The sequence below is a fragment of the Callospermophilus lateralis genome, unplaced genomic scaffold (genome assembly GCF_048772815.1).
Source record: "Callospermophilus lateralis isolate mCalLat2 unplaced genomic scaffold, mCalLat2.hap1 Scaffold_43, whole genome shotgun sequence".
NCBI lineage: Eukaryota > Metazoa > Chordata > Mammalia > Rodentia > Sciuridae > Callospermophilus > Callospermophilus lateralis.
Genome location: NW_027514380.1, coordinates 3,455,808 through 3,599,986, shown reverse-complemented (window position 1 = coordinate 3,599,986; position 144,179 = coordinate 3,455,808). Strand labels below are relative to the sequence as shown.

At 35.8% G+C, this 144,179-nt stretch overlaps 2 protein-coding genes and 1 pseudogene across 2 annotated transcripts; 1 reads left to right on the top strand and 2 right to left on the bottom strand.

Annotated features, from left to right (window-relative positions):
• Positions 1-676: 676 nt before the first annotated feature.
• Positions 677-11,586, bottom strand: LOC143388990 (phosphatidylinositol 4,5-bisphosphate 3-kinase catalytic subunit delta isoform-like; annotated as a pseudogene).
• A 20,245-nt stretch (positions 11,587-31,831) lies between these two features.
• Positions 31,832-34,980, top strand: LOC143640648 (axin interactor, dorsalization-associated protein-like). Its single transcript, XM_077108303.1, has 4 exons — positions 31,832-31,955; positions 33,622-33,744; positions 34,561-34,678; positions 34,823-34,980. The coding sequence occupies exons 1-4, from the start codon at positions 31,868-31,870 to the stop codon at positions 34,917-34,919; spliced, it is 426 nt and encodes a 141-aa protein (XP_076964418.1). The 5' UTR covers positions 31,832-31,867; the 3' UTR covers positions 34,920-34,980.
• A 17,388-nt stretch (positions 34,981-52,368) lies between these two features.
• LOC143389055 (A-kinase anchor protein 9-like) lies at positions 52,369-129,797 on the bottom strand. The gene is given in 17 exon segments (XM_077108299.1): positions 52,369-52,512; positions 52,989-53,129; positions 54,371-54,574; positions 56,247-56,603; positions 56,990-57,082; positions 58,207-58,306; positions 68,545-68,722; positions 70,426-70,639; positions 78,023-79,164; positions 79,167-80,382; positions 84,800-84,997; positions 85,684-85,839; positions 86,783-86,956; positions 87,324-87,377; positions 90,908-90,952; positions 91,474-91,719; positions 129,714-129,797. Coding segments are annotated over 17 exon segments (4,746 nt in total).
• Positions 129,798-144,179: the final 14,382 nt, after the last annotated feature.

The following is a 144,179-nucleotide window of genomic DNA, read 5'->3' as shown; positions in this document are numbered from 1 at the left end:
AAACTCACAGTACTTGGACACAGTGCAGCACACCTTCTCTGCATGAGGATGCATTTGCATTTATGGTGTTTCATTCTTTTTGTTATTTTTTACTTGTAGATGGAAAAATACCTTTATTTTTAATTTATTTTTATATGGTGCTGAAGATTAAAACCAGCACCTCACACATGCGAGGCAAGCACTCTACTACTCTACTACTGAGCTTACAACCCCAGCCCTGGCCGTTTGGTTCTTTATTTTATACACACACACACACACACACACACACACACACACACACTTATATATATATATATATATGTGTGTGTGTATATATATATATATATATATATATATATATATATATATAGAGAGAGAGAGAGAGAGAGAGAGAGAGTGTAATATATTACAATTCTTATTACACAAATAGAGCACAATTTTTCATATCTCTTTTTGTATACAAAGTATATTTACACCAATTTGTGTCTTTGTACATCTACTTTGGATAATAATGTCCATCACATTCCCCCATCATCTTGAAACATTTCCTGTCTGTCTAAATAACTAGTGTAAACAAAAGGCAATTGTGTTGTTCTTTCTCATGAGGTGCAGTTCAGGTGTAGGCCCCATCTAGGACAACCAAGGGTAGCTGTCCTCAGAACAGGTTTGCCAGCCTGTGGCGACTCAGAGGTGGCCACTATTGTTGGTTGTCTTTGGTCAGGTTGTGTGCCAGCCAGTTCACTTTGGTCTTCCAGCTCTCCCTCAGGGCTTCATTGAACTTCACCTGGAAGTGCTTCAGCCCCTCCTCCTCCGTCTTCCCCAGCGCCAGAGTGTCCTGGGACAGAATCATCACAACTGCATCAACATTCAGGGGGCCTGACCCTGCTGCATCTGCAATCCCTTCTGCCTCCCTGTACTCCTGCCCCCTCAGGTTGTTGAAATTCCTTCCTAAAAGAACTGCAAGCAGATGATCAGGCGGCCTCATCTTAACTGCGAGAAGGGCAGAAGAAGTTTTAGGGAATACACCCCCTCCTACTCTCACCAACTGAAAAGACAGGAATGGAAAGTGTCTTGCAAACCTACAAGAGACTTTATCTCATTCATGAAAGACACAGAGGACACATGGGATGACCAAACAAGATCACAGTTCACCTTCAACTGGGCGGGACTAGGCCCAGGGAATCCAACATTCTGGCCATTTCCCACGATACTGCACTGCTGGGCCTGGGACGGCATGAGGGCCCCCATCTGTGAGGTAAATCTCCTAGGTCCCTGAGCTGTTCGGGCAAGATGTACTCTGACCAGGATGAGCTCTGCCAAGCTCATTTTTTTACACTATACATATGGCAGGCAGGCTCCTCCGCAGCTGTAGAGGTTCAGGCAGGCCTTGGGAAGTTTGTGGTGGACCCTGGCCTCTAGTCTGGTGTGGCTCTGTGCTGGCATACCTTCAGATACTGGATGTCTTTGGAGGAGCTGATCTCAAGCAGGCCTGCTGCCTGCCTCAGAGCAAAAGTTGGAGGAAGAGGAGCCCATGGTGCCGCAGAATGCTGTAGGCCTGTTCACAGTAGCCTCGAAACCTGCAGAGGTGGAGGAAATAGGTAAAGCCCTGGGTCCTCCCTGCCACCCCCAGCCCCAGACAAGCAGGGGTTCTGCATCCAGCCAGCACCTGCCCCTGAGTGTCTGCCCCTGGTCGTATTATGGGTGTACCCAGATCCTCTAACCAATGCCCCTGCCTGGGCCTGCCTCCCACACCTCTCATGGACCTCCTGTTTGCACTGCCCAACAGGGTACTCTGGGATTGGGGTGCATCTGCAGAGAAGGCAGCACCCCCAGGGTGGAGACAGGAGTTAGCCTGAGGGCTATGTCCCTATCCCTGCCCCTGGCTGGACACTGTCCCCTCACTGGGGCCCTGGGCACCCTCACCTTTCAAATTTCTCATTATTACTAGTATTGCCCTGCTGAATCACGTGGACAAAGTCATGGGTGAGGATGAATGGGACTCGCTCATGGTTGATTCCAAACTTGGTCTTGAAATTCCCCAGAAAGTGGCCAAAAACAATATGAAATAGCTGAGGGGAATTAAGGGCAGCTACTTAACAGGCTTCACAAAGAGAGGTTCTGTTTAGAGGAAGTCAGCAGGACTTGGGGCACTCTTCTGGGAGCTGTGGGCAGGGCAGAGAAGCCCCTGGGCCAGGCATGTAGGACAAGCTGACTGGGCAGCTGAACACAGTGCCCCTTACCTGCCCATTCTCATGGATCATGATGTTGTCACTGTGCCGGTCACCGATGCCCAACACATATGTGGTCACACAGTAGCCGACACAAGAGAGGGTGAACTCCTCAATGGCTCAATCCAGGGCTTCTCTGGGTGGGGAAGATTGAAAACCAGGGCTCCCTATATTTTCCCTCCTCTTGAATCTGGCCTTGTGTTAATCAACATGGAGGGCATTATTCTGGAGCATAGATGCTTGAAATTGCCCCCTTCTCCCACACGATACCATTCAGAGAAGACAAGGTCTATGTGTTAGATGAAGAGAGGCTGCATAAAGAGGCACAACTGACAGCCAAGTCCCTAGGAGTGTGACTGGGTCCTTGGTAGATGCTCTGGGCTCAGGCAATATCACAGATGCTAGTAATAGCACCAGCTATTTCAAACTACAGCAGAAACACTCAGAAGAACCCACTCAAGCTACATATCTGTGACTAAACACGGTGGTGGTTTTAACACCCAATGAATTGAGTAGCATAACACAGCCATGAAAAATGGACACCCAGGAACAGTGACCTTCTCTTTCCTGCCCCAAATCAGATGTGGGCCAGTGCTCAGCTGAGCCAAGCAGCCATGGAAACTGTCACAGGCCTTCCCTCACCTTTCACTCCATGGAGCCTCTCCCAGGAATAAGAAAGCCTACCCAGGGTTCTTGGACTTGAGCCAGTTGAGCAGGGCATCCTTGTTGAAGGCAGCCATGGCAGCCAGGTTGCTCTGGTTCAGCTGGATGTTGGCAATGGTGTCCAAGTGCTGCACTGCCTCAATGAGGGCCATGCAGTCACCAGTGGGAAGGCAGCCATAGGGGGTCATCCTAGCACATGAGAAGAGGCACAGGCAGACACTATGGTTAAGGACATTCTCTGGGGCTACTGGAACCCCCTGGAAATTGAGGCACCCAACAAAACCAGAGGGAACACTGCTCAAATTCCTGAGGATGCCAGACGGGGTGTGGGGCTCTGGGGAAGGTGCCTCAGAGACACAGAACTGGCACCCAAGTTGCAAAGCACACCTTGGCTGGGCTCATGTTTTCTCTGAAGAGAATGAGTCAGCGGGCTTGGAAGAAGGTGGCCCTGCTCCCCAAGGGGTAGGAAGCCAGGAAATAGGAGCTGAGCACCAGGAATGGCCTTACCCAAACCCCTCCAGCTGCCCTATACCTCTTGTAAGAACAGACGCTCTCACAGCCAACAGGGAGGTGTCAGTTTAGACCAGGAACTTCTCCAGGCGCAGGCTCTGAAGCCTGTTACAGACCCAAACAAACAGGTGATGGATAGAGGCCCCACCTTAGGTCCAGGCCCTCCTGCTTGCACAGGGCATCCATGAGCTGGATCATCTGCAGAGTCAGCATGTCCTGGCGGAGTTCTGGAAGGGCAGGAGTTTCTAGTGGGTTATACACCCATGCAAGGCTCAGAGTATCTGAGCTCTGTCTTCTCAGGGAACCCCCTGGGGCCCTACCACAGAGCAGTATGGGCCTAGGTGAGAAGGCCAAGGCCTCAGCATGTCCCCTGCCCAGCCTGGCTCACCATCCCCATTCTTAAAGGTGATGCCAACGCTGTCACCACTGCCTGCCTCCTCACTGCTGTACATGATCCACAGGGGTTTCATCTTGGAGTCCATGAAGGTGCACCTTTACACACTGCAGGCAGAGGGCAGTGTTGGCCTGGGCGATTGGAGGCTTAGGGTGGGGGAGGGGGCTTAGGGCCTGGTTCCAGATGGGGCTAGGCCTAGGGCTCACCAGACTTCTTCCAGCATTGTGCTGGGGTTCAATGGGGACTGCAAGTGTGAAAGGGCTTCTAGGTAAGTATCCTGGCGCATGTACAAGTGCATCAGCTACTTAGTTTGGGGCTTGGTGGTCTTCTGGGAGCTCACATTCACAAAGTCGCTCAGGGTCTTCAGCTTGCTCAGTGCTTCTGCCTGGTGGCAGAATGGAGTAGCAGCAGTGCACATGAGCCTGAGCCAGAACCAGGAGTATGACTGTGAAGGGGCCTGGAAGGGGAGCCCGCCTCAGGCACAGGCACTCTGTGCCTCACCTGCTTCATCAGCACCTTCATGTTGTGGGTGCTTCCCCTGAAGTAGGCCTCCATGATGAGGCCAAAACGCAAGGCCACGGACGGCACATGCATCTCAGAGCTGGAGGGAGAAGATGGGGCTGAGAATGGCCAGGAGTGGCACATAGCCCCTCCCCAGCCCAGTAAACATGAGGTCAGCAGGCCAGGAGACCCTCATCCCCCATAGCCTTTCTAGGTTCCCAAGGAATCAGCAGGGGTGCATCCAGCTACCGAAGATGCCAGAATAGGAAGTGGTCAATCTTTCGGTTGGCCAGAGCCTGGTCCAACAAGAATTGGGTCAATTCGCAGTCCAGGTAGGACTTGTACTTGAGGACCTGCACCAGCTGCAGCAAGCACTGGAAAAGCTCATCGTCCCTGTGGGGGAGGAAGGCTGGCTGAGTCTGGGGTTCTGAAACTCAGGACAGAAGTCTCCAGCTGGCAGGTGACTGGAAAGAGGGTAAGGCCAGCCTAGGCTCATCTCCACACAGCACCCAGTTCCAGGTTGCCAGGGCAAGCTGTCTTACTGAGGAGCTGGCAGCCTGTGGGCCTCAGTGCCAAGCTGGGACTCACATCAGTTTCTGCAGCAACCTGATGGCAAAGGAGCCCACGTGGCAGTCGGGGAAGCTGAAGTCCAGCAGCTCCAGGGCATTCAGGACAGGAAGCTCAGGCCAGGAGCACAGCAGGTAGAGCATCTGGAGGACGCTTTGCAGTCAGGTGGTGGGCGGCCCACTGCTGTCTCTCTACTCCAGCTGTGCCCCTGGTGCCCCTCTCCACCCACCTGGGCCACATCCTCATGCTTGTTCCACTTGGTCACGAGCAGCAGGTGGGCCAGAGCCTCTGGGAAGTGCTCCTGCACTTCATGCCGCATCTTCCACACCAGGTCCTTCTCATGCTCATACAGCTCTCCTGACCCCCACTGCTCCAGGATTCTCTGCAGCTTCAGCTTCTAAGGGGCACAGGGAGTGAGGCCTCCAGCCCAGCACCTGGCTCCATGCCCAACCAGCACCCCAGCTCACCTCCTCCTTGGTGGTAGGCCCACGCTCCCTGTGATGTCCCAGCTCTAGAATCTGCAACAAGTGTACCTGCTGTGAGCTCCCCAGCACTGGCAGGGCTTTAGGCAGGACATGTGCACCTCAGCACTACTGCCAACCACTCTTGCTGGTGGGAGCCCTCCTGCACACTGCAGGGCATTCAGTAGCATCTCCAGGCTCAGCCTGCCACAGGCCAGTAGCTCCCCTCCCATTGGCTGTGACAGCAAAATGTCATCAGACATCACCAACATCCCCTGGTGGGCCACATAGCTACTGGAAGGCCTCAAATCAGTATGATGACCCAGCCCCCAGCAATGGGCAAAGCCTGGGGTGGCCAGGGGCCCCCTCTAAAGACCTCCAGGAGAGCTCCTGGTTAGCGCTCAGCTTCCAAGAAGGACCTCACTGACCTTCTCCAGGGCAGGGTAGTACACAGGGCGAGGGGCCAACTTGGGCAGGTAGATGACCAGGGTGACAGCACTCTCTGTGTTGGGATTGCTATGCACAGTACCCATGGGGATCAGCAGGTCTCCTTTCTCATCTGAAGGCAGGGAGAGATGTAGTTGTAGGGGAACCAGTTCTGGATGCCTTACCCTCCAAGAGCCTCTCCCTGCTGGGCTGGGTCCACCTGGAACAGAGGGCCACATGTAGAGGCAGAGCCCCACACTCTTGAGCTGGTCCTTATAGTCATACAGCATGAGGTTGGCCCAGGCGATTGGGCAGTCCTGGAGAAGGATACTACAGATCAGAGTGAGCCTCTTCTTGTTCATATGCAGAATGGAACCAGTCTCCAGGCCAACCAGGAGAGAAGATCCAGACTGCATGGAAGGTCTCCAAGTTAGACCCAGGAGGAGGGGAAGGACCCGCTACCTCTTTCCTGTAAGAGTTTCAGTAATTAAGCCAGCAAGATCCCTTCCTGGCTTCCTGCATCTTCACACCCAGCATCCAGAGACACTTGAGTAAGCTCACTAGTCCCATAGCTGACCCAAGACAAGGGGCAAGTCACATCTTGGGTCTAGTGACTTGGGGCCCAGCCATACTCTCCCCAGGCATCCACTAACTCATCATTTCTGTCCCCCTGAGAACACTGTCCTTCCACCAAGGGCGCTTCCTCCAGGACCCCTAAGGACTCGAGGCCTGGGCTAGATATTTCAAGTCAGGCAAATCATGAGCTATCACTCAGGCAGCACAGGAAGTCAGACTAAGGAGCCAGACTAGGGTGGGCAGGGAGACTGGGGTCCCCAGGCTCTCCCAGGACCCTTGTCCTCAGGGTATCTGCCTGTGGAAGCAGGATGGCAAGAGGCCCCAGCAAGGGGTTTCACTGGGTGTCTGAGGCCTGGGCCTCTCCCAGTCAGTCCAACCCACCACCTTCTTGGACTTTTTCTTGCTGGAGTGCGCCTTCTTGGCCTTCTCCATCACCGCAAAAAGTGCAAAGCAGAGCCGGGCCATGCGCGGCAGGTCACAGATGTTGATGTCAAACTCCAGATGCTGCTTCCACATGGGCTCTGAGCACACACTCACCTCCAAGCTGGACATCGTCTTGCACAGCATCTCATTGCCATGGAAGAGCCCGGCCTGCACCACCAGCTGGGGAAGGGGTACAGGGCATGGGTGAGGGAGTGAAGGCCCCACCCCATCTAAAGTTCCAATCCTCTCCTTGAAGGTCCCCATTTACACAGGGGTCCAAATCTACTTCTTGCATTGAGATTGGTCCAGCAGAGTGTAGGCTGGCAGCTCAGTGGTACAGGTGTCTTGGAGCATTGGTACCCCAGGCTGTGCTGGGGCAAGCCAGTCTCAGTACACTTGACTCTGTGGGTCAACTCAGAACCTCAGTTTCCTCATCAGGGTTCAGAAGTTCCAGGGTCCCTTCTGCTTCTAACAGCTCTGGCTACCTTCATGCCTAGCATCTTCTGAGCCCCATGTGGCTCCAGTCTCCAGTGCACCTGTTCCAGTTCCAACCTGCCAGCCCATCCCCAGAGCTGCTCCCACCCAATCCTCCGTGACTCCTGCAGACACACCCCACTTCCCAGATTGTAAAGTAATGCCAGAAAAAGAGACCCAGACAAGACATGGTATGCTCTGTAGACCCAGACAGGCATCACCTCCAGAAGTGGGACAATAAATCCACTCTGCAGGTGGTTCTGAGTGCAGAGGAGCCATGAAAGTGCTTTTTGAAGAGACAACAGGGCACTGTTCCCCTAGCCCATGGGGGCTCAGCTTCCAGGGAGAACCATGTGCAGTGTCCCCCAGACTCTGGGCACCCCTGGGTGGGTAACCCCTGAAAGCACCTCAGCCCAGCTGCAGCCAGCTTCTGTGGTGACTTACACATCTCTTACTGGGCCTCCTACTTCATTGGGCTGTGCCTGATTCCACAAGCTCCACCAAAGTCAAATACCCACAAGTTGCTTGGCCAGGTTTCCATTAATCAGCCTCCCTGACATGCTGGCCGGCTCCCTTCCCCTCTTATTGTTTGGATGTGGTTCACAGCCAATCCAGGCAGAGATAATGAGTAATTGTCCAGGTGACTTTTGTGTGACACACTCCCACTCTTCTTTCTCTGCTGCCCCTCCAGGCTACAGCACACCCTGTTTGTGAAAAAAAAAAAAACAAACATAAAAAACCACCTGTCCACTCACCTGGTACCCAAGCCCCTACCTTCATCTGCTCATCAGCATTGATTTTGCTGCCCTGGATCAGCCCAATGCAGAAAGGCTGCCCCAGTGACTACAGGGACACAGAGGAGGGCTGGAGAGGAGAGGAGAGGGGCTTAAATCCCAGCTCATTCCCCTGACTGCTGAAAGGCTGGGGAGAGGGGGAGAGGGTCCCAAATTTGTGGCAAGGTTCAGAAACCTGTCACCAACACCATCCTTTACCAGTCTGCCACACAGAGGCCCAGAGGCCCCAGCCCCCCTGAGATCTGCAGAGAAGTAGGCAATCTGGGAATGCAGTAGCTCAGACAGGACCCCACCCTGGGTGTCAGTTCAAGGCCCTGACTCTCCAAAAGGACTGCACCATCCAAAGTCCCTGGATCAATGCCTAGCCCTGGTGCTGCCCAAGAGGCTCTAGGATCGGCCAAAAGGAGGTAGGGAGAGAAAGAGGGTAAGAAAGGGGAGAACACCATCTCACGTTCTTCATGGGAATGGGGGGCAGTTTGGTGTTTGGTTTCGGGACCTGAGAGGCCGGTTTGCTCTGCTCATCCTGCATGGCAAAGATGGAAGAGGAGTGCACCATGGTCAGGTGGGGGGTCAGTCCACTGTGCAGGCAGCTGCATATGTACTGAGATGAGAGTGTAAGATTGAACTGTCAATGGGTGGTATATCCATTCCCTGGAACCAAGAGAGACCCACAGTCTGGCTCTCTCACTCCTATGCTGGCCCCTTCTAGAGTGGTAGGGATCCCAGAGTGCAGAGGGCTCCTTGCAGGCCTGACCTTGAACTGACAGAGCAGGTAGTTGCCATATAGGTACTCATGCTGCCCATTCACCTGCAGCACATAGTCCTCAGGCTGCTCCATTGTGAGGTGCTGGTACACCTTGGCCTTCTTCTGGAGGGCACAGGCCATCAGTGCTAAGGGCACATCCTTGGTAGACACCTGGATGGTGAAGCTCTCCTGTGGGGAGGAGGGAGTGTTGGCATGCTGCTCTCAGGCCCATGGGCTTCTGGGGAAAAGGGGCAAGGCCACGTGCCTGCCTTTATTTGGTATCCCCAAGTGTGAGCCCCACAAGGACAGGACCTGGGTCATTCACTGGTGAAAGTAACAGCAGACACCCAGGAAATACTTGTCCAGTGAATTAAGTGACCAATTCAGCCTTGGAGAGCTTACCTGGTGGGATGCTTGACTACACCCCTTGCATGCCTGCACACCTGGCAAATGCCATGTGATGCCAGTGAGAGAAGAGAAATTTGGGGGCCTGGGACACTGGAGTGTTTTATCAGTGGAAGGTTGCCATGGGCACAGCAGCCCATGTGCCACAGCTGGGGGAGCCTCCCTAGGACATGGGCTATGGGCTCACCCTGCTGCCCTCAAATTTGACATTGACCAGCAGGTCTGGGTTGGAGATTTGAGAGGTGTTGCTGTCCCCCCAGCTCCTGGTGGAGGGCTCCAGCTGAAGGGGAAAACTGTATTGCAGCCAGGCCTTCCAGCCCAGCTGCTGAGGCGGGCAGCCGCCTCCTCACTGAACTGGCGCATCTTAGTGCAGAAGTCATTCACTTCTGGGTCTTGGAGGGAGTTGAACTCATGGAGGCCTGTAGGGCAGGAGCAGGCTCAGTGCAGGTGCATGTGGCACCAGCCACCCAGGTGTGCCCTACCTTGCCGAGGTGTGGGCTGATCTATGAGCCCTACCTTTGCCGATGAGGAGGCTCATCTGTGAGTTGATGAGCTTCTCCATGCGGTCACCCTCGCGGGTCACCAGGCGCAGCATGGGCAGGAAGGGCCGGACATCACACAGCCGCTGCTGCTCATCCTCTAGCTCCTGCTGCTCTGCGGTCTGGTTGACACAGGTGAACACATAGGCCTCGGGGTCACTGAGCATGTGGAAGAGGGGCTCATTCTGGGCTTCGTGCCACAGCATCTGAGAGGAATCATTATGGTCAGCCTTGCTGGCCATGACAGCTGCTGGGAGGCAGGTAGAGACCTCTAGTCTGGGCATCCCATTCTGCATGAGCCACATAGAGGGCAAAGGGAGACCCCAAGCATCGCTTCCTAGGAACCCTTTGGCCCTTGTGACCAACCACCTAGTCAGCAAGCTTCCAGTCCCTGTGCTCTGTGAAGGACTTAATGTGTGGAGATTGGGGACTGAGCATCCAGGCCCTCCTTAGACACATTATCTAGCGCTGCTTTCACCCCACCAAGGCGATGGTGGCCTTGAGCCATGGCAGAGCTGAACCACTGTGACACGTAACACGTAGCCCACAAAGCTTCATATCAATAAAAATATGAAGAAATCAAAACCACAATTAAGTGAGAGATGGGACCCCAGGGACAAGTCTGCTACTGTAGTGTTTCAACTTTAGGCACATTGTTTGAAGTTCTATAAGCACATCAAGTGAACCATATAATGATGTTTACAGGAACTAGAATATGAACAAGATGTTACTGTGGTCACTCAGAAAAACAAGTCATGAAAGTTCATAATCAGAATTTAGTTAGAATGTGGTTAGAAAACAGGAAATGAGTAAGGTAGTGTCTGTGGCTGTCTTCTATGGCAGGATCACAGGCAGGTCTCTTCCTTCTCATTCTTATTTTCCAAAATTTTATGGGCCATTATTATTATTGAACTCAGGGACACTCAACTACAGAGCCATACCCTCAGCCCTTTTGTGTATTTTATTTAGTGACAGGATTTCACTTAATTGCTTCAAATCTCACTGTGTTGTTGAGGCTGGCTTTGAACTTGCAATCCTACTGACTCAGCCACCAGAACATTTGGGGACACACCCAGCTACTTTTGAAGTAGAAAAAATTAAGGAAGGATGGAAGAAAGGCAGAGAGAAATCTTCAAGGACATTTAAAAAATCCCTCAAGTGTGGTCCATTGATTCTATCATTTTTTTCCTGTTCTCAATAATAGCTTTTAAAATTGCAAAATAAATTCTTGCCCTCGGGCAGTCCAAGGCATGACCCATTAAACCCTAGTTTGTAAGCGGCACAACCCCATTGAAAGCCAGAGGACAGCATCTACCAAAGCAGATGTTCATTGCTTTGACTCAGTAATTCATCCTGAAATTCATCCAATGAACCTGAGGACCCTTTCCAAGGATGATGGGCACTATGTTGGCAACAGTTTCAAAGACAAATTCCTGCAAGGCTCTTATGTGGCTGGGAGCAGACTGTGGTCACTAAAGTGACAGACAGCATAATGTGAGTCAAACTTTCAAATTCCATTCCAGCACTGGAGGCTTAAGGGCAACTGAGGCTAGTAGCTGGCCCTCTGGTAACTAGGGAGGGGAACACATTGCCATGGGGTGAGCTGAATTCAGATAGTAAGTGGAGTTTAACCATCCATTTTATACAAGTTATTGATATTGTATATTTTTCAAAATTTATATCTGAGGTTCTCAAGTGTGAGGAACAATGCCTTTCTCTTTCTGAGCTCCCAGGGATGACAGGAGACCAGGAAGTACCTGCTTGATGGTGCTGAGGTTGGCATTGCGGGACACAGGGAAGTTCAGGTAGATCCCTGTGGGCAGAAGGAAGTCAACCACCACACTCTGATTCTTCTCCTCCTCGTTCCAGAATTCCATGGGACAGTCAATCCCCAGGGGCATTCTGTGTGTGTGTGTGTGTGTGTGTGTATTTAGATATATTTTACTTTGTGAGTCTTGAAATTCAGGTTTACAGCACAGTATTTTTTTTCAAATCTGAAAGCACACCCTCAGTTTATTTGAAGAGCAGTTATTAGTTGATGGCTAAATTTTACAAGAAAAATAAAAGTATCACTTTTCCATGATTCTCCTGAGAATTGAATATCATAAAATGCAATCCCTTAGTGAATATTCAACCAGGGGCTGTATGTGTAACTCATTGGTAGAGTACTAGTGTAACATGCATGAGGCCCTAGTTTCAATTTTTGGAACCATAAAAAATATCATAAGAAAACGTACAGAAAAAAGCTCAGATTTCTCACAGTGGCCACCATCACAGTCTCAAACCCTCTTTTGACTTTCAGTTCTTTCCTTTCTTTTTATTCAGTTTCTCACATTTGCATTCATGTTTACTTTACAAATATCCTCATGAAACAAATTTTTACCTCATGGAAAGTATGATGATGACAAAACAAAACTAAGAAATAAAAAAAAGATATTCTCAGTGCCCCTTATTTTATGAAACTACAAGTCAAAGACTTCTGTAATTCCAGTGGCTAAGAAGAATGAGGCAGAAGTTTTTCAAGTTCAAAACCAGCCTCAGCAATGAGCAGAGTGCTAAGCAACTTAGTGAGACCCTGTCCCTAAATAAATTACAAGATTGAGCTGAAGTTAAATATTAAGTGCTCCTGAGTTTAATCCCCAGTACCCCCTGCAATAAGGCCAAAGGTTTTTATATAAAACTTAGAAGACACAAATATCTATGAGCTAGAAAAGTAGATGGGACTCTAATTTTGGCCAAATCACATTCATTCAATATGAGATGACAGAATAAAACAGTCAACAAAATGCTCATGTTTCCAATTGACAAAGTGTGGAACCAACTTAGATGCCTTTCTAGAGGGAAATAAAGACATGGATACACACAAACACACACAATGGAATATTACTGATCATGAAAAGAGAATAAAATTATGGCATTTGCAGGTAAATGGATGTAATTGGAGAATATCATGCTAAATGAAGGAAATCAATCCCTCCCCACCAAAAAAGACAAATTCATTCTCTGATAAGCAGATGCTAATTCATAACTTTGAGAAGTGTGGGAACAGTGGAGTAATTTTGGGTATGTTCAAGGGGACTAAGGGAAGGGGAGGGGCAATGAGGACAAGAAAGATGGTGAAATGAGACCAACATCATTACCCTGGGTAATTTTTTGAATGCATGAACGGTGTGACCCTATTTTTTGTACTACCACAGATGGAAAACTGTGTGCTCTAGGTGTGTACAACAAATCAAAGAATATTCTACTGTTCTTCATAGCTGATTAGATAAAAATAAATAAATAAATAAATTTTAAAAATTGCCCAAGTTAGTTCACATCACAAGGAAGATTTTAATAGGAATCAAAACTACACATACATACAAATTAGAAATTAAGATCTGCTATTTAAGCTATTCCTGAAACTCAGAAAATTCAATAAAGCTTTAATCATGTTTTCTAGCAGCTTTGGTTAATGTTTTGATAAATATTACTTAATGCTGTTCAATAATGATCATAATAAAAATTTGTTCATATAAAAGGCTTCATATGCACTAATCTCTGATTTTCTACTACTGCTAAAAATAAAAGAATTAGACACATATTGGAATAAAATAACCAGAAATTATTCTCTTACATTAATGGATAATTTAAATACAAGATTTTGAATGTGAGTGACTGTGAATGGACTCATATAAAAGTCATGGAAAGGCTATCTTACATCTAAAGGCTCTAAGAGAAGATTTTTTTTTTTACATTTTCTCATATCTAATGGCTTCTGGTATTCCTTTGTTTATGACCATAAACACTTCCCTTCTGTGTTTATTGGGCCTCCTAAACAAAGAAGATAGATAAGCCTTTCTCATAGGGAAGATGTTGCTAACATAGCGAGTAATTACCCTCTAACTCAAACAAGGTCTGACAACCTATTTTAGGATATGAAAGACCCTCAAAAAGATTTGTATTTTCAAATATTGTTTTGAAAGATTGACAAAAGTCAGTTCCTTTTGCAGAAGGAGTGATGTAGTTCTGTGCCTCTGCAGTCCAGAACAGTTGGTAAAAGAGCCACAAACGTAATATTAGGACAGGGAATTACATTTCAGAGCTGACAAAAACTTGAATACAAAAGAAAACAAATTCAGAGAGAATCATAGCCATATAAGCCCATTTGACAGAATTAAATTTATAAGAAGAACAGAGGACAGAGGCATTTTAAAACGATTTAGTGTATTTTTTTCTATATTGTTATTAATGTTTTCCACAATTATAGATTTCTGGATCATGTTGATTACTACTTCATGTACCTACAATGGATATGGCACACTGAATTTACACCAATACTCATGCACTTATCACTTATCTTTTTTCTCTATAAAAATGCATATGTATCTGAACATATTTTTCCCACATTTCCAAGATTTTGCCCTGAAATTTCTGTGATATCACTTCTCTGAAATGCATTTTTGTTATTTCACATAAGTACATCTAAGTGTTTTACTCCATATAGTTGGAAAATATGCGACAATTTTAAGGCCCTTCTTATTTGTCATTTATACACTATAATTAAAGATCAACATCAGCACCTTCAGAAAATTTAAGTCTAATTCACCTTTCGGCAGGTAGGAGAAATTTTATTTTTAAAAAGAGTAATAGATTTAAAGTCATTCACGGTGACTTAGAGAATCCCAAAAACCTAGGGTGGTGGTGCTAACACAACCTTACCACTGAAACATATGGATTACACTCCAGGTCGAACACTTGTACTATGCTTCCACTGGAAATAGTTTCTTGGTTATAAATATTGACTTTTCTCTACCCCAATAGTCTTTGAAATGTGGAAATTGCATGAACTCTCTAGAATCATTTTCAACACAATTAGCATAGACCCATTCGATAATAGGAGACCTCCATATTTTTTAAAAAAACAAAAAGCTTTCACCAACCTAAAGAGGTGATAAAATAATCTCTGAATAAAAAAAATAATAGTCATTCATTAGATTGGTTTTAAAAAATACTAAAAATAATTTTAGTTAGTAATACATAACTGTACTCTAGAAAAAGTAATATAAGTGCAATTTTAATTTTTAAAGTTGCTACTGATTACTTCAAAGAGAGTATAAAAAGTTGGGTACATGGGCTGGAGTTGTGTCTCAGTGGTAGAATACTTGGCTAGCATGTGCAAGACACTGACTTTGATTTTAAGCACCACATATAAGTAAATAAATATCCATCAAAAACTAATAAAATATTTTTTAAAAGCTTGGTACAATTCTTTATGCCTGTAATTCTTGTGGCTTAAAATGCTGAGAAAGGAGGATTTTGAGTTCAAATCCAGCCTCAGCACAAGCAGGGTGCTAACCAACTTAGTGACACCATGTCTCTAAATAATATACACAATAGTGCTCTGGGAATGTCTCAGTGATCAGGTTCCACTGGGTTCAATCCCAGACACCATAATAAAAAGTGGATTTTTAGTGTTAACATTATAATACATGCCCCTAATGCCATCAATTTGGGAGGATAAGGCATAAGGATTGAAATTTTAAGGCCAGCTTGGGCACCTTACTAACATGGTGTTTCAATATTAAATTCAAAAAATGGCTGGAAATGTAATTTATTAAAATGGCATCCTAGATGTCAATCTCAATAATCACAAAAAAGAGGTGTTATATCTTCTCAAAAAGTTACACAAAATAAGTTAAAAATTTATAAACTGGGCAAAACTAAAAAATTTTATTCATAAATGATAGCATTGAAAGGTACAAAGAGAAGTGACAGTGGGAGACAGACAGCACAAGCAAGGTGTTAAGCAACTCAGTGATATTCTGTCTCTAAATAATATAAAAATTGTGCTCTGGGTGTGGCCCAGTGATCACACCTAGAGCTAGAACTCACATACAACTAAGCACTTTTAATAAAAAAAAAGAAGTGAAAGACACAACAAGGGAGAAGCAGGTAAGAGACTTAAATTACCAAATTATTTTGATGAAATTTTCAAAATAATAATAATAATAATAATAATAATAATAATAATAACATTTTAACAACTGAGAGAAATAGAAAATAGCATCAGATACAAAAAATTACATAGTATTGATGAGAACAGAAAACAAGTTTTCATTAACTAGAAATGTAGTTGTATATAACAGTTATTGTTCTGTACAAAGTGTTTACTTATTTAATATATATGATGCTTCTCACTAAGTATCAGTGAGCGAGGATAATACTTAGTTACATTATAGCATAAGGCTACTTCTATATTATTTCATACAGTAGAATTATAGGGGCTGGAATAAAGAGGAGGTATATTCAAGAAGAAAGAAATACTAAAGTTTGAGGCAAAATTGAACTTGAGAACCTAGAAATATTTTGGTTTCATTACACCCTATTTATCAAAGTGAAAAAAATATTACATAAGTATTATATAAAAGTGATATCTGTATAACATATCACATGTATAGAGGCTTTCAAGGGAATTATGTAGAGCTTATTACAAAATAGAAATTTTCAGAAACACATAAAAAACTGAATTAGAAATATCATGTGTGTAAATAAACCTCATCACTGTAAAGACAACCATTTTTTTTCTCAATTTAAAGTACAATATTTCCCCATAAAATTTTTAGCATGATTTTGTTTTAATAAAAGCAGAGAGAAAACCGAACTTTTTTTTTCCTGAAATTTATATGGGAAGTAAAATATGCAAAATACTCACAAACCTTTAATTCAGAAGAACAAATAAAATAGTGATTGTTATGTGACACTAATGTATATTATAAACTATATTGCAATAATATAGACCAAAGAATCATAACATGAACAAAATCTGAATTCATATTTATGTTCATTTTGGTATTGCTAAGAGCAACAGAAAGTTCTATCTAAATTCAATCATGTGAAAAATAACATTAGACGTGAATGGATGAAACTCACCAATTTAAACTTAGAAATTGGGACTGATGGCACAATTCATGTGTGCATAATGTGCAGGGTACTGGGTTACAACCTTAGCAACACAAAAAAAAGATGATGTTAAGGAGAAAATTATGCTGAAAATAAAGAAGAATTTTAAAATTATGGATCATTTTCCACCTATAAATACACTTAACAAAAAACTACTAATGTTATAAGTGTCTTCTTTTAAAGTAAAAAAATGAGTAGAATGACTAAGAAACATTGCACAATTTAGAAAATATCTACCTTTAATCAGTACAAAATGCTAGATTACACTGGGCATTAGATCTATGTTGAGCAAAGTACCACATTTGGGACCAAATTTCCAAAGGCCAGAATAACCCTCAGTAAAGAGAAATGTGGGAGAAGTGGTCCACATGTATCTAAGGCACAGAAAATGTCTGATTTTCTAGGTATCATGAATATATTCCCAACAGTTTCATGAGCTGGGATAAATGAAAAGAAGTAGCCAAATGTCAAAGGGGCCAGTTCATCTCAAGACATTATCAGCATATTTTCTCAACTGTTCTTGCTGGCAGTATTGTATTGTGGGTCTAGTAGTGTAAAATAAAGTGAATCACCAATACCCTGAGTGAGATTTTAGACCTTCCAGAGCCCTGTCCCAACTCTGCTGACCACAGTAATAACTCCACAACTACCAAATGCTTCTAAAATAAATTTGTTTGTGCATTGAGTTTTTAAACTTTAACAAATTTTTTTCAAGTTATTATGTTCTGAAGTTTCCAATTTTAGATGCAAAGGTAACTGAGCATGTGCAAATATCTGTAAATTGCAAACAAATAAATTTGCATTCTTTTTCTAGGACTTTTATGGACTATGGTTTCTAACAGTCATTCACAAAAGAAGTCAGAAAATAAAATCCCTATTTATTCCCAAGATATCTTTACACAACACTCTTACACTGGCTACTTTGCATAAACTTGTCTCAGGGATTTACTGCATAAATCAAGTAAATTTCCTGCAGCCTGTACAGTGCTTTTGGAATGGCTATTATAATAATCAAGTAGTCATACATCTAGTGGTAATATTAGGGTTACTAATTACAACAAACTGTGTTTGTGTTTTGCTTCGAAAATGATGATGGAATTCAAAAGTAAGGTGTTATAAAAGAAATCTCATGAAAAAGCAAGTAAAGCAACATGGAAATATACATGGGTTCTGATACAGGGAGTGAATGAAAGTAAATCATACGCATATCAATTTGTGAATTGTGGCTAAAAAGATACATCCTATGATGTATCATTTCTGAAGAAAGAGGAATATAAAAATTTTGAATGAAAATTTACTTCAAAATACACATCATGTCCCATATCAATATACTTTCATAGATGTTAAACTGAGTCACTTACTATAGAAATATTAGGGTTAGTACTCAATATTCTCTGAAGTTCATTTTGAGTATTCAGAAATGAATATCTGTGTCAAGAAAATGAATATTTCTGAGAAATATCTTGTGAAAGATATATATATATATATATATATATACATTAAAATATAATAGTATGTATGCCAATCGAAATTCATAATGGGATATATATCCTTCACATATGTACCCAAAATATTCATTTTCCTCTACATTGTTTCATGTATAATCTTGATGAAGTATAAAGCACAGACACCACAGCTTGAATTGTCAGTTACCTCAGTGTATTGGGGGGCAGTGATCTCTTCATGAAATTCGTATTTTTCAAAGTGAGAGTACTCTCAAGAATATACCTGTGATGGCAGTAGGATTATATATTTATATAGAAATATACATTGTGACCCAGGCGACAGAGACAGGGAGTCAGGAAGTTACATATTTGTTAATTTTGAAAATTCATGGAGAAGTAAAACGAGAAAAATGTGTGACTGGTTTTATAATATGTATCTCTGATGAAGAAAAAGGCAAATCCAAGTATACACCATGCCTCCTATCAAACGTTTCTACTTCTAGTCCTTTAGGATTATTTTTATCGATGTTAGGATAAGTAGTCAGAGTCTAGTAGGTTATGGGTTAGTGTCAGAGATTCAATATTTCAAATGGCAAAACGGAAAATGAGTCTAATATATATGTGAACACGTGGCACATAAAAATCTTCCACTGTCATCCACCACAATGCCTTGACATTACTATCACCCCAAATAAGACACAATGAGAGAAGAAGAGAAAAAAAAATCTGTGAATACATATCTGGAATTGGAAATTCTGAGGAGCTCACAAACTTGGGTGTGGCAGAAGAGATCCCGAAAGTAGGGGACATGGTAAACATTCCCCAAACATGGGAGCTTTGCTGGCCTAATGACTTCTTGACTATCTGCCTCTGACATTTGTGCACTAAAAATATAGCTTTGTGCTTTAGCTTCCTTTGTAGTGAGACCATCAAAGCTTGGTCTGAGTCTATGTGAATAGGAGGACATGGGTTCATATTTTCCAATAGGAACAGGAAGCAGCAGAGCTGAATCCTCTCTATGCAGGTAACTGTGGCCGTTGGGGTATGAATGTCTCCCTGGGTGGATTGTGAAGCCTTTGGCTCACCGCCCAGTTTTAATGGCATTTCTTGCAGCTTCCCTGGATATTTGGTGTTTGTTTTTGAAATACAAAGAGGTCAACCGGGACACAGTGCTGCAGAGAGCTCTGTCATGTGGGGTGAGTCAGGGTCTGAAGGAAAACACACAAACTGGGCTGCTATCCCATATATCTTTCCCACTTAAGTGTAGCAACTTGATTCTGAGCATCACACCAAATCCTCTCCCCACAACAACATGCCTTTATATTTTAGGGTCTGCTGGCTGCACCTTGTCAGTCACATGTTATTTGGAAACCAATGACAGAACCACAGGGGCCCACCACAGATGTTGGATCACACACCTACACTCCATTGCTCCAGGCCCAGTTCCCTGCTGGCTCCTACTCACTGGCATCTCTGTTCTTCACCATGGTCATGAATTCCACTCAGTCAAAAATGGCACTCGCTGGTTCAGTCATGATGAGCAACAGAATATCTAAACGTTCTCCAGGGATTTTTACTCATGGGATTCTCAAAAACTTCATGGTATTAGCCTAGACATATTTCACGAATGACGAAGTTGGCACTGTGGGTTTTGATCCATTCAGGAGCCATTAGGTGTTGAGGAATCTGCTTTCAGTAAAAGCTCTGGAGATCCCAAGCAGGCAAGGCTTTTCAAGGAGTGGTGAAAGGTCACAGGAATCCAGGCCCTTTGGGGTCTAAAATATGAGGTTCCTGTGAGTTTTGGCTCTCAACTATAGCTGAAAAGGCTTTAACAGCAAAATCATGTGAAATCCTGGCTGAGACTCCCAGTGCTGTGGAGAAAGCCACCCTCGGCCTAGATCTCAGTTTCCAAAGGCTCCTCTAATGCCTGGCTTTGTAAAATCCCAACACAATTCATGGCAATAGTTCTCTGAGATCAGTTTCAGTACTCAGTCTCTAATGGCATCACACCAGAGTTCAAGCTGAGGTGGACCCAGTCATCTTTTCCAACCACCACACAAAAGACTACTATTCTAACAAAAACACTCCCATATGGCCCTCATCTTCTTCCATACAGACACTCATCATAACATTCTGGCTGGGGGTTTGCATAGGGGGAGCAGTCTAAGATGGTGTGCAAAGTAAGCTCTCATGCCCATCATATGCCAAATGTCTTGGTAGCCTGGACACCCTTCCTGAGAAATAGGATGCCACAGTCTGGCTGCAGCAAAATAACCGGGGGGGGGGGGGGGGGTGACGAATAACTTGTGTACATTGATACAGCAGGAGTGGAAGCCCTTTAATGTAGAATAAGAGCGGTATTTATACATTTTACACAGCCTATCTAATTAGCATATAATAGATACAGCAGTCAACCAATAAGGAATCTCCACACTTAATGGCTCGCTTTTGTTACTTCACAAACCACTCCCTCTGGCATATTGCCAGACACCCTGCAGACTTGTTTACAGACGCAAACATTTCTCTGGCAAAATAACAGGTGCCAATCTGACTTGTTTACAGACCTTAACAATAGGAAAGATAAAATGGGCCTGTAGTTAATACCGCTCTGCTTCTCAAATTAGAGGCCACGTGCCTGCCAGGGGTAGATTCTTTATGTGTACTGGACTCATGAAAAAACCCAAACACCTGTGTGCTAGTTACTGGAGGGGTTGCAACAACTCATTTGACCCAGAGGATCCCTGTTCTTACTTCATACGGGTCAGGAGCCTGACCAGAGGAAGGCAAGAGACTTCATCCAATATTACACTTCTTTTTCACCCTTTTAGATTAGGATGGACACATGGGATTTTTCTTGAGTTGCCTGGGGTGTTGAGAATGTAATTCACAGCCACACACAGGGCCAAGAGTCTGATTCATCACAGCTTTTACAAAGCACTTTACCTCAAAGGCACAGATTAGGCCTCTTCATTTCCATTTGAAACTGTTTTCTTGAGGATTCCCAAAGGAGTGCCCCAAGGCAAACACCTCCCTGACATTCAGGGGAACAGAACAATAGGGAAGAAAGAAGCCTGGAGAAAAACTTGGCTTTAATTGAACACTGTGGCACTGACAGCTCCTAATCATGCAACTTGGGTTGCCATCTATCCAAGCAGGGATTCTCCAGAGATATCCTTACCAGTCATGCTAATTTTTGAGTTTTCTGAGATGCTTGGCATGCCCTTCAGCAATCCAGTCCATGGGCATGTCACACAGCTTGAAGGTGGTACATATCTTGGACACAAAACCACGAACCCCTTCATAGAGTGGCCAAAATTCAGGAAGAATACAGGAACTTAGGATCTTGGTAGGTGTTGCCCATCTGCAAGGCAAGCAGCAGTCCATTCATAAATTGGCCATGAGAAGTCCTGCAAAGAATTCCATGGCTGCATTCTTCTCTCTACTCTCTGTAAACACAAACCCAGTCGAATCCACTGACATAGAAAGACTCACTAGTCTACAGTCCATTTCAAACCAACAACAACAACAACAGAAAAACTTTTTTCCTTCATGTTCTTAGAACATGACACAAAATGACAAATTGCAACACACACCCACTAAGACACACAAACCGCCCCTGTATTTGGTCTGCATCTATCCACTCTGTCCTCTGACTGGTGGGTGAAAATATGTTCCCCAGCTGTGGCCTGCCCTGTCTCAGCTCTGGTGTCCGTGGCCATCTCTGTGTAGTTGTCAGGAGCCAGCAATGAGCCAACACTTCTTTCTCAGGAAAGGTCCCTGTTCAGACCATTTAAGGCATTTGGCTCTCCACACATCACTAGGTGCCAAGAAAGGATGACTCTGGCCTTGGTACAGACAAACAAATGAGCCCACTGAGACTGGAACTGCCTCTGGGTGCCTTGCCTCCTGGATCCCAAGTTCAGAGAGTTCCATCACCAAGGAAGTGATGTGAGGTCACTTCCTTCAGGGAAGTGAATGAGGTCACTGCCTTGGCAACCACTTTGTCCTAACAATTGTTTCCAAGGGTCCCATGAGATGGAGGCTGCCCCACCTTCCTGTGACAATTTCACAAGACATAAAGCTCTATATACCCTAGGAGCCTGGGATCAGCAATTCACATAGGCCTGATTGTGTTCATCTTCCCTGCATTGAGAAGAGAGAGGCTGATTCAGCAACATCCCTTCATCCTGACTGGGTTGTTGGCCATGGAAGTTGACTTTAGACCTCACAGGTCCTACGTAGCTGCCTACATTTCCTCCAGGGATCATTTCTGCATCTATCTTTGAGCTTCTCAGCAGCTGTAGGATTCCCTACATACCTGAATGGCAAGATCAAATCAGGACCTGCTGTTATGTGAAAATAGATTGAGGGAACAGAGTATGGTTAAGGGTCATATCATGTTCGATTTGGGTTAGGAGTCATTCTGCTGGATGAATACGGGTATTGGGCAACTGGGATATTTATAAGAATGTAAGGTGAAATGTAAGTATGAAAATAGAAAACTAGGTAAGATCTGAAGCACACAAGGGTGTTGGGCCCTTGATTTGGATACATAGTTTTGAATTATGTTCTGCAGAGATGAATCCTCTAAATCCATATACAATGGCATGAGATCTTGTACCTGGCACTACTGAATGTAAAAGAGAACTTCCAGTGAAATAGAGAGAGTAGGCAGGTTTCCAGACTAGGGTAAGGAAGAAGAGTGAGTTTAGGATTTGGACCAAAGGCCCTTTTTGCAATCCAATGAATTTCTATTAGAGTGTAAATAGGAATGTCAGCACACAAGAAGAGTCAGTCACAACAAGGCACTTGGGGAAATAAATATCAATAGGAATGTTAGGAGATCCGGCAAGGTATAAAATGAGTGATAGGTCAGGGATATTTTCAACAGGGGGATGGTTGAATACACTATTCTAGGAAGAAACAAGTGTATACTCACCATAGGATTAAAATTTGAAAGTAGGCAATGCAGACACAGATGATTTTAGTAATCCATGCTTTCTTTAAAATGAGGCTTTGGGAGAAGAATAAGATAAGTGTGAGTTTTGCATTTTGTGTCCAGAAGATGATGTGATGAAAAGAATACATGGAGCAGGTGACATGCGTATTTCTTCCACCATTTCTGGGAGCATGTTTTGAAACCCTATAATTTAGAGTTTGTGGATAAAAATAGGTGTATCCTGGGTCTACGTATATAGAGATGATGCATGAATAGACCATACAGTGAATAAAAAGTAAAATAGTTTACTATTTTAAATAATGGATTGAAATGAGATTTTAAAAAATACATGAAATCTGGTATTCACATACAAACATTCAATCCAAGTAGTCATACATCTAGTGGTAATATTGGGGTTACTAATTACAACAAACTGTGTTTGAGTTTGCTTCGAAAATGATATTAGGACAGTACGTGGCACATCACAAATACTCACAAGTGTTAGCTATTTCTTATTTACATAGCAATTCCATGTGGAAGAACATTTCTTCTGATCTTTGCTCTAGATCTGAGAGCAGATGATCTAGCTGGAATAGCACAGTTTACACTGGATTCTGTGTAGTGATTTCTTTCTTATCCTTGTTAGTCTTCAGATTTTATGAATGTACTTGACTTGTTCTCATATTACACTATGAAATTGGATATGTTAATTCTTCACTTAGAAATCTTCCTTTTAATGCATTGGCTCAATTTACAACTATCATGGTTTTATCTTTGATTCAAAAACATGCACCCTTTTTCATCTAACTTAAGAGCTATAGATGGTATGGTGTTATTTTAGTATTTGATCTTCTTTTATGTTTATTATTTCTTCACTCATTGATATAGATTCTCTAGCCATTTGTTTACTAGAGCATGATAACCTCTAGAACTGGAAATTCAGTCATTCATTCAATAAAATATTTCAACAAAGATCTGTTTATTCCTTGTGCATACTACAAAAGGAACAGTTCCCACACCTTTCAGGATGCTTATTGTGTAGTCAGCAAGACAGAGCCAAAAGCACATGATTATGATTAGAGATGTGCACCAATGTCATAGGTTGGCAAAAAGAAGGGCTGAGGGAGTTCAATAAATCTAGCCAGATTTAGGACTCACTGAGTATGTAGGAGTTGACCATGCAGAGAGAGAGAACATCATAGACCATTCTGAAACACCTTAAATAGGCACCTTTCTATGTAATCTTTGATCTTAATTACAGTCAGCTTCCTTCATCATGGAGCACAATGTTTGACATTCTACCTTGAATTAAACAAGAAATTCAGACTTGCAATCACTGCCTCCATATTAAATTATTCGAAGCATAATGATTACATTAAACCTTAGTGTGTAGTATCAGGCAAAAATATTGTTGATAAAGAATGTAGCATCAGCCCTACCATTTCAACTGAAAGATCAAGATGATGACAGGTTATAAAATTGACTCACCCCAAAGTAACAACAAGTTTAATATCAACTTGGAAAAAAATAATCTTAACATCAAAAAGACTTTGAAAGTTGTAAAGCAATCGTCTTTTGACTGTCAAAAAAAGGGTAGTAAAGAGGTAAGACATAAAAGAGGTAACATTCTTGGGGGTTTTGGGGGGTGGGGTAGGGTGGGTTCTTTTTTTGTCTTTTTTGGAACTAGGGGTCGAATCCAGGATTTTGCAAATGCAGGGCAGACACTTTGCCACTGAGCTACATCCCAACCCAACATTCTTAATATATAAAGAAAAATTTTAATTGTAATAACCAAAGCAGAATACATGAGAGGAACAGACAACATGAGCGAGTGTGCATGCGTGCGCACACACACACACACACAGAGACACACACATACACACACACACACATTTAAAAATACCCGTTAAACATATAAAAAAATACTCAACTTTATTTTTAATAAAAAACATAAATTAAAGCTACTGTTGGTGAGTCTTAGGGGAAATAGGTACTTATTAATCACTGGTGGGAATAGAAAAATGGTACAGTTCCTTTGGAGGGAACTTGAGCATTCTCTAACAACATATAAGTACATATTTTTTCCTTAGCAATCCCATTCCTGAGAATTTACTCTGAAGATGCACCTGCAAAATACAGGAAAAAGAGGGGGAAACACTTGCATATATACCAGATTCTCTGTTGAGGTGTTTTTTATAATGATAAAAAGTTAGAGATAATGTAACTGCTATATGAAGATTGACTGAATAAACTATGATACATAGGATGCTGTAGAAAATAATTCAGAAAATCTCCATGAACTAATGAGTGATTTTTCAAAATATATTATTAGCAGAATTTATCAAGGTAGTTCACATTAGCAGATTAAGGGGAAAGATTTCATAATGTTGTCAACAATGCAGAAAAAGTTCTCAGTTCAGTTTGAAATACAGCCTTGATTTTAAACAATTCTTGGCAAAGAACAGAAAAACATCCTTAACTTGATAAAACATGGCTACATGACATTTACAGCCCCAAATCATTTAATGATGAATTTGAACAAAACAAGAGTGTCTATTACTTCTTTTCATCAGAATTGTTTTGGAAGCCCTAGCTACTGTACTAGGATAAGAAAAATGAAATATAAAAGGGAGGATGTTCTTTATTTGCATATTTATGAATATATAGAGAATATGCAAAAAAACCTATTCATAACTCATTAATAAGATAATGCGGTTTCTGGATATAAAATTTGTACAGACAAATCAATTCTATCTCAAACAAGTAATACTTGCTTAGAAAATGAACTATTATAATATTTATAGTAGTATTAAATAATATCAAGGACCTTATTATAAATTCAACAAAAGAAATATAAGAATTTTATGTAGAAAATAAACCTTTGTTGAAAGAAGGAAAAGAATATCAAAAGGAAAAGGAAACTGGAGTAATCTTGAAATTAGGGAAAAAGATGGAAGAGTGACTTAATAATTGTTATGGTTGGTGAGATGTTGAATTGTACGTTCTCTTTTACTTTTTTCATTTCTCTTAATTGAATTGTTTATGAGAATGCATTTTATAAAAACAGTGAAGTCATTATTCTTTTTGTCATTTGTTCATAATAGTTATTCTTGACATTAGATTCATTTGGACTAATTATAAATGCATGGAATATAATTTGCTCCAATTCAGTCCCTTCACCCTCCCCATCCTCCCTCCCACTGTTCCCTTTGATCCACTTTACTGATCTATTTATTTACATTTTTTAAAATTAGCATCTTATAGATATTCAAAATGATGAGTTTCATTATAGTATATTCACATATGTGCATTGGAAAGTTAGTTTGGGTTCATTCCACAGTTTTTCCCTACCCACTCCCCATTCCCTTCTTTTTCTGTTATTGATTTTATTTTTTTAAATACATGACAATGGAGTGTATTACAATTCTTATTACACATATAGAGCACAATTTTTTATATCTTTGTATAAAGCATATTCACGCCAATTCACGTTATACATGTACTTGGGTTTTTTTTTTTGCATTACAATTCTTATTACACATATATACCACAATTTCTCATATCTCTGTTTGTATACAAAGTAGGTTGACAGCCAATTTGTGTCTTCAGACATGTACTTTGGATAATGATGTCCATCACATTCATTCCACATTCATTAGGAGGCTAATCCCCTGCCTCCTCCCTTTCCCTCACTCCCCTCTTCCCTATCTAGAATCCATCTATTCATCCCATGTTCCTCCTCCCTACCCTATTATGAGTCAGCCTCCTTATATCAGAGAAAACATTTGGCATTTGTTTTTTGGGGATTGGCTAACTTCACTTAGCATTATCTTCTCCAATGCCATCCATTTACCTGCAAATGCCATGATTTTAAAAGTTCTTTTTAAAAAGTTCATTGTGTATATATGCCACATTTTAAAAAATCCATTCATCCACTGAAGGGCATGTAGGTTGGCTCCGCAGTTTAGCTATTGTGAATTGTGCTGCTATAAACATTGATGTGGCTGTGTTCCTGTAGTATGTTTTTTTTAAGTCCTTTGAGTATAGTCCAAGAAGAGCAATAGCTCGCTCAAATGGTGGTTCCATTCCCAGATTTCCAAAGAATCTCCATACTGCTTTCCAGATTGGCTACACCAATTTGCAGTTCCACCAGCAATGTATGAGTATGCCTTTTTCCCCACATCCTTGCCAACACTTATTGTTGTTTGTCTTCATAATAGCTGCCATTCTGATTAGAGTTGTATCTTAGTTTTGATTTGCATTTCTCTGATTGCTAGAGATGTTGAAAATTTTTTCATATATTTGTTGATTGATTGTATATCCTCTTCTGAGAAGTGTTTTGTTCAAGTCCTTGACCCATTTTTGGATTGGGTTACTTGTTTTTTCAGTGCTTAGCTTTTTGAGTTCTTTATATACCCTAGAGATTAGTGCTCTATCTGATGTGTGAGGGGTAAAGATTTTCTCCCAGGATGTAGGCTCTCTGTTCACCTCACGGATTGTTTCTTTTGCTGAGAAAAAACTTTTTAATTTGAATCCATCCCATTTATTAATTCCTGGTTTTAATTCTTGTGCCATAGGAGTCTTATTAAGGAAGTTGGGGCCTAACCCATATGATGAAGATTAGGGCCTACCTTTTTCTTCTGTTAGACACAGAGTCTCTGACTTAATTCCTAGGTCCTTGATCCATTTTAAGTTAAGTTTTGTACATGGTGAGAGTTATGAGTTTAATTTCATTTTGATGCATATGGATTTCCAGTTTTCCCAGCACCATTTGTTGAAAATGCTATCTTTTCTCCAGTGCATGTTTTTGGCACCTTTGTCTAAAATAAGATGATTGTAATTTTGTGGGTTAGTCTCTGTGTCCTCTATTCTGTACCATTGATCTACCAGTCTGTTTTAGTGCCAATACCATGCTGTTTTTGTTACTATTGCTCTGTAGTATAGTTTAAGGTCTCATATAGCGATACTCCCTGCTTCACTCTTCTTGCTAAGGATTTCTTTAGCTATTCATGGTCTCTTATTTTTTTTAGATGAATTTCATGATTGCTTTTTCTATTTTTATGAGGAATGCCATTGAGATTTTGATTGGAATTGCATTAAATCTATATAGTGTTTTTGGTAGTATGGTCATTTTGATAATATTAATTCTGCCTATCCCAAGAGCAAGGTAGATCTTTCCAGAAATAGTAAATGAATTCAGCAAAGGAGCAGGATATAAATCAACACCCATAAATCAAAGACATTTCTGTATATCAGTGACAAAGCCTCTGAGAAGGAAATGAGGAAAACTGCCCCATTTACAGTAACCTCAAAAAAATAAGATACTTGAGAATCAACGAAAGAAGTCAAAGATCTATACAATGAAAACTACAGAACCCTAAACAGAGAAATCAAAGAAGATCTTAGAAGATGGAAAGATCTACAAATTCCCTTCTTAAAAGGAGAAAGGGAGGAGGAGGTAGGGAGAGGGGGAAGGTGGGCAGGGTCAGATCAGAATATGATAGCCCAAAGAGTGGGGTTTTGGCCTGCTGAGAACTTCTAATTGAAGGAGATTGGAATCCTGAAAGCAACCTCAGCAGCAAAGCCTCTGCCCTCCTCCTGCCCTCCTGTCCTTCACCCTTCTCTCCCAAAGCCTTCTCTCATAAAACCTAGAAAGCTCGCTCTCTCTCTCTCTCTCTCTCTCTCTCTCTCTCTCTCTCTCTCTCCCCCTACCCTCCCTGCTATTTCCTTCCTGTCCCCTTACCCTCCCTTCCCCCCTCCCTTAAAAACCCTCATTCCAGACAGGACCTGCCTTAGGTCCAGAAGGAAAGAAGGCTATACAAAGAGGCCAAGAAGAATCTGACCAGACAGGGCTTGCTAGGACCCTGGCAGCCTTTTACCATTAGCTCACACCCCCTTTCCAGTCATTTCTACATGGCCATTCATTCTTCATGGAACATAAACATAAACACAGGAGTTTTCCCTGGATCTGTAGGTCTTTATTTCTGAAGGCTTTTAGGTCAAATAAAGTTCTATTAAATAAATGTTATGATTTTTAAAATGTAAAGATATATACTAGTTCATAAATTAGAAGAAGCAATTTATAAAGATAGACTCTTTCTGAAACTCATCTGAATTTTTATTGCAGTTCCTGGACCTTTTATACAGCTATAGAAGTAAGATACTGTATTAGTGATAAGAGGATAAACAGTCCGGTAAGGCAGAAAACTCAGAAAGTGATTGCCACATGATTTATGATTGAGGTGGGACTGCAGATCAGTGGTGGAAAATGTCAGTCTTTTAATGAGTAGTGCTGAGACAATTATTTATGTGAAAATGAATGAAATTAAAGCTCCTACTATACACCATAGACAATAATTCTGTGTGACATATAGAATTAAGTGTGAATGGGTAAACAATAAAATGCTTTCAAGATAATACCTTTATGATTTTGGAGTGGGGTAAGTTTTCTTAAATATAACCTAGAAAGCACTGATTGTGAAGAAAGGTATTAAGAAATTTGATATTACTAGCAGTAAGTATTTATCATAATCAGAAGACACCATGGCAGACAAAAGTCATTCTTAACATTCAAAACTAATACTTGGTGTTAGAAGTTAGCAACGGTTGCTATCTTTTGGAAGACTGAATTGAATAGGGTGTGGGGAAGGACACTCCCAGGAGGCTGATCATATCTTTCCTAGATCTGATGCTATTTACACAGGTGTATTCACTTTGTGAAAGTTCAGCAAACTGTGCTAACAATTTGTACATTTTAAAATGTATATGCTCTACTTCAACAAAAAGTCTTTATAAAAGAAAACTACTAAGAAGCTATTTGTAAAACATTTGTGCAGCAAAATAATAGAGACCTCCTACAGCTCAATAAGATAGACATCTCAATAAAAAATCGAGCAAAATATTTGAACACACTTCAGAAAAGAGGAAATCATTTATTTGATTTATTTGAAAAGGTGCTCAACCTTATTAATCTTCAGAGGAATGCTAATTAAAATGATTGATCTCTTTATACCAAAATTGGCTAACATGAAGAATCTGAGAAAACAGTACCTAGTGAGGATGTGGAGCAATGGGAACACTACTGCACTTGGGCTAGGAATAAAAATTGGCACAACCACCTTGGGAAATGGATTGTCGTTACATAGTAGGTATGGAGGTAACATGCCAGGTGACTTAGTGATTCCTCTGTCTCAGAAATGGGTGCTTATGGGCACCAGAAGATGTTCAGAAGAGTATTTATAATAGCCTTGTTAACTATATCCAAACACTTGAAGTAATTCAAATATCTATCAACACAAGAATTTGTACATATACAGTAGCATATTTATACAGCCATGTACTACATAATAGAATGAACTTTTCTGCAGAAAAATTCATATATGATACATACATGTGAATATGTATGTATATAAATATAAATGTATACATATTCACATTTTTCATAAAATTTCAGAGGTGTTTCTTAGCTCTCTGAAGTTCATCCCAGATGTCCAGGTACAAGCCCCTCTTCTAAAAGTACCCTTATTTGTCAATCAAAGAGGATGCATAAAAGGTATTATGTATATATTTAATGATATCAGCCTGAGCCCATTTAGGTTTGTTAATGCAATAGTGGAATGCAGCCTCCAGGCCTTCCCATTCTTGCATTTGTCTGTATTGTCTTCATATTTGTTTAAATTAGAAAGTAATACATTTTTAACAGCATTGTTGAGGTATAATTTGTATATCATAACATTTCCCTTCTGTAAGAATAAAATTCATTGATTTTTGACACCTCTATAGAGTTTTGCATCTGTCATCATTATACAAGTTCAGAACATTCCCATCACCTCCCCAAATTTCCTCAAGCCACATTTGCCATCAATCAAAATGTGTATTTTCAAATATAGTGTGTTAATTGCTTCATGTATTTCAAATAACTCATCATTAAAAGTAGCATAACACATTGATGAATAGAAACTTGAAAAACATCAACCAAAATCTTTTGTTAAATGTATTTTGAGGTTCTGTATACATACTTGATTAAAATCAGCTTATTTGCATCTGTTCTCTACTGGTAGTTTCAAAAAAGGGAACATACTGAAAAGTTGATTTCTTCCTTCATATGTTCTTGGTGGGTGAATGTTGTCATGTTGTTCTGGGTGGGTTTTTAGTTTTAAAAATTTTAGTTGGTTTTGGGGAAAATGTTCAGTTATACAAATGGCACTTTTATATGGCAGTCTGTATAGCACTAATTTCTGAGAATAAATCATACAAAATAGAATGAAGAATAGAAGTTAGACTATATAGTTAAATTAAAACAGAAATATCAAATTGTAAATTATTCTTTATTAGTAGTAACTAAAAGAAAGAATGTATTGATCAACTCTGATATTAAATGTCTCAGACTTTAGAACAGAATAACAAGTATTTTAAAAGCTTTTCTTGTCTTTGTTCTACCACTTCATATTAAGATGCTGAGTATAATATAGAAGTACATATGGAATATAAATATTATGTGAGCATATTATACTATTATGTATAATTGGGCTTCCTCAAGTGATGTTTTTAACAAACTTTTATTATACATACTATACACTATTATTATAGAAATTATTATTTCTGCTTAAAGGTGATTGTATGGTTGGGAAATGCAGATATATTATGTGTAAAATTAAATATTTTTCTAAAAAAGTATAAATCAGATGTTCATGAATTTTGGAAATAAAAATACATAATGCCTAGCTAGTTCTTAAGAGGTAGGCTATATCTTCTGTTTGTCAAAGTATTTACTCTGAATTATTGGTGGAGCTAACTTTTATTGAGGTTTCTCTGTTGCCAGGTACTTTATTACCAAGGTTGCCATCAGAACTGGGAATGACATTACTCACTATCAGGATTGAGAAAATTGGTCTGATAGATGCTGGACAGTGCATCGATCTCTATATTACAGTTAGTGTAAAGGGTAAATAACTGTCAAATTGCATTATGTTTTTTCTCAAATGGGACAAAGTTTTTGACAGGGGATGGTCTTGTATATGTGACAACTTACTTTAATGCATTCTATAATGAGGCAAAATCCTAGAAGAGATCATAACAGAACATAGTTCTGAAAGACTTACAAAATATATTTCCTACTTGCTTTTGAGTTTGTATAGATTTTTGCTCTTCAGATTCCAGCTAACGTGCGGACTAAACATACACATTGTCCTTAACAGCAGCTACAGCCTTCAGGATGTAGATTAACAATAGCACTCCTCACCTTCCATGGGTGTGTAGTTTTCTACACAAAGCCCCATTTCCTGTTTTCCCATCTCTCCTGCTTCAGCCCCTCTTCTTCCTGTGCTACTGAGGTATCTACATAGGTGAGTCCTACAGAGGCAGATGAAAATCAGGGGACAGGGAAGTAGGGTGCGTTCATAACATCCATGCCCTGAAAGCAATCCCGTGGGATGATGATGTGATTAAGGAATGAATTATACCATTTTACAGAAATAACTATAGTTAGTACAAATGGCTTATATTAATCTGTAGTTTTGCACCAAAGGAACAGATCGGTGCTGAAATTAAATGGAGGGACTTTTATCAATTGCAGAAATAAAGTCAGTTCCATGGGTTCATTAGTGCTAATTAAAAGAAAAATATGACCACAAAGAAAAAGATTTATTTAAAGAACATAATCCACAGCACTAATACTGGTACACTTTTAAATTCCGATGTTACCAGTTATCAAATATATAGTGTACTGGAAAATATTTACTTTGTTTGATAGACCATTTGTAAAACTGCATACTCATTCAGAAAGTATACTTAAAACACAAAAATATTTAATGATGTTGTAAATGTTAAGTTACCTTTGCATATGTTAACCTGAAATATTTTTATGTAAATATTTTTTAATTATTAAATGTACTAAATTGTTTTTGAGCTTTTTTAGACTCATAAATGAATAACACAAAAACACTGAGGAGTTATTAAATGAGTCCATGTTGAATTTGATTAAACTGAGATTTTAAAACCCAGAAAATTAAAACTATATATAACATACCATCTGGTTGTTGTAAATTCAGGGTATGTTGTAAACAGTATAACCAGAATTTAGAAAATATATATGAAAAATTATTCATTAACAAAAGGGTTTTTGTTGGCTGTTCTCATCCATTTTGGGTTTTTAACAGGGAAATTATGATAAGGTTAGGTTTAAAGACTTTTCTAAATAAGCCAAACACTTGATCAAATTTAGAAATTGGTGGCAGAGCTCCATTGTGGCAAATTATATACTCCAGATTTTTTTTTTGCATAAAAAATATAGTGGGCTATTCCCTAAGGAAAACATGTTTGTTCTTTTTACCACTTCACTATGAAGATCAAATTTTGTCCACTTGGCCATGTAAAGGCTTCCTTGTCCCCTTCATGAGGTCTCCTATCCAGTCTATATTCATTTCTCTCCACATACCCCATGAACTTCAACAACTCTCACATACTTGCTCACACCAAATAGGAATCTCTTAGCCTGAGAATCTCCTCTCAGCTCTTTCCATGCCTCTTTAGGAACTGTAACCTTTGCAGTTTCTAGATTTTCCATCTGTATATGTGAATGCTCATAAGCAGAAACTTATTTGTTTCTCCAGATCTGAATGGCATAGATTTAACTCCTGTACCAGATACTCCTGTGGCTTCAAGAAAAGAAGATACATATGTTCATTTTAATGTGGACATTGAGCTCCAGAAGCATATTGAAAAATTAACCAAAGGTTTGCAATTATCAGTTACTGACTTCTTAAGGACTTCTTAAGGACAGTACTTATCTGAGTTTGTGTTGATAGTGTACTTAACACAAGATCTTATGTCACATAGTTATGAATATTGACTTAAAGAAAGTGAAATCAACATTTTTTTTTTAAATATGAGAATTAGCAGTTGCATTATCTAGTTGTGTAATAATGTGGTTAAATATTATTTGACAGCAAAGTTTTTCTCATAATACAGAGTTAAGGAAGCAGGTTCTCTAATAATTACCTTAAGTCCTTTTAGGTACCTAATGATTACTTTCTAACAGTTAAAGAATTATTAATTTTTCTTTCAATAAGGTGCATTGGGTAAAAAGATACTATAACTGGCAGTTAGTTTGTAAGAATATGGAAAGGACAATCTGGGCATGGTGGTTTCAGGAGGGAGAGAAATAAAATATCAAAGGAACTCTTTTAAATTTCTATTCTATCTAATAGAGGTGCTTATTGAAACCATTGCTATAGGTACTGCTGATACTTAAGTAACTTCTGTTTTTCTTGTGGTATTTAATATTTTATATCCTTTGGTAGTTTATGATTCTACCTGTGTACATAACTTACATTCTTGCTATACAATTTTGTTGTACTTTGTAGAATTAAATGATATGGAGAAATGTCACTCAGACAAGGTAGAAGAGCTTGGAGTGACAGCCACATTGAGTTATCAACAGTTGTGTCATCAGACTGTTTGACACATGTTACTTTGTAAAATCATAGGCTTCTGGTGACACATAAGAAATGTGTGGTCTCTGGCTTAAGTGGTTTGTTTTAATTCCTTAGGTGCAGCTATCTTCTTTGAATTCAAACACTGCAAGCCTAAAAAAAGGGTTACCAGCACCAAGTGTTTTGCTTTCATGGAGATGGATGAGATTAAACCTGGGCCAGTTGTAATAGAACTGTAAGCGATATACATATAGGATTCATACTCTTCTAATGGTTACTGGTTCATGTTTCTTCTTAGTCCCTCTTATCTAGAATGTAACATTGGAGTAAATCAATCATCAAAGTATTTTAAACAATCTTCTTTCTATTGTGGTTACAGATACAAGAAACCCACTGATTTTAAAAGAAAGAAATTGCAGTTATTGACCAAGAAACCACTTTATCTTCATCTACATCAAACTTTGCACAAGGAATGATTCTGACATGAGTAATGTGGAATTTCTGTGAATTTTACCACTCAGTAGAAACCATCATAGCTCTGGGTAGCATATTCATCTTTCAGGAGGCAGGAAGTGAGCCGTACCTATAGGCCAGTGAGTCCTTTGCAAAGCTGTACCACAGAACTAAGTCCAGCACCTCATTGTTATGACTCCTTTGGATACAAGTTTTATTGTAGATTTTGAAACATGTTTTTACTTTTCTATTAATTGTGCAATTAATAGTCTTTTTCCTAATTTACCACTGTTCCTACCCTGCTTCCTGGAACAATACTGCTGTGGTAGGTATGATCATCTTCAAACTTTAAAATACAGCAATAAGAATGTGCTAGAGTTTACACATTTGCTCACTTTTGCTCCAATATGGTCTTTTGATTTGAATTAACTTCAAACTTTTGAATTGAAGTGGGTAGGATAGTACCAGATTGCTTTGAAAGGAAATTGGATCAGTTATGGTCTGTCTTAAAGGCTGTTCCTTAGAGCTGGCCTAAATTCACCCTCATCTGATAGTTCTACTTAGAAATAGTGTGCCTTGACCAGATCAATATCTTATATGGGAGTGCCCCCCAGATTGTAGCTATGATTTTTTTTCAGATGACCAGATTGTTTTTCTGAAAGTGAGCATATTTTTAGTCATGTTGATTAGTTGTTCTACATCACATTGCTATTGTTTCTAGGGTTAACATTAATGATTCTAGGGTTAACATTAAAACCATCTCTCTCAGAATAATTACAAATTTTTGGGTGGGTTTAAATCATGTCATCTAAAAATAATCTAGTCAGATGCTAATGAGATACTGCAGGAACAACTGCTGTTTTTCTGACAACTGATTGTGAAACCTTAAAACCTGCATACCTTGTCTTTATAAAGTGATGAGTATGCAAAATCTGGAAAGATATATTTTTTAATATAGGTAGATACAACTGCCATTTATTTCCTATTTAGATATATTGACATTCATATGAAAATATGCAGGTCATTAGCCTATTATAATTTCACCATTTACATTACTTTTAACTTAATGATGAGACATAAATAAAACTTTCATAGTACACAAGGTGGACATTTGATACACAGAACATAAAAATATGAGGAGCTTTTTTGTGGGTTACATGTAGAACCCATGTATTTTAATATTCACTATTTTAAAAGAACAATGCATGAAGGTAATGCAATACTTGGCCTATTTTTAAACTAGTGTAAACCCTAATCATACCATCTGTTTGCTTTTTAAAATGAATAACAGTTATTTTAGCCCTTGCACTTCAAGAGATCTAGTCTTTAATTTTTCAGTTGTCTGTTAGGTCAATTTTGTTTACTAGATGAATGTTAATAAAACTATATGAGCCTGAAAGAATTCTCAACCAAATTTAGTCTTTTCTTTCATCTGGATTGGGTTAATTTCACAAGTGCAAAAATAGTTCGGTCTACAGTAGTTCTAGGAAATGAAGAATTTGCCTTAATAAAATGTTCACTCAACTGAAACTCTGAGTAGTCAAAATTTCCAGACTGTAAACTTCTCAAGAGAAGGGCCTCATCTTCTCCATGTCATGTAAACTTTCCAAGGTGCTTGGCAGCACTCTGTACCCTGTGGAGTACTCAGTACCTTTTTGTTTGATGTTACTGATGTTTGAAGTTGCTCCCTTAAAATCTACTATTAAAATGTAGCAAAACTGATACATTGTTCTTTCTCTTTTTTCATAGACTATAAAACATGTATATCAAAGTGATAATTTAAAAAAAAAACAAACCTTTTTTTGGTTGTAGATAGACACAGTACCTTTATATTTATATGTGGTGCTGAGGATCAAACCAAGTGCCTCACACGCAACCCCAGCCCCTCAAAGTGATAATTTATATGAAGAAACATTTAGCATCCTTCACATAAGAATCCTTTTTTTTAACCTCTATTTATTTATGTGATGCTGAGGATTAAACCCAGGGCCTTGCCTGCGCTAGGCAAGTACTCTACCTCTGAGCCACAACCCCAGCTGCCACCAAAGAACGGGGTTATGTGAAAAAAAAGAGGATGCTTTGTATGAATGTCTTTCATCAGCATTAAACAAACTTAAATTGAACATTGTCATCAGCTTAGCTTTAATTCAGACCTAAATGACCAAACCTCCCCTGCCAAAAAAGGTGGTTTTATCTTGAAGCAATTAACACAAAACAATCTGTATCTCACAAATTAGTTGTTTAAATTTACTTTCTAGTGTGGGAGGGGATGAGTCACTGGACAATAATTACAACTATAGCAGTAATACTTTCAGGTTGAAACACTACTGCTTCACAAATGAAATGATTTTAGTAACTAAACTCAAACACAATTTGCTGGAGAGGACTTCTAAAACTTTTGAGATACAAAAGTATAATTGAATTAAGGGACAGTATTCTCTCACAACTGGTATATGGGCAGCTACCTTGGGCTTTGCTGCAGAAGTGGTACAATCAGATGGATGTAAGAAGAGGCAACTATGGGTGGGTTCAGAACTGCTCAGATAAACTACGTAGAACGCATTATAGCTTACTAATAGAATAAATACAAAAAAGGCTTTAGAGGGAAAACTACTGTTGCTTTGAATAAAAAAAAATCTGCCTTTCCTTGAAAATCTATCTTCCTAGCTGACATCACCTTTATTTAAATGCTATTTTAAAATTAGAAGTTATAGTAACTTCAGCATTGCCTTGTGTCCTATAGAGGTTGAAAGATACATTCAAAATTGGTGTTTGTGACTTAAATTTTATTTTACATGGTTAAAAATGGCATAAGCTATTATATGGTTTTCCTCTTACACACAGCTGCTGCTTCTGATATTAAATGGAGGCTATGTAGATTGAATTCTTCCTAACGGACTCAAATTCTTTTTGATTCTGAGTCATCTTCAGTAGTTTAGAGATTTTGTTTCACACTGAAGTTTTGCCCCTATTTTGAGAATACTTAGGGGACATAAAAAGAACAATGATATGTTCTAGGTTTCAACAATCCTATTACTTTCTAGAACTTTAAAGAATGGAAGAATATGGTCTAGCAGTAAACAAAAGTACCAGGCTTTTATAATTTTATTTAAATCTTAAACCTCTTAAAATGTACTGTTAAAATTGCTGTAATTAAAATTACAGCTTTGGAGAGCTAGTTCTTAGAAACATTGTTTTAAAGACAGTAGTTACAGATTCAGGACTTGCTTTAATTGATTTTTAAATAAAATATATTTGAGTATCTGTAAAAAAAAGAATTTAATTCAGCCCATAGTTGCTGATTAAAGACATTATAAGCCTTAGAGTTTCATTCATTCTTTCTCAGAGGATTATACTTTTCTAATTTTTTTATCTTATTTCTTGAAAATCAGTGGCAAGGTATGGGAAAGAGAAGAGTGTGTGTGTATACATTTTTTAAAAGAAATTTCCTTATGTTTTATAGACACAACATACCACCCTATATTTTACTGTTATAATGCAATAATGGCAAAAGCAGTAGAACTTCAGGTCAAACAACTCTTACTACTAATGTAAACTCATTCTCAGAAAACTATTCTCACATGGACAGTGGTTAGAAAAAAGTACATGAATGTGCTACAAAAATAGAGCCACAAGACTTCTCACAAGTAAAATAAATTCCTCTGTATAAGTCCACAGTTGACCAAGGTCCAGCCTCCTTAACAGTGAGCAACAGGAAATATGCTGCCAAGTCACCATCTTCAGTTCTGAGAGTGAGTTTACATGCTTCCCCAATGGCACAAAGTCTCATGACAATCCAATGAATCAACAGACACTTGGGAAATATTAATAAACAATTTTTTATGAACTATTACAACAAAGAACTTCAGCAAGAAGGAAAATGAAGTTTATGATCTTTGAGTAAACATTTTTAGCATAACAGTCTCTGCGACCAGATATTTAAAGAGAAAAATCAAGCTTATAAAACACCATTTCTCTGTTATCAACTGGAATACACTAAAAAGAGGATAATGGAAATACATGTTCTTAAAGCATTTCCACAGGAAATGTCCATAATTATGACATTCTAAATCATTTAGCAATTGTATATGCTACATTAACTAAAACAAAGGTATTCCTTATTGCACATTTTAAAGTTGGAAGGATACTCTAGTTTAAGTGGGGGATATTTAGGGGGAAAATATTTTGGCTCCAAATGTATACTGCACCAAGGCAGCTTCATTCTAAAAACATAAACCATTTAAAATAAACTTTTATATTTGGAAGCCAATAATCCTTCAACACAATGAATAGTTCATAGTCCACTTTCTGACTAAGTGTCAGAGGTTAATTTTATGGGCCCTGTTTTAAGGCCTGTGAATAGCCCTCACTACTCTGAGAATCGGGTGTAGGTGGAGGTTCATCTTTAAAGCCTGAAGACATTAAGTCTTTTGCAGCAGGTGGTGGCCCATAGTCTTGGGGACCATGAGTTGGAGGTGGTAATGGGGCACCAGGAATGAAGTACTCTCTTGGGCCAAATGAGCCTAAAGGTCTAAATGGTGCAGGTCCTGGAAAAAAATCACGAGGGTCAAAAGGCAAATCCCATTGTCCAGGTGGAACACCTGGTGCATATTCTCAGAAGCCTATTGGTGGACGCATACTAGGACCTGGAAAATAAAAAGGAAGTTATGTAAATACCCAGAAATTTCTGAACTTGGGTGATTTCAAGTATGTTAATATAGTCTTTAATTTCTCCCAAGCCTAGAACATCAACTGGTGAACATCCTGACTTGCCAGATGAGGCAAACTGAAATGGAACAAGTTTAGGTTATAGCCTGGCCAACCAGCCATGAAGCAACATATTAAGGATTTAAACATGGCTCTACCTAGCTCCAGGCTTATCTGTTTTCTTTCCCTACTATATAATTGCAGAATTATTTCTATCTCACAAGAGCTCCATTTATATTTGGAAGTACTATATTACCATGACAAGATGATAGATTATGAAATAAGAACTTTACTACATCAAAGAAATTTTGATAAAAGGAAATCCCACTATTTATTACTGTATCCATTAAAAATTCATGAAGTATTTCAGCATGGACTTTACACATGCCATCAGAATCAAGGTGCATGCCCTCCTGGAAAAGGCCTTCCACAGCCACCTAATTAAATCAGCAACATTTATTAGGTCACTGTTAAATCCTCCTCTTTAACACTTCCCTCTGACTTTTCTCAAGGTAAGCAGGGTTTGACTTTTCTTTTTCTATATTCTATAACCTACTGCTTATGCTTCCATTATGGGTGATTACAAACTTTATGCTATAGGATTTTCATATCTGTGACAAAATTTTAAGTTATGGCATGTGTCTCATCCACCTTTCCATCTATTGCAGTGCATATCAACATATTTTCAACAAACATCTGCAGAAGTAATATTTCTGGCTTTTCTCTATATAGCCCCTTATCCTTGTCTATGAGATAGCTATTGCCTATCTCAGTATAAGATTATGTAGTGTCCCATATGTCCCAGAAAACTGGAGGAAAAGTTAAAATGTACTCAGCTGTATCCTTTCATTGTTAAGACCTGAGATAGCAACCAACTGTTTTAGCAAGCAATAGAAATGAAAGATGAATGTGATTTATAAGTCAATCACTACTGTTCAGATCATCATACCAAATGGTGGAGGAATTGGCCGAGGCCCAAAAGGCCCACCGAGCTGAAATGGCGGTCCATACCAAAAGGGAGGTGGTGGAGGCCGTCCCATCGGGGGTCCCATAGGGGGGCCCATGAAGGGTACCCCTGAGATAGGAGGGGGCCCTTTCATAGCCATATTAACCTGCAATTTAAGATTTGAAAGCAGTTAACAGTTTTAAAATTCCTATGTATTAAGACAAAGTACCAACACCGATAAAAGCTAAAACCCAAAACAGGCACCTGTCCAGAGAACACCAGCAGTGCAGCAAAACTCTACCCACCCCTCCTGTGTATTCCCACTGACAGCTTACAGAAGTTAGAAGGATTCCACAAGAGGGAGCAGTTTGTTACTGATTATATCTGCACAGGAAAGGGAAAGGCAAGAGGACTGGCAGAGGTTATTAACAGAGGTGATTTCTGACCAGTATGTCATGCTGTATTCACTACAACCTATTTCAAAGGGAGTCCCCCCCCATCACTTCCCTTTCATCACAGTAGCTCATTACTTCCATATTAAGAATGAGCAGAATAAAATGAAAAATCCATTCTCTACCCATGTAATAATAGCTACAATTCAGAGTATCTTCAGTACGTCTTTCATATATTATTCAACCTCTGAGATCTTTAAGTAGACTGTCTTGTTTTAAATAAGAGGGAACAAAAGCAAATGAATTATCATAATTTGATGAAGGCCACACTGCATATTAAAGGATCTCAATCCCAGGTTTGCCTCCAAGCCATGCTTTCCCACCTCTACTCCTCTCTAACAACAGGTCTTTGCTCTCTTTTAAATCTTCTACTACAAAGGGGTTTGGGGGTCTTATCTAAGCTGCCCTTAGATTGCTCCAGAGATGTATGTTCCTGGAATATGTATACACTGGAACTTGAGAAGTATTTTCCAACACAATGCTATATACACAAATTAGGAAGACAAGGCTTTAATATTTACTTTCATTTACTGTACACCATTTGAGATATTGATTTATCATTTCCTATGAGTAGTGGGTTTGAAACTAAACAATTAAAAATTTATTTTATTATAGAGCTGCAGAAGACCTACCAGATATAATAGCAACACAGTTACAAGAGAATGCACTTATGTGAACAAATGAGACCATTGCTTGGGACTGGCTCAAGAGGTCATTTCAGATTATCATTGTTGCACTGAAACAGTATTTCACTTTCAGAAAATCTGATACCAATCTAATTCAAATCACTCAAAATAGGGTTTGCTCAAATGGAGGAATTCTTAAATAGCATTCTTCCAAACAAAAATAAAAATGATGAATTATATAATTTATAATGAATTTACTTTGCCTTAGAACATTCAACACAAAACACCATATAAAGTTAGAGTGATAACTTTTTACATTCTGTAGTTCGTTATAGTTGTACACACTTAAGCCACATTTTCAAGTTAAGGAGAAAAGTAAGCTCAAAATTGCATGCAGTTTAAAGCAAACAAGATCAGTGTCATGCTCTGAATATCCTTCCCAGAAATGCACAGAATAAAACCCAATTCATTTCTCAACCTCTAAGTACTTACTCCAACTGGATGCTCAGTCAAAGAAGTAATGGTAGAAACTGAGTGGGTCTCAGGTTCTTGGGGAACAGTTTGCTTTTTAAAAAACAAATGGGATAGTACAAATAGAACACAAAGAAGGATAAAGCAAAGAGCAAGTACTGTAGGAAAGCAACATGTTCCTGCACGACCACGTGATTCACAGTAACTACAGAACTTACCTTGCCCTCATCCATCACCTTAGCTGGAGAAGAACTTCTGGAGTTGCTGTTCATGTGAGCTGGACCACATCCTGGGTCTGTAAGAGATCAAAGAATGGATTCAGACTTATTCTAACATGAAAAGAATAAAAATCCTGCATCCACAATTACAGATTCTTTGAAATTACTTGGTCTCTTTACCAGAGGCAACGGGTTTCCCAGATGCCTCAGAAGACCATTGAGTACGAGGTAAAGGTCCATCCATTGACCCTTGGGAAAGAATGATCAGAGCCCTTGTATGTATTTTTCAGAAGAAATAAACCACTGGTGGACAGGTCAGGGTTCAACAATAACTAGAAAGCAACATTAAAAATGGGTTGCCCAGGGGTTGGGGTCATAGCTCAGTTGTAGAGTGTTTGCCTAGCATTTGTGAGGCACTGGGTTTGATTCTCAGCACCACACCATCTACAATTAAAAATATTTTTTATAAAAATGGGTTGCCCAATACGAAAATCACAATTTATGAAGAGACTTAAGTAAAATAAAACTGCCTTGGGTTGATAGAACAGCAAATTAATACGTACTGGTCCTAAACTTTAAGCTATAGACTTGAAGTATGTGTTGGTTGGCTTTTCTTTAGTCTGTATAACCTGACTTCCAATCTTACCAAGACTACAGTCCTATTTGGAATTGGAAATAAGACTCAGTATTTCATATTGGAAATATGTATGCTACATAAAGTTTAAGGCTACTTTTATAATATTTGGGAAAGGAACACCATAGAGATTTAATTTAAAGATAAAGGTTTAAACTTCACAGTGTAAAATTTAAAAGAAAAAAACAATACAGGGACCTCCAGGAAAAAAAAAATGTTTTCTATTCTAGAACAGATTTTACAGAAAACATTCACTAAGATAAAGTAAGAAATTATCTTCTATATATTGTACAGGCCCAAATTCTATGTTTTCATTAGAATATTCAAAAGGGAAAAAAAAACCAAAACCTTGAAGAAGTTTACTATAAAGCAACATGTGAATGCTCACCAAATTCATTTCTAGGCATATCTCTTTGATTAAGAGTAGCAGAAGGAGGTCTCCCAGCTGGCTCTGCTGTCAGTGGAGGGGAACATTCTCCACCACTCACGGGGGATAGACCAAGAGAGCCATTATGGCTCAGTGGACCTAAAGACAACAATGCCGTGTTACTACTTTAAGGCAGCCTTCTCCAAGACACCAACCCCCAGATCTCCCGCTTTAGCAAATCATTCAGATTATTTCATAACCATTACACACAGAAATAAAAAGTAATTTACATACATTCTGCACCAAGAAATAAAATAGCTCCTTTTACAAAGTGCCCCCTACCTCTCCGAGGAGGATTTTGTAAATTTGGTCTCCCCGGCATTGGTTTTACAATCACAGGTTCATCTTGCCGCATTGCCATCTTTTGGGTCATTTCCAGTAGTCTTGAATATTGAGAAAGAATGGGTTGAATTATGAAACAGCAATCCTAAATAATATCTAGCATAACCTTAAAACACTATAAAACATACAGTAAGACACAAAAATCACATACTTCTGTCTCAAATTAGCAACTTCCCTTTTCTCTTCAGCTATAGCTCTTTCTGCAGAACGAGCTTTGAGCTATTAAAGAAAAAATATTCAAATTCAGTTGTGGTAGGCTATGCAAAAAATAAAGAAAAGGGGGAAAAAATCTTACCCAATTATCATGAGCTTTCTTCTCATGCATAGCAATCTGAAAAAGACAACACATTAAAAAAACGTTTTTAGGGACTCATTATTATAGCCTATAATTGTCTGTATTAGATATCAAAGAATTCTGCAACTACAGGACAGTATTAATTACTACCTGGTTTTTAAATGAGCGCTCAGTTTTCTTTAATTCTTCTTCCATCTCTTCAATTCTCCGCCTAAGAATTACAACAATTGAATAAAATTTGAAACATTCTGACCATTTTCTCTTTATTCCATCAGCTATACTTTTAAAGACTTTTATCATACATAAGAAAAACATTTCTATAGTTATATGAATCCAGTGTGATCAAAACTAATAGTACAGACCAGGTGCAATGCCACATGCCAGTAATCCCAATGATTGGGAAGCTGAGGCTGGAAGATCACAAGTTCGAGGTCAGTCTCAGCAATTAAGTGGGAACCTATGCAACTGAGACCCTGTCTCAAAGTAAAAAAAAAAAAAAGGTCTAAGGATGTAGCTTAGTAGTAAAGCACCAAAAATAAATAAATAAATAAATAAATAAATAAATAAAATAAAATAAAAACCTAATACTAATAACTTCTTTATCATTTAATTGCTAGAGATTCTGAATTGATAAATTATAATTTCCTTAACTTCTCAATAGTGTGTTCTCAAGTAATTCTGCTAGAAATATCTTCCTCCTTAAAACTTTTTTTCTTTTATTCAAATTATATCCATAGAAGATTTCCAAGGTCTATCAAATGCCACACTTTTGTGGGTCTTGATATAACACACAGCAAACTGATTTCTTAAGAATTACTACAACATACAAAACCCCCAGAACTGTTTGCATTGACCAAGTTCCCTATGGTCTTGCCCATTGGGTACAAGTAAATTTTTGTTAACATTTTTCATTTGTTAAGTTGCAATTTATTTTTTCTCCTGTGTGAATTGAATGTGTTCATATCCTCTCGTTATTTATACTTCCATGCTATTTTCTTCTATCTACATAATGTAAAAAAAAGATTAAAAAGAAAGCTAACACTAATTCATTACATTGACACCCTCCTTTAGAAACTGAACTCACTTGTAATTTTTAACTTCCTGTACATTGGAAATCACCTTTTCATCTGCAGCTGACAGCTGCTGCTCTTTTTCTAGTCTCTCACATTCTTCTTGACTCAGTTTCCTAAAATAAAGCCAGTTATCAAATCAAAAGTTTCTCTTTGTGAACATCACTTCCCACAATTCTATAAAATGCTTAGGCACATAAAATGGGAATTCAAACCTGCAATTTCATAAATCAAACTCTGGCAAATCACTTACATTTTCTAACTTCTCCTCTTAATTCTCTACTTACCAGTAAATAAAATAAATGTGAAAACAACATGTGCCCCAAGGGCAAGTCTCCTGTGTGTAAGATAATAAAAATTCACTTTACTTCAATGTGGAAGATCAGGACTGATCAACCTAACATAATTAAACATATTAGGATAAAGCAGGGGATAATTCTTTTCTTGTTTCTGCCATGGGTAGAACACTAAGTATATCTTTGTCATGGAGGAACTCTTTTCTCAATCCAAGACTGGTACCATAATAAACATATAGTCAGTCAAAGAAAAAATCTTCTAGAATATGTCTTTTAGCTATGCAATTAACCACAGAACATTTTTCACACTTTAGAATTGTAAATTAAGCAAAAAGACAAATCTGAGTTTTGATAATGTCTATCAACCAGAAAAAGAAGCCAAACTGACCCACTATCAGAGTATTATCTACTGACAAGTTTTAACTCTGATCATGAAACTCAAGATGTTCATCTACTGACACAAAGGTAGCCACATTTAATGATTTAAAAAATACTATTTTCTGCTATCCTTGTACTACTTTAGCCATAGTTCCAATTCAAAAGATAATTAACTTGAAACTTAATTTTCCATAAATCAGAAGAACTACAGTGAAAAAGGATTACTGATACCAAATAGAAAAAGGGGATTATATATTCTTATATAGCTTCTCATTTAATTCTTCAGCAAGTATTTTATGAGTGGCTATAATATACTAGTTACCTTGTAAGATGCTAAAGAATAAAAGAGCTCACTGTTTCAGGCATAAATGATGCTTAAAGGAATATAATAATTTTCCCCACTGGCTTAAGAAGGAATATGGAGAAAACTGAATCTTGAAGGACAGAGAGAATTTTGTTTCCAATTATCAAAGAGTTAGTCTGAGAGCACTAAGAACAATCAAAACATCTTTATAAGAATATAAAATTGTGTTTGAAGGGATCCAAGCTAAAAAGTAAGTGAAGATATATGTATGTGGCCAAGATCCATTAGAAAAAGGAATCTCAGAATTACAAGTAAGGCTGGCACTTTAAGGTACTTTTCTCCTATTGAAGATAACACAAAGATATGAGTCTGAACCAAGCCTTCATTAATTTCCTGGGCTTTGAGGAAACATGAGGCTACCAATAAAGGGACCCTTAATAAATGCCCTAGCCTTTGAGTTTAGATTAGAAAGTACTGCACACTTAAGTGATGAACAGGCAAAAAAATCCAAAAGGAACAATACTGAAACATTGAAAAGACAAGTCATTTTTGAATTATCTTAATTGCTGACTAAGTTTAAAGTGACAATCTTACTCAAGTAACCTCAACACTTTTCTATAAGAAGATAACTTCGTCTTAGTCCTCAAATTTCATCTATAATTACCACAACAATGTTGGCCAATCAAAACTGACCAGGTACTCCATAAGACAAAATTCTGTGAGAAAAAATCCCACAGAAAAGGAAACCAGCTAATGGGGTTATCCGCACATGTTTTAAAATCACTGTGCTTTATATAGTCAAAAAAGTAAAGTCAAGATTATGAATTTCAGGGCTGGGAATATAGTTTAGTTGGTAGAGTGCTGCCTTGCATGCACAAGGCTCTGGGTTCAAACCCCAGCACCACAAAAGAGGAAAAAAAAAGATTATGAATTTTGTCAAAGGATTAGAAACTATAAAACCAAGAAATAGTTGGGTGTGGTGACCTACCTACAGTCGAAGATACTCAGGAGGCAGAGGCAGAATTATGAGATTAAAGATAGCTTGGAAAGCAGTAAGACCCTAGTCCCTTATGAGAAAGAGCAAGGAGTCTGGGGAGGTAGCTCAATAGTAGAGCACATGGCTCAAGGTCCTGGGTTTGAGCTGTAGTACTGAAATAGGACTGGGGTTGTGGCTCAGTGGTGAAGCACAGGCCCCACATGTGTGGGGCACTGGGATCAGTCCTCAACACCACATAAAATAAATAAAATATTGTGTCGGGGTGGGGATGTGGCTCAAGCGGTAGCGTGCTTGCCTGGCATGCGTGCGGCCCGGGTTCAATCCTCAGCACCCCATGCAAACAAAGATGTTGTGTCTGCCAAAAACTAAAAAATAAATATTAAAATTCTCTTTCTCTCTCTCTCTTAAAAAAATCCTATAAAAAATAAAATATTGTGTCCATCTACAACTAAAATAATATTTTAAACCCTGAATTTTTTAAAATCCTAAACTCAATGAATGATTTTAGCAGTAGATTTGGGAAGTGAAATAAATCCTAGAGCTTTTAACACAGGTCAGAAGAAAATATCCAGAAGAAGTAAATCCAGAATGTAGGAGGCAGGGGAAATCAAATTCTAATATGCATTATTATAATCAGAAGAGAGAATGAGGTAAAATCAACATTTAGAAAAAGACTCGAAAATTCAAGAAGTGTTTAATGGTCCCAAGCAACATAACTGCAAGAGGAAAAGTGGGTGGGGTGGGGAAAACTACACCTAGGCACTTCCCAATACAACTGTTAAAAAAACAGAGAAAGGACTACAGAAACTAGAAGAGGGATAAGACGAAACAACAATGATAATGGACTCCTTAAAGAAAAAATTTAAAACAGATGGTAATTAATTGGATATTTTTAAATTGCTAAAACTAAGTAACAGTCAAAATTCAGTAGCCAAAAGAAAGATCTTTTAAAAATGGAAACTGGTTTTAACTCTAATCATGAAGTTCATGTCAACCTAATACAGATTATAAAGGTAGCAATATTTAGTGAATAAAATACTATTTTCTGTTTATCCTTGTACTACCTTTGATACACTAATCAAATCTATCATTAAAGGACAATGTTCAAATAGAATGAAAATAATTTCAAATAAGAAACCAACAGTGTAGAATGCAGAACTACAGAAACTTTAAATATGTGTATAAATTGAATGAATCTCTTGTGGAGTTCACAGTATATGAAGTACTAACATACAATGCCACAACAGTTATCTGATTCAGGAGCTACTTAAAGCCCATAAAAAAAAATAATAAACCTATTAATCTATGTCAGGTTTTTGTTAAATCCAGAATATATACCATGGCCTTTAAATTATGAGAACATGAATAAAATTATAATTATATAATTATAATTCCATTATAATTTATGATTACATCAAGCTTATACAGGGGATGAGGAAAATAATTAAAAATATTTAAACTATTAAAAAGATAGAAGGAAGAAAAAAAGAACAGGTCATCAAACAGAAAGCAAATTCTTCATAAACCACAGGCACATATTGACATGGACAGACTTATATTTTAGAAAGTCCACTCAAGCGGCTATAAAGAAAACTACTAAGAATTTGAAATAAGTTATATACAAATATAAAAAATGGAGAATGAAGACAGATGATCTAGGTTAGAAACAGAAAAGATGACACAGGCATGAACTAACATAGTACCTGGGGATGAGTAAAAAGAGTAAAAACCACAGATGAAGACTGAATGAATTTTGGAGGAGTTGAGAAAAATAGTGCTACAATTTAACTGCATTACAAAAAAATTAATTGCCATTTAGGTCATTCAGATTACTAGCAGGGACAGAGAAAACAAGTGTTCTTTTTAAAAAAAAGTGATAAAATGAGAAATGTTTATTTGAAACAGGCCAGGAATTTAGAACTGGCCTGAACAAAAATTTGAGATTCTAAAAAGGTCGCTTGGAGATCACAGAATTTTAGAAAAGTTAATGGAAAGGTTTCAATATTTAATGCATTAATTAGGCAACAGAAGTCAAACTACCTAAAAATAGTTAGGTCTGTAAGAAGGTCTGTCTTTGCTTTACAAGATATGATATAATTAATTAATAAATAAATATATATATATATATATATATATATATATATATATATATATATATATATATATCGAAGAGTAAAATCAGGTGCAAACAAATAAAATCTGACACAACCTATTTTTAGAGAATCCAAGTATTTTTGTGGATTAAAAACTTCAAATGAACTTTCAAAAAATAACTAGCTCCACACTAAGAAGATTAATATATAAATATATTCTACAAACAAGTACTTCTGTAATCATAACTCCTAAGGTCCTTGCCACAGTTCAATTTTGTGTGAACATCTGAGATATTCAAGTCCAAAACTTGTACCATCAATAAGTAAATATTATTCCTTTTTGAAGTTTTTATTCTACTAAAACATGTCATTCCAAATCACTCAGTATTTTTAAAGGTCCAGAGTTAGAGATACAAGTTCAAAACATTAGAATTACATAACTGATCACAATGAAAGGTAATTAAAATAAAAAGGGGGATCATAGAAAGGGTCTAGAACTTTGAGAGGTATTTCCACATCAGTGACTGTTAATACCATTTTACCACTTCCTGCCTTCATATGAATTTGACAATTGATTACGATGTCCTCACAGCCTTAGTTTATGGTTCCAACTACCTCAGGACTCTTAAGACTGATGATGGAAAGAAAAATGCAACTTATAGGAAACAAAACACAAAGGAAAAAAGACAAATCTCTACTTATTACAACTAGAAGAAATTGTAAATAATCTTAAGAAAAGATAAAATTATCTATTAGTTCACACAGTGATAACAATAACAAACAATAAAAATCTTACTTTTGTAGTGCCATCTCATTTTTCTGGTAGAGTTCATTTAAAATCTCCACTTTCTGCCTTAGAGTTTTGCATTCCTCTTCCAGTCCAACTTTAGAAGACTGTAGTGAATTGCAGTCACCTTCTAATTTCTTTATTTGGTCTGTAAAGGATAAAACAGCTTATCTCTATATGTGTACAAGGACTTAAGAACTTGTTTGAGGGAGTAGTGCCAAGAAAAGTAAGAAGCATGAAAGCAAGAAGCCATTCTTTATCTTTCCAATAAAATTTTAAGTCTTTCCAACATGGCAATTTCTTCTCAAGAAGAACCCACCTTCTAGATTACATTTTGTGGACATCGAGGCTCTTAGCATAAGTTGTAAAAGTTTTAGATCCTCTTCAACTACTGATATTGTAGTTTGTGTCTAAAAATTGCAGAAAAGAGAGGTATTCTTAAAAGTGAGGCACAGGAAGAATTCACAGGCACTATGGGACTCTTACAAAGAACTATACCCGAGAGACATCCATCATCTGCTTAATTTGATCTTTGATCTTCTCGTTCCGATCACCTAAAAAACAAAAGACTTTAGCTTTTTCTTTCCTTACTTTTAACTCTATACTCTCCTAACTTCCCCAAACTAAATAATGATTGTGTTCAAACACCAGAAGAAAAAAAATCAATTAAATAACTAAACTGATTAGACTAATGACTTTTAAGAGAATTGCAAGCTTAGATTTAAAAAAAAAAAAGAGAGAGAGGTGAATTTCAGGCTGGGGTTGTGGCTCAGTGGTAGAGTGCTCACCTAGCATGTGTGAGGCACTGAGTCTGATCCTCAGCATAAAAATAAATAAAAGTACTGTGTCTGTCTTAAAAACAAAACAAAACAAAAGGTGAATTTCTAGTTTGCACAACTAAAATGTTATCTATGCTATTCTTGTAAGATAAAAGCTTTTCTTCTCTCTCAGATCTATTTTCACCTGGGCAAGTAAGTGTCTTATTTAGAAAGATTCAATCCTCTATTTTCTCCCTGAATCTACTACCAGGTGTGGTTTGAAATACTTGCTATGTAAGCAATATCCAACTTGGGAGAAAACATCTGGAAATATTTTCCTCATCAGTAAACACTGTTACACTCCCTCTCTCTAGCTTTCTGATAGTCTCTAGCCTCTGTTCTCACAGCCTTAGTTTACGGTTCCAACTACCTCCAGACTCTTAAGACTGACTGTGGACCTTAAAACCACAGACCCATAGAGATGATGAGTATCAAAATCAACTATCATCTGCATAAGTTAAGAAATAAATTTCTCTTACTGTACAATGTTCAATACTCTAAGTATTGTACAGGATGTGACTATTGTAGCTGCAGTGTACTTACTAGTTTTCAATGGGATAGAAGAAGTCAGTGTTCTTCACATGCCTATTGCTACATTATACCCCAGCAACCCACCTCTGCCAATGCAACAGACATATCTATAGATCCAGTGATATGTGTCTACAACCCTGAAGCTTAAGAAGAAAATCAGCCAGCTGAAAAGTGGCATCTGTATAAATACTTAATTAAAGACAGGAAAGCAAAAAAAGGATTCAACCTCCCTGAGACTGATCTTACCTGCTACCTCTCCGTTGGTTAATTCATCTGACTCATCTTCTCTATTTTGATCCTCAGATTCAGATTCACATTGTAACCAATTCAACTGTGTGATATAATTAGTTAAAGCCTAGAAAAGAAGCAAAAGGTTGGAAGACTCTCGATTGTAATTCAGAAGATTTCAGGAGAATTCATGAGATGAAACATGTATTTGGAGTATAAACTTACATTAATAGTATCATCTTTGTGATTAAGAGCTACAAGTAAATCTTTCTGGGACTTCTCAAATGATTTGATTTGTTTCCTGAGCTCAGCGTGTGATGCACTCCAGTTTTTGACTTCCTGCTGCAACTGAAAAGTCAAAACATATGAATTCCTATGGGTTATGGAGGAATTTCTGCACTGGATACATCAGGACTACAAGACTTAGACAAAGAAATAGAGAACCATACTCCTCGGTGGCCTGCCTCAATCAAGGGGGTTGAGACCTTGGTTAAGGAAGAGGGCAGAGTGGCCCCAACTCTCACAGCTGCAGTAAGAATATCAGAGCTCTCAGGAAGTTGACCCTGTTTATTGCATTCCCCAGAAAATTGCTGCCAATTCAAATAATTTACCTCCAGCAGGAATGGCTGGGCACATATGACTGTCTCCTAAATTTAGACTCCTTATCATGTAATCTTCCCTTGGCTGGTGAATCAGTAACTACTCAAAAGAGGATCAAAAATACTTAATTTTCTGGTTTAAAAAGTTTCTTTGAGGCAATGCAAGTTAATAACTGATTGACATTTTAAGAAAATACACATATACAAGATAAAAATCAGGATGAATAAAGTTTATTACATTTGAACAACCATTTTAATTGACTTTGCACTGAAAAAATACACATTTTGTATAGCTCTCACTGGACAGACTATCAGGAGGTATATCTTCAGGTTTTCTGTCCATTTCCTTTTCTTTCAATATCTGTTCCTCAATTTCCCTTTGGTTTTCATTTTCATTCTGTTTAAGTTTGTGCAACGGCAGAGAGGACAAGACAGAAAGAAAACCTGTCATCTTAAAAACAGCATATCATTCTTCTGTACTGGTATGATGTGAACCAGAAAGTGCTTGAAATAATATTTAACTACAATTTATCAAGAGATCAGCAGTATCAAGAAAAGGATAAAACATTCAAGTGTAGAGATGAAAAATGTTTTAATGGCTTCAAACTAATATACTCTACATAGTGTGGCAATAAGCGTTGTCAATAAAGGTTGCTCCTTGGTAGAACAACAGTTTCTCCTACAGCAATGCCAGATTCAAATTATCTTAAACAGAAAGCAAGGCATTTTGACTCCACCTACCTTACATCTAAGTGATCACCAATATGTTAAGCTCAGTAACTATAAAAATACGTCACCTACCAACAATAAAGACAAACAAATCCTACTGCATTGTTGATCTACTGTTCCTAAATGCACCAAAGTCAATACTACCTGTGTTTGCGTACTGCTGCTGTGCAGCTCACAACACAGCTTCTCTCTTTCAGCAAAAGACAGCTGCTTTAGTGCTTCCAACTCTTCTAAAAGCACCCTTTCTCTTTCTGAAACCAGGTTTTTGTTATTTAATGAGGATCTCTAAATAAGAAAAGAGGTCATGCAAGAATATTGATTGCGATAGAGGTAAAAAGCAGAAACATCAAGCAGATTTCTTTTAACCCCTTGGGACCAAGAGACCTTGGTTCTACCTTATGATTCATATTTCATTATTAGGGATTAAAAGGCACATATGAAGTTCAATGCAAAATTCGCAACTTTAGAAAAAAAGTTATTTAAACTTAAATATTCAGGAATTTGTATAGTTCGAGTAATATTTTCTCTGTCAATTTTTGCATTGAAATTTTAGAAGAACAAATTCACAAAATGCAATGAAGAAAAGCAAAACTGATTTTTCTTTTTTTTTTAAAGGAGAGAGAGAGAGAGAGAGAGAAAGAGAGAGAATTTTTTTTTTAATATTTATCTTTTAGTTCTCGGCGGACACAACATCTTTGTATGTGGTGCTGAGGATCGAACCCGGGCTGCACGCATGCCAGGTGAGCGCGCTACCGCCTGAGCCACACCCCCAGCCCCGCAAAACTGATTTTTCAAATGATATATTTTATTCTCAAATATCAATTTCCCTATTATTTTATATTTAAAAAATACACGTTTTAGTTTTCAAAATTAAATTCAATAAATTTGTTTTCATAAGAACTTTCATGTAAATATTTCTTGCTTTTCTGCAATAATGTTGTGAGTATATTTTATATAGCAGTTGATAAGAATATACCTCCCAAATACCATGAGATATTTAAATTTAGAAAAGAATGTTATATAAATTTGAATTTCTCTAATCAACAAGAGATGTGTCCTTGGAGAGAGTTCTAGAAACAGATTACTTCAGAAGATTTCCATTCATGATTAAAAAGATGGATTAAAGATAGATAAAGATAAGCCTTGGAGATGGTAATTGGTAGACTCACAGAACTACAAATGAACATTGAAAAAGTGAATGTCAGCAACTGTATACTCAAGTACCTCAGTATAATATTTCTAAAACTCTCAAAGTGCTTTAGCTATGTATGGTCAATAGAATTTTTAAATTTATATTGTAGTCACATTTCCAGTGTCTGAAAGGCAGTTAAATAAAATGATAATGCACATTATATCAGTTGAGTTAGGTGTGCCTAACAAGGTCTAAAGTTGATCCCAGGAACTTCCTGATGTTAAGTATTTGTAATTTATTTGTATCTAGGAAAAATAATTTTGACTTAAAAAAAAGCCACATAAAAAATACCATTATTTCAATTGAGGAGAAAAGAGACTCTAAAATTCCATACCTGGGGTAACTGTCTATTAAGTCTCTTAATCTCTTCTTGTAGCTGCTCCATGTGTCTCATGTGTGCCTGCCTCAACAGTTCTGTGGCCTGTTGATGTTCTTCATACTGTCGTACAAGGTCTTGCCTCATATCTTCCAACTGTTCTTCGTTTGACATCATTTGTCTAGAAGCATCCATGCTTGATGTCAACATCTTACCATGAATCTTTGATAGGAAAAAAAAACAAGCAAAAAACTCAATCATAACATATTTTGTGGTAATTAGTCAGCACTGATACTTTAACTGAATATGAAAACAATTCTATTAACAACATAAAGCATCTGAGTTTTAGTTTTATTATTAAACAAAAGCATAAATCACTTTTTTTTAAAAAATTATTTTTTAGTTGTAGATGAACATAATACCTTTTTTCATTTATTTTATGTGGTGCTGAGGATCGAACCTAGTGCCTCACCCATGCAAGGCAAGTGCTCTACCACTGAGCCACAACCCCAGCCCATAAATCACTTTTTTTAAAAAAGTATTTTTCTTATTTATAATTCCAAAACAACATGAAGTTAATTTATTACCACCATATATGTTATTTTCCAAAAGGAAACAGCTACTTACAAGATAGTTTAGCTAAAATCTAATTCTAACAGAGAAAAACAAAATACTTTATCCACCCCCTCCAACCCCCACCCCATCCACTTTTTTTTCCGCCCATACTAGAGATTGATCCCAGGGCCTCACACATGCTGGGCAAGTGCTCTACCACCAAGCTACATCTCTAGCCCCTTCTCTTAATGAAGTTATAACTCCTTTATATCTCTTGATATTTTATAATGGGGAAATAATATAAACAACAACAACAACACACACACACACACACACACACGCAAAGTTTATAGGGCCAGGGTTGTGCCTCAGTAGTAGAGCGCTTGCCTAGCATGCATGAGGCACTGGGTTCAATCCTGGGAACCACATAAAAATAAACAAATAAAATAAAGGTATTATGTCCATATACAACTAGAAAAATATTTTTAAAAATTAAGTTCACAAAATATAAGGAATTTTGCCTATTTAATTTTTATTCATTGGTCATCACAGTATTATAGAAAACTGCTTATTCAAAGAAAAATTATAATAAATTTTATTTGGAAATAAATGCTTTACATTTATGAGTTTCTCACACTCATGACAAGTCAATAGGTTCTATGAATACTTCAATCCCTTATGATACTAATTAAAATCATTCTGCCTTGAACAGCTACAGCTAAATTAGTTTTCATAAACATTTCACAAGTTTTGCATTGCATAAAAAGCTGACAGTTTTATTTGAATACTCCTCTGAACAAGATATATCTATCATGAACACATAAAATAAATTTGAAATTCAGATAATTTTAAAAGAAGTAGAATTTATTGTTTTCTAATAAAGGCTGCAATTCGTTGGGGTAACAGATCCTCAACTAACAAGAAAAAAGAATTAGTATATAGATAATAAGATACTTTGAATTGTCTTCTTGAATTCGTAGCAATTTCCTTTTATGTTCTTACATTTCATTGAGCAAATCATTTGGCCACAGGTATTACCTAGTTATAATATAATTAATCTTCAATTAGTTTAAATAAAATTAACACAGGTATAATTTACAATGAGAACTTAACATGTACTATGTCCATAAGACAACCAAGAATACTATGACCTGATTTATTTTATACTTCACACCAATATTGTTTCACTTAATCAAATACCTTATAATTAATAAAATACATTAAAGTCAAGACTGGACTTCATACTTTCATTCTCTATTAATCAGCATTATTGCTACTGTTTTAAACTGAAGATATTATTATAAGTTTTTCTTTTTTATATTCAAAGAAGCATACTTACAGATTCGCTAACAATAAATGTTTTGTCTTTGGAGAACATTTCTTCTGAAATAGTTAGTTGGTGGACCTCTGATTCTATTATATCATCAAGATGATCACTGTTTGGTAATAGAACTTCTCCATCTTCTCCTAACTCTTTACTAAGTGGCTTAAATTCTTCTTTAAATTTCATGTCCAATGCATCAGAGGTCTGAAGATTAATTTGATCCTGAGATAATTTCATTTCATTAAAATAATGTTTTTCATTTTGCTGACAGAAAGTAAGTGCTTGTTTTGATGACATAGTATTTTCTTTTCCCTTTGATAGCCTAGATAGTTCAGTTTGTTGAGCAAATGCAACGCTCATTGACACAATGACCTAAAGAAATCAATCAAACAAACAAAAAAGGATTAGATTTATAAATACCAGCTGGATTTAAAAAGTGGGTCATTACTCAAAATTATATGAATTAGAAAAAAGCCTGGCCTGATAGTTTTAAAAACAAAAATAAATCCTCTGATAAAGTGATACAGAGATAGGCTATTTTTCAATAAATTTAACATCAAAGTGTTTTACTGCCTGCCTTTTAAAATAAAACAAGCAAAACTTTTCTAACTATAACATCATGTTTGATGGACTATATATGAAACTTACAAATAAAAACAAAGTACATACCATCAATAAAATCCATGCTTTTTTTGACAGTTCAAAGATCAAGAAAATCTATAAACCAAGAAAACCTTGCAGATAAACTATAAACTTACCTTAGCTATTTCTTCTTCTAATCTTTCTTGGTATTGTTTTTCCAAAAATTTAACCATATTTGTTTCTTGTTTCATTCCACATTCCTTAGAAAACTAAATTGAAGGGTGAAATATGACAATTTACACTGATTTTATACCATTAATTTTAAGGACGTAGTCAATATTCCAAAAATATCACTATTTTTGGACACTTTCAAGTAAAAATAAATTTCAGTTATCTTTTAACTAAAAACATTTAATCTAATAATCCTACAAAATAATTACACTTACTATAAACTTAAAGATGCAAAGAGAGAAATATATTTACATATCTGTAATTATTAGCATAAATTCTAGGGTGGGTTAAGGATACTTAAATATAATTAATAAGACATAGGTAAAATGTTAACAAGTGGCTATGTTTGATAATGAAATCATGAGCAAATTTTCTTCTTGGTATTTATTAAAAGAACACCATTTTCCACATACAAATTATTTTTATCAATTAAAAAAATACATCTTCTTTTAGAAATGTTGATATACTGTCAACATGATAGTATTTGTTTATTTACCAATCATTTGAATTTCATCCAACAGACATTTAATAAGGGATGAGTGTGGCTCATATCTCTTCTTAATATCCAGAATGAGAATGGGCAATAGTCAGTGATTTTAATTTTTACTAGAATTTAGAATTATTTAGTGAAGATGAAGATGCAGTTGGGGGTTGAAAAAAGTTTTGAATAATACAATGTCGAGGACAGGCAGAGAGTGGTTCAGTGGCAAGCATGGTAAAAAAAAGCTTTTTTCTATCATTATTTCTGTTGGAAGATGGCCTGATCCATTATTCCAGCCCTAGCACCTTGGATTTTAGGGAATCCTATACACCATTCTGAAGATACCCTCCGCTTCCATAATGGGAAGAAAAGACTATGTTGGCCATGGTACTGAAGCTGATTTGTTACACAGTTCAAAAAGAAATGTTACAAAGAAAAAAATTAAACTGTAATAGGGGAGGAAAATTCTCAAATTTAACTTTCCCTGTGTTTTTCCTACGCTATGAAAAATATTTCTATAGACATTCTGGATCTTTTATATAAGGTATTATCCTCATGATTTATGCTTAATCTTAGCCAAATATTTACTACATAATTACAAAACTGAAGACATAAAATTGATAGTAAGAAAAAGTATCAGTGTACATAACTGTTTAAAAATGAAGATTAAAAATAACATACCTCTATTGCATGATCAATATTCTTTTTTAGACAACTTCCAGGATGTACTACTGATTTCTGTACATCAGATTCTTTAATTACCACTGAATCAACAGAGAAGCTAATATAAATAAAAAAGTATAAAAAAAATTAGTGTTGTGTGTTTTATCCAAAGTTTCTACCATGCATAACGTGTACTGAGGCAGTGGGAAGACAAAAATGATAGTTCCCCCAGGGTTACAAGTATTGTAACTTAAAACATTTTTGACTAAGTTTTCCAATTAAAAGTAACAATGAATATTATGTCATTTAATGAATTTCAGTATAAATGTATGATAAAAAATTTATTATGTAAAAAAACATTTTTAATAATTCTTTTAAAAATAACATCTTAGATATGCTTATATAGCAACAGTGTACATAATATAACATACTATATACACTGATACTACACACTACTTATATACCTAAGATATATGATACATATTATTCATATTACATGGATATCTAAATTACACAGACACAAAACATATAATAATATAGAATAGATTATATTGGATTAAATATATTAAAAGAGCCAGGTAAGTGGTGTGTGCTTGCAACTCCAGAAATTTGGGAGGTTGAGGCAGGAGGATCAAAAATTCAGGATGAGCCTTAGCAATTTAGTGAGACTCTCTTTCAAAAAAAAAGGGGGGGTTGGAAATGCAGGAAGATGGCTGAATAAAGTATTTGCTTCCCTGACAGATCTGTGGAGTGAACCAAGAAAAGCAAAAAGGTCACTTTTTTCAACAAGATGGGTGAATGGTCCAGAACTAGGAAGGACTTAACTGGAATTTAATACTGGATACTCAAAACAGATCATGGACTCAAGAGATCTTGTATAATAAAATAAGGGGGAAAGATCCCCAGCTCCAGAGCTGTAAAATAGCTGGAAGTACAAACCAGAATAATCCCTATGTGAATGTAGTAAAGCAATAAAGGAATCCCCATTCCTAGGAAAACAGAGGTGTTTTGCGGTATGGAGAGCTTAAGAGCTCGGAGATACTGCTCAAAAAACAACAACAAAAAAAAATCAGTAAGCTGTGCTGCACAGCATCTGTGTACAGGAGGGAAGCCACCAGCTTTTTGGCGGCATGCATGGAGGACAGCAGAAAGAACCCTTGTGAAGCAGTGGCTGGGGTCCTGCAGCTAGGTGAGTCAATTATTGGCAGATCAAAGTCTGGCCCCAAAAATGTGCAAGGCAAACCCATGCTGTGTGATAGAGAGTGTTCCAAAGTGACTGGAGAAAATCAAGCATGGAGGGACATTTACACAGGAGAATACTGATCAAGGAAACCCACCTGGCTTTTCCCTCCCCATCCAATCAGCTGCTTGCAGTACTGGCTGGAAGAGAAGTGCCTGACTGTGAATTTGAAAGGACAGGCAAAGGAAGAGATCAAGTTTGGAGACCAAATGACGACCAGGGTTCATGGGGTCTGCAGGCAAAGCAGTGGGCTAAGAACAGATTCCTACATCACATGTGTAGAACCTAAAGGAGATTCCCGAGGTACGGTCTTCCAATGTGGACAGACAATTGCTGAGCCTTGGAGGTGTGATGACTTAAAATCTTCAGACCAATAGGCACGCAGTGAAGAGATTGGAACGTACCTAAGCCTACACCTTGGCTCTAGTAGTTCCGCTTCCAGGACTAACACTCTCACCCTAGCAACCCTAACTACCCTGAGGGTAGAGCTAGCATCAAATTCCAGACAACAGACCTAACTGCGCAGAAGAGAAGCTGAGAAACTTGAACAGCAAATGGAAAAAAGTGTTCAATTTTTCATCCAGATTCCTTTTTTTTCTTCTCTCACATGTCTACCATTTTTGAAACCAAGTATTTTTCATGGATCATTTTATTGAGGACTGGGATATCTGAATAGTACATTACAGTTTATTATTTTCTTTTAAAAAATTATATATATATTCCCATCTCATTTATCTGTTTCCTTGTATTCTCTTTCTCACTTTTCTCTTGCTAACACCCAACCTCTATTTAAAGTCCTCCCTTCATTCTTCCTATAATTTTTTAACTTCTATCTTTTCTGATCCTTCCTCATAAACATCACACCCTACATGACTTTTGTTCTCTCTTTGTCCACCAATGGAAACTGTAAACTTTTTTGCAAACTTAATGTTTGTATTGTAGACAATAATTGAACACATCATTTCAGTTTAATGGAATAAAACTGTGGATGCCTTAATAGGAGCTATTTGGTTTAAGGCTGTATATTGTTTGTATTGGGTGCAGTTATTATTTGTCTCTTCCTTAAAGGCGAGGTACTAGAAATCTTCAGGGACACTATTAAAATACAGGGTAGACACTGTACTGCTTGAAATCCACACTGCTAGAAGGACAGACATAAGAACAACATGAGAAAACAATGGAACAAAGTGGCCCAAACAAACCAAGATGATCCAATAATTAAACCCATAGACAACACAGTAAAAGAAATGTAGAAAAGGAATTTAGAATGTACATATTAGACTGACCTGGTACATAAAGAATGATATAGGGAATAAAATCAGAGATAAATTTGAGGAGGTAAAAGATCATTGCAGAGGCAGAGATTCTCAGAAAATGACAACAATAACAACAACAACCCCAGAAATCCTCAAAATGAAACAATCAATAAACCAATTAAAAATTCAATGGAAATTATTATCAATAGACTAGACCATTTGGAAGATAGAACCTCAGGCAATAAAGACAAAATATATAATTTTGAAAATAAAGTTGACTACACAGGGAAGATGGTAAGAAACCATGAACAGAACTTCCAAGAATGATGAAATAACAAGAAAAGACCAAATTAAGATTTATCGGGATAGGTGAAGGCATAGAGATACAAACCAAAGGAATGCCCAGTTTTTCAATGAAATAATATGAAAAAATTTCCAAAATCTGAAGAATGAAATGGAAAATCAAATACAAGAGGACCTCAAATGTACAAGATCACAACAGATCCACATCAAGACACATCATTTAAAAAAGGTCAAATATAGAAAATAAGGATTGAATTTTAAAGGTTATGAGAGAAAAAATATCAGATTATATATAGAGGGAAACTAATTAGGATCTCAGGTGATTTTTCAACCCAGACCCTCAAAGCCAGGAGGTCCTGGAATAATATATACCTAGTTCTGAAGAAGATGGATGCCAACCAAGAATTTTATATCTAACAAAATAAAACTTCAGATTTAAAGATGAAATAAAAACCTTCCATAATAAAAAAAAAAGTTAAAAGAATTCATAACTAGAAAATCTGTGCTATAAAACATTATCAACAAAATATTCCATGAAGATGGAAAAAAAGTCAAAAATCAACAAAGGGAGGAGCCATACAAAAGGAATAATCAATCAAAGGAGAAATTAATTCAAATTAAAAAGTAGAAATAATCTAAAATGACTGGGAACACAAATCATATCTCAAAAATAATGTTAATGGTCTAAACTAATAAACCCAAAAGACATAGATTGGCAGATTGGATTAAAAAAACAAAACCCCAAAATCTGTTGTCTCCAAGAGACTCACCTCATAAGCAAAGACATCCACACAGTGAAAATGAAAGGACGGGAAAAAACATATCACTCACATGGACTGAGTAAACAAACAGGGGTTTCTATCCCCATGTCAGATAAAGTGTACTTCAAGCCAAAAGTTAATCAGAAGGGACAAAGAAGACATTTCATACTGCTTAAGGGAATTATACATCAACAAGACATAATACGTTAAATATTTATGCCCCAAACAATGGAGCATCTACATATATCAAACAAACCCTTCCTCAATTTCAAGAATTAAATAGACCATAATACAATAATACTGAGTGACTTTAACAAACCTATCTCACTACTGGATAGATCGTCAAACAAAAACTAAACAAAAAAACTATAGAACTTAATAATATAGTCAATAATTTATACTTAACAGACATATAAAGAGTATTATATCCATCAACGAATACATGTTCTTCTCAGCAGCATACAGACTCTTCTCTAAAATATGCCACAAAGCAACAATTATGAAATAAAAAAGAGATTATACCCTGCATTCTATCAGATCATAATGGAATGAAATTAGAAATAATTGATACAATAAAAAATAAAAACTCCAACACCTAGAGACTAACCAATGGATATAAGAAGAAATCAGGGAAGAAATTTTTAAAATACTTACCAGAGATAAATGAGAACTAATACAACTTGTCAAAATCTCTGGGACACTATTAAGCTAAATTCATTAAAAGAACGGAAAGTCAATGAGTAAATGACCTAACATAAGATCTCAAAGCCCTAGAAAAAGAAAAACAAATCAACACCAAAAGCAGTAGAAGACAGGAAATAATTAAAATCAGAGCTGAAATAAATGAAATTGAAATAATTGGAACAATTAAAATATTAACAAAACAAAAATTTGTGTCTTTGAAAAAATAAATAAAATTGATAAACTCAATTGTGCTAATGAAGACAGAAAACTCAAATCACTAAAATTCATAATGACAAAAAATATTACAACAGATACTGTTGAAATACAGTAGAGAATCAGAAGCTATTTTGAAAATTTATACTGCAATAAAAATGAAAAATTTAAAGACATCAACAAATTTCTAGAGACAAATGAGCTACCCAAATGGAATTAGGAGGACATACACAATTTAAACAGATCAATTTCAAGCAATAAAATAGAAGAAGTCATCAAAAGCCAACCATTTAAGTAACGCCCAGGACGAAAAAGATTCTTACCCAGTATTACAAGACCTTTGATGAATTAATACCAATAAGCCTCAAACTATTTCATGAAACAGAAAAGGAGGGAACTCTTCCAAACTCATTCTATGAAGCTAGTATCACCTGATATCAAAATCAGACAAAGACACATCAAGGAAAGATAACTTCAGACCAATATCCCTAATGAACATAGATGCAAAACTTCTGTATACAATTCTGGCAACTTACATATAAAAACATTAAAAATATAGTTGTTATGGTTTGGTTGTGAAGTATCCCCCAAAAGTTCACATAAGACAATGCAAGAAGATTCAGAAGAGAAATGACTAACCTAATCAGTGAATTAATCCCCGATAGGAATTAAATGAAGTGGCAGGGTATGGCTGGAGGAGATGGGAATTGGGGGGATGGCTATGGAGTATACATTTTTTATATGGAGAGTGGAGTCTCTATATGGGGTATATATTGTGTATCTGGAGAGTGAAGTCTCTGACTCTGTTTCCTGATCACTATGTGAACTCCTTCCCTGTGGCACACTCTTCTTCCAGATGTTCTGCCTTACCTCAAAGCCCAAGGGATGGAGCTGGCCTTCTATGGACTAAGACGTCTAAACACGATGAGCCCTCAAATAACACCATGAGTCCTTTTCCTCTCTTAAAATTGTTCTGGTCAGATCTTTTAGTAACAGAAATAAAAAAGCTGACTAAAACAATAGTGCATCATATTCAAGTGGGATTCAAGGTTGGTTCAACATACAGAAATAAATAAATGTAATTCATCACATCAATAGACTTCAAGAAGAATCATATAATCATTTCAATTGGAGCACAAAAAGCATTTGACAAAATAAAGCACCCTTTAATGTTTAAAACACTAGAAAAACTAGGGATAGTAGAAACAAATCTCAACACTGTAAAAGCTATACATGCTAAACCCAAGACCAAAATCATTCTAAATGGAGAAAAACTGAAGGCATTCCATCTACGAACTGCAGAAAGACAAGAATACCTTTTTTTTTTTTTTACCACTTTTATTCGATATAATCCTGGAAAGTAGCCAGGGCAAGTAGACAGAAGAAAGAAATAAAAGGGATACAAATAGAAAAAGAACTCAAATTATTACTATTTGCTGACAATATGATTCTATATTTAGAAGACCTAAAAAATCAACCAGAAAACTTCTAGAATTAATGAATGAAATTGAGCAAAGTAGCAGGATATAAAATTAACAACCATACATCAAATGCATTCCTATATATCAGTGATAAAGCCACTGAAAAAGAAATTAGGAAAACTACCCCATTCACAATAGCGTCAAAAAATAAAATAGAATATTTGGAATCAATCTAACAAAAGAGGTGAAAGACCTCTACAGTGAAAACTACAGAACATTAAAGAAAAAAATTGAAGACCTTAGAAGATGGAAATATCTCCCATGTTCTTGGATAGGCAGAATTAACATTGTCAAAATGGCCATACTACCAAAAGCATTCTATAGATTTAATGCAATTCCTATTAAAATTCCAATGACATTCTTTGTAGAACTAGAAAAAGCAATCATGAAATTCATTTGGAAAAAAAGAGACCCAGAATAGCCAACGCAATCCTTAGGAAGAAAAGTGAAGCAAGAGGCATCATAATACCAGAACTTAAATTATACTACAGAGCCATAACAGCAACAACAAAAAACAATGGGATGACACTGGCACCAAAACAGACACATAGGCCAATGATACAGAATAGAAGACATAGAGACAAACCCATATAAATACAGTTATCTCATACTAGACAAAGGTGACAAAAATACTCATGGAGAAAAGATAGCCTATTCAACAAATGGTGCTGGGAAAACTGAAAATCCACATGAAGCAAAATGAAATTAAACCTCTATCTCTAATCTTGCACAAAATTCAATTCAAAGTGGATCAAGGATTTAGGCACTAGAACAGAGATCATGCATTTAACAGAAGAAAAAGTAGGTCCTAACTCTACCATCTCAGCTTAGGAACTGACCTCCTTAACAAGATTTCTAGAGCACAAGAACTATAAGCAAGAATCAATAAAAAGATTCAAACTAAAATGGTTCTTCACATCAAACAATCAATAACATGAAGAGAGTGCCTACAGAACGGGAGAAAACCTTTACCACACATACACCTCAGAGCATTAATCCCCAGGATATATAAAAAAAAACTCAAGAAACTTAACACCAGGTGCTGGGGTTGTGGCTCAGTGGTAGAGTGCTTGCCTGGCATGTGTGAGGGACCTAGGGTTTGATTCTCAGCACCACATATAAATAAATTTTAAAAATAAAGATTCATCAACAAGTAAAAAAAAATAAATAAAAAACAATAAAAACACCAGAAAAACAAACCAATCGATAAATGGGCTAAGGAACTGAACAGACACTTCATAAGACACACAATCGATCAACAAATATGTGAAAATACATTCAACATCTCTAGCAATTAGAGAAATGCAAATCAAAACTACAATGAGATTCTATCTCACTCCAGTTATAATGGCAACTATCAAGAATATGAGCAACAGGCCTAGGGACATAGCTCAGTTGGTAGACTGCTTGCCTCACATGCCCAAGGCCCTAGTTCAATACTCAGCACCACAAAAAAAGAAAAAGAAAAAATATGCAACAATAAATGTTGGCAAGCATGTGGGGGTAAAGGTACACTCATACATTGCTGGTGGGACTGCAAATTGATGCAACTACTATAGAAAGCAGCATGGAGATTCCTAAGAAAACGTGGAATGGAACCACCATTTGACCCAGTTATCCCACTCCAAGGTTTATACTCAAAGGGCTTTAAATCAGCATAATACAGTGATGCAGCCACATCATGTTTATAGCAGCTAAATTCACAATAGCTAAACTACAGAACCAACCCAGGTGTCCTTCAACAGATGAATGGATAAAGAAAGTGTGATATATATCTTCCCAATGGAGTATTACTCAGCCTTAAATAAGAATGAAATTATGGCATTTGGTGGCAAATGGATGGACCTGGAGAATATCATGCTAAGCTAAATAAGCCAATCCCAAAGAACCAAAGACTGAATATTTTGTCTGATATGCAGATACTAATTCACAATGGGGTGGGGGGGGTAGGGAAGAATAAACATTTTTTGGATTAGACAAAGGGCAATGAGGGGAGGGGAGGGTTATGAGGGAAGAAAGGATAGTAGAATGAATCAGATATTATTACCCTAGGTACATACATGATTACATCACATATTCTACATCATGCACAACCAAAGAATGAGAAGTTATAATTCATTTATGTATGATATGTCAAAATGCATTCTACTGTCTTAGATAACTAGTTAGAAGAAAAAAAATTGTTAGAACTAAAAAAAAATAATTAGTTATTGAAACTACATATATAGAAATAATAGCTCATTAAATTTGATTTGTCTAACATTACCCAACTGGTATGTGGTAGATCTGAACATGAGTTATTTTAAATAAAAACAGTAGTTCTGAAAAAAAAATAAGAGGAGTGAGGATGTGGCTTGGTGGTAAAGAGCCCCTGAATTCAATCCTGATACAAATATATATATGTGTGTGTGTGTGTGTGTGTGTGTGTGTGTGTGTGTGTGCGCGCGCATGTATGTATGTATATAAAGATATATCTAAGATATATTATTGATTTAAAAAAGCTTGTAAATTCTCACTTGCATTAAAAACCTGTTTTAACATATATGTCTATATAAATAGGAAAATGTCTGAAAGAATACATATCAAAAGTAACAATGATTGCTTATATTGGAAATGAAGTGTGGCAACAGTAAAGAGAAGGTTCTTAACTTACAGTTAGTTTAATTTTAACTTACAATCAGTTTAATTTTAATTTTATCTACCCACATATCTTTTGGTATGTATGTCTAAATTCTGTATTGTTATATAAGCATTCACTACTTTGTAACAATGTTTTCTTAAAATGTCTAATCTTATAACAATAAGGTAAGATTAGTATTTAGAAATCATGTGGATTTAGAATATATCAGTGATTGAAATAGACAAAGATAAGCTTAAATTCCTAGGCTGGGGTTGTGGCTCAGTGGTAAAGTACTTGCCTAGTGTGTATGAGGCACTGGGTTCAATTCTTAGCACTGCATGTAAATAAATAAATAAATAAAATAACAACTAATAAAAATGTTTTTTTAAAAGGCTTAAATTCCTTAATTGAAGACAAACAAAATTAAACAATACTTCCTCTAAATTTATATACATTTGGATACATAAATTACATACCTACATTATTTACATACACATATACATGCACATACACAATGATTATAATGTACACATACATATAAAACAAATAATTTTAAGAAAAAATGAAGTAGAAAAGTAAGACACAGACTCTTTGGGGACGATTTTAATTTATTTAAGAACATGACATCTAAGTAAAGATCCAAAAGAGATGAGGGTGTGGGCATACAAATACCTGGAGAATAATCATTCTAGGTAGAAGAAAAAGCCAATGAATCCCTAAAGCAGAAGCATACTGATATGTGATATATTTGAGGATCACAGTGGGGATGTATGAGGTTTTATTTTTTTATTTTTTAATCTTTTAAAAATGTTTTTAGTTGTCAATGGACCTTTACTTTATTTATTTATATGTGGTGCTGAGAATCAAACCCAGGACCTCACACAAGCCAGGCAAGCACTTTACCACTGAGCTCCAACCCCAAACCCATGGGATTATATGGTTTGAGAACAGTAAGTGATAAGAAAGTCAGTAGGAAATGAAAGTCAAAGATGTCATGGTCCTCAGGACTAGTGAGACTGTAAAGAGCAGAAGAGGATTAGAGTAACATGATGTAACTGAAATTATAAAAGCAAAGGTTCTGGCACTTGTGTTGACTATATAGAGAACAGACTGTAAACAGAAGTTAAGTAATCCAGGTGAAACACACAACAATGGCAGGGACCAGTGGAGCAGTAAGGAGTGGCACAATTTTGATGTACTTTGAAGGTTAAAAAAAACCCAAGATTTTTTCATAGAATGGCAGAGAGTTATGACAGAAAGGAGTCAGGATGGATGAAGATGGCTACAGAAGGAGAAAATTTTAGAAGATCCTGATCCAAGAAAACATACACAGTGGTAATTGAAGATCATTTATTCTCTCCTCATAGATCAGGGTTCTATTTGGGATATGATGAATTTGAGCATTAGACAATCAAATGGAGTATATTCAAGTCATAGTGGAATGATCATACTTAGATTATTTAAGTATTCACCACATCAACATATCAAAGCCTAGGCATAGAATAAACAAGTAAATATCTACTACCTGACTTATTTTAATTCAGAAAATAGATTAATAATAACATCTTTATAAAAGTATAAGTAAAATTCCTATAATAAAATGTCTTTGGTTTATACCAACATTTATTTCACACATTTCAAAGATACAGAATTATATCCTGCTCTTATTTCTTAAAAATGTTACATCCTATCTCTTTGTTAAAGTTATATTTTATTCTTAAAATAACCATTCCAGATGATACTATCATTGTTACTAAGCTACAAATACTGCTGAATGAAGTTTTAAGTAAATAGATACCTTGGGTCCACCGTGGCCTCACTAATGGCTTGAAGCTTCTCCTGTAGAGAATAAATTTCTGCCCTATGATTTTCTTCAGTTTCTTTCAATTGTTTGCGCAAAAAGCATATGAAGTTTTCTAATTCTTGAATTTGTTCTTCAAGTTGTTTAATCTTTTTGGTATCTTTCAGAGAAGATAACAGGAAGAGAAGACAATACACATTTCAATACAAACTTCTCAGTGAAATAACAATCATTTTATTTCAATGTATAAAATATTTATTCTTTGAAAAATGTTTTGAGTGAAACTCAGGTTTTAATTTGACCCATTCTGACTGATGAAAACAAGAAAGCAGTGTGATTCAAGATCATTTCTCCTATTTTTATGGTATAGTATCTCTAAATTCAACAATTTTATATCTTTAAAACAATTCAGAAACATGAAACAAAAGAAGGGTTGAAAAGGGACCAGAGGAGAGTAGTTAACACCTTTCACTTTCCTCTTTTATTTTTATTTCTTAAAAATGCTGATAATTAAACACTAAACTAACTTTTTTGCCAATTAAATGAGCCATTAGTTAACATGCAATTTGGGAAATAGTGGACAGACTACCTCAAGAAGATATCAATTTAAAAAAATACAAACTTAAAATATTACTATATTCAAAGAACCCCTGAAGTGAAAAAGCATGGTATTATCTGATATGCTTGAAATTCTATTCTGTTCACCAAAGCAATTCCAATAATAAAACTCATTCCTAAAAGCAAAAGTGAAGGCCTAGAGATACCTTGAACACAAGAAGTCTAGTTAACTGGCCAAATAATCATGAAAGAAAAACATTAATTGTGACTAATTGTTTATGGTTCATTGTATGGTCCCTTAACATTGTTACTTCCCATTATTCCATCTTGGTCTTTTAACTCACTCTCTAGTTTCCCCTGATAACTCATTCTTGTCCTTGACCTCTTGTCCTTGACATTCATGCTGATTATAAATCTTTACTTCATAATTAAATTTTCTCCCAGGTTTCAGACTTCTATTTTCAACTAACTCCTATATGTTTTTTCAAAGTCAATAAGTATTCTATTCTTAACTCAATATATTTAAAACTGAATTATTATTTTTTTTCACAAATTGGTTCCTTTCTATGATTAGAACCATACTCTACTTTCTTAAGCTAGAAACTTGGGTATCATTCTTAATTTCTGCTAACATTAACAACAAACTAGAACCTAACTTTAAGTGTTGAACTTAACTTTCTCTCATACTCAATTCAATCTGGCTGGTCTTCCCATCAATAATTTCATCCCTTCCAACTGATCCTAATGGTATCAACTTAAAATAAAAATCTTATTGTTACTCCCACTATTTAAAATCCTGCTGTAGGTCTTATCACCAATAGCATAAAACATAAACATGTTTCATCAGAGTACATAAAACCTTTCCTAATCAAGCTCCTTCCAATCTCTCCAGTTTTATCTAGCTAACACAACATGAACTCCCAGTTCTCCCAAATGGATGCAATCTTAGATAGAGCTCAATGCTTAAGACTCCATAGCCTTCCCCCAATTTCCAACCCAGTTACTCCTACCCATACCCTCATGCTACTCATCTCCCCAGGAAAGACAAGACTCTTTTTTCTCTCTCCATTCTTTACATTTCAGAAATTTTCAGTGTATTTTATATATGCTTTCCCAATGGATTATAATTTCCTATGGGAAAATGACTCAGTAATTTTAGTTTTCTCTAGCAATTAAATGAATATCCAATGATTATATGAACAAATAAGACTAGGGCTTAGATACACAAGTCACCTTCCCCTGTGAGTTCTAAGGACAGAATTATGAAATGGTGGACTCTAAGTGATGCTTCATGGTAATTATAAGTCAGAAACTATTTACCTATTTCTTGTGTTTTTACATTCTGTAGTTCTAACTGGTATATTTTCTGAAGTTCCTTGATCTTTTCCTCTTGATCAGAAATAAGCTCCTCTTTAATATTGCAAAGAGCTTTATCTTTTTCATTTTCCATATATTCACAAACCTGATCCACGTGAGCTGAATAAACCAGTGAAAGGCATATGCACTGAGCTTCCATCTGTAGCCTTAAATCATTCTGAAAGTGAATATACATTAGAAAAATTTAAAATAATTTACTATAAAATAATTTGCTTTTTGCATATACTAAAACAAGAGGAGAAATAAATTATAGTTTAAAACTTCATAAGAGAACCAATGACATTTTTTTCTTCATTCTTCATTCAGTTATACTGAGCTACTTCTTTTTTCAAGGAGAGTAGTATCATTACCTCAATTTTAGAGCAAATTTTGATATTTGGTATAGCTTATGATTTGTCCATATTGGAGAGTCTTTATTCTGACTGTCCGGGACTGCTTCCTACAGAAACAAGTTGCCTCTGCAGGAAACAGCCTAGAGCCTCAACATTTTAGGATGTTTAAAGGCGAAAACCACATCCAGATTGACTTGGCAACCAGCAAGCAAGCAAGCAAGAAGTAGTACAAAAGCAGAATAAAGCCATTAGCGAAACAATGCAATGTCTTAATCAAATTTTCATCTCATTCATTTCTCCTGGGATTTTTTCATAATCATAATCAAAAGAGAAATGGATCAAAGTGACCCTAGTTGAATATAAATTAAAGAATGGCTACTAACATCTAATCAATTATTCCCCAGAAAGGTACACTGCCCAAGGAAAATGGGAACCAAAGAGAACAATTTTACATTGTGTAAGAATTGCTATTTTGTATTGTAAGTAGGCTATGCTAGGCAATTATTAATGTGGTACAGTGATGGGGCTTTCCTATGGGAGAAGCTCTTCTTACGTAATATGGAGTCTCAGGGTAAAATGAAGTCTGTTTGGTCATTGCTTATATAGCCTGTCCTATAACATTCTCCACTGGTTTTATGGAACTAATCAAATCATTAATTAATCATCATTGGTTTACAGCTACTGTAGTGAGTATGGAGGACCATCAGTTTTACAGAATGTATTTTTTGTTTTATATATCTTATTAAATAAACAGTTAAAGATTCAGGGTCCAATTAAAAACCCTAAGGGACTAACAGCAATGGATCGGCTACAGCTGTGTAAGAGTAGTTAGCCAAGGAGACCAGGAGAACAAATTTTCATACCAATTTCTCTCATGTTGTCTTGGCTTCTCCTTATCTTTCATTTTTATTTTCAAATAATAATTTATTTTCATGGCACTGGGAATTGAACCCAGGGGTTCTCTCTACCTGTGAGCAACATTTCCAGCCCCCCCTTTTTTTTCAATATTTTCATTTTTATGTGGTGCTGAGGATTGAACCCAGTGCTTCACATATGTGAGACAAACGCTCTGCCACTGACCCACAATCCCAACCCCAGCTCTTTTTGAGGCAAGGTCTCAACAAGTTGCCAAGGTTGGTCTTGAACTTAGAACCCTCCTCTGCCTTAGCCTCCCAAATAGCTGGAATTACAGGCATGCATCACCATGCCTGGATTTAAAATACTATTTTAAATATGGAAAAATGCAAGCAATAAACTCAAAACCCAAATTAACAAGTACTATAACATTTTCTCTAATTTTTCATTCCCTGTACTCCCCATACACTTCTATGTTCTCATCACTCCTTTCTCACAGGCAACCATTATCATAGTTTGGTACAAATCCAGTTCAATTCTTACATTATCACTTCTCATTACAATTCATTTTGCATTCTCAATGCACTGTATTTTTTGTATTTTTATGGACTTACACAAATGATATTAATTTTACAAGTTTATTTTCTCATTCAATATAACTCTGGTATTATTCCATGTAGGTAACGGGGGGTTTAATGTCCAGTACCACAAACGAACAAAAAATTAACAGCATGTAGGCAACAGGTTAATTCATTTTAACTGTGGTATTATGACTATACCAAAATTTGTCCATTTCCTTTCAGGAGATAAATTGGTTTATTCCTAATTTTTGGATAAATGTGCTAATTTCTTTCTAATTAGTGGTTCTTAAATGTAACATGCATCAGAATCACTTGGAATGCTTATTAAAACAGGTTACTTTAGGAACCTAACCCCATCCCCACAGTTTCTGTTTCAGGAGAGGTCAAAGAGCTATGAATTCTAACCTGTTACCAAGTAATGCTGTGCTTCTGGTCAGGAACCCCACTTTGAGAACTACTTAGAAATATAACTGCTAGGTCACAGATAGTGCATTTTTAACTGTGCTAGATTTGATCAAATTATTTTTATATAACAGTACTAATTTACAATGCTACCAGAAGGTTGAGTACTTATATACTCACATCCTCACCATTCTTTATATCAGACTAACTTCACCAACCTAATGGGTATAAAATGTTATTTTATTTTTACACTGAATAGTAAGGTTGAAAGAATATTTTCATGTTTATTAGATACTTTGATTTCCTATTCAGGCACATGTCTTTCACATCTTTTGCCAATTATTATTTTGTTTTTGGACCTCTTGTTACATTAATTGTTCTTTCTATATTCTTGATAGCTTTTCTTTGCAACTTACATTCATGGCAAATATCTAGTCCCAGTCCTCAAATCTATTTTACATTATTGTTTTTAAAAGATACAATAAAATTTTAAAATCTTTTCCCATGCTTTGTCTTTATTAAAAGTTTTCCCTATCTTAAGATTCTATTTTCTTCTTATGTGTACATTTTTAACCAACCTGATTTTTTTCCCTAAAGGGACAATGATCTAATTCCCTAACTTCTAACCTCTAGTATCAAAAGTCAATTGTGCTCAAAACAATTTTGTTTTTTTTCCCCTCCCAAACAATTTTCAATACTCTAAGCTTCTTCTGCTAATTTGGTTTATTTTTTTGATTTCCTCTGCCTTTGCTCAAATATTATCTCATCAAAGTAGTCTTCCTTGACCTACCCTATGCAAAAAAAGCCCTACACTTAGGGAGATCTTATTCTTCTTATCATACTGTAATTTTATTCATAGCACTTAAGACCACCAGAAATATTTGTCTGTATTTTCTAATGTTCATTTAAACCCTAAAAAGTAAACTTTATTCTTCATTGATCATTTTTATTCACTGTTAAATTATGAATGACTTGAACAGTGCCTGGAATGTAGTAGAGATTCACTAAGTGATTCATTGATTTGTAGGGCCTTCTTGCTAAATTTTTACAAGATACAGATCTGTTCTGGGCTTTTCATTATATTCTACTGATCTACTTAACCATCCTGGCATTAAACCATATTGTTTATAATGATTTTGTAATAAGTTTTGATAACAAATACATACTTTTAAGATTGTCTTGAGTATTCTTGACTATTTACTCTTCTATATCAATTTTAGAATCAGTATTCTACATTCATTAAGAAACCTTATTGTAATTTTGACTAGAATTATTAATTAGGAGAGAACTGATATTTTTCTTTGTATCTTTCCATTATGGATATGATATGTATTAACACACAGTCAGGTCTTTGTGTCCTTCAATATTTTATAATTTTCTTAACAAAAACTCAAAACATCTTATTATCTTTGTTTTAAAGTTTTGCCTGATCTGTTCATATTTTTTCTCATTTCCTATTCTTGTCATATTGCAAGAACTGGAGAAGCATTCACTAAGAACTACAAAACCATGTTGCAATAGTAATGTTGACAATGGGTATGTATCCTAGTCCTATACTTGATTCTAATGGAAATGCTTCAAATTTCACCATCAGAAATATAATCTGTCAAGATTTTGATGAAAATCAGCATCATGACTAGAAAATTTCCCTGCTATTCCTGATTTCCTAAAGCTTTTTTTTAACTTATAAATGGGTTGTCAATTTTTTTATGTATTTTTTCTGATATGCACTAAAATAATCATGGATTTTGTCTTGCTACATAAAAATGTAGAGATTACAGTCACAGATTTTTTTTTCAAATGTTTAACTATTTGTCCACTCTTGGTATAACTTGCTAATATTTTATTTGGAATTTCTGCAACTACACTTACAAGTTAGATTACTCTACAATTTTATTTTCTTTACAATTCCTATCAGGACTTCATATTAATATTGGCCTTCTAAGGTGAACTGGTTGGTTTTTCTTTCTTCAGTTTTTCTTCTTTCCTTTCTTTTTCCATTCTCTCTTTAATCCTACTTTAGTGGACAATTACACTTTTGTTCTTGGAGAGTTAATAAGAATTACTTGTAAAATGGTCTTAAGTCTAGCATTTTGGTTTGAGATGAGGCAAAAAGGGAAAACTTCTGACCACTACATCAACTTTTTAATGATTACTGACTTATTCATTTCTATTTAATGGTTATTTGAACTTATTCATTTCTATTTGCATTAGTTCTGGTAGTTTATATTCTTCCAGAACACCATCTAGAGTTTGCTTATATTTTCAAATCTATTGGCAGAGATTATTTGTAGCATTTTTTATGACTTTTAAAATTTCTTGTGGTACCTATACTTATGTCCTTATTTCATTCTTGATTTTGCTTATGTGTTTTTCCCCCCTTGGTCATATTTTTGGAGATCTAATACCTGTAAATAATCTTTTCAAATAATAAACCTCCAAAGTTCTTGAAAATTTTTCCCACTTGTTTATTACAAGTTTTCTTATTTTTGCTCGTTATTTCCTTCCTTCTACTTCCTTTGAATGTAGATATTCTTGACACTTTTCTATGCTGTTTAATACTTAACTCATTTCAATATCTCATTTATTAAATTGATAGTATTCTAATTTTATTTATATTGGTCTTACACATTTTTGGCTAATTTTGACATTTATTTTACATTAGGTTTTTTGGTTTATTTGCTTAGATTATTTTTCTCAATTTCTTAATTATACCTGTGAATTATCTACTTCTATTTATGCCATGTATCTTTTTATCTTTGGAATGGTTAGGGCTTATAGAACAATGCTAAATAGCAAGCGACAAAAGCTATTCTGATTTTCATTCTAACATGAAGGCCTATCCTGATTCACAGCTGATTCTTGATAAAGCGGCTTTGTTTATTTCCCCTATTCACCCCTCATTCGTCCATTCGTAAAACATTATTAACTGCTGATCATGTGCAAAACATTATTCTAGGTACTAGGGATATAGTAGCTGTCTATATAGCCTATATAGTAGTGTCTCTTCACTCACAGAACTGATATTATGGTTTCTCTTGAGGTTTCTAAGCTCCAGTAGATGTTTCTAAGCTCAGTATCTCTTCCAATACCAATAATTACCTCCAATTTTAAACACACACACTTGAATTTATGGCTTCTCTCAGCATCAATAACTAGGCAATATCTATAATGTTCCTGCTACTCCTTATTTCTTGCACCCCAATGTTGAAAAGACTCTTTGATAATATGGAATTATACTCCAAAACTATTCATTTCTTTCTTTTCAGTTAAAAAAATATTTTTTTCTTTTTCTTTTTTCTTTTTTGGTACTGGGGATTGAACTCAGGGCACTCGACCACTGAACCACATCTCATCCTTATTTTGTATTTTATTTAGAGAGAGGGTTTCACTGAGTTGCTTACTGCCACACTGTTGCTGAGGATGGCTTTGAACTCACTAGCCTCCTGCCTCAGCCTCCCTCAGCTGGGATTATAGGCATTTGCCACTGCAGCTGGCCAGTTAAAAATTCTTAACAGCCACATTTATTTTGGTTTCAGTGAGATATATCTGCTCTAATTACTAAGTTTAATACTGAGAGTAGAAGTATTTTGTTGCCTCTGCAGTATTTCAGACAAGTAAACAGTATCACTATGTAAGTCACCGCTCAATTTCTTCTGTGAGCTTCCCTCCACCTGCATACATACCTTACTCCCCCCTCTGTATCAATGATGGGGTTTATTTTAGTAATGATAAATGGGAGCAATTTACAGACTTGCTTTTCTTCACTTTGTTTAGTTAATTTCAAGGAGAGAGTATCTAAATACCATTGCAAGTATCTTCAATACAGAAACAAAATTCCTATTAAGAAAATTTCACCAATTTGACAAATGTGCTTCAAATTCAGGTCTTCTTCGAATAATGCTTTTTAATAAAATTTAAATTATGTCTGACATTTTTTAGGAGTAATTACCACCATTTATAGTTTTAAAAACAATTTGCAATATTTAACATAGCAATAGTAGTTAAGCAATTTGAATTTCTTGGGTCTATTCAAGTTATTAAAAACGTAAAGTATGACCACATTTGATAAGATCATCAACATGAACATGTCATTAGAAATAAAAACAGAAAACTTTCTGATGACTTCCTACTGTACTTAGGGATAAAAATCTAAACTTACAAAGTCTATAAGGCTCCCTATGATTGAGTTTCTTCCTTCTTCAAACTCTTCCCAAACTCAACTACATAGGCCTTCAATTCAGTTCCTCAAATTTACTCATGGTACAACTGCTCTAATTTCCATAATGCAGCCTCTTCCCTCTCATTCGAATCTCAGTTCAAGTGTTAATTCCTCCAATCTCCAAACCACCACCCACCTCCACCCATCATTCTCAATTTCTTTTGTGAGCTTCCCTGTTTTATTTTATCACAATACCGTGTTTTATTTCTTAATAGACTGTTAACAATATTTCTGTCTTATTTTCTCATTTATTACCTGTCTACCTCACTGAAATATATACTCCTTAACTTCTTCTCTCTTTCAACACTAAACTCTTATATCTGCAAAAGATATTTATTACCTAAGTTTTAGAAACACATAAGTGTATTTAGCAGGCTACAGTTGTGGCTCAGTGGTAGAGAGCTTGACTAGCATGTGTGAAGCACTGGGTTAAATCCTCAGCACCATATTATAAATAAATAAAATAAAGGTAAAATGTCCATCTACAACTAAAAGATGTTTTTAATTATAAAAAGTTTATTTAGCATTATCATACTGAAGATACACATCAGACTTTTCTGTTATTTCTAATATGAATAGCTGACATAAAAGGAAATAACCTATTATTTTATGTGTTTTATTTCTTTAACTGTACAGAGAATTAATACTATTTTTTCCTCCTCAGGTATAAGACTCAAAAAACTCTAGGGCTTAAGTGTTTTTCTTGCACAAAGGAAAAAGAATTTATAACTATTGAACAACTGCATAAGGTTCTAAAACACTCAAGAGTTTGTTTACAATTGTGGAACCTTGAAAAAGACCAGTATGAAATAAAAACTCTAAAAGTCTTTGAAATTGCAACAAAATACTAAGTTATAAAATCAATAACTTTTGTAAAGTTGAGATTCTAAAGAATATTATTTAAACTATTGTCTTTACAAAGAAAATATTGCTTTAATTTCTGAGCAGAATACATAATAGATTAGCTAAAAGAAAAACAGTTTAAGAAAAAAATAGGAAAATTAAATGATAAATGATAGATCCAAATGAGAATTACATGATTCACTTTCATTTTCTTTTATAAATTTGTTTTAAGAAGCTGAAAACTCTTTTTAGCATGAAATGTACATTTTCACTGTGCTATACCATATGTAAATAAGTAAACATACCTGTTCTGATTTAAGTACATAAAGTTCCTGATGGAGTTTATCATTTTCACTTGATTGATCTGTCCCAGGTGAGGACTCATTTGTTACTGATGGTGAAAATAACTGTTCTTGCTTGCTTTCTCTTCTAATAGCCACATTTTCAAAAGAAATTTTCTCTTCCACTACTGTTTTTGATTCTTCTCCAAAATCTTCACCTACATTAGATAATGATCCTTGAGAATCCTTGTTTATAATAGTTAATATTCCATCTTGTAAAGAACTTAAATGAACATCACACATGTTTATATTTTCTGCTGTATGATGGTTAATTAGGAGTTCTAGCTCTTGACATCTCAATAGAATTTTCTCCTTTTCTTGCTTTAAAGATTTGACTTCTTCACTGAGAAAATTAACCTCATCATGTTTCTGTTTTAATTGTTCAAAGAGATCAGACAGTTTCTCTGACAATTCTAGCTTTTCTCGCTTGGTTACCTCAAGTTTTTCCATAAGTTCTGTTGTATCTTTCTCAACAACTTCACAGATTTCTAATGGCTCCGCGACAAAAGCTTTGTCAGTATCAAGCATGGCACTTTTCACTTTGATTGTAGCTGGATTTATTCTTTGTAAATGAAGCTCTTCATTAAGTGCTTTAAGTTTACTTTTATACTCTAATTCTTGTTTGTTTTTACTGTCTTTTAAATCATCTTTTACCTTGAGAAGGCAAGTATACTCCTCCTGTAACTCTTGATAGTTAACTTCAAAATTTTTTTCAGCAAATGAAAATGTACTTCTTTGCTTTTCAATTTCTTCATTTAGCTGAATACACTGTTGCTTGAGGGCCTCATTCTCTTTTGTAAGCATTTCCATTTCTTTTTGCCAGATGCAATCTTTGGATATGGACTTGCTGGAGTCAATGAAAATCAATTTTTCTTCTTGTTCAGCAGGAACATAAATTTTCAACATGTCCTCAAAAGCTTTTTTCTCATTTTTAAGAATGTTATTTTCTGCTTCAAGTTGTGAAAACTTTTCTTTAAGGTCATCCTCTTTTTCCTTTATTTGTTTCTCCAATAATTCAATTTTAAGTTGTAATTCCTGAACTTCTTGTTCAAGCGTACCTTTTTCTTTTTTTTCTTGTCTTAATATTTCGATTTCCTCTTGGAGTCATGCATCTGAAGGGTCATTTCTTCTGATTTTGAATCCATGATGGACTTCTGTAAATCTTTTAGTTTTGAAATTTCCAAAACCAACTGATTCTGCTTAGTTACCAAATTATCTTTTTCAAATTGCATTGTTTCCATCTTTTGACTCATTAAATTTTGTAAGCCATCTATCTGCTGTTTATAGTGAATGCCTAAGCTATCTTCAAGTTTTTCAATATTTATTCAATGTTCAACTTCTAAATCATCTTTTAGTTTCGAAAGTTCTTCTTCATAACTAAATAGGAGTTGTGTTCTCAGCCTCTCTAATTCAGCTTCTTGTGATTCAGCCATTCTGTCTAATACAGCATTTTTTTCTTTTTCCAACATTTCAAGTTTTATCTTGTAATTTGTAACTTTTGCTTCATGTTTTAACTCTAGTTCTTTCCTAGATTCAGATGCCAGAACAATCTCAGCTTTTAAAGCTTCCACTGTACTAAGGGACTTACGTGCTTCATTCAGTTGACTTTCTTGTTCAGCTATTATCATTCTAGCTCTCTGAATTTGGTCCCTTAAAAAGTTGAATTCTTCAAAAAGGTCATCAAGTTGTCTCTGCAGAGTAGATTTTTCTCCTGAAACTATTCCTAGTTCTTCTTGGAGTTTTTCCTTTTGCGCATTAGTATCTTGTAATTTCATATTCAGTTCATTTATTGCCACGTTCATTAACTTTATTTGATCTTCATTAATTGTAATATTTAAATGTGATTTTAAAACACTCTCAATTTCTTCCTTATGTTGTGCTTTAAGTTCCTCTATCTGTGACATGTGTTGCTTTATTAACTCTTGTTTCATCTGTACTATCTGTTGCACATACATTTTATCCATCTCTGCTCGGAGATGTTCTAATCTTTTCTGAATTTCTTGTTCCACCATTCTCTGTACCACATCAGATTCAAACTGGCTATCTGTGTAATGATGTCTTTTCTGAAGGTCTTCAACTGTACCCATTAATTGTTTTATTTCTTCAGAATATTGTCTTTCTTTTTGCTTAGAATTAGCCAGCTCTAATTTCATACTTGCAATTTGTTCTTGTACTTCTCTCATTAATTTTTTAGTGGCTGTGACTTGATCCTTTAGTTCAAGATTCTTTTTTTCTTCTTCAATTATTCTTATATTTAATGCCTGGATGATTGCCTCCTTTCTTTGTAATTCTTTTTTATTTGACTTTTCTACTTCATCTTGTTCCTTTAGAAAGAAAAGAAAATGAAAATATAAGAATGACATTTTTAGGTTCTGGCAACTTCTTATGGGTGTCTCCTTTTTATAAAATTCTATAAAAAGCAACTGTTGGGCCTGCCCCCCCCCCGTTTTTCCCAGTACAAGGAGACCTAGGACTTATCTACCTGACAATACATATGAGCAAACAATATAACAGTTTTACCCTTCTTGGGAAGAAATTTCTCTTACATTGTGCTGTGATTAAATATTTAAATTTAAAAATGCAATCTAATTTGCCTAGCATGTGTGAGGGCTTGGGTTTGATCTCTCGTGCCACCAAAAAAGCAAAACAAAACAAAAACCAGTCTGACTAAAATATTTATATAAACTATCACATTTTCATTTTTCTTATTAACTGGTCAATATTCTAAATATAAGTATTTCTGATGGCTAGTTATAGTACTACATACTATCTATACACTCTCAGAAGACACAAAAATATAAAAACCGGTCCTCCCCTGGATTCTCAGAAGAAACAAAAAATAAATAAATACCGGTCCTCCCCTGGATTCTAGTGATTTGAAGGTATTTCATGGACAAGTGCTATAAAATGAGAACAACAACAAGAACTAAAGTGGATTCCTTTAAGTCTTCCTTAACTTCAATCCTGGGGTTTTAAGTGAATCAGAAATTTAGGGATATGCAATGCTTAAGTGACTGAACATCAAGTGACACCTAAGACCACTACTGTATATTTACAGCATACCAACTTGGGCTTAGACCCACAGTTCAAACAGAAAGATAAAAGACCATCAGATAATTTTCCCCAGTTCCTATCTGGGGACTCAATTTTGGAACTGGAGATTAGGCTAAGACAAGACATATTAACACATATTCATTAAACAGTTAAGAGCTGTAGTCCCAAAGCCAAGGAAATAAGTGAAATCCATATAACTGATGAAAATATAGGTAAGGAAGTAAAGTTATCTTAAGGAGACACGAGTCCTTGCCAAACAGGACTTCTAGGCGCCTTGAATGAATGTACTAAGAAAATATAGGCATTGATCAATTGAGTATAGTTCTTGGAAGAAGACCAATGCACCGTCAACCTTTGAGAAGTCTGATCCCTCTCGAAAAACCATACTGAATGCAGAAAACAATGTTGGGAGTTACAGCAAGGAGCATTTAAGAAGTTTAGTCTACAGACATGAACATTACTACTCTGAGATGGATGTAACAGATTATCTCAACCTCATGCCACTGAACATCTGATTCCTCCAACACCCTTTCATCTAATACTTAATAAACAACTTTTTAAATTATTACCTGGCTTTTAAAATTCATCTGTCCATAGAAAGAATATAAAATCCAATGAGCTTAAAATCTGAAGTTTGTGATAATTATTTCTCATTGTAAAGTCACAGTCTTATATTTAGACTTAAACATTCACCTCTTGAACTAATTCACCTCTGATATAGCTCAAGAAAAAAAATATGACTTCTGAGCCTAACAATCAAAGGACAAATTTTGCACTACATAAACCAAGGTTATCTTGTGCAGCCTCTTGAGTGAGACTATGAGCTGTTGTCTTAGTGTCACATATTCCTTTTCCAATTACATCATATGTTATTACCAAGTGCTGAGCCTTCTTAATTTCTACACTAGAATGCAACATTAGTAAATTAGTATAATCAATTAATCCTGGTATTTCTATCTGTACAATAAAGATAAATTTTCTCTATCTCCCAGAACGTGTTTGAGGTTAAAATAAAATAATTAAGGTATTTTATTTTTACTGAGCTTTATACAAATATAATCATATACTAGAAAGAAATTTATAAATCATTTGGAACCTATATAAAATGTAAAATCAGGACTGGGGCTGGGTTTCAGAGGTAGAGTGTTTGCCTCACACACATGAGGCACTGGGTTCAATTCTCAGCACCACATAAAAATAAATGACTACATAAAGATATCGTGTCCCTCTACAACTAAAAAAAAATTTAAAAAAGTAAAATCAGTTCATGATGGTCAATTTTAGCTAAACTGTTAAATAATAACTAGTTTTGAAAAATGTTAACATTGATAAAAAATCTGTTATAATTTTATTTCCTGATTTTCTATAAGATGAAAGGAACACTCCTCATAAAAGAAAATAACTTAATTCAACACTGTCCAACACCTAATATGATAACCATAATTCTTCATTCAACTATTAAACACCACAAATTCACAGTTTTCTTTTTTAGGTTTTTTCAAATTACATGGTTTTAAATCACTTGTTCTATGTTACAAAACTGAGAGCCCTTCAGTCAAGGAAACCTCTATTTTTAGAACTACACCTGAAAGAGTGGGGAATAATATACTTCCTGTTTGTGATTACTATAACACAGGAGGTTCAGAGGATTAGGATAATGAGCCTTTGACTATCAATATAGTTACTTCAGCTGCTCTGACAGAACTACTTCTCAAAGGGATTAAATTTTTTGAAAACTGAGAAATTAAAATATAATAAAAAGAACAATAAAAGTATTATTGTTAACATTCAAATAAACAGTTTATTTTCATTACTAAAATGAATTACATAAATTTTAGATAATCTGAGATTATACCGCCTAGTGACAATGAGAAATAATAAAATCCTAGATCCAGACACTTTCAACTTAGGCCTCGATTTTCTTTCTACTCTTACCCTCCAGAAAGACACTTCCAAAGCCTATTGCTTTCTAATTAAATTACTTTTTGCTCCCTATACATTTTCAACATTTCAGCCTGGGTCTTTATGCCCACTCCACACCCCGCAAAGAATATCCTGCCTATCTCTATTTGTCATGAATTCATAAACAATTCTCTTGATTACCAAATAGGTATTGAATAGCTGTTCCATATATTATGTTCCATATATTATACCAATTTATGGGTAAACAAAATATAAATGACACATTATTCCAATTTATAGATCTATCTCAAATATTACCTCCCTGCTGATGTCTACCCTGAATCTTTTCCTCATAAATCAGACCTTGTCAAAACATTCATAACACTTGTTACCTGCACTTACTTTTTATTTTGTGGTAACTTGTGTACATGCCGCACCTCTCCATGGGTTCAGTGAAGAAAGGGGACATCTTAAGGTCCGTCATATATCTTTTGCAAGGGTTACTACAGAATAGGTATTCTGTAAACACTTGCATAATCTTTAAATTACCTTAGTTGAAAAGCATGCCCTTCTCATAATTTTAATTTGTACATTTCCTATTTTTCAAAGAGGAGTCTCTGGAATCAGATAGCTGAGCTTTGAAATCTGGCTCTATCAATACATCACTTCTGCACCTGGATTATTTCCTTCATCTTGCATTATCTTGGTACCATCATTTGTAAATGATAAAGGTACCCTTATCTCATGGGGTTGTAGTGATGATTCAATGCATTAATATGTGTAAGAGGCTTTTAATACTGCCTGTTATAGAGTAAGTACTTAATAAGTGCTAGTTAATGCTTTTGTTATCCAAACAATATTCTTTTCTTGGTAATTTCTCAACTTCCTGTAGAATCTTCTAAGTTCATAAAATATGCTGTATAATATGTATTCTCCATCTTCATTATTCCCAGATTCTGTATTTGCCTACTTGCTCAAATTTATTTGAAACCCACAAATCCATACCAATGGTGCTTTCACAGACATTTGTAGACACACACAGAGTGATGGCAAGAAATTTGAATTACTGTAAAATGATGTTCAGCTACATTCAAACACAATGATCACACTGCCTTGTCTCAGCTCTCACAGAGCAAAAAAAGAGGACAGAGATGGCAAGGATCAGAGTGCAGTGTACTGCAAGGAGCTCAGAATTTCAACTCTGGTACCTGTTAATGGGGCAGCTTCAGGAAAATCACATCTAAATTTCAACTTCTCAAAAAAACAAACAAAAAAATGGAATCTGCTAACATGAATTGCTTTTAAGATTAAAGATTACAATCCATGTGATACATTTCCAACCAGGAGCACTTATTGACTAAATAGTTCCCCCAAACTGGAATATAACTCAAGTGAATAAAAAGAATCAACCACATTTTTCTAGTTTAAATTTACAAAATTTCTTTTTCAGAATTTTATAATCATGGATAAAATAAGAAGAAATACACTTAGTTGGAGGAAAAAGGATAAAAATCCTAGTTATAAAAATAGATTCTCCTGAGACTTTAGTTTAACATAGGCAGATCACTTTTAAGGAGCAGAGTAATGAGTAGTATCATCTTTAAAACTATTACTACAAAATTCTCAATGTTTTTGAAATATATTATTTTATATACTCAAAGAGTTTGTCTCAATTATGAAATTTTGGGTGCATATGCATAAAAAAAGATAAACACCTCCATTAAAAACTTTAAAGTTAATTAGAAAGCTGCTACAAGTAGGTTGACTTCCTTAAGATACACATACCATTTCATATACTTTAATTTTCTCCTGTAAGAAATTAATTTGCATTTTGAAGTCTTCTTTCTTTTTTTGATAATCTTCTAATAGATGGTCTTGTTCTTCAAGCTGTTGTTGATGAATGAGAATATGTTGTTTGGCTTGCAGTAAATCTGCAGCTGTGTTACTGTGAGTGCTGTTTCGTAGAGTTTCACTAGCCTGTAACTTGAAAATAGAAAGAAACCTCAAAATATTAAATTTTGAAGTGACACTTTATTGTACCATCAGCCCACAGGGGTTCTCTGGAAATTATGCTCACTTCATAGGCTTACGATCTCAGTCAACATGTTTCCATGCTGTCAACATGCTGATAGGTCATGTGCACTTTGGGTAATGAGCCAAAGAATTTACCTTTCACATTATAAAGCTGAGAAAATAGGAGAAATAAGACAGACAGACAGGCAGAGAAAAATGCGGACTGAAAGTTCTTCCTGGATTCTTGATGATTTTTCAAACTCTAGTTCCAATTTCTCTCAGAGTTTTGATTGTATTTCTGCCCTTAAGTTCTATAAACAAGCCTGTATTCTTACCTTAAATTCCTCCCTTTTGTTTAACGCAATTAGATTATAGTTCCAACTAAAGATAAATGGAATATATCCAGTTGTCAGTCTAGTTATAATTGAGAACCTAATTAACATAAAACCATACCAGGGTTGGAAAAAGTAGGGTGTAACTGCAGGTTAAATTTCTGCAAAAATACACCTGATAAGACTTTGTAGAATTTTTAAATAGAGACAGGGAAGAAGTACAAAGAAAACAACAGCAAGAAACTACCCAAGAAGTATAAAGTGAAAAAATTTAAAAATTCGTTATAAAAATCGAGTAAGTCTTGTTCTACTTGTAATACTTACTTGTTGGAATTGAATCTGCAATTTTTGACTTTGCTCCATCAAGTCTACAAATTCTCTCACCGTTTCATCCCTTTCCCTTCTTGCCTGTTGTAAATTGGCGGTGAGCTGTGTGATAATACTATCTCTTTGTTTAAGTGCTGCTTCAAATTCTTGTAACTAAATGAAATCAGTGAAAATAATTACATTCTAGGCTTATATTTTACATAAAACTGATTATCATTATTACAAGCAACTTTTTAAAAAATATGAGATTCAAAACACATTAGTGGAATTCTTACAATTTGTATGCTATCTCCCACATTTGAAAACTATGAGCTTTAAGAAATTTGTTTTACTTAAAAATCAATCTGAAAGAAATTAATGTGCACATGCAAAAAATTTTCACTTGTTCTGGCTTTTCTATATATCTAATTCTAGAAGCAAATGCCTTTATATTGGGGAGCTCCCCCAATCTGTTACCAGGCAACACCACCAACTTGTTTTTGGAGAGGATGAAACTGAAATCTATTCTGTCATCCTCATTAATATCCCATTTTCATCTTGATTCATAACTGATTACTTACTACAAGAGATGTCACTCTAACTGCAGATAATATTTACAGGGACTTGCTGACATTCTTAATGGGTTTGTCATTATTTTTTTAAAAAAATATGATTTATACCACAATTTTCTTTCAGGCTCATTAGAAAAACATCTGTACTGAAATCACTAAAGTTATTTTACTCTATCTTATTAAGTTAAATAAACAAAGTAACATACATGTTACCCCTATTAGTTGAATTCTAGGTGTAAAATGGGATTCTTAATACTATGTGCAAGAACCCCATTTTTCTCGTGAATGAGATAATCTTAAGTTAACACATGTAATTCTCATTAAATAAATAAACTATCATTAAAATTTCCTGGAGGGCTGCGGATGTGGCTCAAGTGGTAGTGCACTCGCCTAGCATGCATAAGGCACTGGGTTCGATTCTCAACACCACATAAATGTAAAATAAAGATATTGTGTTCACCTAAAAAAAAATAAATTTTTTTTTTTAAAAATTCCTGTTTTTGTTTTTGTGAGTAGCAAACAAAGGCCACAGAAGGTAAATGTACCTGATGCAATCCTTCAGTCCCATAAGTGGCCCTCATTTCTTTCAGTTCTCTGTTTAGTTCTTTGGGCTCATGTTCAAGTTTCCCAACTAATTCATTTTCTATCAACTCTAGGCGAGTCTCACTATAGTGTGCGCCTTGTTCAGAATAAGAATCAATGACACCAAATTCTTCTTCCTAAATCAATCCCATATTTTTAATAATTCAGTACTAGCAACATTCCTGAGAGAGGAATTTGAATATTGAATTCCATAGCAAAATCCACTTTAAAACAGCACTCTTCACTTTGAAGTTCACTTCTATGACAATCTGGTTTGCTATTAATGTGATATTACCCCTAACCAGCATATCTGTAAATTTTGTTCCAATTCCATGTTATAATGAAAATGAGGTAACTTTGTTTTGTTAAGCAATAAAGAAGATCTAGTAACTTCTATAAATCACATACAGAAAGAATTACATACAGGAGAAAGCTTGGTTAGTAAGTCAAATGGTTTTAAATAATAAAAAATATTAGTATCATGAGTAGTTTTATATACTGTACCATTAATAAATTGGTAGGCTTTCCTGTTTTCACCACATTATAGCAATCATTTACCTGTATAAAAACAATTTCCTGATATATTATGATAGACCAAATTTTATTTACCTAACAATAATATTTTTACTAACTGTGTATCTTTTACATCTAGGGAAAATGCCTTAATAGCAAAACAAATATGGTAATTATATTTAACTGAAGTATCTAAGAGGCACATCAAATGTCAATCATTCCTTAAACATCTAAGTTCTTACAATGCAAAAGACACTTTCATTTAAGTTAACTGAAGTTCTAAGTGCAGTTCCTATTTAGTCTACAGAAAGATAACTAAAAGCTTCAAGTTACTAGATCTTCTTTTACAAAATGCTTCCTTAAAATTAGCTAAATATATTTTTAAAATTAAGCCTTATTTATTTTCAAATAAAACCATTTACTGGTATAAATTTTATTAAAGGCTAGTAAGCAAGCCAAGAGAAATAAAGAGGTAAAGAACACTCCCCTAAAAACTTTCCTCTGGGGATAGTACTATTGCTAGTCATGCAAATCCAGACAGATGTGGGGCTTTCTTTAACATATCACCACTTGTCTGTAGAACAGATATTTTGTAGTAAGAGAAAGGAGGATGATAGAATATGTATATAGGGTTTAAGGAGTGGGAAATTAATTTCTTATCAATTAATCATTTAATTGCCTTTTTACCACTAAGAATACAAAAACCAACTTCATTCCTGCCCATATCTTAAGCCTTCACAATTCCATGTTAATAGAACCCAGGAGAATGAAATTGTTAACATTGAAATATTTAGGACAGACTAGTCAGAATGTCTAGAGTTAGGATTAAGTCTGTATGAGCCATGACACATTAAAAAGTAAAAATCCTAGGACTGAAGATGTAGCCCAGTTGTAGAGCATCTGTCTAGCATGTGCAATGCCCAATACCCACAACTGCCAAATAAAAGGGGGAGAGGGTCCTAACTAAGAGACTTTTAAAAAATCAGTTTGATTCCTCTACTTTTATTCTAAGAATAATCTCTGAGAAATAAAGCTAAAAGGAAGGCAAAAAAACCAAGTTTTGTTACATTATTGTAATTGGTGAAAAACCACAAGAATGTAGAATACTACTTCTAGATATAAAGTCACTTGTGATAATTTTCAAATTATAATACTTCTAAATTTCAATTAGTTTTTCATGACTCAGAAACGACACATTCTAATTTTAGTACACACTAAAATTTCTATTTTGACGTAACAGTGTAATAAAATGAATATTTGTAAATATCATCAAAGATCATGTCAAATATCATGTTATCAGTATTACATAAATTATTTATCCAGTATAATAGTTATATCTAATACCTCTATAGCAAATATTCAGTTAGTTCTCCTCTAATTCAGTTTAAACATATTTATAATGCCCCACAATGAGTTGGTTAGGATCTATCTCCAAGTACTTTCTGGCCATCATGTTGCCCATTGTTAGTTCTCCTCTAATTCAGTTTAAACATATTTATAATGCCCCACAATGAGTTGGTTAGGATCTATCTCCAAGTACTTTCTGGCCATCATGTTGCCCATTGTAGAGTTGTCTTGAAGTGCCTGGACTGTTATGATCTGCTCTGAGTTCGCTGTTTAGCCCTGAGTGCTAGTCACAATGCAGCAGGTTGAAGACAGCCTACTGGAGGATTGTCACAACCTTCATAACTAAGATTCTCAACTTCTTATCTAAGATTTTTTTCATAAGTTTGCAGAAGAGTTCTCAAACTTCATCTCACTCTCTGCCATTTCATTCTTCTCATCCTCATCTTTAGTTAGTTGCAGGCCTTCCCACCAAATTCCCCAAGCTACAGCATATAATACTCATCAATATACAAACTGAAAGCCCTGTTTCTCCACTCCACAAAAGCAGAGTTGCTATCTGATCTTTGCTCTCATCAGTGATGAGACCTGAGTCTCCTTTAGGCAACAGACATTTTTGACAGAAAAGTGATCTCACCTCCAGACTGGGAGGTATGATAGTAAAGCAGCTCAGAAAGGCATCAGTAGTTATTGGGAGTCCTCAGAGCTTCTAGGTTTTAGAGAGTTTAAGAGAATGCCTCTGAAATTTTTTTCCCTGTAGTTTTCTTTATTTTGTGCCAGCTCAGAAAAAAGCTCAAGGCAAATTTTAACAATGTCTTTGTGAATGACTTTCAAGATTTTTCTCTGCTGGAGCATTTTCTTAGGAGATGTTCAGAGGCAGGTCCTCAGAGAACCACACCATGGAAAAAGTTGAGATAATTCTGGTTTGCAAGTACAAGGCTAGCCTGAGCAACTTAGCAAGTAAGTTTCAAATAAAAACAGCTGGGAATGTAGCTCAGTGGTAGAGCGCCCCTGGGTTCAATCCCCAGTAACAAACACACACCCACACTCAAACAACAAAAATAAAAACTAATATGTTAATTTAAGAACATAGTTTTTCAAGCTGGGATTGTGGCTCAGCAGTAGAGTGCTTGCCTAGCATGGGCAGGACCTGGGTTCGATTCTCAGCACCACATTAAAAAATAATAATAAAATAAAGGCATCGTGTTGTGTCCATCTACAAAAAAGATTCATATTCATTCTCATTCTCTCTCTCTCTCTCTCTCTCTCTCTCTCTCTCTCTCTCTTAAAAAAAGGACATAGTTTTTCTATTAGAAGCCTACAATAAATTCAGACTTATGAAATATACTAAGTTGCTTAAACATTCAGAGTAAAGAATAATTTTCCATGTACTCTAAACTTGGGAGCAAAGAAATGACAATCATATCTAAAAAGAATAAGATAACAAAGTGATACTTATTGCAAACATATAAAGAAGGCAGGTATTTCTTAAGAGACCAATGCCTATTGTATAGTTTATCACCTAAAATAAAAATCATCATTGTCAGGCATGGTGATGCACACCATTAATCCCATCTTCTCAGGAAGCTGAGACAGGAGGATCACAAGTTCAAAGAGAGCCTGGGCAACTTAGTGAGAATCTATCTTAAAATAAAACTGAAAAAGGGCTGGGAATGTAGCTTGGTGACAAAGTGCTTTCCTAGCACGTACAAGGCCCTGAGTTCAATGCCCAGTAACACACATGCACACGCACAATAAATACTACAGTAACATTAATTCCAATAAACATTTATATATATAAATGTGTATATATGTATATATATATACATACATATATATACACACACTACTATTCAAACATTTGTAAAAAGCATTACTATAAAAATCATACTAATTATAAAATTTTTACTGTGTTAAATGGCTATCTTAAAATGGTCATGGATCCTAGAAATGCAGATTCACTTTCCTAAAAACCAAAATAGGGCTGCTATATAATTAAGGATTAAGCAATTCAAACAGTTAAGACTTTAGCTAACCACTGGAAAAAGATACAGCAGTAAAATATAATTTTCAGTTTTTCAATCCATTTATATTATATTATGTTACCTTAAATTATATTAAATATATACAGAAGCATATAAATTTATAAGAAATAAAGTACAAAAATCAATAATTTCAAAAAAATATCAATTTTATCTATGACATTTTTAATTGGGATATGTTAGTCTTACCTCCAAAGTGTAATCATCTGCTGTGGTTGAAATCTCACTTTCCGGCTACAACAAAAGTAAAACATGATTACAATTATGACATTTTTCCCCTGCTAAATATCATACTTTACAAAAAAAAAAATCCTGCTTTACTAAGACGTTGCTGTTAGTAACAATGATAGAAAATTCAAACAAATACTATTAAAAAACTAGTAAAAATTATCCAAAACTTTAAAAATTTCATTTCATTATGAATTATAATGACTTATAATAATGCATATAAAATTTATCACAAGGCATTGTTATAAATACAAAAGTACCAAGAACTTTTACATATATAGTAGATGTCATCTGTAAGCCAAAAGCATCAAAGACACCATTCCTCTAATTCATGTAACTCTTTTAAATAAAAGTAAATCCTTAACATGCCATCAGAAAAGTTCAAGTTCTTTAAAAGAATCATCAGTTCTTGATGCTAAAAAGTCAATGACTTTGTCAAGCTTCCCTCAGGTGGATGTTAATGACTTTTCACTGCCACTACTTTCTAGTTAGAGGTAGAATGTTTTAAAATCTGGATGAATACTTACATCAATAGAAAAGACCTGCTCATGCTTAAGCATTTCTTCATTGTTTAGAGTTCTCATTATTGTGGATTCAGGCATCACGGCTGATCCAACACCCTGAGAACTATTTGTGAACATCTCCTCACTCTTTGATTGATCAATATTCAAGCCATGAACATCATTTTTACTGCTTGAGGTTTTCTTCTTTTTTGGCTTCTTGTGAGGGTTTTGTCCATCCAATCGAGCTCTTCTTTGTCGAAACTGGGCAAGCTACAGGAAAAAAGTATCATTAATATCAATGATAATTTTTCTTTGGGATCACTTTCTTTAAAAGATCAAACTATCACCAAATTAAAATGATGATAATAATATAGATGACTTCACAGTTTCAGAATAACTATTGGATTGAATATTCGGGTTGTAAAGGTTGTAAAACTAGGTACTTGTGAATGAACTTATTAAATATTGAGGGGTAAGAAATGAACATGTCAAGTCTAAAGAAGAGGAAATTAGCTGAGTTAGGGGAAAAACTATTCTATAACTAGAATAGGGGAATAGAGGGACTCTCATTCACAGTATAATCTCTGGATTTAAGATTATATGAAAATACACACAAAAACAAGGAGCTCCAAACACACTTGTTCTGGTCTACTACTTTATACAAAAGATATTGTCTATAATTATCTTTTATACAAAAAAGATAATTAGCCTATTAGCTATACAAATGCTCACTGCAACCATATTTATAGTGGGAAAAACCTTACAAGTAACTTAAAATTTTAAACAGCAGTGTTTTCTACCCTTTATCATTTGTCTGTCATCATCAGAATTTGTACCAAATCCTAGTCATTGACACGTTATCATTTACTTAACATATTTTAAACAGTGTATTTTCTTTAAATTTATTTTAAAAGGAGATGTAATCTCTGGCATAAATTGAAAGTTAATATCGCTTGTTATTTCTTTTAAGAGATAAGTTGAAAATAAAAGAAATGATAAATCTATTATTGAAATTTTAGTAAGAGGTTGCTGAAGGCTATGAAAAAAGTGGACAAAATAAAAGACTGTTAAAGAGAGACAAGCATCAAACAGACTTTCGTTATCATAAACAGAAAGAAAACTGAAAAAGGTAAAAACTTTCTTACTATACTATCCAAAGTTTTTTAAGACCTAAAATATTTTCTTACCACCTAAAATCAGAAGTACACATTATATACCAGGTAACACTAGAACTAATTATGGTGAACTTATATTAAAAATGCCAATGCAAGCAATTGCTATTAAAGACTTTGTGATATAATAGCAGGTATAAAGTAGTATTGTAGCATATCTATTTATTTTGATGAAAGGAAAATTACACTTCATTTTTTAAAAGATAAGGCAAGTCTCAGGCTCACAGCTTTCAATGATTATATCCAGTATGAATTTAAACATCATTATATTCATAGGCATAGGTAAATTCTGGAAAACTACAACCTTAACAACTTTTGTTTACATTTGGAGTTCAGATTACAGGTATTTTTCCTATTGCTCACTTACATTTTATTTATTTATTCTTAAGAATTTTTTTTGATGGACACAATACCTTTATTTTATTTATTTTTATGTAGTACTGAGGATCAAACCCACAGCCTTGTATGTGCTAGGCAAAGGATATATTGCTGAGCTATTACTGTATTTTTTTAAATACAGTAAGTATTCTGATTTTTATATAAAGCAACTACTGACAAAGACTTAAATTTAATTTGAGCTCCTGAACACTCTTAAGAGGAGAAAAAAGAAGACTTCATGTAAGTTCCTTTCTGCCTTAAAAAGAGGAAATATATGCCTAGAATTACCATAACTCTTAACCAGACCAATTACAAAGACAGCAAATAAATTTCTTATTATCTAAAGTATTAAAGCAATCTTGCTAATGTTACTATCAAAATATGTGGCAAATACATTATTTATAAATAACATTTTATACTTAAATTATCTGCTGTAGATGAAGAAAAGCATATAAACAAGTTCTATTCCCTTAATAAAGATATTTAATTCATTAGTCAGAAATAGCTCATGATTATACTTACAGAGTATAAAAATATATGACATTTAACATTTTTCCCAGTTATTTAGTAACTACCCAGTGTGTTGAGGAACAGGTGCAAGACCAGTTGCCTCTATTTTCACATTATTAAGCTGCTGAAATGTACTTGAACTACTTGGAGCATAGCAGATCATTCTTAAAAATAAACTAACTAGAATATTGGCAAATACTTTATCCAGGAGCATTATTTAAAAACATCCCTTAGAGAGAATGAAATGCCAAAAAATAAATACTAATAATAAAATTTATAATATTTATACTCAATTTCAGAAACTTCTTGAAATATCACGTTTCTGCATCAGAATATATTTAGTCAGCAAAATTTATCAAGGCAAAGATGAAGATTTTGCTTAAAAGTCCAAGTGTTAGATCATATCAATAATTTATATCTAATATTTATTCAAATATCAAATATATAACGAAGGAAAAAATTATTAACTTTGCATTATAGAAAGAATGACTTAGATCTGGGGATGTGGCTCAGTGGTAGAGTGCTTGCCTAGCAAGCACAGAGGGCCCAGGTTCAACCATCAGCACAAAATAAAAGATAGATAAATAAAGAATGGAAACTTTGATTTAAACAACAACAACAACAACAACAAAATAACACACACAAAAAAACCTCCAAAATACTAATATCTGTTACTAAATGCAAAAAGAAGCACACAGATATGGAATAAAAAGTAGAAATAGTTCCATTATAGTATTTAGAATGAATCACTTCTACAAACATAATTAAAGATACTGTTCTAGGCCTATACTACTCGTTATATGAGTCATATTATTTTTTCAGAAAAATTAACCAGAAGGTAAACCCCATGAGGGCAAGGATTTTTTTCCTCCATACTTCTATACATTAAAAGCCTAGAGCAATATTAAATAAATATATGTTGAATTTTTTGTCTATTTTTTTAAAAAGATGTTAGAGTCTGTAAACAAGTCTGGATGGGCGCCTGGCATTTTGCCAGAGGGAGTGGTTTGTGAAATAATGCCAGTGAGCCATTAAATGTGGAGATTCCTGATTGGTTAACTGCTGTATCTAGTTTATGTTAATTAGATAAGCTGTGTGGAATGTATAAATACTGCTCCTGTCCTACAATAAATGGCTCCCATTCCTGCTGTATCAACATACACAAGTTGTTCGTCATCCCCCAGATAGTTTGCTGCAGCCGGACTGTGGCAAAGAGAGAGAGAGAGAGAGAGAGAGAGAGAGAGAGAGAGAGAGAGAGAGAGAGAAAGAGAGAGAGAGATAGAGAGAGAGAATTTTAATATTTATTTTTTAGTTATCAGCAGACACAACATCTTTGTTTGTATGTGGTGTTGAGGATTGAACCCGGGCCGCATACATGCCAGGCGAGCGCGCTACCACTTGAGCCACATCCCCAGCCCCTATGTTGAATTTTTTAAAAGGATAATTTATCTTTTATTGAAAAGTCACCACACTAAGCAAGATCATATAAAAGGCATACCTAATTCTACTTTATTAAAATGTTCCATGGTTTCAAAATTAAAATAAACAATTTTCAAATTACTTGAATCACTCTTAAGAGGTGAAAGATAAAAGAATGAGACTAAGTGAGTTTCTTTGTTCCTTAAAAAGAGGAAATATATGATTGGAATTACTGTAACTATTAAATAGACCAACTACAAAAATGGCTAATAAATGAATAAGAACATAAAAAGAATCCTTCTTACTATAACCTCCCTCTTCCACCAAGAAAACCAAAACAGAACAAAAAGTTTCTCATAAAAAATAATATCCATAATAGCTTTCTGGTAAGACTACTGTTTTATAAAAATGTGAGAGGAATAAGATTGTATCATGTATTCAATTATTTATAACTATTTAGTTTTATTTTAAATTTGAAAAATGGCAAGCTAGCAGATAAGCAAAAAAATCTGAATCAATTAGATAACCATCTGATACTGAAATGATGCAATTTAAATTACTGAGAAAACATTTATTCTAAAACATGCTGATAATTCAGACTACAGCCATCTGTGTTTGTCATTTGGAAGCCAATTATAAAAGTGTTAACATATGTAGTCACAGAAATAGTTGCAAGATTTACTGGAAAGATATTATGTTCACGTATTTGTCTTTCAAAAGTAGACCAGATCACAAGTAAATGTCTTATCTTGACCAGAACATGAATAAACAACTGAATATAAATATATTGAGTTCCTTAAACTCAATATTTATAATTTTATAAATGATCATTCTCAATAAAACAATACATTTTCAAAATGTTATATATAAAATCATGCCAAGTTTTTATAATGTTCCTTCAAAAATAAATGACTAATTGAAGTCTGTTTAGGTTTTTGTGTGTACATTGACTATATACTACATGCCAGGCACTGTGCTAGACATAAATGAAACACATGGCCCCAAAAGTAGAACTTCAGAGTATAATGCCAAACTCTATTATTAAATGGAGTGAGAAATAAGGGTTAGAGCACAATTTCTTAAGCCTGGAAATCGTTCATATACACATATATGGACAGCGAGAAGAGAGAGAAGAGGTGTATTGTGTTATAGGAAACTGTATTGTCCTGATTTTCTTTAAAAAGGACTTCCGAAAGAGATGTGTTGTAGTTTTATGCCTGGAAAGCATAAAAATTGGATTTATGTCAGGTTGTAAGTATATAGTTCAGTTATTTAACAAATACTTATTGACTGCCTATCATGAGCTATGACAGGGCATGTAGTGATAAATAACACATATGAACTTTCATGAATTGTAATCCAGTAAGAAAGATAATATTAAACAAATAAAGAAATATGTACATCCAAGTTATTAAAAAGTGCTTTGAAGAGAAAGTATATGCATTAAAGACAGCATACAATGGAAATTCAATTTGACTGTAGGGAGAGGTCAGAAAATATCTTACTGAGAAAAAAATGTAGAAGCTGATATATAAAAATCAATTTGTTAGGGGCTGGGGTTGTGGTTCAGCGGTAGAGTGCTCACCTAGCACATGCGAGGGCCTCAGCACCACATAAAAGTAAATAAACAAAATAAATGTATTATGTAGAAATAAAAAATATTTTTAAAAATCAATGTTACCTGATCAATATTATAATCAGTGGCAAAACAAAACAGAACTAGAGTATCTGACTCCAAATCCAACCTTTCATTATACTAATTTGCTTTCTATGTATTCTTAGGTCCTTTTTCATTGTATTTCACAATCCTAGAACATTAATTTTAAAGCATGAACAAATGAAATTGCCAAACTGACAAGTGTTTTTTGATGACAGGAAAAAAAACGTGAAAATGCACATACCTCAAAGAGAATGTTCCAAAATATGTAATCTGGTAATCTCTATAGTATTTAAAAATAACTATAAAAAGTGATTTTTATGTTTTTCCTGTAGAAAATGGAAGAAATCCCAAATAATTCTAATTAGGTGACTATTTGTTCTTTGCAGGGCTGTCATTAAGCCTTTTTAATATTTCTTTATGGATGATAAACAAGAAGCTATATAAACTATCACAGACAAACTTTGGTGGCCTAACCATGGAAACAAAAAGATTATAACGACTAACCTAAAAACCAGCTGAAGAAGGGGAAATGAGAGCAAAGATAAAAGCAACATTTTAGGATGCTCTGAATCATATTTTCCAAAATAACAGAAAGGTACAAACCAGGCCTAGTAGAATGCCTGTAGTCCCAGCTATTTGAGAGGATGAGGCAGAAGGACCTCCTGAATGTAGGAGTTTGGGGTCAGCCTCAGAATCACCAAGACACACCCCCCATTCAAAAAAAAAAAACTGTAAGAAAAAAATAGTGCTAAATAAAACTAAGGAAATCAAGAATGGAAAAGACCATAAGACTTTAAATCATTGAGCAACCAAACCTATTTATAGCCTATAATCTCATTCAATTCGATCACCTTCATGTTTAAAAAGAAAACAGATTCTGTAGCTTAAGGAATCATCTTAATTTTGTGTAATTCATGGACTGGGTATACAGACAACCCAAATATTTCTTGAATTTCAAAACAATATGGACTACATATAATATAGTGCTGAGCTGTCATATAGTACTAGCTATGTGACAGTGGACAAGCCACTTAACATCAGGAGAATTCAGTTTCTTCAACTGTATAATGAAGAGATACATTAGAAGGATCATTTAAAATTTCCTCCAGGTCTTGGGGTTTTTTGAGAAAATTTTTCAATTATTTCCTTTCCTTTCTCCTTTCTTTACCTGCAATTCTAAGGAAACCAGCATTTTACTTATGAAAAATTGGAAACTGTTGCTTGAAAATACAAGCCAACAAAAAGTACATAGCTATTACTAAATAATCCCAACTGAAAAATGGTATAGGATACAGAAAAAGTGGAATGATTCAGTGTTCAGAACGAATCACATCTAAGTACATAAAATTACCAAAACATTATTTTATTCTCATGTTATTAAGTATCATTCAGAATAAATTACTAGAAAGTTCCATAAAGGAGGGGATTTTTAATAAAAATCAATCATTATACACTCCAAGTCTAGAACACTGACTGCATATTAGCTCTGAATAATTGCTGAATTTTTAAAAAACTGATTTTTTGTGAAAGAGGCACCTCTAGGCATTAATAATAGGCATTATTTCTCAGAACTTCAGAACTCCTACATAGTTTCTTTAACCAAAAACAAACAAACAAACAACAACAACAAAAAAAAACCCTAAGATGATACATTCAGGTCCATGGCTACACAAGGCTATATTTACTTAATGCAATGTAATGTTATGCAGCTGTCAAAAAATATTTTCAAAAAATTCTAATGTGGGAAAATGTTCTCAGTATAAAGCTGGGTAAAATAAGAGCACAAAACTGCATAAAATGAATCAAGTGGAGTTTTTAAATATATTTGGGCATATAAACAAACTATTAAAAATTAAAAACAAATTATTAAAAATAATTACTTGTAGATCATGAGACTACAGGTAATTTTTTTCTTCTTTGAAAGATCTTTACTGCCTTCTACCCCTACATATTTTTAAGAAATATTCACTGATAATATTATCATGGCTCCATGTGTTACTATAACTATTTTTTATGGTGCCTATGTTTTCCATTTACATCTTCTTATTTTATACATATAGATGCATGTAAGTATATGTGCATACACAGAGAGATCTCTGTATCTAATATGCACATATAAACATATACAACAAAAAATTTAGGTCATGAAACAATCTTTTTAGTTTCTTCCATGAATCAATACAATGATATTAGCACTAGAATACCAAGACAGAGTGAGGAACAAAGTGATAAACGCTAAAGCAGTGGCTACAGTTTCATATTGGAGTCTCATTTCATTTTACTATCACATTGGTTCCTATGTTTATGATGAAAACCAAGAGTGTTTTCTTTTTAGCCTGAAGTCAACTGAATCCAGTACTCCTGGCTCTAGGGCAATCCAAATCAATGTGAGAGTTTAATTTCAGATGCTTGATAGAAAATGTCTAGCAAGAATATCATTTACAATTGCTGCTTGGGATAGTATACTCAGTCTTTGTATGCTTATTTCTCAGACTGTCTTCTCCCGCCACTGTCATTCCACCACCATTCCACCACCATTCCACCTTCAATAATAACTATTTTATTAAAGAATAATAAAACTATATACCTACTAGAAATCACATCCAAAAGAGTATTATTCAGATACCACCTAAATCTGCTTCATTTCACTGTCATGCAGGCTATTTTATTATTTATTAATTTTTAAGTCTAGGTTATAAATGACTCCTTCTGGTAAGCATATAGTTTTGGCAGGCAATATCAACTCAAAAATACAAGAACTGGGCTGGGGTTGGCTCAGTGGTAGAGCACTTGCCTTGCACATGTGAGGCACTGGGTTTAATCCTCAGCACCACAGGAAATAAATAAAGATATTATGTTCATCTACAACTAAAAAAAAAAAATAGAAAAAAAAATAAAAAAACTGTTACCTCTGTTCAGGTCAGTGATCCATGTTAATGGTCAATGGGTATCCAGTGTTCATCAATATTTCCCAGGGATGTCTGTTTGATGATTTATATAATGAAACCATGTAGATAATATTAACAAATACAAGTTTTGCTTTTTTCATTTTTTTTTATATTTTAGTGGTAGATGAACACAATTCCCATTTTATTATTTTTATATGGTGCTGAGGACTAAACCCAGTGCCTCATATCTGCTAGCCAAGTGCTGCACTACTGAGCTACAACCCCAGCCTCACCAGGTTGCTTTTGATTTCACTCCCTCTTTCTACCTCATTTTCAAAGATACTCTCTAGTACTCAAGGACTAAGGGAACACAGGATTCATGATTTCTATCCAACTCTAAACCCTTGGCACTTGCAGACAAAAGCTAACACAATAGAAGTATTTGTAACAGTAACAAAACTGGAAATGACCTAAATGCTCACTGATGAGAATGGACACTGAGATAAATTTCAATAATGGAATACTATTGCAGGAGTGAAAATGCTCTAATAATATTGAACAAAAGGAAAATCACTGAAGACATCACATAATGACACCACTAAGTTCAAAAACAGAAAACTAAGTATAGTTTATGTACACATATGTGGTATAAAAAGCAAGGTGATGATAAATTCAGAACTATAGTTAGCTCAGGTGCTAGGGGTGGAATTAGATAAAGATTTTAATGCATTGGTAGATGAATGTTTTTAATCTAAGTGACAGATGTAGAGGTCTTTTTTTCACTTGTTTTAATATTATATATATATATATATATATATATATATATATATATATATATATGTATTTACCATGCATTCTTCTGTAGGTGAAACACTGAAGTACTTTTAAAGTATGTAGAACTTCCTTCTGAGGGAACTGGCAAGTACTTACAACTTCTACCATCCATGACATCTGTTTTCACCCTCTTTTGATAAGAGGAGTGAATCAATTAGATTCTTGTCTTGAAAGTAGGGAACAAGGAAGTACCAGAGCTGTCCAGAAAGGTTATAGAGAAGAGATATCTTGTATGAAGGATTCTAAAATTAGTGCATAATTTGATACTCATGTAATTACAGCCACACCACTAAAATGACCTCTAAATTACAGTACACATGATCATCCTACAAGATAAATTGCAGCCCAAGACACTTTTCTCTATATCCAATACAGCCAGTTTTCCTTCTGGCATTAAATAATCCTTACAAAAGCACACCAAATAAAGTACCTGGCTTATAAGAAGTCATAATATATAATCACTCAAGTATTGCAAAATCATGCAAAGTGGCTCCATCAATGTGTTTTAAACTTTTCTGCTCTTTGAAAATCTTTTTAAAATAGTGAGACTTTCTGATTTTGGCATGGTGTGTGTTCTAAACAGTACAAAGAATTTTTTAAAAGCTTACCAGAAGCTTCGAGTGTACAGCAAAATTTGGGAACCACCAGATAGTGGTTTATTTTATGAGATTTGCTTCCACTGTTTATATATTGGTTTTTTTTTTTTGCCTCTAAAAAAAATTTTAAAATGTATTTAATGGGAAACCATTCCACTATATAGCATAGGTTTGGAAATTCATCCTATAATTTTTGTTCATACACAAACTGATGTGTAAATAAAGGAAGTTAATATACAAAAATATGGAAATGAGATAAGAAATGGTGGCAAGAATGGCATCAATTTCCCATGGCTTTTCAGATTCTCTGAGGCCCTACTATACTTCTCCGTCCTTCCTCTGAAATCTCTGCATTTTTACAACAACCCTCTCTTACCTCATCTTAACTAATCTTAGTTTTTGTTTTGAAACAAGGAAGTCCTACCAGAATTAGACTGTTTATATTCAGCGATCTTAATCAAATCAATACTTCATTTTTAAAAAATGATAGTTTTATTGCTTCATTTGTACAACAGTAACACATACCTAGCACCTGGTGGCAGCAGGTGCTAAATATAATAAATTATTTGGAAAGAACCCTTTCAGAGGTTAAGATATAACACACTTTAAAAAAAAGTTTTCTGCTATATTTAGATTAAAATTCATACTACTTTTAAGTAATACATACAGTCCCTCATTATCTGATCCCAGCATATTTCTCTACTCTAGTTTTCTGCTATATAGCATTAATCTTCTAAATTCTAACATGACAATGATTTTAAGAATGGCTAATAATTCTTTAAGACTTTTTACAGCCTGACAAAATTCTAAAGTATTTTATACTAAAAGGCTAAATCTTCACATCAACCCCAGTATCAACATTTACAGATGAATTACTGAGTTACAGAGAGGTTAAGTATAACTTCATAAAGACATATAGCCATAACTGACAAAGTCACACTTGATCCCAGACAATCTGGGTTAGCCACTATAGGTTATACTTTTCTCAACAAAATTTTTGAAAAATTCCACTCAGATGTCTCATAAGGAACTTCTAATACAAAATATTCCAAACTGATTTCCCAATCTTGCCTGAAGTCAACAACTGAAACTGTTCTTCTTTTTCTCTTAGTGATAACACCAACCTTTTATCCATGTTCTCTCCTTTACCAACCAATCACATTCTGATTTTATCCCCTCTATATTTCTTGATTATCCCTACACTTTCACTCCTATTTCACTGTCTCAATTGTAGTTCAACAGCCTCTAAATAGTTTTACCCTCAAGTCTATCCTCCATACAGCTGCAAAATGGATCAATCTGAAACTCAATCTTTTTAAGTATCAGTTAAAAATATTTTCTTAATTGCAAGAATTTAAATGAATGAATGCATATGTAACCATATTACTCCTTGTCTTAAAACCCATCAACATATCCCACAACCTTCAGGATAAAAATCTCCTTAACATGAAATTCAAGACCCTCAGGATAGAGCCCAGACCTACCTTCTTTAGCTTCATCTCTTGCCCTATCTTGCTTATACCTTTATACTCCAATAATACCAATGCTCTTGTACACCTTCCCCCAAAGAAGTCAAACTGTTCCACACCTCGGTGCTTTACTCTTCCAGTCTCATTTTCCTGAAGTTTCTACCCATACCTCTCTCCTTTTTCACCAAGTTTTTCTCAAAACTTCAAGGCTTCATTCAGAGTTTATCCATGCAAGAAGCCTTCTCTAACTGCCAAATGGAATCAGATATTCCTCCCTTGTGTTTTTCATAGAGCCAGAATTATATTACATTCCTAAATTTATAAATATCTGTTTATATTTCTGCCTACTATTAACTAAATGAATCTTGTATTTAGCAGATTTCATGTCTTTCACATTCTACAGTCTAGCACAAGAAATAACAAGCAATAAGTGCACAAATGTATTTATCAAATGAGTAAATAAATGATTATCTGCACTTCACTTACTGTATTGTGGTTGACTTTCTACTCTATTAGAATGTGAAAATATTAGGGGCAGGCCTGTGGGTATTTTTATCTCTGAATCTACACCGACTTGCATGGAGGTCAAATAAATATTAAATAGATTAATAAGACTGAAAATACCTGAGTAACAAAATGAAAGGGACATTTTAAGATCAAGACAGTGACAATGTACAGAATCAACTTGAGAAAATTAACAGAGTCAAAAAAAAAAAAGCACATAAAAGGTGAGTTAGGCCTGATTTTTTTAGGGTGTGAGATAGGAATAGAATGAGGCAGATTTTGAATTTAAAAAAATTAGGTTTGGGATTTGGCTATGAGTATAAAAAAATAATCCCATAATGTTCAAAGGATTTTTCAACCAAGATGCGTCTCGAAATAGACACTACTGTGCATAGAAAATATGATGGTGTGTGAGACAGAGAAAACTTAGAACATTAAAACAATTTAAGTTCATATCCTAGGAAAAAAATAAGTATAGATTCTTCTTTCATAAAATTAAAATCTTGAGGCCTATATAAAATATTATTTCATCCTTTTAATTTACAAAAAAATAAATATCATATACAAAAATAAATCTCAAATTAAACTTTTTCTGTCAAACTTTATTTTAGAAATTGGTATTGGTTGTTTGAAGCAGAAAAATGAAAGTCATTAGAAACACTCAGACATGTAGTTCACTAAAAAGGAATTTATGCAAGTCAAAAGTAAACATTAGTTTGACAAATATAAAAGATTTCACACCAAAAATATTTATCAATTAGTAGAATATAGAATTTCTTTGACTTTTAGCTAAAACCCATTATTTCATTTAAAAAATGTCCTCCTAGTGCACATTTGTTAATGCAGTTTTTATACCTTTTCTAATACGTTGATCTTTAGAGCATCTACTAATTTATTCAACTTTCATGGAATCAACATATACACATGCACTCAATAAAATATCAATGATGCAGGAAGTTAACTGAGATCATTGACCACACCTATGGCAACAACAACCCCCCACATCTCCCTCACACACTTTTCACACATTAAATTTGATTCTTGAACTAGTATTTCATTTATAATTGGTTCCTTTTTTATCTTCCCTGGGGAAAACAACTAGTAAAGAAACACCAACTTGAATAAAAGTGAGACCTCTGAGGAATAAATAAAACCTAATTACTGAACCCTCACAATGAATAATCCTTAGAAAACAACAAGGAATTTTATAGTATATGCAATATCAAGAAATAGAAGGCCTAGCATGCATGAGCCTCTGGGCTCAATCCCAGGGTTGCTGAGGGGCTAGGGAGTGGCTAGAGAAAGAAACTGTAGATCTTGTTAGTTTTTCAGAAATCTGTAAGTCAGAAAATCTAATCAATCAATACAATTTATAAAGTCAAATTTTTAAATAGGACTTTGTATAATATATAGAGTAGTTCTGAATCATCAAAATAACTTGAGGCTCTAAAAAATGATCTCTAAAAGGGGAAACACATCAACACACACACAAAAATCTTAGAATTACACAAAAAATTTAGATTACATAAAAATCAGAGCAAACAGTAACCCAAAAGAGGATAGCAACTGCAAACAAGAATTACATTGTTCGTGTAAGATAAAGGAATTTTACATAGAACAAAAGAATATAGATTTAAATAAATAACCTAGGCAAAACTACTCCTGGAACAATGCTAAATTTATGAATAGTCTTAACATTTAGCACTTTTGAACAGTGTAAAATCCATGAACAAATTAACCAAGCTTTAGGATGTGTACCAAAATGGGCATTAAATATCCTAAGTTCTATTTGGAGAAAACTACCACAAAAAGTAAAAGGGGAGTCGATATGACAATAAAAATCCTTTGTACTAGGTAGAATACATACACATGTCTATCGTGTTCACACAGAAAAATGACAGGGCTTTTTGTTATGGAAGACTAAGTCATTTTTCCCCCAAAACTGATATGTATTGGTAATGATCAAGCCAAAAGGCCAACAGGTGCCCATTTGACCAGCTGGTCAAGGAATGGAATGACTCACTGCACCACAAAAAAACTCAAACTTCACCATCACGCTGTAATCAATTCACCAACAGCTTATTCAAAGGAAGTACCAGTTTAAATTTTGGTGAGCCAAACAAGCTTTAAAAAAAAAGAAAAAGAGATGGAAGATAATCCCACTGGAAATGTGTATTTCTGTCTGCTCCTCTCTTGTACATGATCATACATGCTCTCTCCCTTGATGTATGTATGTATGTATATACATATACACACACACACACACACACACACACACACACACACATTAATAATAATATGTAAAACAAATTCCTAACAACCAAATTACAAGATAGGTAAAGGACTTGAATAGTCTGAAGATCTACAAATGGCCAAAAAGCATACAAAAATGACACTCAGTGTCATTAGTCATCAAGAAAACAAGAATTGGGGCTGGGGATGTGGCTCAAGCGGTAGCGCGCTCGCCTGGCATGCATGCGGCCCGGGTTCGATTCTCAGCACCATGTACAAAGATGTTGTGTCTGCTTATAACTAAAAAATAAATATCAAAAAATTAAAAAAAAAAGAAAACAAGAATTAAAACCACAGTGAGAAATCCCTTTATGCCCACTAGAATGGCTATGATTTAAAAAAAGAAAACAAATTTGTTGAGATACAGAGAAACTAGAATTATCATGCATTATCAGTGGGGATGTAAAATGAAATGGTACAGTAAAATGGTAAAGCCACAATGGTAAGCAATTTGGAGATTCTTCAAAATGTTTAATGGAATTACTATAAGACCCAGAATTCTTAATCCTAAATATACGCCCAAGAGAAATGAAAACAGGTATTCAAATGCTTGTATACAAATGTTCAAAGCAGCACTATTCACAATAGACAATACATAAAAACAATCTAAATGCCGATCAATGGATTAAAGTGTGAACACATTGCTGTATATACACACACTGGAATATTATTCAGTCATAAAAGAGAATGAGGCATGGACACATGCTACACCATGGCTGAACCTCAAAACATTACACTAAGTGAAAACAGCCAAACATGTAAACACCACTGCACGTGGCCCTTTTTATTTATTATTTTGAGACAGGGTCTCACTACGTGAGCTAGGGTCTCACTAAATCGATGAGACTGGCCTAGAACTTGTGATCTTCCTTCCTCAGTCTACTGAATCACTGGATTACAGGCATGCATCACCATGCCTGGCTCCCAATTAAAAGGATGCTAACCAATTAAATAGAATGCCTAATTTTAATTTTATAAAAATCTTACTAAGAAATAAAAATAATGTCCCTTATCACTAATGTTTCACAATTTACCAGAACTTTTTTCTATTTGTCATATTAGAAGAAATTAATTCACATTTCAATCATCAGCAGCCTAAATTAAATGTTTAATAGTCATAGTTTAGCTCTTTCTACAAACCTTTTTATTTAACAAAAATAAGAAATGTTTTTGTTTGAAAAATTTTTGTCCCACTCTTGTCATAGTCCAATCCTTTGAATGAATTCTATCTTTTTTGTTTCCTTGTTGCTGTGGGTAATCATTCAGTAAGGATGTCTGTGGTGTTCTGTCAATAAAACTGAAAAGTGAAAAGAGGAAGTAAAATAAAAGACACATCCAAGGGACTAGATGAGAACAGGAGTGGGATAAAAATTGTCCTCAAAAAAAATTATCTCTTCATTGGATTTTACTGATGCTCTGTTTTCCTGCCTTAGAGAAATTTCTTTAACATACATTTCAAGAAGCCTGTCATGTCTATTCTTTCCTCTCAACACCATGTTTTCTTTTATTTCAGCAAAGCCCAAAAGCCATGAATTAGTTTTAAATCACAGGAACACACCAGTCTCTGATGGAGGCATCAAATTGATATATCCAGAAAAAGCTTAAAAAATTGTACGTTGTAAAACTGTTATCAAATGTAACTTTGAAAATTAAGTAAGACCTGTCACAAGTATAAAAAACTAGAAAGTTAAAAAGAAATCAGAGAGGGAGAATAGCTTTCTTCACTGTGGAGCAGAATATCTGAAAATGCAAGGAACAATTTTATACCATAACTAGCTTGCCTATCAGAGCAACACAGTAATTGAAAAATCCTATCAATAACCTAATAAGAGAGCTTACACAGAACATTTCAACACTGGCATTATTCTACAAACTAAAAATGCTTGTTAAACAACAACAACAAAAAACTCATATAATTCCAAGTTACTGAATGTAGTAAAAATTTTAATTATTCAATAAATAATGACAATTATATAAAATGCTATAGAAGTATAATACTTTGGTTTTGCTGAATTCTAATACATTGGAAGTACTTTTAAAAATATAGCAAAAGTGACTGATAGGACTAATTTTATTCTAAATACACAACTGTCCTTTAATTTTGTTCACTAATAATTAACTACTTTATTTATATAATCATAAATAATTTTACTTGGAAAAAATTTAGTCATTTAAAATGGAGTTGAAATAGTTTGGTTGATTCACTACAAGGATAGCCTATGTGGGGCCATCTCTGTCAGGAACTTGTAAATGAGGTCAAGCCCAGCTCTGAAAATATTTAATAATGTAGTTAACATCTCTAAGTATTGGGCTTCTTGCAACATCAATACTGAGGAGATAGTTGAGGACCCAACAGCAAACCAAAGAACTACCTAGCATCAGAAAAACTGAATTGCCGCAAAGTCCTTTCTACTAAGTTCCATTAGCCCTTGATTCTTACAAATCATTCCATTAACCTCAGTTTCTGCGTTCTTTTGTTACAACAAATCTAAATCAGCAAGTTAGGGGGAAAGGCAAATGAGAAAATACAAAGCTGGACAAGCAAGTTCATAGGAAAAACCAAAAAAACTGACAGCAAGGAAAATGGATAAGAATGACAAAAACAAAAAGGCAATCCATAAATGTCCAATAATATAGAATTCTGACTACATAATACAAGCGGTACTGGAGTAAGAATTAGAGTTCCAGGACTACCCTAATGTAGGAGACCTAGTTATTATGCATTTCATATTCCGAAGTACAGTACCAAACAAAAATGCTTTGTAAACCATTTGAAAGCCCAAAACTTGGCCATGTAACTTTACCCACATTCACCCTGAGCATCCTCCTAGTTAACTACCAGAGGCTTCAAACCAAGACTCCATTGCCCCCAGCTTTGTACGTTCCTGTTTGGAGGTCTTTGTCATGGCAGTTGGTTTTGTATCCTGTGGATTGGAAGTTCTGAAGACGGAAAGATTCCACAGAACAAAGCTTTAGAATTCCTGCTTTAAATAATTTGTTTTACGTGTGTGTGTGTGTGTGTGTGTGTGTGTGTGTAGTGAAGTTCTGATTTTATGTGTGTGTGCGTGTGTATATGAATGGAAATTGTAATGCAAACATTACAAAATTGTATTATGCATAGATATCCTTCTTGGGGCATCATGGAAGGTGAACTTGTAATTTCAAAGATGAATAGTACATATTAAAAAAAAGATGACATTTAGTATAACCTCCATTTTAAAAGCATGTGCTCAACAGATATTATCCTTTATAATGAGTGAGAAAAGCTTCTGTTGATTGTTTATTCAGATACCTAAAATGAGGTTTTAGTTTTCTATATGGTCTGACTTTGAAAAAAAGAAAAAAGAAAAACAAAACAATTCTATTTACTGTATCTCTAGCCCATACGATGGTTCGAGTCTTCTTTGTTAAAATACAAAGGTGACCATTTACTTCTGTTTGAAGGGCTCCCCTTTGCCTGTAAACATGGTCCTGGAGAAGGGATCTCACCCATACCTCCAGAGTCTCCACTCCTCTGAATAAGGGTCTCTCTTGACCTGTCATGACACCCTCCAGCGAGTGCCACTGGTCCTCAAATGTGTTTCTCTTCCTATTATTGCTCCAAGATTTCTCTTCAAAGACTGTAACTATGACATATCATTGTTTCCCCAAAGGAAAAAAAAATGAGCTTATCAATCATGAGTCTTTGGGATCAAAGGAAATATTCAGTTAAAGAGATGTATACATTTATACATAAATTACACATTATTTAAACCCTGTGTGAACAATTATGTGTTTTTCCAAACTCACAAGCAAGAAAACCTACCTGACTGGATCTGTAATAACAGAAACTCACAGAAATACACAGGCATCATAACTGACTTAGAATGGATTTAATATTTTTCCATGTTTAGAATATCAGGTTCATATCCCTGCCCATCTCACTGACAGACCTTGGCTAGTCTTTTGATTGCTTTTGCCCTCAGGCAGGGCTGCCAAGTCCTTTTCCAAGCCTCACCCTGTCCATAGTTCAGGTCTCCTCAGTTCCAGCTCTTGCTCTGCGGCCAAATTCTCCTTCACTGCCTAGGCTTTGAAATGAAATGCTTCCATGAAAGAAAGCCACCGTGCCACTCAGGGGGTGCAGGGCAAACAGCATATTCTTTCCATCCCTCTCCTTCCAGAAATGCTAAATGCAATAGGGATCTGATGAGAGCTGAAAATAATTGAGCAATAATTCTGATAAATATTCTAAATACACCCAAAGTCTATGAATGAGTATACGGACTCTTAGAACTGAGACTGCTGTGCCACACGTTATCCGAGAAGGTGGCTGAATCTCTGCACGTATTTTAGGCAAAAAGTTGGCAAGTTTTTAACTTTTAAGAAGTTTCTGCAAGTCTCTGCCAGCCTCTGCAAAGCCTTTTTCTAACAACATAATCAGAACCACTTTCCATTCCCTCGGGGTTCCAACTATGATAAACTTACTATCCACTTTTCCAACTCAATGAGTAAAATATGTACTTTGACTGGAATATCCTGTTTTATAATCTAAGTTACTTTAAAAACTATTTTAAAAGGCAAAAGATTCTGAAATTTGTTGTATGCCAAGGTATAAGGCACAGAGTGAGGTATTATGAATACTTGTGAACACCATAACAAAGGAAATCATTCAGCATCATTCCAGCACACTCCCCACTCAGAGCCTCATGAATATTTAAATGAATTAATTTATTTTCTGCAATTTGCTCTTTAAGAGCTTAAGTGGCCATTTGCTGCTGTGTAGCTCAGGATTCTGTGCCTTGTTCTCTGAGTCACCAACTTATAGCTTGAGTGCTCCAGGTGTATTTAAGCTCCCAAAGTATTTTAAATTACCCATTAGGAAATCCAATTTCCTATTTATAAGACTCAGAAATGATTTTCCACTGTTAACTTTTTCTTAATTAAGGATATAGGCCTGAATTCACAGCTGAACTTTTGGTATGACGAGTATTCATTGGCTCCATGAGAGTCAATATTTTAGGATGCCATCAGTAGTGGAATCTCAGACAGTCACTTAGGATGAGACACTCTTGGATCTCTTGGGATTTTCATTTGGGCATCCCTGAGAGTCCTCATGATGGCATCTACTATCTTTACTCTGTACTAGCACTATGTGTGCAGGATCTTAATTCTTTCCACAGTCTACAACATGGTTATTAGTTTCTTTTTCACCATTTAAATTTCAGAGATGAGAAAATGTGGGCTTAGAGAAGTAAGTCATCAGGTCACACACCTACTAAGTAGCAGAACAAGTATTTTAACCCAGCTCCCTCTTTCCAAATTTTACACTGGTCCATTCACGTCTAAGGCATGTGATTGTGTTTTAGCAGGTATAAAAATGATTAAGATCTAATTTCTGCTTTTAAGGAATTATGATTCAGTTAGAAAAAGGTGCTAAGGCAATTATAGAAAATATTAACAACTCAAGGCTACAAGTTCCTTAGATACTCAAAACATACTTTGAAAATTCAGAGAAATTAAAGTCCACATCTGGTGGAGATAAAATGAATATCTTCAAGATGCTGCTTTCAGAGGCCTATAAAACAAGGTGGGGCTCAGAACACCAAAGTTGTAGATTTTGGAACATCAGATAAATGTCCCATTCCAGGGTATAGCTCTTGAGCTATGGATGACTGAAATGAATCTAAGAATATGAAACATTTGGTTTTATTATGGGTTGGAGTTCAGAGCCTATCACCTGCTGGTGGGCTCCCCCATCTGAACAATTCCTGAATTTAAGGAAAAACACTTTGGACACAACAGAACTGTATCTCCATGATGAACAGGGTGTCTAAGACTTTTGTTGTAAAGGACATCTCAGCTACTTATATTGTGAGACAGAGAGGAAATCTCCCACGGCAAAAGTGACCATCCTAGATTCATGTCAGGTTTTGTATCTGATTCCATCCTAGGTTCAACTGCTTCTAGATCCTCTAAATTTTGGTCCAACTTAGTGTCCCAGCCATGCCACCATACATTCTCCATCTCAACTTTCTATTCTGCCATGATGCCCACTATTCCTGTTTCTTCCTGGGAGAAAGCAGCTTACGCTTTCTTTCTTAATGATGCAATTCAAACATGAAGGCCACAAGGCCAAACCGTAAGCGAAACCTTCTTTCCTGATGATCTCATGTTAGTGCTTGCCATCTGACTCAATCCCTTTGGAAACCTTTTGGCTTTTAACTCAGGAAAAGTGATCCAGAGCCTGAGCAGTCAATTTGGTGCAGTAATATGTTTGAGGAGTTCTTTCATTCAGTAAATATGTGCTCAGTGCTTACTCTGTTCAGGAGCCACTGTAATTGTTCATGATACAGAAGAGAACTAGACAGGCAATGCTGCTGCTCTCATGAAGTTTAACTTTTAGTGAGGGGAAGACAGACAATGATTTCACAAAATGATTTAAAAAAAACCAGCAATGACTGCAATGAAGAAAATAAAACAGGGTGACGTGCCATAGAATGCTGTGTTGGGAGGGGAATGTACCATACTATTTTACACCTTGTTCTTAGAAACGAGGGAATCAGTATCGACGCTGACATTAAAATGCTGCAGTGTGCAAGATACACTGGAGGAGAGGAGGACTAGAATTTGAGGAAGAGGAAACAGTAAGTACATAGGTTTATGGCAGGAACTAAAGGACGGTGAGACTGGAGTTGAGTGAGGGAGAGAGGATTGGCCTCCAGGCTGGAGATGGGGCTGTGAGACACAGCAGGAGAGTGGCTTTTACTACAAATATGCAGGCAAGCTGTTAGAGGGTTCTGATTTGGGGAGTGGCAGAGACTGACTTTGGAGTTAAAAAGACTGGGTTGCTTTTTGCAGAATGTTATCCATTAGGAAGACTCGGCAGGGTTCCAGGTGAGATAAGAAGATGGCTTGGACTGGGATCACACTAGGCTCATGACTGAGGAGATGGGAAAAAGAGAGAATGAGTCCAAGGCTTTGCTTTGAGCAACTTGTAGATGATGTTTGTTTATGTCACCTACACAGGAAAGTGGGAGGCAGAGAGAAAAGCAGGTGGAACAAAATCAAGTTGTTTGTTTGTTTAGTGGTTGTGTTAGGTTAGACAAGGCTCTTAGACATTTATTCAACAGATACTCTCAATGACAACTCCCACACCTTCTCTTCTGAGCAGCAGGGATAAGATACAAATAAAGGAGATAGAGTTTCTGAACTGGGGTGCCGATTATATTCCAGGAATCTTGGTGCAAATGAAGAACAGGTGGAGAGGGCAGCGGTGGAAGTATATGTTTTAGAAACAGTGGCATTTGGATGTCCTGAAAGTTAAGGGTCATGATAAAATGATTTAGACACAGCTTAGAGACAAAAAGAAGAGAGGAACCCAGACCAGACCAAGCAAAAACAGGTTGTTTTTTTAATGAAAAATGATGTAGATAAAATAAACTTATTGACTTCTAGAAAACAAACTTATCTTAAATTTATCTTAATTTGCTTGGGAACATTGATTAATATGGCAATTGACCCTGCTCCCTGCCCCAAATTTCTAGATTTTTAGGCACAATTGTGATGAAGTTACTGATGTACTTCATTCCCTCCTTATTAGAAATTTATTCAGAGGGAAAGGGAGAGAGAAGGGAAATTGCATGGAAACAGAAGGAAACCCTCAACGTTATACGAAATCACATATAAGAGGTTTGAGGGGAAAAGGTGGGGGGACAAGGGAGAGAACTGAACAACAAAAGATGAGGCAGAGAGGGAAGATGGGAGGGGAGGGGAGGAGGGATAGTAGGGGATAGGAAAGGCAGCAGAATACAACAGTCACTAATACGGCATTATGTAAAAATTGTGAATGTGTAACTGATGTGATTTTACAATTTGAAATTGGGGTAAAAATGGAAGTTCATAACTCACTTGAATCAAATGTATGAAAGATGATATGTCATGAGCTTTGTAATGTTTTGAATAACCAACAAAAAGAAGAAATTTGTTCAGGGCACAATGAATGAGAAAGCATAGCTGGATATGAAACCGATGTGAATCTGCAATATGTCTACGGGGTAAAAATGGGAGTTCATAATCTGCTTGAATCAATTGTATGAAATATGATATGTCAAGAGCTTTGTAATATTTTGAACAACTAATAATAAAAAAAAAGAATCAAAAATTTAAAAAAAAATATTTAAGAAAAAAAAAAGAAAAGAAGTTCTGCATGCACCTGTGACTTTTAAAGCTCAGGATGACAATGTTCAGACAATTCTACCTAAATGACCTGCATTTTCTGGGAATGAGATTATTCCCATTCCAGAAAATCACTTTACATGTTTAACGAATGACCTATGTAGGTAGAACCAAGGATGGATGAGATACAAAGAAGAAAAAAAAATAGTTTGATAGCAAAACTCAAGGAAAAACAGTTGTGAAAGAAAAGCAATTTTATTAATATATCATCAACTCTTTGTTCAAACTGTGATATCTTCTTTGCTCTAGAAAGAGAAAAATAAATCAAGACTACAAATAAGAATAAATGCTGGAGAGGATGTGGGGAAAAAGAAACATTTATACATTTTTGGTGGAACTGTAAATTAGCAAAACCACTATGGAGATCAGTAAGGATCTTTCCTCAAAAGACAGAATGAAACCACATATGACCCAGCTATATCCACTCCTCAGTATTGGTCCACACGAATTAAAGTCAGCCTACTACAGCAACACATACATACCCATGTTTACAACAAGGTGAGTCCCAAGAGCCAAATTGTGGAACCAGCCTAGTGTTTATCACAGGTCGAATGGATAAAGAAAATGTGGTATATATACCCAATAAACTTTTGTTCAGCTGTAATGAATGATCATCTCATTTGTAGGAAAATGGATAGAACTGGAAATAATCAGGTTATATAAAATAAGCCAAACTCAGAAAGACAGTGGTCGTATGTTTTCTTTCATATGTGGAAGGTAGACATGAAATAGTAACAAAAGGGACTTTATAAGAGTCGCAAGTAAGAAGTAGATGGGCAGGGATGAGCGAAAGAGAGAGGAGGCAGGTACTGGGGAATGAAGCTGTTATGGGAACACATTAATATGCCACAATAAAACCCACTATTCTGTATAATTAATATGCACCAATAAAACATTTTAAAAGAGTAAAATAAATAAGTCAGGAGAACCTCAGGAATATTTGCATTATAAACAAGGATGGTATAAAGATGGTATGCATATGAAATTATATAATATACAGATATAAAAAGCCAATCCATTAAAATAAATTCTTATATTTCGCATGCAACCTCACAAGTATTCTCCGAGTTGAAAAATGTGTTATGACCTAAAATAAGTTTGCATGAAAAGAAAAAGTTTTTTCTACTAAATCAGATAAATCATACAAAGTGTTTCTAGAAAACAAAATTTAGAATATAAATTACACTTAAGCATATAGACTGTAGTGATTTTATTCTCTTTCAATATTCCTTCAAGATGATATTCTTAAAAGACCTACTACCAAATTTTTGAATGGGAATGAGTTTTGTTCAAAAATTGAATTGTAAGATACAGCAGGTCACCACTGACTTAAGGCTTTTGCTGTCCCTGTAAACACGTGACAAGGGAAAATTTTAATGCAAAACACTTCTAACAAATCACCACCATCGACTGCTCTAAGAGTGTCATTCTATAAGCTGGTTTAGTCAACCTTTCTAATTATCTTTTCAAAATTGTCTAGAATCATTACACAATCTTAATTTTAAAAGACTGAAGCCAATACTTAATTTTTATTTTTCAGGGTTAGGGACTAAACCCAGGGTATCAGGCATGCTAGACAAGTGTTCTACCACCGAGCCACACCTCAATCCTTATGTCTTATATAAATTTGATTTAATCCTAGTTAAAACAAAGTTAGAAAAACTAGATTTTAGACAGTTGGAATTGGAGGTGATAATAATCACTGTTGGGGTGCCCAGTAATAGCAAAAGTTGTAAATGCAGAAAGAGAGCTAGAAAGTCAGAGTTAAGACCACACATTATAGGAATCCCAAATAATGCATTCAGATGACAAAGGCTTCAGTGTGCCTTGCTCAAAAACTGGTGAATCCTCCATATACAGAATACTCAGTTCAACTTATCAGATATTCATTTAGCATGTTATATGAATATAAGACTTATCACAGTCCTTAAAGGTGTGAAGTCTAAGAGTGAACACAGGTGAGCATTACAAACACAATACTCTACAGAAAGCTGTAGAGGCACAAGAGCCAAGAGTCAGGATTGGGGAACAAGTACAGGAAGAAGAAAGGAAAGATGCATCCTAAATTGGTACTGCATGGAAAGTTAAAATCAATACATGAAGTCATGGGAAGAAGGTCAGAGGTTTAAACAACAATGGGAAGAACAGAAAGAAAACAAAGGCAGTCCAGGAAATCCTATGCATGGAGTGTCACAGGATGGCAGGAAGGCACTTTCTTAAGTTCTTAGACCAGCCATCTGATTATGTCCTTCCAGGTTGCATATGGTAGAAATCAATCCCCAACAGGATGGCACTCAGAGGTAGGGTTTTAAGAAGTGATTAGGCCATAAGGGCAACTCCCAGTAATCCCCTAGAAACAGAGGTAGGGGTTTTGGGGGAGGCCCAAAGATTGCTTTGTGCTTCTACAACATGAGCACACAAGAGGCACCATGTGTGCTCCAGGAAAACATCCCTCTCCAGATACGGAATCTGCTGGAATGTTGTTCTTTTCCTTCTGGGCATCCAGAACTAAGAGAAAAAATAATGCTGTTTGTCTGCAGTTTCATTTACATTATTTTGTTACAGCAGCCCAAACAGACTAAGATTTTATCATCCAGTCACTTGTACCCTCGTGTGCTATGATCTTTAAAGGATGAGAGAATGACGTCTCGGGCACCCTTCAGAGCAGGCCTTTGTATACTATATTCAGTCAAAGTTGTATTAGGTCACCTTTCCCTTCTGCTCTTTGAAGAAATTATTTGTTTTCCAAAAGAGGCAGAAGGGGTGGGGAGGGGAATGAGAGTGGCTATAGGAATGGAAAGCAAAGCATGGGCTTATTTCCTAGAAGGAAGTGGTGGTGGTCAGCAGCAGGAAGTGCCAGGAAGTGCCATGAATAGCTGAGCAGCCCAATGCACTGCAGAATGGAATGTCTCCTCTTATTTACAACAGGAAAGAACCCAAAAGAACATACAGAGGTTAATGCCAATTCTTCACCTTAACAAATATAAAAAGGGAGCTCACTGATAGTGAATCACTTTGTGTAATTTATTTGCATTATGCTTCTCTCTCTGATTCAGCTGAGATGTAATATACAGAATTCAATAAATACAGCCAGCGATAAACGCCATTAGGGTCACTAATAGGTTGTCTGCTCCTCCTGAGCTTCCTATTGCCAAGTGCAATAAGCTGTCTGGCTACAGCTTCTGCTGTCATATGGTGTTTTTAATCTCAATCCTGCTTTTACTTCCACAGTTTCCCCCATGGCAAGAGCTAAAGTTTTACTTAAGAAAATGTTGAGGAAAATATTTCTTAAGTAATATGCTAAATATATAGTAAATACTTAAAAACAGACACTGGCAAGGATAGAAAATTATCTTAATGCTTCCAACCATTGCACACGGCCGTGTAAACTATATTCCTAAAAAACGGAGACTAAAGCCTCCCAGTTCTCCCCATGAAGATCTCTCTATTACAGGAATCCCAAAGAATGCAATCAGATGACAAAGGCTTATGTGTGTCTTGCTGAAAACCATAGAATCATTAGATGATCAATATCACTAACAAAAATAAAAGGACTACTTGGGAAATAACTTAAATCCAAAATACAAAGTGTGAGGGTACTCATTCAAATAGAGTTGATGTTTCAAATGGAAATAAAATCAAATAGAAAATATAATGTAGACAATAGAAATGACACCAAAGACATTCAAATTTAAATATCTTAGTATATAAATAATCTAAAATCATTATAAACACAAACACACACACACACACACACACACACACACACAATTTCCAACCTCCAAAGACTTCCAGATTACTAATCTGATGTTCAGTTTTCCCATGCTACTTTGTTCAACAGAAGCACCACTGGACACCAATGGACACTTTCTATTCCTTCTCATTTTTCATGTGACTTAAGGATGAGGACCACAGTTTCTTGGCTTCCTCTAGTTCAATGGTTATTCCTGTTGTCTCCTTGTTAGTCTTCAATGATCTCAGACTTGTTAACACTTGAATTCCCACAGCTCAGTCCCTGGACTTTGCTGCTCTGATTTCTGCAGTTTCTAGGTATCTTACCAACTCTTATGGACTTAAGGGCCTTTACATGCTAATGACTACGAATTCTGCAGCTTCTCTCCGCTCAGACTCAAGTATCCAACTCAAGTGGCCCATTCAAAGTTTTGTGGATAAATAACTGAAACTCTATGCATACTTTACTGAATCTCTTCTCTTTCCCCCAAAGAAATTGCTCATTTTACAGTCTTATCAATCTTACCTAAAACAATTTTTTTTCCAATTGCTTAGTCCAAAATCCTTGGAGTCATCCTTGACTCTTTCTTTTGGCACCATAATTGACTTGTCTGCACATTACACAGCTTCTTCTTTCAAAATATACTCCCCATTTGGCTCTTTCTTACCATCCACCATGTCACAACCCTAAGAAGAGAGCTACTACCACTCCACTGCTCAAATCCCCACAGTGGCTTCCCGTTTCACAGTAAATCATTACCATTAACAATGAATCCCTTCACGATCACATACTCTTCTAAACCACTCTCCCTCCTGAAATCTTTACCTTATTCTCTTCACGATAATTTGGAAAATTAACTGTAATTTTTTCTCCTTCTCCAATAAACCCCTTTATGATATAACTTCACCGATTCTTCTATCAGAAGGTGCTGATCAGAGTCTGTTTCCCCATGATGGAATTTGGATCAACCTGGTCATTTGCTTTGACCAACAAAATGCAAATGAAATGACAGTGTGTCAGTTACGAACCTTAAAGAAGCTGTAGCCTTCCCTTTGGTCTCTGAGAACTCTCACTGTTGTTCTGAGAGCAGTACTGGGCAAGCCTAAAGGACAGAGAAGGAAAGAGAAGAGTCAGCTGCTCACCTTATTATTGGCTAACCTCCAAACTTGTAAGAAAGTCGCATCCACATGCTAATTACATCAGCACAACTGTGATACCGTGATACTATAAGGAAAATATATGTCTTTATCCCTTGGCTTCTGACATAAAAACTTCTAAGACCATTGGAGTCTTCACCGATCAGTGTCCTTTTGCTGATGCAATGACTAGTAGCTCAGGGTTCCTAGAGTAGCTCCAGGTTGCAGGCTAGTCCCAGAAAGACCAAAGCATGATTAGAGTATTGGAACTTTCAGCCCCCATCCCTTGCCCAAATGAAGGGAGTTGGGCTGGGGACTGAGTTAATTGGCAATGGACAGTGACTTGATCAGTCATTTCTACATAATAGAACTTCCATAAAGATTCCTAAATGATGGAGTTCAAAGAGCTTCCAGGTTGGTGCACACATTCACATGCCAGAAAGGCGATATATCCCCAATCCATGGGGGACAGAAGCTCCTGTCCTAGCAACCTTTCTGTCCCCAGTTCTGTGAGCTGCTACAACAAGTTGTGAAACATGAGGAAGAGGTTCTGTGAACCCCCAATTTGGAGCTGAAGCAGTCATGATTTAGTCAGCATTTTGTTGTTGTTGTTGGATAAATAACAAAAACACCTGATAAAAACAATTTGAGAGGAGAAAATGTTTTGGGGGGCTCACAGTTTCAGTGTTCTCAGTCCACAGGCAGCCAGCTGCCTTCTTCAGGGCCTGAGATAAGGCAGAACATCATGATGGAAAAGTGGGGTAGATGAAAGTGGCTGGGAACATGGCACCAGGAAGCAGACCCCCTCACCACAGACAAAAGATATATGCCAAAGGCACACCCCCAATGACCTACCTCCTCTAGCCATACCCTACCCCATAACCCAGTCATTTTACCTCTGAACTTTCCTGCATTGTGTCACACATGAGCTTTTAGGGGACACCTCATACAAACCATAACAGACAGAATGGTGAGTTACCTGGGAACCCTTTAATTCTGATTTTCTAAGGAAAGGGACAGTTTTGTGGGACCAACCCCTTAACCTGTGGGGTCAATGCTCATTCCGGACACTGAATATTAATTAATTTGAATTAGTTGTAGGACACCTAGCTGGGGGCTTGAAGTGACCCGCAGAATTATTTGGTGTAAAATCCACACGTTTTTCTCAGAAGGGTCATGTACACAGGTATTCATAAAGCACAGGATTGAGGAAGAGGTTCTGGGAACCTCTGGGATTGATAAAGTATTCCTTTATCAATTACTTGAATGACAGATGAATGAGCCCAGAAGATCTGCTTTGCTGACCCTTTGGACTTGTGAGAAAATAAATGTCATTGTTTAAAGCCACGATGCTTTGGGGTGGTCAGCTATGTGGCAAAAGCTGATACCACCTTGCCCATCACTGGCTCTCAGGTGGCTCACTCTGCACCTCTGTGGTTTTAACTCAGGTCACTTCCTCAGTAAGGGCCCCTCCCTTTGATTGCTGCTGACTTACCACAAACATGTTACCCCTTCTCCAGCTTCAGTTTCTTCCTGTTTACTAGCAACACACATCACATTTTAATTTACTTATCTCTATGAAGTCAGGCATTATGTTACCTATGGTATCTCAAATGCCTACAGTAAGGTCTGTCACACAGCTTGGCTGCATAATCTAAAAGAACATAATTTCTCATATGATATAAATTTCTCATATGACAAATCAATAAAAACCAGGTTTGGGCTGGGGATGTAACTCAGTGGTTCAGCACATGCTGAGCATCAGGGAGGCCTGGGTTGGAGGCTCTGCAACACACACACACACACACACACACACACACACACAAAAAAAAAAAAATACCAGGTTAATAACACTGGCAAGAGTACAGAGAAATGTAAGTTTTTTCACTTGGTTTGTGAAACAGCAGAGGAGCACAAACACTCTGAAAATGAAGCTATCAAACTGAATTCAAGTTTGTTTTTGAAACATTACTTTGACCCAGGTCTTTTATTCCTAGGAAATTACCCTAAGTGTCAGAAACTCAAAGTTTTATTTATATTGTTCATCAAATTTTATTTAGAAAAAATTATAAACTGTGTGCATTTCTGATATATATAGAATAGTGTTAAAAATGTAACTGTTTATAGTGACATGGTTATATGTTCTTAATATATTATTATGAAAATGGGCATGATGTGAAACAATATATATATAAAATCCCTATTTTATTACATGTAAATACATACACTCAGTTAAAAATTTTGTAAAAATATTAATAGAGTTATTCATATTTTTTGTAAAAATATTAATAGAGTCATTCATAAAAGTAGGATTTCAGGTTATCTTCTTCTTTGTGTTTTCCTGTATTTTCCAAATTCATTACAATGAACTTATATTACTTCTATAAGGAGAGGGAGCAGAGGTAATAGTGGAAGACAAGTCTTTTTTTCAAAACAAGAATAAAGGTAAAAAAGATGAATATTAACTAATATCAATTTGGCTAACTTAAACTATCTTGCCTTTGTATGATTTATATTTGTAATTCTGACTGCATTAAAAATTGCCTGAATACAGTTCATGTGAAATAAGACAAGTAAGAAGAGTTTAGTTCAGACTTCGGCCCTATGATTTGCCTCAAGTCTCTTGTTTTGCTAAATCATGGCAACTTGCACCCTTGCCTGAAAGCAATCTGCTAAAACCATGGAGAATATTAGCATGATAGGGACAACTCACTCTTGCTCCCACATCAGAAACAAGCTTTGGAGAGCCACTGCCACTTGGAGGAAATTCACTGTGAAAGCCCTATTACTGCTAACAGGAATCCTAAGACCACACTATTATGCAAAAATGTTCTTCTCACTGACTGATAAAATTGCTAAGATGACAGAAACTGCAGTTGTTTTTCTTGTTCCGAACACATGGAACTGCTCTCCAGTCACTAATAACGAACTAATGTACAGCCAAGCAGGAGCAAACTGAATACACACTAGAGGCCGCTCATGATAAATAAGTGAATTTTGCATGAAGGAAAAAAAATCATAATAGTTCTACAAAGAAAACTGCAATCTAAGCTTACAGGCATAAGTGGCCTTTGTAACAATTAAGCTGGAAGTCAGGAAACATTTTCTCCTGTCTATAAACTTTCCTTAAATATTTTTAATAAAAGAAATACTTTTATTAAAATACTTTTCTGAGAAAACGTCCTTAAAAATAAATATTTATAAAATGTCTTTGATATGTCTTGTCTTATTTTTAAAGCAAAGCTCTACCTTAAAGTCCTGAAACCTTTTTACATATTACATATTGTAAATATATTTTTAATCCTCTTAACTGCTACAATGATTCAGACTACAAAAGCTTTACGTTGTACAACATGAGCTTGTCTAAGTAAGAAAAAAATTTTTGAAAAAGCAAAGGATATCTAAAATAACAAATTTACAAACCACCCCAGGAAAATTATGAGTGATGAGAGTAGAATTTAAGAATTTACTTAGAAAAAAATATTAAAGTCCGAGAAAACACACAGAATCTTCTGATTGACAATACACTTTTATAAAACCAGGGAACAATTATACCCTAATACTTTAATATCCTTTTTAAAAACCTGGGAAGACTATTATTAAATTTGTCAGACTGCCAGACAGCTGTTTTATCACTTACATGCATGACAGGTGACCATTTGATTCCCTTTCACTGTCATTGAGGAATTTAAAAAAAATTCCTAACTAGGGCATTTTACATCACAACCAGCATGGTATTAAGTTAGAGAAATGAGTACGGTGGGGAAACTAAGGAGAAGATTCGTAGAGATCTTCAAATTGTCCCAGAGCATGAAGATAGCGTTGGAGACAGAAGATACTGTGGATGGATATTGGTGGGGAATTTGCAGTCTGTTTCTACTTGTATTTGGCTATCCTTACCTATCTTTGCAAACCCTAGCATGAAAAGAGGCTCCTAAGGTTAACAGAAGAGCTTTTGTATCAGTCTCTGATTTTCCTCTTGAATAAAAATAACCTTAAGAATTACTTTTTACTGGGTCAGAAACATGCCTTCAAGCTGTGATAGTGGAATGCTTACATTGCTGTGGAAGACCATTTCTAATCATTATTTAATCAGATATTTAGCACATCATGATCTAATTGCTGAGGTTGAAATAGTGCAAATGCCATAGATGAGCAAGCAATCTGGTGGAAATCTCTAGTGGGATGATTCCCAGGTGATAAGATAAATGCTGGGATGCTGGAAGTGCTGGGCAGGAGAACACACTCGGAAAGCACCTCATAGACAAGTGCAGTAAAAGAGGCTGGTAATAATGGAACACAAGTGGGTGAGACATTCAGCACCCAAACACCCTTAGGTCACATAGCATTTGCCATCTACTAGCTTGATGAGAACCATGGAGAAATTGTCACTATCAGGAAGAGCCACCTAAAAGAAAGGACACTTTTAATTAGAACTACTTATTTATCATCTGTCAGTCACCAAACCTGGTCCTGGCTGCTGGGAATATTTCTAAAGATGAACAAAATAAGTACAAGGAGTTATGTGCAGTAAGGTAGAAGCAGGTACAGAATTCATGCATGTTAAAACATAATGTGGCACTACATGAAGGGTTGCTCAAATGATTTTTTTTTCCTAACCTGGGTCTGTGGAAATTGAGTTTTTTTCAGGAAAGATTTCTGGGGAGACAGAACACATGAGCAGAGTTTGGAAAAAAAGCAGAGATGGCTCAGAAATGGAGCAGACACTATTCTCTATAGAGGTCTCTCCATCAGAAGCTAAAACACAATCCTGGTATTTCAAGGGGCACTGTAATGGTTAGAACATTATAAGCCAAGTAGGAAATCAGTATTCAGATGGAAGGAAGATTTTAAGTAACCCTTTTTAAGAGGCATTAATGTTTAACACCTCTCCCTTCATGGAACCTCTAGCCCTAAATCACATGCCCCAGGTGTCAAGGGCCCTTGTGCGATGCCCTGCACATGTGGAGGGAACCTGCCCTCCAAGGCAAAGCCAAGTGTTTCTGGCAGAAGCCCTGTGGCGCAGACAACATCACCTTCCCATGGCCCAAGTGGAGAACTGCAGATCTCATCAACCAAAGGGCCAACTGCAATTCAGGATTATGGGGTTTGGATAATGATTCAGCTTTTTCTTTCTTTCTTTTCTTTTCTTTTTTTTTTATGTAGTGCTGAGGATTGAACCCAGTGCATCACCCATGCTAGGCAAGTGCTTTACCACTGAGCCACAACTGCAATCCCAATGATTCAGCGTTTTTAAATTTTTTAAATGACACTCAGAATAATCACATATTCATGGGAAAAGTGTAAAAATTCAATACATGTGTACAATGCATACTGATCAAATCAGGGCGATTGAGCATTTATTTGTGCTAGAGACCTTTTTAATATATATTTTTTTAAATTATTAATGGACCTTTATTTCATTTATTAATTTACCTGTATGTGGTGCCGAGAATTAAACCCAGTGTCTCACACATGCTAGGCAAGTGCTCTACCATTGAGCCAAAACCCTAGCCCTGTGACGGGAACCTTTGACCATCTTCTAGTTTTTTTGAGATAGGTAATAAATTTTCAAAATCTGTAGCTGCCCTACTGAACTTACTCCTCTTATCTAGCCATTTTAATACCTATTTTACACAAGCACGTGCACACGCAAAAAGTTTTTTTCTTAGGGTTGTAAAATATTTTCCGTTGTAGTTTAGATACCTTTTTCGAGATCATTCAGCATATTCTTGAACTTTCAGGTTACAGAGGCAAAACTGCAGTCTTAAGGAATACAAGTCAAAAAACTCTCGGAGCTACATCTCTGGATTGTAAGTGATAGTCCAAGGCTCCCCTTGGTGTAATTGCCATTTGGACATTTTCCCGTAACATTTATTAACTAGTCCTTGTTTAAAATTGAATTCCAGCTTCCACTTTTCTGTCTCCTGACAACTGGAAGGCCAAGGCTGGCTCAGTAGCAATCCCATCATCAACTCAAGTTTCAGGCCCTATAATGATGTGTCACCAAATTATGCATGCTGTCCCGAGTAGTGTTGGAGTTTCTCTGCTGACTGGTGGTCATAACACAAATCCCAAAATTTAATAATAAAGAAACAATGCAGAAGTCTCCAATGTGTGTCAGCAACAGGCATGCATGTGCACTCCCCTACATGCATATGAAAACCAGACCATGACCGTTCTGAAAGTTAAAAAAAAACAATTTTGCACATGTTGGTACAATAGGATTATCTCAACCATTACTTCTTAGCTCAGTAATTAAAAATCTATTGAAAATAAGCAAAAAAGTGACAAAGAAATTAGCCCTCACATTGTTCAGACAATGTAACATTAAAACAATCCAAACTTTTTGTTTTTAAAAAAGTAAAACTAAAAGAGCCACATGTTACTCAAAACTTTTGAGAAATGATTTGAGCTTCTTTGAAAAAAAATCCCTAGGAGGTAATTTATTTCTGAAGACTCCATCCACAGAGCAGGAAAGGAAAATGGTTCTGTCAGGAACATTCTTTATGAAATAGAATATCCATAAAGAACAATGCTTCTGATTTAATTTAGTTGTAAACTGACTTCCTGCAGCTGCTAAAAATGATCTCACTCTGAAATTTATTTTCAGTTCATGCATGATGTGACAAACATGGCACCTCTGCATACACATTCCTCCCTCCTCCAGGGCCCCAAATGAGTCATGGCTATGCATGGATAGCTTTGAGATCTCTGATTTACAGCATTTGATAACCAACAGACTAAAATATTTTACTAAACTAATCTAATCAATAATTTGAGATAAATATGCCTTCACAGTTTGTTGTGTAAGGTTCTTTAATACCAAGACTTCTGTTGTAAATTTTCTTTTAAATGTGCTAATCATTTTTACCTTCCATCATTTTGATTCAAAGACCCAATAATGTTGACATGCTTACAGAGCTTAGTAATTTGATTGCATAAATACTTTTTAATAGAAATTTGTCAAAGCAAATAACTAATCATTGCTAAGGTGAGGCTTATAAGAATCAAGAGGAATCAAAGACATTTGGTTTTTTTATAAGCCAAGTTCATCATGTACAAATTAGATATATATGTATATATTATACACACACACACAAACACATATATCAGAGCACATTGTCATTGCATTTTTTGACTATAAAATTCTTGAAAATAGCTTAAATAAATTCCAATTCCTGGAAAAACTAGTCAGAACAGTCACTGGAAGACTGAAATTAATGTCAATTATATTAGACACTATTGAGATCACATTTTATGCTCGGATACTTGATTCAAATTTATTCTATAGCCGATTTATATTTATTGCCTTATCTCATAGGAGCCTTAAGGGAATTGAGTAAGATTTTCCATAATTTTCACTAAGACACAGCAAATTTAAGACTTATATATAGTCTCTAGTATTGTTTTTAGAGCTTCTAGGGTTAAATTGTCAATTATAAGAATTTTTCGTGGTTCTAACTAAAGAAACTAACATATTTTCCAAAGAACCACTTAAAGAATGGTAACGCATCCCAATGAAAGAGCATGTTTTAGGAATTAGGTCCACAGACTATGGTGAATGATTAAACAAAACTGTAGGATACCTACCTACTGGAATACTACTAAGCACCAACAAAGGAGAAACCATGGATACACAAAATCATGTGCATGAATCTCAAAAGCATTTGATACATTTAAAAATATTAGACATAAAAGAAAGCATATGACTCCATTTAGAAGGCTGTGGAGAGTATTGAAAGAGGGGATCAATTGCAGAGGGACAAAAAGAAACATTTTGGGTTGGGTGAGGTTGTGCATGTCTGTCACTACAGCAACTCAGAAGGCTGAGGCAAGAGTGCTGCAAGGAGGAGGATGAAAGGAACTTTTGGGGAAGTCACACTGTTTTAATCTTGACAGTGGTGGTGGGTATCCACCTACATATCATTTCAAAAATAACTGAACTCTATGCTTAAAGATTCAATTTTATTATGTGAAACTATACCTGAACAAACTGAATAAAAATTAAAAGGAATCAGAAAACAACACTGTATTCCTTCATTCCAACCACAGTAGGAAAATAAAATGCTTATAATCTTTCTAAAGGGAGGACAATGATCACATGCTTAATAGCAACTGTGAACAAGAAGACTTGCAGCTCTGGAACCAAAACTGCATATCCAGGTAGTCTATAGTTGGTCTAATCCCAGCTCTGAAGGGCCACGGTAACTCTTGGCTTATCCAAATCTTTTCTAATTAGTCAAAGCCATAGGTTCTTCATGCAACTTTCTCTGAATACTCCAAAGACAGTGATCTCTTTATGAAAGGTCATAGACCAAGAAAGTATAGTTCAAAGAAGTGAAGTTACTGTGTCATAGTAAAACAGTGGCACAATCAGACCTTGAACCCTTATCTAATGCCCCCATTACCACACTCCCAGCCACCTGCAATGAAACCGACTGAGAGAGCAAATGTTTCTGAATGACCTATGACATTCACCAACTCCTTCAATGGGATACCAGACACTTGCTCTCAGGGGCCTGGGTTAATGATCTTGATGCAGGCTGTAGAAGCTAATTCTTAAGAGCTGACCTCCCACATTCGTCAGTTATTTCAATTATATTTTGAACCTGGGCAGGCTGGGGCACAGTTAGTTTTAGAGGCAGAGTTACTTGATCACTCTGAAAAGTGTTATCGATCTACTGATGAGAAAGTCACAAGGATATATAAAGCTGAAAGTCTGAAATCTTACAGGAGAAAATTGGTGGTGTGAGAGGAATAAGAGGTCAGGCCTGCACTTTGCTTCCCTGTTTGACTGGGTCTTCCTCACCACCCCACCCTGTGCAAGAGTGCTCATGGGAGCAGTCACTGTTACACAGCAGAGTCTTTTGTTTGGCATGCTCATCTTTTAAATTAACTTGAGTTTGCATAAAACAATGATTCTACATCAAGAATATTCTGGAAGACTTTCCTTCTGGATTTCTATATTCATCAGTTAAATCTGAAAAAACAAACCAAATACAATGCTGCCTACACTTCAGATATCATACACAACACCAAAATTTATAGCTATTCTTAGACTATTCTGCTAAAGAGTCTAAGAACCCATCAGTTCCACAAAGTCACAATTACTAAAATGAACCTCTGAAACTTAGGTTTTGACATTCATGGTCATAGTTCATATTGTTCTCAAAATACCAATGAATTCAAAGGCAAGGACCTTAGTTTCAGGATAAAAGACTTATGCAGACAGGAATTAGAAAGCAATGTAATATGGGAAATTGTGGAAAAAGTGGAACATACACCGTGAGTCATTTTAGGCAAAAAAAAAAAAAATGTGTAATCTTTTTGACATATTCTAGTTTTCACATAATAAGAAAATATGTAATTATCCAAAGTCTTTTTTATCATCAAGATACTTCTGATAACTGATGCTACATCTAAGAAATCCCTGGCCAGAATAAACCTTAGTCTTCATGGCATCTTTGCTAAGATATCAATGAAGAAAATCATTAATTCAATAAATTCTCAGATGCTCATTAGTGTACTAGATATTAGGAGGCATAAAAAGATGATTAATTGTGATTGCTGCCTTCCAGAAGTCCACCACCTAGTGAAGGATATAAGATATGTCTACATATAGCTAAGTCACAAGATGAAATGAGAAAGTAAATAATTATAAAGTATTATGCAAAGTTAAAGAGTAATAGATCACTGGATATTTATACTCTAGTAAAGCACATAAGTCTTCCCAGCTCTAAATCAAGGTAAAATGTGAATGTAACATTGTGACTTAAGTATTTTTATGTGTGAAGAGATGTCTCCTGATACCAGGCTGGACGGCAAGGCTGTCCTCCTGGAGCACATGGCACAAGAGCTGAGCACTGAGGCGCGGACGGCGGAGCTAGAAGAGGGGCTAGTGTGTGCTCTTACAAACGTCTGAGCATCAGTGCAGCCTGGGGATCTACCTGTAGGTATGAGGCAAGATGGCAGCCACTCAGGAGGATCCTGGGTAGCACCAGTGTGTACCAGATCAGTCACCAGGAAGGGCCTGAACAAGGCAGAAGGAAGAGGGGCATGACATATTTAGGACCCTGCGCAGTTCTATTTGACTAAGATGCCTGGAAAGATGACCTTGAATCTCAAGGTAATGAGTTGATATTTTCTGCAGGAGACAAGGGAAAGTCTCCCTCTGGAAACCCCAGCCACGACATCACAAACACACACACATACCCCTCAGCGGCCCTAACCTTTCACACACCATTAAGATCTTCAGTGCATTCTCTAGTACCTCCATTCTGGGCTAACTGTCCATCCTCCACGTCTGCCTTGCCGTAGAACCTATACACGGAACTAGAATGTTCTCTTCACAGTCTTATAAACCCAGAACATTGGATATTTTGTCTTCATTTCTATTATACTGTATGTTTTATGAACTATATGTACATGATATACATAACATATATTCATAGTGATTATCAAAGTGTCTGACTACTGAAGATAGAAATAAATGCATGAATGAGGGAATCACAAGCTAATTGCTGCATTCTTATTTCTGCAACTAGTTTATAACAGAGATTCTGTCTCATTCCAAAGCTTGGGTTTTTGTTGTTGATTTATCAGTTTATATTAACTTTCTAAGAGACTAGAGATTGCAAATTTCTAACTATATTGAAAAGCTTTATTTTTAAAAAGAATGATGAAGATAAACACACTCTCCCATATTGCCACACTGCTTTTTTTGAGCCACTGATTTCATGACTCCAGTTTTTCTACATGATTCTTATACTCCTCTTCATGAGTCTATCTCCCTCGCCATTTACCATAATTGTGGATAATGGTGATCATAATTATCCAACATTAACATACACCAATGTTTCCTGATTTTTTTCCAGATTTAGAGAGCTATAAATTCCCCTCTCAAAAACATGTTAATACACTCAAAATTCAATGTAGAAAAATTCCCTTATATAGAGTTAAAATACAGGCAAATGTCTGAGGTGCAGAAGTCAGATAGGGGTTCCTTTGAGGAGGATGAAGACAGCAGTGGTCAGGAGGAAGGCTTCAGCAGAGTTTTCATAAGTATGGTCCCTGTGGTGAAGAGTCACTGAGCTACACATCAGGATTCGTGCACTTTTAGTTCTGTAACCACCCTCATGGCAATTGACACACCTGACTGCTTTTCAGACCCTGGTCAGGAACCCCCCGGTGCTGAAGCTGTTTTCTGAGGAGGAATAACTTTGGCATGGGAAAAAGGTGTTGGTGTCCCAGGGGGAAGAGGGACTTAACTTTTCTATAATTGATATTAATCTGATACACAGAAAACAGTCTCTCCATATTCTTTCTAAAGTGTACAATTTATACATTCCCAACTGAATACAATATCAATGAAATCATCCCTAGAAAAATAAATGTCTAAATCCTATCATTTTGATGGAAAACAATCTGATCTACAAAAATCCTAGAAACAAGCTGACCTTGTCTCTCTGGCTTTGTGGTGGGGCTCCATCACTGTAGCTTGCTACCTTCTGATCACTGGGGCCTGTTGCCTGCTCCACCATCTCAGCTATGAACACAGGAGAAGGATGTTATGAGCACACCCAGGCCTTCTTCATCCCAGGCTAGCAGAGTAGAATCAGGAGACTTCTGTCATTATCAGGTTGGAGCTACAAAACAGGAGTATCGTCCCACACTCCTGGTGCCCCACCTTCAAGTTCCTCATTTACTGTTAGGAAAGCAACAAATTAGGAGTACAGGAGAAGGTGAAGACTGAAGTCTCCTAAAATTTCTTGCTCTTCATTCTAAAATCCCTGTGGAAAGCTAGGATCAAACTGTCATTGGCAATGCCCATTCAATATTTTCCTGAGTCTCCCACCTGCCTCCGTTTAATGTCCCATCCATCAAGATCACTCAAAAGTTTAAAGGAAAACAAATCGAATAACTAAACCAAACATTCATTAACAAAGATTTTTTAAGAAAAGCGAAATTTATACAATTAAGCTTACATTCACTTGAACAAGTAACTACAGAAAAATGAGTCATACTTTCTATTGTTCTAAAGGCAGAATCAATAGGGAGGCTCAAAGAAGCTCTTGGCTACCTAGGAAGAAATAAGAGAGAAGAGATAATCTTTATCTTTTCTCTTTGTTTCCCCTTACACACATACATATTCAATTATCATTTGTTATTTTCACAATAGGAAAAAAAGCACTTAGGACTTTTTATAAGAACAAACCCTGACAGATGAAGGCGCGTTGCTTTTAGACTTGAAAGAAATACAAACATGAAAGATGGGGTGGCCTAGAAAAATACTGATTAGAATAAGCCAGACACAGAAAGAAACGCACTACATGAGTCCACTGATGCCGAGCGTCTAGAAGAGTTAAACTGATGGAGTAAGTCTGGGAATGTTGGTTGCTAGGAGCTGAAGGAAGTAGGGGATGAAATTTCAGGTAAAGGAGGTGAATGAGCCCCAGGGATCTAAGTCAAGAGTATTGCACGATATACCTAACAACATGTTAAGAGGGTGGATCTCAGGTTAAGTGCTCTTATCACAATAAAAAAAAATCAATAAAATGCAATGGAGGGTTTAATGCATCCAGTATAGGACAGGACCTGAGACTGGACCTAAGTTTTTATTATTAAAATTAACAAAGTCATTATATTATCATAAATAAAAAATAACTGACAAATGAAGCCACTCAGACGGTCAATAAATACATGAAAATAGGCTCAATGTCTTTAATAATTAGAGAGAAGCAATTAAAATCACAGAATTCCATTCACAAACACTAGATGGCTAAAACCAAAAAGATGAAAAAGAATAAATATGGGTGAGCCTATGGAGCAATGCAACAGTGCTGATAGGAATGAAAAATGGTACCACCACGTTAAAAAACCAATGTGCCAATTTTTAGAAAGTTAAACATATATGAACCCTACAACCTAGAAACTCCATTCCTCACTACCTGCCAAAGATGAATTAAAACATTTTCACAGAACATCTGCCCGAGAATGGCTAACATGCCGTTGTTTACAATAGTCAAAAAACTGGAAACAAGCCAAAGGGCAGCTGATTCCGATCAGTGCATACCCACTTTGTGGTACATTTACATAGTCAATCTACTGACCAACAGAGACACTACCAATGCATGAACCAATCTCAAAAATGGGCTCAAGAAAAAAAACAAGACACAAGTTGTATATACTATATGATTTCTTTTGTATGAGTTCCAGTAACAGAGAAAATAAATTTATACTAATACAAACTGGGAAGTTGTTGCCTAGGGGTAAGAACCTGTCTGGTAATGACCCCTAGGTCTTCTGGACTAGGGCAACATGTTGAGAGGGTGGATGATCACAGGCTGTAACTAAGTCTCAGACCCATGTAATTTAACACCCGTGATCTACAAATCTGTTGTATGATACTCATACCTCAAAATTACACTGTTTATCATATATAATAATGATATGCTATATATAATTTTTTATTATATACTTTAAAAAAGGGACATAGGAACTAACTTAAGAAGTTGCAATTAGCCAAGGGCAAGATAACTTAACAATGGACAGAGTAATATCTGCAGCAGTCTAAAACCCATCTGACATGTAATGCCAAGAAAAAAATTTACCTTCCCAGGCTGAGAACACTGAGGGCCTACATCCTGTTCAGGCCCTCTCAGGGGGAAAAAATGGTAAGGGCAGAAACAATGGTACTCATTCCCTGAATCTGTCACTGTTTACCTTTCCACTGTGAATGAAAGTGCTCCATGTTATTTCTCCTCTGAGTGCCAGATCTGGCCCTGAATATCCAGTGGCATCTGAAGCAAAGTGACAAGAGGTCTGGTGTCAAAGGCCTTGTCCCTCCTGGGCCTGAGGAGGGAGAGAAGGTCCTACCATTGCTGTTTCCATCAGCTTTATCCCCATGTAAGCCTGTTCCTCTTTTCCTGTTCTTGTCCTCTGTTCCTCTTGTTCCTCTTTATCCCCACGTAAGTCTGTTACTCTTGTCCGGCCTTCCTTCCTTCCTTCCACTCCAAATGTATAAATGTTTCACTTTGTCTCCAATTGGAGATGACTCTTTAAAAATGCATGTTTTGTTGCATAATTACAGGACTTTACATTGCAGATATGGATGTTAAAATAATAAACACATAACAGAATACAAGTGATGGTCCACAAACTATGTGTTGGCTCTTTAAATCTGCATATTTTTTCCTTTCACTGTGAAGCCCTTCTGTTAAAAATACAATTAAGAGGAATTATGTTTAGTCAGAATACAGAAAACATTTTACTAATTATACAGGGTGCATAAAGACGTTTCAAATCCATTACAAAATAAAATGCAGATTTTTTAAGAGTAAATATACCTATGCCTGGAATTCTGTTATGAATCAAAACAAAGGAGGCCTGGAGATTTATATGCACATTCAGACTCCATCAGACGACTCTGAGGAATCTAAGAACCTGTCCAGGAAAAATAGACAATTCTTGAAATGCAGAGAAAGTGAGTTATTTCAAACACTTTCTCAACAAACATTTTGCAACTGGGATGCCACTTCACAAACTATTCTGCTCTTTCCCTAGTGTAACAACAAATTGCTTAAAATATGAACATTATATTCTAATCACAAAAGCAAAAATATTTGTCCACTAAATATCATATTAACATGTGACTTCTTCTACTTGTTTTATATTCTAGATTTGATGAGAGAGAGAGAGAGAGAGAGAGAGAGAGAGAGAGAGAGAGAGAGAGAGAGAGAATGCTTTGTGGTAATGGAAATGGTCAGGATCTTGTGCAGTCAAAATAGTACCTCTATCAACTTAGCAGGAAGACAAAGGAACTGAATTTCAATATAATTTTAATTAGTTTAATTTTAAATGGTTACATGTGACTAGCAGCTGCCATATGCAACCCACACAGGTTCAGTTAATAAAGGGGTTTCACATTTAAAAGTTCATTTTTGATCAATAAATGGGATGGATTCAAATGAAAAACCTTCTATTCAGCAAAAGGAACAACCATTGAGGTGAAGAGAGTGCCTACATCTTGGGAGCAAATTTTTACCCCTCACACATCAGATAGAATACTAATCTCTAGAGTACATAAAGAACTCAAAAACCTTAACAACAGCAACAACCAAAAAAAAAAAAACAATCAATAAATGGGCTAAGGAACTAAACACACACTTCTCAGAAGAAGATATATAATCAATTTACAAATATTGAAAAAAAGGTTAAACATCTCTAATAATTGGAAAAATGCAAATCAGAACTAAGATTTCATCTCACTCCAGTCAGAATGGCAATTATCAAGAATACAAGCAACAATAATTGTTGGTAAGGATGTGACAGAAAAGGCACACTCACACATTGGTAGGACTGCAAATTGGTGCAATCCATCTGGAAAGCAATATGGAGATTCCTTAGAAAACTTGGAATGGAACCACCACTTCACCCAGCTATCCCACTCCTCGGTCTATACCCAAAAGACTTAAAATCAGCATACTACAGTGATGCAGCCACATCAATATTTATAGCACCACAATTCATGACTGCCAAACTGTGGAAGCAATCTACATATCCTTCAATAGATGAACGATAAAGAAACTGTGGTATATATACACAATGGAATATCATTCAGCATTAGAGAGAATAAAATCATGGTTTGTAGGTAAATGGATGAAGTTGGAGAATATCATGCTAAGCAAAGTAAGCCAATTTCAAAAAAGAACAGGGACTGAATATTTTCTCTAATAAGTAGGTAATGATCCATAATGGGTACAGGGCACATGGGATGAGTGGAGGAACTTTGGATTGGGCAAAGGGGAGGGAGGGGAGGTAGAAAAGATGGTGGAATGAGATGGCCACCATTACCCTAGGCACATGTATGACTGCACGAATGGTGTGACCCTACTTTGTGGACAACCAGAGAAGTGAAAAATTGTACATCATTTGTGTACAAAGAATCAAAGAGCATTCTGCTGTTACACAGAACTGATTAGAATAAAAAATAAATTTTAAAAGTTTATTTTTGTTCATTTTGAGGTGATTTTGAGAAGCCACTGAGCACCATTACAAACAGGACAGCAGGACCAGTAAGTAACGCAAAATGACAAACACAACAACCGCCACAACCAGCCACTTCAGATTTTTAGTGGCATAGCCTTTGTTTAATTCCCAAGAGTTCTCGGGAAGACCTTTTAAAATTTTGTGACTGCTAAAAAGTGATCTTAGCATCCACTCTTCTTATGTTTACATTTGTTTCCTGATACTAATTTTTCTCTCACAGAGAGAAACAGAGCTAGTTTTAGTTCTCACTTCCTCTCCTTATCTGCCTCTTACAATATGACACATTTTCCTACAGAAGAACCCTCATTTGAAGAACCTTCTATTTTAAAGAGTCTTCTCAGGGTTTAGCCTGAGAGCTTCCTCTTTTCCTGCTTCTTGACATAGGAGGCTGAGACGGACCACTAACTACCACAACACTCACATGTGCCCTCCACCCAGGGAAGATGCAGGGGGATGACATGACAGAGGAGGACAGCAGTGGCCAGGCTATGAGAACGCCAATGGCCCTGCCCCCACACACCTTCACAGGAAAGGAAAAGCCTCAGTCCCTCAAAGACTAGCAGCAGATGGGACAGCTAGAAGGGAACAGTCCTTGAAAAAGGACAAAGAAAATGCATTATGATAAAACCTCCACGGTTGGTTAAGATAATCCAAGTATTCATCCTACGCAAGAGCTGTAATCAACAGAGATATCAGAAACACACAGTTTGTGTCCAACACTGTTTGTAAAGTCACTCTACCCAAGATGTGTAAAATCCACAAGCCATTGGAAGATGATTCAAAAAAGAAATAACTCGAGACTCCGATTCAGAGCATCAACTATTTGCACTTCTGGAAATTCTGGAAAGGGAAAAAGGTGTGTTGGCTTGCAGTCATCTACAAGGATGACTGAGGGAAAAGGAGACCATAGATCAAAGAAAGAGAGGACAGATTTACTAACTGAGCAAAGAGTGTAAGTTAAAGCAGAGAGGTAAGAGTGAGCATGGTCCAGCACACAGAAGGGCATTCAGGAGAGCAGATGAAAGGTTGATGTTGGTAAACAGAAAAAGATGAGGTGTTGACAGGGTCAACTTGTGGAAGAAATTGAATATCAGAAAAAAAGGAATTTAAACAGATGGAATCAACCTATAGATACTGCAAAGGGATATGTCAAGAGTTAGAAGGGCAGTCTGGGAGATGAACTGCAACAGAGAGGAAAATGGATCAGAGAAAATGGCTTATGGGACATGTAATAATCAGGGAAGTAAGGTGGCAGCAGTAGTTGAAAACACATCAGAAAGAAGGAAGAGGAAAAGGAAACTTCAAATATTACACAACCTTCCATCCAGAAGAACAGAATGAAGGATTGGCGGCACGTTTGATCACATCTAAAATACATAAAAATCCCATCTGTTTTCATATCTTTCCTGGGTGTCTGGCTTAATTCATGCATGCCATATGAAGCCCCCCAGCACTCTTCAAAAGAAGCAGCGCAATATACATTACACTGATCTTAAGTGCAAACACTAAGACTAGCAATACATTTTTAATAATGTTCCTTACTTATGAATGAAAATAATATATTACATTTGCTTTCAAATAACAGTGTGAGATGAGCAGATATTCAGGAGAACTGGCCGTGAGCTGGAGAGTCCTGAGGAGGGAGGGTGCCTGTAGGAACCATTCCCTCCCCACTTCCACTTATTCCACAAATCTAATCATTCACTGAGAACGCCTTCTGGAGAAAATGACTGTAAAGTCTGACAATATAATTCGTAAATAATTTTCACTTGAAAAGGCCTATCTAACACATTACAGTCATCACTAAACTACAAGAAAACACATTAAAAAAACCTGAAAGCCTGTAACCCATTCTACACTTCCCCTCCATAAAACTGTTTAGTTAAAGAGGAAAAAACATTATCCAAATACTGCTTTCAAAACATATTTATAGATTAACATCACTAAGGCAGATAAATAGCAAACACTGGCAGTGCTTGGAAAGCATTACATACACTGTGTAGTGCTTAAGAAAAAATATACCTGGGAGAGTTTACATAAGCTTGGGTCACTATAATATATCTCCAACTATTAACTGGTACACATGTTTACTTTTTGTCATTGCATTTTAATAAAAATGGACATATAGTGGAATTTATGAACATGAAGTATTACTTATTCATCTTAAACTAGTTTGGATTCAGGAAATTGTTCTTAATAAAGGGTAAATGGTTAACTGTGATGTTGAGGTAACGTGAAACACAGCACACCTTCAATGCATTTGCCTCTGCAGAACTGTGATTTGGATTATGTATTTAATGCTGAAGATGTTAGATCCCAAGCACTGTAAATTTAAACATTATAGGATCCAAGACTCTAAAACATGAAAAGCATTTTACTACATTAGAAAGAACAACATAATGTGACAAAAGTTTATGGTCTCGCTTTTTTTTCCCTGGAAAGTTTTGCTACAAGTCTAAAAACAAGTTTTATGTACTAAGAGTGTTTGAAGGATGTATATTTTTAAAATAAAAATAAACCACTAAACTTAGACCTCGTAATCCTTAATTCTACATATTATTAGAAGAAATAAATTATTAATGACTTAATAGAGATTTTTGCTTTATTTTGAGCAACTACAGATTGGGGATTGAATCTCAGATCTGCCATTTGCCATGCAAGGAGCAAGTGAGACCAACCAGATGACCTTGAGCAAGCCACTCAATCTCTGTGTGCCTGTTTCTTCATCCATCACAGAAGGGGAACAGAGGACCTACTTCTCAGGTAAGAGTTGAAGAAGCCATCTAAGGACAGATCTCAAGACAGTGAAGACAGTGACTGACACATGCCACTGTCACAATCAGCATCATCAGAGTTTGAACTCTCCTCCTTCATCTACACAAATGCACATCTGCATTCATCTCAATATCTCCCATGGTTAGTAATGGCCAGTCTGGAACTAGGAACACAGAGTCCTTCCCAGCCTTCATCATTGAAAGCAGCCCAAATAGCAAAGCTGAAGTGCATACTGAAAATCCAGCAGCTCAGATCTTGTGCTTTCATTGAAGAAGTGGTTAACTGTGTGCCCACACAATTGGCATGAGAATCTTTAAAAATCATGTATACAATTTTATAAACAAAAATTTTCTTCTTCCTATAACTCTACTGAGAAACTGTGTATCCTGATCATTCACTACACCACACCCTCCCTTCTCTTCCTCCAACACACCAACCTCACTTTCTTCTCAGGGACCACCTTATCTTTGTATTTGATTTTGATTTTACTGCCACCAGATACACTGCTCCAGTTGTTTACTTTAAGATCTGCCTTTGTCTCACTCATCCCCCACCAATCAACCATGAGCACACAGATCATGCCTTATCCAGGAGTGCGTCCTCAGCTTTGAAAATGCAGCAGGCAGCTAAGTTGTGCATAACAGCATCCAGCTAAATATTTGTTTAAGAAATATTTTAATGTTGAACTTCAAATTTCATTGTCTTAAGGTTTTCAAAGCACCTGAGTTAAAGGATGGCCTCCACTCATGATGCTATTCCTTGTAATCATGAAGCTATTATTACCTGCAAATATCTTTCAGATTCAACATCTTATGAGAATGAAATTTTTTTTTTGTTCTGAAGAGACTGAGATCTATCACCTGTGAAAATATGTATGTTAAATTTAGAGCCAAAAGATAATAATAAACCTAAAATAAATCTTTCTTGTTCATCAATCATGTTAGCATATTAAAAAAGAAGAAATGAGAAAATAAAATTGGTTCAAAGTGAAAAAAACAGTCAAGAAGAAACTGGGAAGTAGCAGCTCTGCTAAAGTAGAGCTTCTAATAAGATAAAAAAAATGCAACTTGCCATTGAAACTGCAGAACAGAGCAAAAGACTGCTTAAATTAATTATTGTACATCATTTAAGCAGAGAATTAATTTTCAAAGAACATGACATGACATGAAAAACATAATCCACAAGTATTTCTAAAGGGAACTATACTACATCTACACTATGAATCCTATTACAGTAAATACAATCATGTGCCCACATAAAATTAAAAGAAATACTCAATATTGTGAACAGGGGATTTTTCTAGATAGTATAATTGCAGAAATCATTATTTTTACTTGGTGCTTTTTGTTCCTCTGTGTAAACATGTAAGTCACATATGCAATTGGGATAAAAATACTGGGGCTGGGAAGGTGGTTTGCCTTCAGTTTTCCATAAGCATTTTTTTTCTTTCCATATTGCTCCTAAGGGGAAAAAAAAACAAATGAAGTACTGAATCCAGTTAAAGAAACAATCTAATTATAGTCCTTAAACAGAACAAGGAGAACAAGCCTATGGTCAGCACTGGTGTTTGAATCATAACTAGACCACATTCATGAAATTCCCTATGATGCTGGAAAGATGGAAACTGTGCATTGTTTGTAAGAAGAGAAACTCCAGTAATGGCTACTATTTATTGGGTAATTATGACCTTACAGTTTAGATATTATCTCACTTCATCCTCATAGTAATCTAATAAGATATTTTTATTATTTCCATTTATTACATAGGAAAATATAGGGATTCCCTTGTAAACAAGCGGGAGGCTCACGCAGGCATACTCACACATTCATTCACTCCTTAAATTTTTGGTGAGATATGTTATTCTCTAAATGTCTGAAAGATTACATTACAAAAACAATTGCTTAGCTTCTTTTTGAACTTTAAACTGCTTTGTGAAAGTCAGCCTTTGCTATTTGCAGGTTCCACATCAATGAATTCAACCGACCCCAGAAAATATTCAGAAAAACTATAGCATCTGTGCTGAACATGTACAGACATTTCTTCTTGTCATGGTGCTTTAACAATACAGGATGACAACATTTACACAGCACAGCATTGCATTAGGTATCATAAGAAACTTAGAGAAGGTTTAAAGTACTAGAGAAGATGCACAGAGGTTATATGCAAAGGCTCGGCTATTTTATATAAGGGACCTGAGCATCTACAGACTTTGGTATCCCACAGGGAGTCCTGAAACCAATCCCCACAGACACTAAGGCACAATGTGATTATATATTTATTTCTATCATAAACTCAATTTTTAGACCAACTTACATATTAATGCCATGTCTGGAAATTCCACTTACATTAAGTTATAGATATAATTTCTTTATATAACACTTTAAATGATAGTAATAATCTTATTACCCCAGAATAAAAGTTTTGTTCAAGAAATTTAAAATTACATATCAAATACATTTACTGTTAATGTACTTCAAGTCACTGTGAGTGACCATTCAGAAGGATGTTGTACTGGTCAAAAGCCAGTTGTCCACATACCCACTGCTGAAGAAACAATGCCTATTTTCTTATAGCCCATCTTGGCCACAAGACAAGCCACATTAGCCTCTCACTCCAACTGCTAAAAGTTTTACTCCAACTGTCAAAAGAAATCATCACAATCTTAATTTTATCTATATAAAAAAAGTTTAAAACTTCAAGTAAAGAATATCAGTTCCTACCTCCCCTTATTGAAAAAGGAAATGCTTCTTGTTGTGTTGCATTTATTGATTCCTATAATATTTGACTTTTCTATAAAAAATAGAACAATGGTCTCTAAAACATGAATGTTAAATTTATATGCTATTCATGTTGAACATCTATCTTTCCTTTTTACCCCACCTACACAAGCAACATACAATCCATACAAGCTGGTTAACAAATACCAAAATAATTAGTGTAATGGAATTCCATACATTTTCCTTGGCTTGATTCCATTTCCAATAAAGAGGTTAAAATTTTCACTTCTTGAAAAATAATGTAAACAGTCATCTTGCCTACAGTGGTGTAAGTTCATGAATTAAACAAAATGAGGCAGCTATGGATTTATGCCATCCAAACATGTTAAAATATATCATCGAACCACTTTTAAACCTCTTTATAATCAAAGGTACTTATTGATTTACCTACCATGTATAAAAGAAATAAGCCTAAGGTACAGTGAGGGAAGAATTGGCATGAACCCCTGCCATGTATATCCACTGTAAAAGACCAAAGGAGGGAGGCACCCGAGTGGATAGACCTGCATAGGCCACCTCAATCCAAGCAGCCCATCTTCATCTATGTGTGTTCCAGGAAGTCCTACATTTCACACATTTTCACTTTAGGAAGACTTCTGCATGTAAAACAAAATTAAAGAACTTTAAAAATACTGAATATATAATATATGCTGCGTGTGTGTGTGTGTGTACATATAATTGTATGTATTGGCATTTATCATCCTGGACACACAAGTGAAATGAGAACATATCTCCAATCAGCAGTAGAAGGAACAGTCCTTCCTGCCAGGATCTGAATTGGACTAGTGATGTTTCCATCTTAACTCTAGCGCTTCATTAAAAAACATTAAACCCAGTCTCTGTCTGCATCAGTCAGTGTCTCTCACTCTTGTCAAACTGCTAGCTAAGTGAATTGGAAGGGTAAAATAAACTACTCTTCCCAGCCCAATTCATCAAGCCTGAATAATAAAATGTCATTACTGAACCATCATTATTCTGAACCAAATGTGATACAGCCGCAAAACACAACATGGAAGAAGAAAATATGCACATTTCCCCACTAAACTTGTTAAGGATGACCGTTAAATTCCACTGTCTTCTGACAATTGTGATTTAGATGAGAGTCAAAAATACACAAAAATAAATTGTCTATTCTATTTCTTCCTATTCATCATGCTTTCTTTATTGATGGTGGTCATAACTCTGCAAACCATGAGGAGTAGCAGTGAATATTGTGTGAAGGCAGCAAAGTCAACATTAATTAATAAAGGCTGGTCTGATAACAGAGTCACAATGCTAATTGCAAATCTTAGGCTACTGAGAAAACAACAGGTAAATCCCTTTAAGACTTCCGATATCTGTGTGTACTGACTACTGAATTTACCTGATATATATTTTTAAATAAATTATTGAAGAAGCAAAGTCAATATGTATAATTCATTTAAATTTCATTAACTAGATATCCAATCATTATGTTGAATATGTGTCTACTCAGAAGTAAATACACTGAGTAATTTTAGCAGCAACACTTATCAAGCTGACTTCTGAAAACCAAGCAGATAATCAAAACAAATTTAGCCAAAACAAAAAGCAAAGGAAAATTAAACATAAATGATTCTTTCTGCATACATTATACTACAAATATTCCAAAATTATTACATATCATGGATCATGCAATCCTTCAGAAAAGTATTTTCTCTGGATGGATATATTTCTTCCTAAAATTTTCTCCAAAATAGTGCTTTATTTAAAATGATTTATGTGTTAGTCAGCTTTCATCACTGCATCTAAAATACCCAACAAAAACAACTTGGAGGAGGAAAAGTGTATTTTGAGTCATAGTTTCAAAGGTTCAGTCCATGGTCAGACAACTCCACTACTCTAGGCCCAAGGTCAAGGTGGAAGAAGCTTCTCGGTTCATAGCAGACAACAAAGGATAAAAAGAAAAAGGGAGTGAGGAGCCAAGACAAAATATAAATCCCAAATTATAAAATTTTAGTGAAAGTGACCTAGTGATCTACTGCCACCAGCATTTCCATCTGCCTACCGTCACCACCCACTTGTCTATTTTCATTAACTTATAGCTCCTATAATCTAAGCATTTTACCTCTGGATATTATTGCTCCATTGCCCAACAAGAGCTTTTGAGGAAAATCTCATATCCAAACCATAATGATTTATATGACATATTTGAACACTGTATAAAACCCAAAGAAGTTACAAAAAAAATTAAAGATTTTTACTGAATAAAAATACGCTTTTATGTTTTGTTATTTTATATGGGAACAAACAGTGCTACTTTTAAAATTAGGATCTCTTCACCTCACATTAAAAACCAGTCACAATTCTGCATACTAACAATAAGCATATGGAAAGCAATATTTAAAACATAATATCCTTTAAATTCTAGTCAAGGAAAATAAAATATTTTGGCAAAAACTTAACAATGTGTGAGGATCTATAGGATAAAAATTACAAAATTTTAATGAAAGAGATCAAAGAAGATCAAAATTAAAGATAATTTCTTAGTAACATGTAGTTTTTAATATTTTAGTAAACTGCATATAAATATCACTGTCAAAATTTAGATTAAAATTTATTCTCCTGGACTACCATCTTTGATGGCACAAAGCCTGATTACACATAAAAAGAGTGTATAAATTAGATGGTTTATTACTTGATATTTCTGGTATTGCTCAGACTTCAATTTTTCTTATTCCAAAATGGTACTTCCTCTCAATCAAATAAGTTTGTTCAAAGCCAGAGGTAAACTGTATGACATGACAAGCAAACTCTAAAGTCGCAATTATTTTCTTGAGGACTAATTTCAGATATGGGATAACTTCATAATTGTCTTCCTTTCTTAGCAGCTACACATCAATAACTCACTTATCAGCGACTCTGAAAGGTTCTTTCTTTCTCAACTATAAGGGTAATGTTCTTGAAAACCACAATACTTAAACACACACACACACACACACACACACACACACACACACACACACACACAACAACAGAACTGAAAAGCCAATGAATAAATAGAGCTGGTTACAATCAAAGTCATAAGGGAAAAATCTTCTCGACTTTCATGGTGGATGTGACTTTTATGTCTCACTGTAAATATAGAACACCAAAGAAAGATGATGAAATTATACTTCAAATTTTAATGAGCCAAAACAGAATCCCAGCTTGAAGTACTTTAAGCAAAGTAGGCAATTTACAAAACTCCTTGCTATCTTTAAGGATTTCTCATTTTTAAATTATTTTTTAGTTGTTGATGAACTTTTTTTTTATTTGTATGTGGTGCTGAGAATCAAACTCAGTGCCTCCCACATGCTAGGCAAACACTCTGCCACTGCGCCACAACCCCAACCCTCTTCATGGATTTCTGCCACAGGTTTTGCCCCTGACACTCTGAGCCAAAGTATAATTCTGCAAGAAAAAATGAAATCCCTGACATCCTTCTTAGAGACTGGCTACCTTCAGTTTAAAATATATTCCAAAGAACACTGATAGTACTATATGTCCATCCCTGAACCAATCACAGGAGTCAGAGGACTATCTACCTGTTATTATTATTAACAGACTAGGGGATCCACCACAGGAGCCCATGGCTAAGGCATGATTGGAAGCTTCTACCAGAACTAAATGGTTAAAGAAGGAGAAGAGAGTTCCCTTAAAAAATATGATACTAGTTACCAAAAATAAAATAACTGTAGCTGAAAAGGAGGGGGGGTACATGGTAGACCAACAAGAATAGCTATCTATATCACTGAGTAATAGCAAGCAAGCCTTTTTTATAATTTAACAGTCTGAAATTAGAGTATATTTAATTGCATTATTTATGCATGCAAAAACTGGATTTGTTACTCCTGATGACATATCTGGACCAGGAAAATCCTTTCAATCTATAAGCTATTTGAGAACCATCCAAGGAAGGAAGATGAAACCTAATAGTTCACTGAATATTTTCCAGTGACACATGATAGTAAGATGTAGAAAATACTAACATTGAAACTTGTATTTTTAATGATGGCAGATTACTAAAAAAATAGGGTTCCATACTCTATCACTCCTTTTAAAATGCCTCATTATCAATGTTATCAATGGTACAGAAGACAATATTGTGTTAGTCAGCTTTTTAACCACGGTGACTAAAAGACCTAACAAGAACAATTAGAGGAAGAAAATTTTATTGTGGGGCTCATGGTTTCAGAGGTTTCAGTTGATAGATGGTTGACTCCATTGCTGTGGACCCAAGGTGAGGCAGTACATCATGGCCTAAGAGTATGATAAAGGAAAGAGGGAAGCAGAGAGACACTAAGCTCTTCTCACAAAATATAA

Excerpts from the sequence above, each read along its gene's own strand:
- LOC143640648 (XM_077108303.1), top strand. The coding sequence starts at position 31,868 with ATGACATTACTCACTATCAGGATTGAGAAAATTGGTCTGATAGATGCT. Across the intron at positions 31,956-33,621 it reads TATTACAGTTAGTGTAAAGG|ATCTGAATGGCATAGATTTA; the intron begins GTAAATAACTGT and ends TTGTTTCTCCAG. Across the intron at positions 33,745-34,560 it reads TATTGAAAAATTAACCAAAG|GTGCAGCTATCTTCTTTGAA; the intron begins GTTTGCAATTAT and ends TTAATTCCTTAG.